This window comes from Erythrolamprus reginae, chromosome 2 (assembly GCF_031021105.1).
Source record: "Erythrolamprus reginae isolate rEryReg1 chromosome 2, rEryReg1.hap1, whole genome shotgun sequence".
NCBI lineage: Eukaryota > Metazoa > Chordata > Lepidosauria > Squamata > Dipsadidae > Erythrolamprus > Erythrolamprus reginae.
In genome coordinates this window covers 275,234,481-275,378,659 of record NC_091951.1, presented here as the reverse complement: position 1 = coordinate 275,378,659, position 144,179 = coordinate 275,234,481, and the positions used below count along the sequence as shown (strand labels likewise).

Below are 144,179 nucleotides of genomic sequence, written 5' to 3'. Positions count from 1 at the left end.
AAGATTTTGGTGGATGATAACAGATAACAACAAAAGTCAGGTCCCTAAGCAGATGGTGATTTGTGGAAAAGCTGTAGAAACAGGGAAGAGTTCTGGCAGAAAAAAGGTCTTATAAATTTCTTGTAAATAAATGTTTCTCTATAAAATATGAGCAAAACAGCTGACACATTTTTTTATTCACACATGTGCACAAAACAACATATTTGCATTTAGGAAACAAAATGTTTAAGTAGGTAGATAATAGTCCTTTAGAATATTAAAGTTTTATCTTGCTCTTCCCTTTCATTTCAAAAGTAGGACAAAGTCCATAGGTGATAAAACGACTTTAAAAAAAAACAACCCCAAGAGAAACAGGGGTGAACAGAAATGATTTACATGCCCTGTTTGGCTTCTGTATTGCAAAAACAGATGTGGAAGTTTTACTAGATAAAATCCACAGTTGCCAAAAAGGTCATGTCTGCTTTCCTTACAATCTGTTGCAATAATAAGAGAAAATGGATTTTCCAGAAATTACATGTTTTATTTTACATGCTGAAATTGGAAAGAATGGAAAATATTTTAACTATGAGCTCTGCATAACGCCATCAAAACGTTTGTCAAAGGGTTATTAGGAGTGAAACACAGAAATAATAGATGTTGTGTGTTTTCAGCTGTCTTTCCCGTCTGTTTTTGTTCATCTGTTTATTTATTTTTTTCCTATCTCGCCTCTTTCTCAATCTAGCCAAGTTGCAGACCACAAGCAATCCAAACCTCATATGGATTTTGTCATATGTATCTTTGGGTAGCAGTAAACATTAAAGTCTGCATAATATATCTTGCCAAAAACCTCATGGCCTATATCAGGTTTTCTGAAAGTTTAGAACAAAAGTCAAATCTTGTGCTCTCAAGCATTCCAAATGTTTGTTTCCATTCTTATTCTGCAGACAAAAGACATTTGGCATTCAAGGCAATGCTAAGTAAGGATCTTCGCTGATGGATTTTAATGTATTCAGCATCAGCATCATACTAAATCCTGACATATCATTTGGCATGGATTGCAAAAGTTATTTACTTCTGGCTCAAGTGCAAGAAAGACATTTTGTGATCCAGATAGATTTTCCCTCAGGCCAATATCTCAAGTTTCTTGCAGGATCAGTCATTTTTTTGTGATATTAGTAATTTGGGGATATGAATGATATGGTGATACCCAGTTGTACATCTCCACCCCATGTCCAGTCAACGAAGCAGTGGAAGTGATGTGCCGGTGCCTGGAGGCTGTTGGGGTCTGGATGGGTGTCAACAGACTCAAACTCAACCCGGATAAGACGGAGTGGCTGTGGGTCTTGCCTCCCAAGGACAACTCCATCTGTCCTTCCATAACCCTGGGGGGGGGAATTATTGACCCCCTCAGAGAGGGTACGCAACTTGGGTGTCCTCCTCAATCCACAGCTCACATTAGAGAACCATCTTTCAGCTGTGGCGAGGGGGGCGTTTGCCCAGGTTCACCTGGTGCGCCAGTTGCGGCCCTATCTGGATCGAGACTCACTACTCACAGTCACTCATGCCCTCATCACCTCGAGATTCGACTACTGTAATGCTCTCTACATGTGGCTACCTTTGAAAAGTGTTCGGAAACTTCAGATCATGCAGAATGCAGCTGTGAGAGCAATCATGAGCTTTCCAAAGTATGCCCATGTTACACCAACACTCCGCAGTCTGCATTGGTTGCCGATCAATTTCCGGTCACAATTCAAAGTGTTGGTTTTGACCTATAAAGCCCTTCATGGCATCGGACCAGAATATCTCCGGGACCGCCTTCTGCCGCACGAATCCCAGCGACCGATTAGGTCCCACAGAGTTGGCCTTCTCCGGGTCCTGTCGACTAAACAATGTCGTCTGGCAGGTCCCAGGGGAAGAGCCTTCTCTGTGGTGGCCCCGACCCTCTGGGTTTTTAGTTTAAATTATTAGATTTGTATTACATTGTTTTGCCACTATTGTTGTGAGCCACCCCGAGTCTACGGAGAGGGGCAGCATACAAATTTAATAAATAATAATAATAATAATAATAATAATAATAATAATAATAATAAAATAATAATGAAATAGACTTGATGATGACTTTTCAATTCTCCCGTTTGTCGTAGTTTATTGGTGTATTTCTTTGCCTTCTCTTAGAATTCTATGTTGGGTAAGAATTAAGTATCAAAACACGAACGTATCAAAACACACCATTTGAACGAACTTAATTTAATCAATGAACCACCGCTAATAACTGGCTTAGCGGTGGAGACACACACAAATAAAAAATCGATCATTTCTTGCAAAAGGTCAGCTGCTAATTAATCTTCATTAGCAGCTGGTGCAAGTTCAGCAAAGACTTAACTCAAAGCAATGCAATTAGTTGTTGCTATCTTACAGTAGTGTCCAAAGGCTTGGCAAAATGCCCAGGAGTCTTCCTTGATCAGCAATCCAAGACAGAAAAAACAGAGTAGAGATTTTCACGAGACAATCATGACACGACAGGAGTTTAAACTATTATTTCCTGTAGCTTTTCAGCTGTCTCTACTGTTCTTTAGGGCAGTGTTTCCCAATCTTGGCAACTTGAAAATATCTGGACTTCAACTCCCAGATTTCCCCAGCCAGCATTCGCTGGCTGGGGAAATCTGGGAGTTGAAGTCCAGATATCTTCAAGTTGCCAAGGTTGGGAAACACTGCTTTAGGGGAGTGGCCAATTAGCCCCTAGTCTTACTCCCGAGGAGACCTCCTCTGGAGTAACAAATCCTTTCTCTTGGCAGCTCTGCAGGCTCTTGCATCAAGAAGAGGAGAAGCCTCTTCTTCCTCATCACTTCTATGAGGTAATGGAGTTTCTGAAGCCCCTGGCTGAACCTCTGCCTCTGGCACCAAGTCCCCACCAGCCTCCCCACTGTCCGACTTGGGGGCCAGCTGCACAAGCTGCTGGCATGTCACCAATTCAACCTCCTCTCAAACGGGACCCACTATCAGCTGCCCAGGCTACTGGTGGGCCATAATATTAAGGCAAATAGATAAGCAACTTTGAAATACTTTGGAGGATTATAGCATGGAAAAATTGCTGTGTGAAATTGTCCTGGCTAGCTAGAAGCGAGGCTTAATGTCTGTGTAAGATGACCTCATTGAAAGTTTCCTCTCATGTGAAAATTACTGCCTGAACAAGAACACACATAAAAGGTAGCATTGTATATCAGGCTGCTGTAGGTACACAAGAGGCTAACATGGGGAGAAAAATATAATAAAAGTCAAACTGATCCTTCGGACAATTGGATCCTGTGAAATATCAATCTCTCTATTTTAAAAAGTAGAAAAACCTCCTGTGCTGATTGACAGTGGCACTGAAAAATGTGACTTATGACAGTTTTTCACCCTTACGACCGTTGCAGCAACCCCATGGTCAGATGATCAAAATTCATACAATTGTCAAATGTCTCGTATTTATGACTTGTTGCTGTGTCCCACTAACTTATCAATTGCAGAGATTCACTTAATAACTGTGATAAAAGAAGGTTGCAAAATAAGGCAAAATTCACTTAATAAATGTTTCATTTAGAAACAGAAATGTTGGGTCATCAAATATGGTCATAAGTCAAGGACTACTTGTAGTTCAAAAGAAGAATGCTCATGGGATTAGACCATCTATATCTGTCTCAGTGTCCACAGGTAACTACGATGATGAAAAAAGAACACCAGGCATGTAGACATGATCTTATGATGCAAATTCTGCTTTTTTTCTTTTTTGTTGTTGAATGTAAATGTGAAAATTGTGGTGACTTTTGTGGTGATGTAATGATGTATTTTCCCCTAACTGCCCCTCGACATAGTTGCCGAGACAGGTGCATAAAACACGAAGAAAGAAGCATTTTCCTATATGCTAAATACTTCTTTTTTTAATCTACTTTTTTATTACTTTCAGTTCTGTGTCAGCAAAAACTTCAGAAGAGAAAGATTTAGGGGTAGTGATTTCTCAAAATGGTTGAACAGTGTGGTCAGGCGGTAGAGAAAGCAAGTAGAATGCTTGGCTGCATAGCTAGAGGTATAACAAGCAGGAAGAGGGAGATTGTGATCCCACTATATAGAGCACTAGTGAGACCACATTTGGAATACTGTGTTCAGTTCTGGAGACCTCACCTACAAAAAGATATTGATAAAATTGAACAGGTCCAAAGACGGGCTACAAAAATGGTGGAAGGTCTCAAGCATAAAACTTATCAGGAAAGACTTAATGAACTCAATCTGTATAGTTTGGAGGACAGAAGGGAAAGGGAGGACATGATAGAAACATTTAAATATGTTAAAGGGTTAAATAAGGTTCAGGGGGGAAGTATTTTTAATAGGAAAGTGAACACAGGAACAAGGGGGCATAATCTGAGGTTAGTTGGGGGAAAGATCAGAAACAACGTGAGAAAATATTATTTTACTGAAAGAGTAGTAGATGCTTGGAACAAACTTCCAGCAGACGTGGTTAATAAATCCACAGTAACTGAATTTAAACATGCCTGGGATAAACATATATCCATCCTAAGATAAAATACAGGAAATACTATAAGGGCAGACTAGATGGACCATGAGGTCTTTTTCTGCCATCAATCTTCTATGTTTCTATATTTCTACTTCTGCTAAGCAAGAAAGGAATACATTTATTCCATAGCACTTTATACATTAATGAGCATTTTTAATTATATTGCTATTCTTCCATTGTTCTCAGGCCACCAAAAGATTCCTGGGGCTCAACATTTAAACAAATTTAAAAGTTTAAAGGACCACGGGAGACATGATAGCAGTGTTCCAAATACTTGAGGGGGTACCACAAAGAGGGGGGGGGGGTCAGGCTGTTTTCCAAAGCACCAGAAGGCCAGACAAGGAAAAATGGATGGAAGCTGACCAAGGAGAGATTAATCCTGGAAATAAGGAGGAACTTTCTGATGGTGAAAACGATCAACCAGCGGAACAGCTTGTCTGCGGAGGTTGTGAGAGATCCAACACTTGAGACTCTCAAAGGGAGATTGAACTGCCATTTGTCTGAAATGGTGCAGGGACTCCTGATAGAGTGGGGGGGTTGGACTAGATGACCTACAAAGTCCCTTCCAACTCTAATAATAATCTAATCTAAAAAAGATTCTTTGGATTGAGTTTATTCATTGAAAAGGGGAAATAGAAAAAGAATCCTGCATCTTCAATATTCTAGAAAATATGCCCTAGTTGAAAGGGCCCACACTGAGGCTGTTATCCTTTTTGGTCAAATAACATATTTCAATAATATCAGAATTACTGAAAAACTAAATAAACCCAGGCCTAGTAGGCCCTGGACGCTCATTAAGTATCAGCACACAGAGAAGAAAAAAACATTAAGTCTTTTCTCCTTGGTCATACTCAGTCAAAATATATCTCCAACAGTATTAAGAAGAAGTTGCCAATTCTTCTCATATTAACTGCCATGCAGAAGAAAATGAAATATAGGTAGTCTTTAACTTTCAACCCCTGGTCCTTGGCTATCGTGGGAGGCTCATTCCGCATGTGCACGAGCTAGAGGATGGGGTTGGGCTACAACCATTGTGTTCTGCCAGGCTCTCTGGTAGGAGCCTCCCGAAAATTCAAGGGTACAAATTTCAGACACACACACAAAACAATGTTCTTTATCCCAAAATTCAAAATAAACTAAGCACTCTTTTTCTATTGCAAAGAGCACTAGTCCCAAAACAACTGGGTAGTCTGTACAATTAACCTTAAGCAGTCATTAAGTACTTAGCTAGCAGCTGTGAAGAAACTTCACACCCCTTCCTTCTTCTTTGCTTTGCTTTGTTTTCAAAGGTGTGAAAAATCAACAAGCAAAGTCCAGAAACCAGCAACCCAGGATTCCTGACGAAATGCAATCAGATACTCTTCCACAACGGCCAAACCCACATGCTGCTATTTATAGCAGCAGCCCTAATTACTGGAGCCCCACCCAACCACAAGTGGCCTCATTTTTTCTCGTAATAATCCTTTAGTTGTTGCCTCCTATGCATCACTCTACGCAGGCGTGGATGTGTCATTAATTCTTGTTCAGAATCCAAAGATGATACAGATGATTGATCTTCTCCTGGGCTGTCTGCCAAACTCCCCTCTTCCCTGTCACTCATGCTGCCTTGGTCAGAGGAGGCTTCATTGGCAGATTCCATTGGAAGCAAAACAGGCCTGCGGCATGTGGATGTCTCCCCCCCCCCCCCATCCACCTGCACATTCCTTGGGGCAGGAGCTGGGCCAGAGCTAACCACAACACATTGTAACCCTCAAACATTCCCTAAATGAAAAGTTGTAAATTGAGGATTATCTATATACTGAGATCATGACTGGAGAGGAAGGGCTTAAACTACACTGATTATCATCTCAAGTTTCCATGGTTTGCACTGGTAAGACATGCTTATGCCATCCTTAGAATCAGGATAGAAAAGGCATTTTCTGTTTCGGAAACTTTTAGGCATTGTCCAAGAAGAATTTCAAAAAGTTCTGCCGATTGTTAAATTGGTAACATCTCTAACAAAAGTGTGCCAGGCTATTCACTACATCTTATGTTGGAACTGTTTAAAGTAACTGTGGCACCCTTTATTTATAGATGATGTTATATATATTTAATGAGGGATAACATGAAAAACTGGATATCAGGTATCTTTCATTAGACAAAGGTGAAGTCAAGCTATTTCTAGAGGCAGATTAACTGATATCCGAATTATGGCACAGCTTGTTACAGTGAAAGAACATTGTTGGATTCCCTAAGCACATCCTCCCTGACTGAAGGATATAAACTCTAAATACTTTTGCTGCTTGCAATGGACAAGGGTCTGTTCTGGGTCCTATTCTTTTTAATATTTTTGTGAGTGACATAGGGGAAGGTTTGGTAGGGAAGGTTTGCCTATTTGCCGATGACTCTAAAGTGTGCAATAGGGTTGATATTCCTGGAGGCGTCTGTAATATGGTAAATGATTTAGCTTTACTACAAAGCAATGGAAGCTGCAGTTTAATGTTTCCAAATGTAAAATAATGCACTTGGGGAAAAGGAATCCTCAATCTGAATATTGTATTGGCAGTTCTGGGTTAGCAAAAACTTCAGAAGAGAAGGATTTAGGGGTAGTGATTTCTGACAGTCTCAAAATGGGTGAAGAGTGCAGTCAGACGGTAGGGAAAGCAAGTAGGATGCTTGGCTGCATAGCTAGAGGTATAACAAGCAGGAAGAGGGAGATTATGATCCCACTATATAGAGTGCTGGTGAGATCACATTTGGAATACTGTGTTCAGTTCTGGAGACCTCACCTACAAAAAGATACTGACAAAATTGAACGGGTCCAAAGACGGGCTACAAGAATGGTGGAAGGTCTTAAGCATAAAATGTATCAGGAAAGACTTAATGAACTCAATCTGCATAGTCTGGAGGACAGAAGGAAAAGGGGGGACATGATCGAAACATTTAAATATGTTAAAGGGTTAAATAAGGTTCAGGAGGGAAGTGTTTTTAATAGGAAAGTGAACACAAGAACAAGGGGACACAATCTGAAGTTAGTTGGGGGAAAGATCAAAAGCAACGTGAGGAAATATTATTTCACTGAAAGAGTAGTAGATCCTTGGAACAAATTTCCAGCAGATGTGGTTGGTAAATCCACAGTAACTTAATTTAAACATGCCTGGGATAAACATATATCCATCCTAAGATAAAATACAGAAAATAGTATAAGGGCAGACTAGATGGATCATGAGGTCTTTTTCTGCTGTCAGTCTTCTATGTTTCTATGTTTCTATGATAAATCAACAGTCGTTCAACTGCACCCAACTTTCTAAGGCAGTGCTTCCCAACCTTGGCAACTTGGAGATATTTGGACTTCAACTCCCAGAATTACCCAGCCAGCATTTGCTGGCTGGGGGATTCTGGGAGTTGAAGTCCAAATATCTCCAAGTTGCCAAGGTTGGGAAACACTGTTCTAAGGAGCCCAGAAAGAACCACATCTTTCTAATTTGCAAAGTGTTAACAACTTTGTTGCTTTGGGGTTTCCGCTCTTATAATTAAAATATAACCCTGGGATGAGAGACGTGGCATTTTTATAACTTTTTTTTGTCTCTCTGGGTGTGCCTGTATGTTTGTGCATGTGTACGTACCTTTTCTAACAGCACCTGCAGCCTCTCAGCCGGAATGACAGCACCTCAGTACCCAGAGGGCTATGATAACAAGGAGTAAAATGATACCATTTACTGGAGAGACAGAATGCAAGGTGACAAGTTCAGATGAGCCAGGAGTCACTCAGGGAAACAACAGCAGCTGGCATTTAGCCGTAGAAAAGGGAAAAAAGAAGGGTGTGTATTTTTTAGTGTCTGAGTTTTGATACCTTATCAGAGCTGCACTGACACTTAATTCTATTTTTGCCACATCCTTGATTGTTATTATTCAGTCACTAAGTCATATTAATACCCTTGAAAATGTCCAAAGATACTTCACCAGAAGAGCCCTTCACTCCTCCACTCGAAACAGAATACCCTACGAGACTAGACTTTCAATCCTGGGCCTAGAAAGCCTAGAACTAAGACGCCTTAAACAAGATCTAAGTATTGCTCACAAGATCATATGCTGCAACGTCCTGCCTGTCGGCGACTACTTCAGCTTCAACCACAACAACACAAGAGCACACAACAGATATAAACTTAATATTAACCGCTCCAAATTTGACTGTAAAAAATATGACTTCAGTAACCGAGTTGTCGAAGCATGGAACTCATTACCGGATTCTGTAGTGTCATCCCCAAACCCCCAACATTTTACCCTTAGATTATCTATGGTTGACCTATCCAGATTCCTAAGAGGTCAGTAAGGGGTGAGTACAAGTGCACTAGGGTGCCTTCCGTCCCCTGTCCTATAGTCTCTCCTATATCTCCTATTCCTTTCTTCTATTCCTATATCTCTTCTTCTATTCTTTCATTGATATGTTCTATTACTATATCTTCTTTTCTATTATTTCTTAAATATATTTTACAATGAGTATCTCCTTTATAACCTTCATCATGTATTTTACTATGTGTATATAGATATATACCCACTAAAACCCTCATTGTGTATTGTACAAAATAAATAAATAAATAAAAATAAATAAAAAATATTAGATTCTTTGCAACCCCATGGACTATAGCATGCCAGGCCCCACTCCCCATCCTCCACTGTCTCTTGGAGTTTGCCTAAATTCATGTTCATTGTGTCAATGACACTATCTAACAATCTTATCCTCTGCAGTCCCCTTCTCTTTTTGCCTTCTACTTTTCCCAACACCAGAGTCTTTTATAATGAGTTCCCTCTTCTCCTTAGGTGGCCAGAAGTATTTGAGCTTCAGTTCCAGTATTTGTCCCTTTGGAAAACACTCAGATGTGTCCTGTAGGATTGACTGATCTGATCTCCTTGCAGTCCAAGGGAGTCTCAAGAAACTTCTGCAACCACCTCAATCTCTGTAATGAGAATCAAATGAGGAATAACCAGTAACCAATATGCTCAATAGCATTAACCACCTTAAGGCGCTCTGCTTAGGACCTTCTTTATCTCGTCCCACAGCTAAAAAGAATTTATATAAAAGAGTTTCACTGATTGTGCAAATCAACCAGAGCTAAATGCTTCTACAGAGAGCAAGTTGTAACCATAGTTCCTTTAATCAAGAATTTCCATGACTATGAAATCTATTAGTGAGAAGTTTTTTAGCTCAACCATGAATGCAGTCAATCAGCAGTACTTGAGGGACAACTTCAAACTATCATTCACATGTGTCCACATGGAACAAAAGCGATTCCGGATTTTTCTCACTATTTGCTTCGCCTTTTATTTTGTAGAACCTCAGGAAAACATGTTCTACCTCCTCTTTTGTAAAATTCTACCACCTCTTTTGCAAAGCAAAACAGATCATCTTCACATTACAAAAATCACTTTCTTGATATCATCAGCCCAGGTAACAATAACAAAGGCTTTAGTCAGTTTTACTGGTCTTTTTCCAAATATTGAGAGAAATTTACAGTGGTAGAATTATTAATAATATATTCCCTTGAGATCTGCAGCAGCTATTTTACAACTAGGCTTAAGACTTTCTTTACTGATTTTATTACACTCTTTTTCTCCCTGCCCCTATATTTCTCTCTGTTTATGAGGATGTGAAACATGGACTTCTCATGCCACTAAAAAGTCTTCCCTTCCCTTTCAACAAAAGTACATGGAGGAGGTGGCCTTTTATCGAAGGAGAAAATAAAACTTAGTGAAATTCTAAGCTAGGCAAAGTGAAGTATCCCTCCCATTTGGTCTACCTAAAACCTTTGCTGTACCATCTTCCACAAAGCACCATTTCAGCCTAAATCAATTTCAACTATAGATCAATCAATAAATGTTTGCTTCCTTATGCTATTAAGCTTCTTAATATTCTCTTGATAGACATGCAGTCCATAATTGGGGTCCAAGCAGTAATATAAGTAGAGGGTGAGCAATTTGGACAGCATGGAATCACTGCCCAAGATAGTCCATAAAGTTTTTTAAAGTTCTCTCAACTTTTTTGCTTGCAGATTTTTCCTTAGATGCATTTCCTCAAATACTCACGATAGCTGGATACAAAGTTTGTTTGCATATTTGAGATATTGATTCCGAGCCTCAGGCTAGATGATCCACATATCAGAAGCTGAAATGTTGGGAGAGTAATTGGATTTCATATTGATGGGAATCAAAATAATTTAAGCTGTGCCAGGCCTAAGAAACAGGTACGATAAACACATTCTCCTCTTTATATTAATTAGCACTCATCACAAAGAGATTCTTCTGATTCCATTGTTTTAATCCTGAAATGTCCTAGGAATGGGGTTGGGTAGGGACTAAGCAAACACAGAATCCAGAGATAAAAGAGCCAGTCAACCTTTCACTTTAACTTTCCTTTGGAAAATGGAATAAAAATAAGAAGTTTGGGACATATGATCTATTGGAACAAGACTATTATAATATCAGACCTGGGCCAAGATGACTACTGATAATGTGGTGTGATGGACCAGAGTTTATACATTGAAGTCCACCTAGAACAGTAATAGTGAACTTTTTTTTGCTCAGGTGCCAAAAAGGCGCACACAGGCGCAATGGTGTGATGGGGAAATGCCATGTGCCCAAACCCATAATGCAATGACCTCCTCTTGTGCACCCAACCCGTCTGCATTGCCCCTGGATTTCCAAGCTTCCAGTTGTCCTGTTGGGCCTTTTTTTGTCATCCACAGGCTCTGGATGTCCCCCCCCCACGCCCTTTAGAAGGGTAAATATCAGTGGCCAGAATACATGTGCACCCCTTTGAAATAGGGCAAAGCCTCACATTCCCTCAGAGCATCTGTGCCATAGGTTCGCCATCACTGATCTAGAAGATAAGTTCCCTTGTTCCAAATTCAAGGAAAGAATACTTTATTATTTAGAGCATTTGAAACCTCATTAATGTAGAATCCATCAGGATACTAAGCCAAGGTTGTTAGTACATTCAATTTTCTTCTTTAATTTCTAGGAAAAACAGGAACGCAAAAAATATTTTGGATTTGAAGTGGCTGAACAAACAACTTTACAGAAATCATTTCAAGATGGGAACGTCAGGGCAGGTGTCCAACCAAACACTGGACAATGCTATTATAATCTATGCTACTTGTTATTGTCTAGATATTTCTATCCCTTGTTTTCTGTTTTGTCTCACTTGTAGCCAGTTGGAATCGAGCGCTATGGAAATGCCAGAAATAACTAAATCAAAGCCAAAAGAATGACATGTGCACAGTGATGACATCGTGTAAATGCCACAATTTCCCTCTGCGTATTGATGCAAATAACATGAATTTTAAAGTGATAATGTCATCCTGTATATTTTCCCCCATTTAATGCATGCAGCTCTTTATTCTCTGCAATCAACTTTATCTGACTGAGTAGGAAAACTGTTGATACAAAAACCATGAAAATATTGGGTAACATTTCCCAAGTTATAATTTCCCAAGTTACATTCCATCGGGAGAAGGAAACTGCAAAGTGATACTTGAACAGGGCTACCTACAGGTGTGGGATTTTAAAATGTTAATATGGTAGCCATCATGATATGGTGCAAAAAAAAATGAGGGAGGAGAGAAGATTTGATTGTATTATTGCAACTGGTCCCTTAACTTTCTTTTCCACCTTTTGTAGATATTCCTGGATTTGGGAATCACAGGTAGGAAGACTCAGAATATGTCCTCTGTCAGAAGAACAGAGTTAGGAATAGGATAGGTTACTATTCTACTGTTGTTGAAACAAGTGCACCTGTTTGAAACCTATTTTTAGTTACTTAATAAAAGTGACTAGAAAAAAAATGTTTTCTTCCTATTTAACCAGCTGCCTGTGCTATACATTTCTCCCGCATCCCACCCCAAAATATATTATCTTAGAGTCTTAAAGCATTTGGAAATCCTCAAATAGGTTTAATGGTGGCATCAGGACAAGGAGGGTATTGCACCAGAATAATGCAACCAGAATGGCAAGTGTGTGTGTGTGTGTGTGTGTGTGTGTGTGTGTGTGTGTGTGTGTGTGTGTGCCTCATACTGACACTCAGAATCCTTGGTAGAGGCAGGTGTAAGGGTCTCTTGCTTGGGCAGGGGGCATAGTTCCCTCTAAGCTGAGCAGTGAGCAATCGCTCACTTAAAAATCATCATCAACTCAGAGTTTTCCAAACCTGCCCAGAAGCCGAGAGGGAAAGAGTGAGAGGGAAGGAGAGAGAGAGGAAGAGAGGAAGAGAGAGAAACAGATAGAAAAAGGAGAGGAAGGAAAAGAGAAAGAAAAAGAATGGGAGTAAGGAAGAGAGAAAGAAAATCAAAATCTAGTTTGAAACTAGCTCAACTATTTAAGTGGCATTTTGATATTGATAGAGTTGCCCTATTATGAGCTCACTGTTATAGACACACAGTACAGTATTTTATTTTGAAATTCTCTGAGGCAAAACAGGGTGGGTTTTTTACTTGTTTGTTTGTTTGTTTGTTTGTTTGTTTATTTATTATTTCTGTGCTGCCCAGTCCCGAAGGGACTGGCGCTCAGACACTATACTTTTCTGCCCACCCCAAAAAAAAATTAGAGGGAACACTGGCAGGGGGTTGGACTAAGTGACCTGCAAGGTCCCTTCCAACTTTGTTAATCTGTATGCTTATGTGTAGGGGATCTCAACTGCAACAATGAACTGGGTGGTGCTCTGTGCTATTTAGTTAGCTGTCCCCTCCTTCAAGGATCATATCTTGAAGCAACACGTGCTTGTCAAGGCAGACACAGTACCTTAAGGAAAGCTTATACTGCTTGACAAGAGGGAATGGAATTTTCTCCAATGATGTGGAACATATGGTAAGGTAGTAAATTTAGAGCTGCAGACTGACTGGGAAGGAAAGCAATGTTCAAGTTGGAAGAGAAGCTGAATCCCATCATTTTCTAAATTGTGGCAGGAGATTTTGGAGTGATGCAGCTGGGAGTACTGTCAGACAACAGCCAGATGTTTGCGTTTCTATCAGGATTTTCATGACAGGTTTTTACGGCAGGAGAAGTCTCATCTATTGCTTGGTATTTAGACAAGCTAGATTTTTGAAATGTGATATTGTTCTTCCTCTTTTCATATTGATATAGGTAATCCACCAATGGTGATAATTCTAGTTATTTCTTTCCGGCCCAGAAGAAAGGCCATAGTTTGCTGATCTCAGAGATGTCAGAAATAAGTTTATTTCTGAAGGTAATATTACAATGCAAGTAAATGGTTTGTAACCATGGGAAAGGCTGATGTAAGCCATAATCAGCATGTAATCATGGGTTTGCTAAATGTGCTGCAACCTGATTGGCTGTAACCCAAGGGTGGGCAGCAGGCAGGATGGGGTGGAATGCAGTTCCACTGGCGGAAATGAAGATGCGTGCACAGCTCCAGCTGATCGGCGGTTGTCACTTCCTGGATTACTGGTCCTGGCTCGGCTCTTCTTTTTTTCCCTGCTGCTGCTGCATCTGCACTCCTTGCTTTTTTCCTCTTTCCTCCTTCCTGGCCTCAGATGAGCTTTCCTATCTCCTGCTTGTCTCCCCTTCAGCCTCACGCAGTCACCTCCTGCCTGAGGTGCAAGCAGAAGGTGTGGGTGGAAGTTGCGCTGGCAACATTTATGCTTCTGACAGCACCCATTTGTCTAACTACCCAACCTGAGATGGGGGGGTGACCCAGGAAGGAGAGCGTGGGGAACACGAAGCAATTTGTCATCCCAGCGAGCGACACTGGTAAGGTTGTAATTCGAGGGCTTATCAGTTCACTTGAAAGATGATGATAGTTCAAGCCACTCCCACCTGGTCACATCGCCGGCAAGCCACACCTACCAAGTCAAATGACCATTAAGCCACACCCACAAAATAAGCCACACCCACAGTGTGGCAGTAAACATTTTGGTGGCCCATTACTGCTGTAACCAATATAATAGGATAACACCCTTGCATGGGTGTGGTTTGTTATAGTGTGTGGTTTGTTGCAGTTTTGTGCTGGGTGGTTTGTAGTTAGTGGTGGATGTGATGGTAGTTGTATACTAGTATTGTGGATAGTTTATTATAGTGATTAAATGTAAAAGTGATAGTTTATTTAGAGAACCAGTTTGATAAGAAGAAAGTAAAATATATTGTTACAAGAAAGCCTGTTGCAGTATTTTTCCTTGAAGACCTCAATTAGGTATACAGTAGTCCCTCGCTATACCACGCTTCACCTACTGCGGCTTCACTTCATCGCGGGTTTCTGAGGAAGTCGATCGGCAGATTTAAACAGCCCGCCGAACTCGATCGGCAGGTTTAAAAAAAAAAAATCTTAAAATTGTAAATACTGTATTTAAATACTGTATCTAAAATAAATACTGTGTGGGAAGGGTTTATAAACACTTAAAACAATGAAAACGTACCAAACAATTACAATATAAATACTTAAATAAGTACTATCAGTCGATAAATTCCCCATCGCGGATTTCATCTATTGCGGCCAGGTCTGGAACGTAACACGAGCGATAGGTGAGGGACTACTGTAGTGGTTAACTGTGGCTAGTTGGTGGGTTACCTTCCACACGTGCAGAACTCTCCCAACAAGAGACACATAGCAACTTCGGCAATTTCCACCAGAAAGAACCAAAAGGCGATACTTCATTAGCTCCTAAAGAAAAGTCATAAATAAATGATATGGGAGAACAGGGGAAAATGTGATTTCATGTGTTGCTGGTAAGACTGGCTGCATTTGGGGGCTGTTTTACAACAAAATAAGAGGAATCTATTTAATTAGTCTTCCCATACTCCTTCACCGGCTGAGGAACTCTGAGAGTTGAAGTCCACAAGTCTTGAAGTTGCTAAGGTTAGAGACTCCTGACCTAAGAGACCTGTACGTTGCTCATTATCTTCACCTCTGTCATTCCATGATGGCATTTGAACTGGGCATTGACTATTATATGATTCATGCATCATTTGAGCCTATGACTCTCTGTTCTCAGCCTACACCCATCTTGTTTTGATGTTCAAACCCAGTGGTGAATCACAGAGCAAATGAGAAAATCATTGTATTTCCCTGGCATTAAAAACCAGACCTGTTGGTCTAAATTACAGAGAAAAACAACTTCACAAGCAGACTGTTCTGCCCCGGAAAAAGCAGGGAGAAACCTCTGTGGGGCCTCTCTAGGAATCTCCTGGGAGGAAACAAGGCCAGAAAAGGTGGGGAGAAGCCTCCATGGGGCCTCTCTAGGAATCTCCTTGGAGGAAACAAGGCCTCCAGCGCCCCTGTGGTTTCCCCAATCGCACACATTATTTGCTTTTACATTGATTCCTATGGGAAAAATTGCTTCTTCTTACAAACGTTTCTACTTAAGCACCTGGTCATGGAACGAATTAAGTTCATAAATAGAAAATAGAAAAATATGCATTTTTCACTCTGGAAGTTAGTCAGAAAATCTCTCCCCTAAAAGTCTGCTGAATGGACCTCTGAAAGTGGGGCTGTACTTTAAAAGGAACTCCCTTTAGTCCTGGATAGGTTCATATAATTCTCAAAAGGGCAGGCTTTAAGTTTTTTATGGCATTAAACAATAAAGAGGTTAAAAACTCAGGTGAAACCTTTTTTGATTACATAGGTAAGACCCATATATTTCCCTTTTGAAATAAATTGTTTGCCATGGCTTTTCTCCAATAATTTCTTTAAACTTCCAGATCTAATTTACAGCCTTGGGAATTCCAGTTGGTCTTCCACCTAACTTCAATCCTCTTTTGCTTTTTTTTATTATTATTATTTTATATCAGTCAAGGAATATAAATGGCCATCACTTAAATATGAAAAGTCAACCTGCAAATTGTACTTGGAGCACAATTATTGTAGCAAGAGTCATTGTTCAGTATGGGTAGGAGGCGATCCTAATCCTGTGCCAGTTAGCAGCCTCATTGAGAGTCTGCACCCAATTCCTAGAAGTTTGCAGGAATCAATTTCAGTTGTCAGAAACATATAGAAAAATAGTGTAATAGGAATGCATAAATCTTTTTATAATCCAGGCCCCAAAAAAGTGACCGTCTGAAAGTAATATTTCTATGGTCTAGGCTTTATATGCAGCCTTTGTATTATTTTTAAATTTTTGAGCTCAATGAGTATTTTATCACCGCTCATAAATGTAATTATTGTGTTTTTTAATATTTCCTAAGAAATCACGCATGGTAAAACTTGCAGCTCCCTCTCTTTTTTTAATCTGCCAGAAGGAATGATTGCTTCTGGAAATGTTAACACTGTAATCTTAAAGTATCTCTTAAAACAGTCACTTTCGTAGAGCTGGGATGATTATGTATATTCCTAATAAACATTACCACTACAAAGAGAGAGAGGGAGAGAAAAAGAGAGAGAGAGAGAGAGGGAACAATTTTCATGCAAATCTACAAATTCCTTTTGTAAAAAGAAGCCTCTCTGAAACTAACAAGCACACTTGATTCAGCTAAAAGATATAATGCAGTAATCCCTAAGAAAGCTTTTCCTAAGACAAAGTTGCTTCAAATGATGGCAGTTCAGAAGGAGAAAAACACAACGGGAGATTGAATGTTTAATACAATCCCTCATCTAAATTGGTTCTCCCAACAAGCTGGCTTTTCTCCTAAAAGGACTCCTTGCTTAGTTACCTACCCCTCTGAAGCTTTTAACAAAATCCTGGAGATTTGTTTTGCCATCTTATATGGTCACTGTTGTTATTTTATGTGAGGGGCTCTATTTTGAGTCGCTTCGACTATCAAAAATATAAATAATTACACAGTGCTTTAAACAAGCCCTGAAAATGAAATAGTTTGAACCAGTCAATTCTCTTTCTTTTATTAAAATTTCAGTTAGGAGGAAACTTCTTTGTATGTATGTATGTATGTATGTATGTATGTATGTATGTATGTATGTATGTATGTATCAAATGTTTTTATACCAGGGTGATCCAACATATATATTGTTCTGAGTTCGGGTTTTGCCCCGTGTAATATTTTGAGTGTCTAAACCCGAACTCAGAACAATCTACATACATATACCCGTGAAAATCTACGAAAACAAATATATATGTTCTCGGTGCTCGCCTGAGAACAAGGACAGAAACACCAGCCTGAAGATGATGAGTGAGACCTCATCGAAACGTCACCAGAAATTTCCAAATCCTACACGGGAAGAAACCCGAATATACCAAGACTGTCATACCTGTACCCGTGAAAATCTACGAATATATATATGTGTGTGTGTGTGTGTGTGTGTGTGTGTTTTCGTAGATTTTCACGGGTACAGGTATGACGGTCTTGGTATATTCGGGTTTCTTCCCATGTAGGATTTGGAAATTTCTGGCGACGTTTCGACGAGGTCCCACTCGTCATCTTCAGGCTGGTGTTTCTGTCCTTGTTCTCAGGCGAACATTGCGAGAGCTGAGCTGCCTTTATTTATAGATTTATAGTATTTATAGAAGGAAGGCAGCTCAGGTCTCGCAGTGTTCGCCTGAGAACAAGGACAGAAACACCAGCCTGAAGATGACGAGTGGGACCTCGTCGAAACGTCGCCAGAAATTTCCAAATCCTACACGGGAAGAAACCCGAATATACCAAGACCATCATATATATATATATATATATATATATATATATATATATATATATATATATATATATATATATATATATGTTTGTCTTTAAGACAAACAGTACAAACAACATTTAACATTTAATGGAGCTGCCATTGCTCCACTAATCATAGAAGTCTAACTAATAAAAAAAAGTCTAACTATAATCAGATGAAAAACTATTCATAATATACTACTATATTATAGCATCTACATCTATGTTTCCTTTTTGATATTATAGTTTGCATAATTAAAGTCAATTCTAATACTGTATCCATAAATTTTATCAATATACTACTAAAATATAACATTCAGTTCTATATTTTCTCTTTAATAATATAATTAAACTAATTAAACTCAATTAATTAAACAGAAAAAAACTTATACTTAAAATTTCTTAATATACTGCTATACTATATAATTATACAATTTAAAATCTACTTCTTTATTTTATTTTATTTTATATAATTATTTTAACAATGTAATAAAATAATTAAAATCAGTTAATCGATCTAAAAAACTTATTCTTTAAATTTCTTAATATACTACTATCCTTGAAATTTCAATATATCATATATTTAATTTAGTAAATTCAAATGTTATTAAGACTCTTTTTTAACATTCCACCAATTATACACTTTCTCCCAGGTTTTATAGAATTCTGTTTCCATTTGATTATTCAACCGTCTTGTCATCATATCTAATTCTGCACATTCCATAAGTTTTTTAAATACTTCTTCATCTTTTGGTATTTCCTTTTCTTTTCATTTTTGCGCAAATGTGATTCTTGCCGCTACTAAAATATGAATTATTAACTAATATATTTCTTTTTTATATTTGGTATCGCAAATGCCTAGTAGGAAGAACTCTGGAGTCTTTTTAATCTTCTTCTTCGTTATTTCCTTTAACCATTTTTCTACTTTATTCCAATAAATCTTAACTTCGGGGCAGGTCCACCATGTATGAAAATATGTACCGAGGAAACTTCTAATCTTGATAACTCAATCCCGACCCTCCTTTCCCAGAAAGAAATTAGCCCAATGCTGTTATTTGGGTGTAAAGATGTGATCAATATTTATAAAATTATGGCTGTGCCACAGGATTTTGGAGGTCACAGCATTCTTATTTGAAGGCTATGGGCTGTGAGAATAACCTTGAGAGTTGTGAGAAAGACTGTGGGGTCCTTGGTGCTCTCTGAGTTTGGTGGTTTTCTTGCAGATATTTCACCACTCAATTAGGTACCGATGGATAATTAAATGTCTTCAAAACATTACTAGAAGAACACTATTACAGGAAACATTTGCAAGAAAACCACCAGGTTCAGAATTACCAAGGGCCCAGTGAAGGGCTGCAAAAAGTTTTACTACCACACTGTGGGCTTGGCTTATTTTGTGGGTGTGGCTTGCCAGCCATGTGACCAAGTGGGAGTGGCTTGATGATCATGTGACTGAGGGTGGCTTAAAGGTTATGTAACTGGTTTAAAGATGGCCAACTTGACATCACTCACATCAAAGGTTTGGGTTAGGGTTAGGGTGCCTGGCCTCTCCTTGCCTCAAAGAGATAAAATTTCCCTATCTATTTACCATGACTGAACATCCAAAATATACTATTTAATTCTATGTAAACATAGAAACATAGAAGACTGACGGCAGAAAAAGACCTCATGGTCCATCTAGTCTGCCCTTATACTATTGCCTGTATTTTATCTTACAATGGATATATGTTTATCCCAGGCATGTTTAAATTCAGTTACTGTGGATTTACCAACCACGTCTGCTGGAAGTTTGTTCCAAGGATCTACTACTCTTTCAGTAAAATAATATTTTCTCATGTTGCCTTTGATCATTCCCCCAACTAACTTCAGATTGTGTCCCCTTGTTCTTGTGTTCACTTTCCTATTAAAAACACTTCCCTCCTGAACCTTATTTAACCCTTTAACATATTTAAATGTTTCGATCATGTTCCCCCTTTTCCTTCTGTCCTCCAGACTATACAGATTGAGTTCATTAAGTCTTTCCTGATACGTTTTATGCTTAAGACCTTCCACCATTCTTGTAGCCCGTCTTTGGACCCGTTCAATTTTGTCAATATCTTTTTGTAGGTGAGGTCTCCAGAACTGAACACAGTACTCCAAATGTGGTCTCATCAGCGCTCTATATAAGGGGAGCACAATCTCCCTTTTCCTGCTTGTTATACCTCTAGCTATGCAGCCAAGCATCCTACTTGCTTTTCCTACCGCCCGACCACACTATATAGAAGGACTCTGTAATACATATTACACATGTAATATATATTACACACAGGCACACAAAAATATATATTATCTACTATATAAACTTATGTGTATGTACAGAGAGAGAGAGAGAGAGAGCTCTTCTAAAATTATACACATTCAACCTCATTTACACCTAAGAAAAACATACCCAGAGCCCAGGAGGAGACAAAAGAAAAAAATTCAAAATGTTTGTACTGGTTCTGCATACCTGACCAAATTTTTTCTACCAGTTATGCTTACCTGACCATACCAGTGGGAGCCCATTACTTCAAGGGCCCCATAGTTCAATCCTGAACTGTAAATATCCTCTTCTATTGGTGGAAAGAGAAAAAGTGGCATCCTAGTCTAATAAGAACAATCTGAATCCAAAGGAGAGATGTGGGTGGAAAACAAGTCTCAGAAAGGACAATCTTCATTTCCCAAGAAATTAAATGGCAGGGAAACATGCTTTCAGATTTAAAAGATTCAGTTACTCTCATCTCGCAATAAAGGTGATACTGATAAAGAGATTGTTTGTAGATCAGGGTTGAAAGGAAAGGCCCTTGGTGTTTTGTAAGAAATATCCTTCTGGGTTTAGTTCCAAATGGGAAAAAGACACTGGAAATGTTGCATCTGGATTAATTCACCAGTTTGGGAATGAAGACCACAAGGAGATAGAGCAACACAGGTTTATTTATGCATGCAGGTTCAGAGCACAGTGGTACCTCTACTTAAGAAAGCCTCTACTTAAGAACTTTTCTAGATAAGAACTGGGTGTTCAAGATTTTTTTGCCTTTTCTTAAGAACCATTTTAAACTTAAGAACCTGAGCCCAGAAAAATTTCCCAGGAAATTTGAGAGCAGCATGGAGGCCCGGCCAGTTTCCTGCCATTCCCCCTGAGTTTCTCTCTCTGGCGCAGTGTATGGGAGGCAGCCCCGCGCAGGGTGTATGGGAGGCCCATGCTCCTCCTCGCCTTAAAGTTTTGGATATTTTTGATTCCCCTCACCTCACCTTCTTCCTTCAGCAGCGACTGTTCTCTTCCTCTTCTTCCTCCTCCTCCCACCCAAATTCCAAGTTTTTCTTTCTTTCCTAATGGGTTTGCACGCATTATTTACTTTTACATTGATTCCTATGGGAAAAATTATTTTTAATAACAAACTTTTCTACTTAATTAAGTTCCTAAGTAGAAGTACCACTGTATTCACATGACAAAATCTGAATCCCAAGTTGTGCTCAAGGTGTGATTCTTATACCTTACATAACGCTTGGATGACCAAGGCGTGCCATTCATATGACAATAACAACTCATAGATGATATTATGTCCTTACATAGAAAAAGAGAAATTAACAAATACAGATCATGTAAACAGGAAAATATAGGTTCACTCATGCAGCTTGTAACCTTATCTCACACCATTTGGTACTTTCTGTCTTATGACACTGTTCCTTGCATTGTTTCTAGAAGCAAATGGGTTTTCTAGAGGTTAGTGGTGTATAAAAAGGGAAAGTTACTTGGAAGGTCTTAATAGTACAGAATAAATGATAAATATAGCAATAATGATAAATATGAAATAATGATTAATGTGCGTCTTCCTCAGATTCATGGAAGTTGCTTGGAAAGAAGGTTTAATGGTGGAGAAGAGCAAATGGCATGAGTTCCTGAACAGAAAAGGTGGATCACATGCTTCCAGATGTTAGGTGAAGAAAAAAAAGCAGTTGCTGAGAGTCCCTGATTTTTATAACATCTGTTGGGCCCCACCCAGTGGTGGGCTCCTGCCGGAACACCTAATTACACGCAGCTCTGTAGCTCTGGCATGCAAGGGCATGTTTGTGGACTTTTTTTTGCCTCTTCCACCTCTGGAGGAAGCAAAATCTCCTGAGGTTGTGGGTGAGATTTCAGTGAGTTTTTGCTTCCGTGCACAATTAGGCATTCCGGCAGGAGCCCGCGACTGGCCCCACCTCAGAATTTCCTGTTCCTGCATAAGAAATGCACTCTTATTGGTGGTTAGATGCCCAGGGGCCATGCAGGGGCAACTCTGTAGGCTGTGTTTTTGAGTTCAAGTTTGGATGAGCCCTGCTGGGTGATGGCGTAATGAAGTCAGTTTGGACAATTAATAATATGGCTGTTCTGAAGGAGGTAGATCTTTGTTATGTAGAATAGACTGGTTCAGGCAATTAACAAAGGGACCGCCTTCTGCTGCACGAATCCCAGTGATCAGTTAGGTCCCACAGAGTGGGTCTTCTCTGGGTCCCGTCAACTAAACAATGCCGCTTGGCGGGACCCAGGGGAAGAGCCTTCTCTGTGGCAGCCCCGGCCCTCTGGAACCAACTCCCCCCAGAGATTAGAATTGCCCCCACCCTCCTTGCCTTTGTAAGCTACTTAAAACCCACATCTGCCGCCAGGCATGGGGGAATTGAGATGCTCTTTCCCCCTAGGCCTTTACAATTTTATGCATGGTATGTCTGTATGTATGTTTGGTTTTTTATATTAATGGGTTTTTAATCATTTTTAGTATTGGATTATTACAGTACACTGTCCTATTATTGCTGTTAGCCGCCCTGAGTCTCCGGAGAGGGGCGGCATACAAATCAAATCGAATCGAATCGAATCGAACCGAACCGAACCGAATCAAATCAAATCAAATCAAATCAAATCAAATCAAATCAAATCAAATCAATAAATAATTGATGGCACATTGAGTGAGCCTTTTTTCTGCCTAAAAGCATGTTGCTGGGGATATTGTATATAATATTATGCCTTTTAAAATATTTCCTAGGTTATTTCATTTTTCTAGGAGAGGGGTGGGGGTGCTAATTTCCTACAGGTGCTCTCTGAGCTTGGCTGTTTTTCTGGCAGATGTTTCATTACCTAAGATGAGTAATGTCATTGGTACAGAGAGCACCTCAATAAAAATAATGGTAATAATCATGGTTTGAGCTTCCTGTCTGGACTACTTTGAAGAGCTGGCAAGTGAAGAGGTGGAAATTGTTGATATTTATTAGTCCTCTGCAGTTCCAAATTGCGGTTTGTGGAAGAAACATAGAAACGTAGAATGAAAGAAAAAAGGACCATTAAAAAATAAAAAGGGTGTCTGTGTTTGCAACTGTATGTGGTTCTGTATATGTGATTTTAAGCAGAAATATAAACGCTCTTAACACTCACATTTGATATTTCTGTCCCAAGCATTTATACAGCAATGCGTCATAAACAGCAATATAAACATAGGCAAGAAAAGGGGGCCAGGTTTGAATATATCTCTCTGTCTATGCAAGAGTATTTTTTTTGTCATGCTAATTTTTCAGTAAGAGCACTTTCCCACACTATGGGGGTAATAAGAAATGGAAATGTTGTTTTGCTTCAAATCTGGAAAAGACTTCACATTTTAAAAGTCTGCCAAATCGTTCTGAATAGGCTACCCTTTGGCCAGAAAATATCCTGCCAGGATCCTGGCATGATTTTAGAGCAATGCTTCTCAACCCTGGCAACTTTAAGATGGGTGGACTTCAGCTTCCAGAATTCTGGGAGTTGAAGTCCACCCATCTTAAGACTGAAAAGCACTGTAAGAGTAAATAGGCAACACAGTGTCGGTTGCCCCTCCCTCCCCTTGTCTTCTCAGAAGCTCCCATTGGATGTTCCTGGTGCATTTCTTCTTGTCCCAGCCTATGGCAATCACACTGACTACTGATACTCCAGCCTATCAGATGTGCTACTAGACATGTTCCCAGCCCATTTTCTTTCTCTACTTTCAGAGGAGCTGTCAAAGTGAAAAGTTTCTATTCATTGTGTTGTGGTTAGCTCTGGCCCAGCTCCTGCCCCAATGAATGTGCAGGTGGATGTGGGGGAAACATCCACATGCCGCAGGCCTGTTTTTCTCCCAATGGAATCTGACGACGAAGCCTCCTCTGACCAAGGAAGCGTGAGTGACAGGGAAGAGGGGAGTTTGGCAGACAGCCCAGGAGGAGATCAATCATCTGTATCATTCTTGGATTCTGAACAAGAATTAATGACACATCCACGCATGCGTAGTGTGATGCATAGGAGACAACAACTGAAGCATTATTACAAGAGAAAATGAGGCCACCTGTGGTTGGGTGGGGCTGCTGTAATTAGTGCTACAGATAAAAAGAACAGCGTCTGGTTTAGCCTTGTGGCAGTTTATCTGATTCATTGTTTCATCAAGATCATGGTTTGTGTGCTGTTCAAGATTGTGTGTGGACTTTCTGGACTTTAGAATTGGACTCAGTTTCCCAGTTATTGGGTGAACAATTGGATTGCATTTAACCTGTGCCTTATGTGTACCAGAAAATCCCTTTGACATTTAAAAAGGGAGCTGTTTCTGTTTTTCTGTTTATAAAAACTTTTGGGTTTTCCTTTTATCGTGTGGTGTGTGTCTTCCTGGATTAATTATCCTGTAATTACGGGCGGTTGAAACACACCAGCAGAACACCTTGTGGTCCTTTCTATAACACTGCTTACCTCAAAAGGAAAGCACAATGGAGACCTATGTATGTTTTGCACAATATATTCAATGACACGTTTCCATCAATGGTTATACAGTGATCCCCCGGGTATTGCGATCCCGATCATTGCGAAACGGCTATATGGCGATTTTTCAACCCGGAAGTAAAAACACCATCTGCGCATGCGTGCCCTTTTTTCTATGGCCACGCATGCGTAGATGGCGCCGGGCAGATCAGCTGCTGGGTGGCTTCCCCCCCAGCACCCGCTCGCCCGCCGTTCGCCGCTCGCCCGCCCTTCACCCGGCCACCCGCCCTTCGCTCGCTGCTCGCCCGGCCACCCGGGTTCCGGCGGCGACATTTTAAAACAGCCGCGCGGCTTCCCAACTGAGTCCCGAAGCCAAGGCGAACTTCCGCGTTTGGCTTCGGGACTCAGTTGGGAAGCCGCGCGGCTGTTTTAAAACGTCGCCGCCGGCATGGGGGGCTTCCTAGCAGCCCCCGGACCCCCAACCCGGGTTTGGGGGGCTGCTAGGAAGCCCCCCATGCCAGCGGCGATGTTTTAAAACAGCCGCGTGGCTTCCCAACTGAGTCCCGAAGCCAAACGTCAAAGGCGAACTTCCGGAAGTTCGCTTCAGGACTCAGCTGGGAAGCGGTGTGAGCGAACGGCGTGGGCGGGCGAAGGGCGGGCACGCGGGCAGGCAGGCGGTGGACAAGCGGCGGGCGGACAAGCGGCGGGCGCGGCAGCAGCGAGGAGTTTGCGTGGGCGGTGGGGAAACCCCAATCTTCGGCTCCTCGCTGCTGCGGCGGAAGTAAAAACACCATCTGCGCATGCGCAGATGGTGTTTTTATTTCCGCAGCGCTACTTCGTGAAAAACCGATCATTGCGAGGGGTCCTGGAACGGAACCCTCGCAATGATCGGGGGACCACTGTATCTCTAATTCTATCACTTGCAATGATGTAGCAGCACTTAACACTTACACACTGCTTTGGAGTGCTTTATAACCATCTCTAAGCTGTTTACAGATTCAGCTTATTGCCCTCAACAATATGAGTCCTCTTTTTACCCACCTTGGAAGAATGAAAGGCTGAGTCAAACCCTGAGCTGGTGAGATTTGAACTGCCGAACTGCTGGCAGCCGGTGATCAGCAGAATTAGCTTGCAGTACTGCACTCTATCCACTGTGTAATTGTATGCATCAAGTTAGATTAAAAAAAAAACAAAACCTGAATTTCATAGGGTTTATTTCCACATTTTGGATTGTATATTAAACAAAATGAATGGAAATATTCTGCTATCAATTGTACTAAAGAAGTTGATCAGTATATAGTGAAGTCTTATAACAAAGGCTAAATTTGTTCACTCCAAAGTGCTCTTTTTTCATATGGGTACTTATTACGGCGAAAAGGTGATGATAAAGTGCTCCAGATCAGTAGGAAATTTTTTACTGACTTCAGTGAGCAAATGATTAGAATAGAATAGAATGGAATTCTTCATTGACAAAGTATCTTTGGTGCATATGCTCTCAATGTACATAAAAGAAAAGATACATTTGTCAAGAATCATGAGGTACATCAATTAATGATTGTCATAATGTACAAAAAAGCAATGAGGAAACAATCAATAGTAATATAAATAATATGGATGCATGCAACAGATTAAGTTTAATGGCACCGGACCATCAACACTCCGCAGTCTGCATTAACTGCCGATCAATTTCCGGTCACAATTCAAAGTGTTGGTTTTGACCTATAAAGCCCTTCGTGGCATCGGACCAGAATATCTCCAGGACCGCCTTCTGCCGCACGAATCCCAGCGGCCGGTTAGGTCCCACAGAGTTGGCCTTCTCCAGGTCCCATCGACTAAACAATGTCAGCTGGCAGGACCCAGGGAAAAAGCCTTCTCTGTGGTGGCCCCGACCCTCTGGGACCAGTTCCCCTCGGAGATTAGGATTGCCCCCACCCTCCTTGCCTGTCGTAAACTCCTTAAAACCCACCTCTGCTGTCAGGCATGGGGGAACTGAGACATCTCCCCTTGCCTATGTAGTTTTATGTATGGTATGTTTGTGTGTATGCTTTGCAAATAATGGGGGTTTTAGACTTTTAATATTAGATATGTTATTTTAGAATTTTAATATTAGATTTGTTACTGTATATTGTTTCATTACTGCTGTGAGCCGCCCCGAGTCTGCGGAGAGGGGCGGCATACAAATCTAATAAATAATGATAATGATAATGATAATGATAATGATAATGATAATGATAATGATAATGATAATGATAATGATAATGATTATTTATTTATTTATTTATTTATTTATTTATTATTTGTCCAATATACAATACATATGGAAGAGAATAGACATTAAGTAATATATATGAAGATAGAAAGTAAAAAGAAGAGAAGTGGATGGGAGGGAGAGAATATATATGATATAAGAGATAAGGAGAGAATATATATGATATAGATAGATAGATAGATAGATAGACAGACAGACAGACAGACAGACAGACAGACAGACAGACAGACAGACAGACAGACAGACAGATAGATAAATAAAGAGAGAATATGTATGATATTTAATATAAGGGAAGACAATTGGACAGGGGACGATAGGCACATCAGTGCACTTATGTACGCCCATTACTGGCCTCTTAGGAACCTGGAGAGGTCAATCGTGGAGAGTCTAAGGGAGAAATGTTGGGGGTTGGGAGTTGACACTATTGAGTCCGGTAATGAGTTCCACGCTTCGACAACTCGATTGTTAAAGTCATATTTTTTACAGTCAAGTTTGGAGCGGTTAATATTAAGTTTGAATCTGTTGAGTGCTCTTGTGTTGTTGCGGTTGAAGCTGAAGTAGTCGCCGACAGGCAGGACGTTGCAGCATATGATCTTGTGGGCAATACTTAAATCGTGTTTTAGGCGCCGCAGTTCTAAGCTTTCTAGACCCAGGATAGTTAGTCTATTTTCGTAGGATATTCTGTTTCGAGTGGAGGAGTGAAGGGCTCTTCTGGTGAAATATCTTTGGACATTTTCGAGAGTGTTGATGTCTGAGATGTGGTGTGGGTTCCAGACAGATGAGCTGTATTCGAGGATGGGTCTGGCATAAGTTTTGTAGGCTCTAGTCAGTAGTGAGAGATTGCCAGAGCAGAAGCTACGTAGGATCAGGTTAACAACTCTGGAAGCCTTTTTGGCGATATTGTTGCAGTGGGCTTTAGCACTTATAATAATAATAATAATAATAATCATCATCATCATCATCATCATCATACAATCTAAAGTAGGAGAAGATAGGAACAATGAGAAGACTAATAGTGATAGTAATGCAGCCTTAGTGAATAGTTTGACAATGGTGAGGGAATAATTTGTTTAGCAGAGTGATGGCATTCGGGGGAAAACTGTTCTTGTGTCTAGTTGTTCTGGTGTGCACTGCTTCTATAGCATTGTTTTGAGGATAGGAGTTGAAACAATTTATGTCCAGAATGCGAGCAGTCACGGCCCTCTTTTTGACTCACACAGTATACAGGTTCTCAATCGAAGGCAGATTGGCAATAATTGTTTTTTCTGCAGTTTGGATTATCCTCTGAAGTCTGTGTTAGTCCTGTTGGGTTGCAGCACCAAACCAGACAGTTATAGATTGCGCTCAAATCAGTAATGGGTTGCTACAAGTGCGGTAAGTGACTGCGCACCATTAGCAGCCACCAGATTGAACAATTTGCGTGTGACGGCTCCGGTGCCAGTCCTTCAGCACCATCATATTTTTTCTTTAATTTTTGGTATTTATTCTCACCTACGTGAGATTTTGGCAATTTTTTGCTTCCGCGCATGCGGAATCTTGCATGCATGCATGTCCTCTTCTGTGATTTCAGTGCATTTTTGCTTCCTGCACATGTGCGGAAGCAAAATCACATTGGGGACATGCACACACACATGTGTAGTGCACACACGCACACAAGAATCTTCATGCTGCGCATGCAGTGCATCAGTATCAGCAGTAAGAGAATCCGCCCCGGCCCAAATGATGTACAGTGGTACCTCTACTTAAGAACTTAATTCGTTCTGTGACCAGGTTCTTAAGTAGAAAAGTTTGTAAGTAGAAGCATTTTTTCCTCATAGGAATCAATGTAAAAGCAAATAATGCGTGCAAACCCATTAGGAAAGAAATAAAAACTCAGAATTTGGGTGGGAGGAGGAGGAGGAAGAGGAGAAGAAGGACAGTCGCTGCTGAAGGAAGAAGGTGAGGTGAGGGGAATTTTTAAAAATCCAACACTTTAAGGCTTAAAAAAAAAGAGGCACTCTGAGGTGGTGAGGATGAGCACATGCCTCCAATACACCCAGCACAAGGCTGCCTCCCATACACTGCCTCCCATACACTGGCTGCTGCTGCTGCTACCTGCTGCCTCTTCCTTCCCATGCTGAAGGGCTCCCCTCTCCTCTCATTCATTTGCTTTATAGTCGCCACCTTTCCTTCGCTGTGGTGACTCCTCGGCTGCCCAGAGCGGAGGGAGCATTACTTTTCTCTGGGTGCTGGCAGAGGTATATTCCCTGTCCAAGCACCCAGAGAAAGGAAAATGCTTTGTTTGCTCTGGACTGCCAAAGCCTCCTTAAGTGCCACCAAAAGGCTCCTCTGGCAGCCCATATGGCTGGGATTAAAGGAGGAATGGCAGGAAACTGGCCAGGCCTTTGTGCCGCTCTCAAATTTCCTGGGAAATTTTTCCAGTCTTGGGTTCTTAAGTAGAAAATGTTTTTTAAATAGAGGCAAAAAATATTGAACACCTGGTTCTTATCTAGAAAAGTTCTTAAGTACAGACATTCTTAAGTAGAGGTACCACTGTAATTTCCTTTTAGCTGTGGGACGAGATAAAGAAGTTCCTCAGCAGAGCGCCTTAAATTGGTTAATGCTATTGAGCATATTGGTGATTGGTTATTCCTCATTTGATTCTCATTACAGAGATTGAAGTGGTTGGAGAAGTTTCTTGAGACTCCCTTGGACTGCAAGGAGATCAGATAAGTCAATTCGACAGGACATTGACCCTGAGTGTTTTCCAGAAGGACAGATACTGAAACCAAAGCTCAAATACTTCTGGCCACCTAATGAGAAGAGAGGACTCATTATAGTAGAGGAGGAGGACAGTCGCTGCCGAAGGAAGAAGGTAAGGTGAGGGGAATCAAAAAAATTCAAAACTTTAAGGCTTAAAAAAAAGAGGGACTCTGAGGCAGCTCGGAGGAGCCCGCACCTCCCATAGACCTGGCGTGAGGCAGCCTCTCATACACTGCGCCACAGAGAGAAGCCCAGGGGAATGGCAGGAAACTGGCCGGGCCTTCGTGCCGCTCTCAAATTTCCTGGGAAATTTTTCTGGGCTCAGGTTCTTAAGTTTAAAATGGTTCTTAAGAAAAGGCAAAAAAGGCTTCCGGTTTGGCGGTGATCGCGGCGGGACATCCTTGGCAGGGCTCTGCCAAGCGATCCCTTCTACCCCCTTCGAAGGTCGCATTTGCGATCGGATCGGGCTCGGATGGCCCGATCCCAGAACAGGGGGCTCCCCTCTGCCCGAGGAGCCATCGCTGAGACTCCAGAGGCAGCGGTTCGCCCCGCAGCTTCGAAGACGGGAGAACCGATCCTCTTCGCCTGAGAGGACCGGCCAGCGCTTTCTCCCCTCACCCAGCGGGAAGCTGAGAAAAAGCTCTAAATTGAAAGTTCTACATTTAACTAACTGAAAAAGAATACATCCGATAAAGGACTCAAGGTAAAAAATTTCCTCTTTGTTTCAAGACCAAAATCTGAAGATTTGATCGTTCGCAAGCCTCAAGGGAAAGCTTTCTTTAACGAGGCGAAAGTGAAAGTTTTTTTTTTCTGAGTCTCATCCGCAAATAACAGCCGAGACTAAATTCTCTCATTTTCATTGTTTCCATTTTGTATTTGAATTTTAGAATCTATAAAACATTTTTTTTACCCTATGCTTTAATAAAAGATCTTGAACTGGAAATGACTATTTAGAAGATTTCAATGCTTAAAAGAAATTAGCAAAGATGACTAAAATTTCTTTTTTATAGTCTGTCAAAACACTGTGTTCCGGGCTGACATCTTAACAGCGGAGGAATATAACTTTGTTGCCTTATTTTTTTTTCTCACCCTGTTGTCTTTGCAACATAATAACATTATATAACAACTTGAAAATAAATGGGAAATAGAAGGAACTGATACCTTTTCTTTGGAATATTTACCTTTGGATTAACCTACTTGGATTACTTGCTGATTGCCTTTGAACTACTTTGGATTACTTGCTGATTGCTTTTTTTTCCTTGGGATTATTTTTTCTTCTGAGAACCTTTTCACATCTGCCTGATCATATGAACTTCTGACTTCTAACCTGACTCCATCTTGGGATCTATTTTTTTTGCCTTTGTCTTGAATTTGGAAAAGAACATAGACTCCATTTTAACTACAAGAAAATTATTAATTTGACTTTTTTTTTCTTTTCGTGAGACCTGCAATTGGGATTAAGTACAATTGTATTTTCTGACATTGGGATTCACACTCTTTATTCATCTAATATAATTTCCTGATTTATAACAAGAACATAACTATACATATTGTGTTTTCTTTTTGATTAATTAACTCTTTTTTTGTTCTCCTTCTGATTTTCCTTCTTTTTATTCCTATTTTTAAAAGAAGTTTGAATTGAAGACTATGCATTGTTAGCAAACCTTGGTTTCCTGCTCTATTCTAATTATTTGAATTGAAATACTCCCCATTTCTTTTTTCTCTCTCCCTTTTTCTCCCTCTTCTTGCTGCCTTATTAAGTCTTTTTTCTCTTCCTTTTTTTTCTCTGTACTTTTTCAAAGTCTCCCTTTTTAAAATAGTTATTACTCTTTTTTTGCTGTCATTTATTTTGTCTTTTTATTAGACCATTTATTTTTAACTTTTACTGGTTTTCTATTCTTAAAAGTTTTATATTTGTTTCCTGAGTTATTATATCTTTAAACTTTTAAATTTTCAAAATAATTAATAACAATATATATTGGATTTTGAATTTTCTTGATAATTGAATAGTTATAATTCAAGCGTAACCGCTAATAAAACAGATTGAATAGATTTGGAATTTATAGAAATTTTCTCCTTTTCACTATATATAAATTTAGATTGATTTAAATTAATTCAAACTTTAAACAGCGGATTCAAAATTGATAATGTCAACTTCTTCAACCGTTGTTAAAACAGTCAAAAAACAACCTACTGCAACAATCTCTTCTCCACAAGTGTCCCCACGTCCTTCCCCGACGCACCAGGCCTCAGCTATGTCTTCCAAGGATAAAGAAAAAGACAAAACAACGCAGCCCAACTTTGCAACATTACAAGAAACTTTAAACAATATGCAGGACTTTATCTTTAAATCTCTAGAGAATGCCACCCAACAAAGAGAGGTTATAAAAGAGGATGCAACACAACAAAGGGAAGCTATAAAAGCAGACTTGGCAGAATTTAAAAAGGAGATGGCCCAACTGAAAGCTGATATGGGCGAGGTCAAAGACCAGATAAAGGTGATCCAACAAACACTACAAGAAAGTGATGATCGAGTGAAAAAGGTTGAAGAGAAATCCGACAAAAACGCAAAAAGAATTGATTATCTCGAAGGGAGAGCTGATGTAAGACACAGAAGACATGATGAATCAATTATTCAGCTGGAGATGCAACGTGCTTCGTATGGACTACGATTTCAGAACATGAAAGAGGAAAAAGATGAAGATTTAAAAATGACTATGGCGGAAACGATTGGAGGAATACTCCAGGAGGATCCTGCTGCGCTAGTGAAAGAAATCGATGAAGTTTACAGGACTTCGAATAGTTACATCCGTCGCCACAATCTTCCAAGAGAGATTCATATCAAATTCACCAGGAAAACTTTGCGAGATGACATACTCCATTGGGCAAGAAACTCCAAACTCCAACATCAAGGAGTGGAAATAAAAATATTAAAACAAGTTCCAAGAAGTGTCAGAGAGAGCAGAAGAGATTACCAGTTTCTTACCAGAATTTTGATCAAAGAAAATATAACCTATCGTTGGTTAATCCCACAAGGTCTTTCTCTGACATGGCGTTCTACAAGATACAAGCTGGAAAATGTAGAACAAGCTAGGTATTTCTTTGAAAATAGTGGCATTAGCCACATGGACTTTTCAGATAAACAACAAGAGGCTCAACAACAACCAGCACAACAGCAACCAGGGGAGATGTTAGCAATCCAACAAGAAGAACTATTGGGGGCCACAGCTCAAGTAATAGAGCAGGACCAAGGTGCTATAAGAAGAGTTCAGCCTCAGCGAGAAACCAAAAAACCCACTAAATGACAACAACTAAAGATCTAAAGATCTTTTCGGTAAACGTTAACGGACTTAATGAACCAAGGAAAAGGAAACAAATCTTCTCTAAAATCAGAAATCAAAATGCTCAAATTGCAATACTACAAGAAGTACATATCAAAAAAGATAACCAAAAATTATTGTTGAATCCCAAAATTGGAAAAATGTATGCTGCATTAGCAGATCAAAAAAAAAGAGGTGTGGTGATGTATGTAGAGAATTCTATAAATTCCAAACAGATATATAAGGATAATGATGGTAGAATATTGATTGTACAAGTTGATATTGAACCTAGACCTATAGTGGTTGTTTCTATCTATGCTCCCAATGAAGACCAAATGACATTTTATAAAAATTTACATCAAATAATAATAGATTTAGCTATTGAGAATGTATTAATAATAGGTGATTTTAATGCTATTGTGAATAGGCAATTAGACCATTCAGGGGGAGGGAGTCATAATAAAAGGAAAAAAACAAAAAGAAATCTACTACCAAGTACTTTCCAAAAAATGAAAACAGAATTATTGCTAAATGATATATGGAGGGAAAGACACCCCCATAAAAGACAATTTACGTTTTATTCTAATCCCCACAAAATCTGGACAAGAATAGACATGGTATGGACATCAAAAATGGTTGCAGAAGAAATAAGGGAAGTAGAGATAGATGTTAATACATGGGCTGACCACAACCCAATAGTGGTTTATATAAGAAGGAACAACAAACAGAATATTTGGCGGATGAATAGAAATATATTAAATGATAAGAAATATAAAGATTGGATCGAAAAGGAATTAAAAATATTTCTTGAAATTAATAAAACCCCAGACACCACTCCACAGAATATATGGGATACACTCAAAGCTTATATAAGAGGGTTAACAATATCTTATACAGCAAAATACAATAAGGAAAATAAATTAAAGTACCTACAACTAATAAATGAATTAAAACAATTGGAATTTGCATCGCAGCAACACACCAAGAACAGAGACTTTAAAACAGAAATAAATGTAATTAAACATAAAATTAGAATTATAGAACAAAATCAAATAACTGAAAAAATTAAAAGAGCAAAACAACATTATTTTGAACATGCAAATAAACCAGGCAGATGGTTAGCATATAAACTTAGAAAGCAGAGTCAATCCAAATTGATAAAAAAATTAGAAGACAAAGACGGCACAATAAAATATGATACAGAAGGAAAGGCGGACATTGTTTATAATTTTTATAAAGATCTTTATGCCAAAGACAATGTTAGTGAAGATGAGGTTTTTAATTACTTACAGGCTTCAAAATTACCACAAATAACAGAAGATCAACAGACTATGTTGGATGGTCCAATAACAATGGAAGAACTCCTAACTATAATTAAAAAACAGAAAAACAATAAGGCCACTGGTCCGGATGCTATACCGGCAGAATGGTATAAGATAGACAATGAAATAGTAAGAAACTATATGTTAGAAATTTTTAATTTATGTAGACTTGAGGGTAAAATTCCGAAATCTTGGTCAGAATCGCTGACAACTTTAATACACAAATCCGGCACTGACCCACTAAAAATCAAAAATTATAGACCCATATCTTTATTAAATGTAGATTATAAAATATTTATTGCCATTTATGCAGATAGACTTAAAAGAATTATAAATGGAATAATACATCAAGACCAAAATGGATTTCTACCAGGGCGACAAATTAAAAATAACCTTAGAACAGTAATAAACACATTAGAATACTATGAACAACATCCAGATAAGACAGCATCCTTAATGTTCTTAGATGCTCAAAAGGCCTTTGACAACGTTAACTGGACATTTATAAAAATGCAATTAAACAAAATGAGATTTGGCTCAAAATTTGTTAATTTAATAGATACTATATACTCAAAACAAACGACTAAAATAATACTAAATAATAACCAATTACAAGCACTTGATATAAACAAGGGAGTTCGTCAAGGATGTCCTATATCACCATTGTTATTTATTATGACACTTGAAACTTTATTAATTAAAATAAGAGCGGATTCCGAAATAAAAGGTTTAACTATAGGAGACGAAACTTACAAACTCCAAGCTTTTGCAGATGACTTAACGTTTATAATTGAAGAACCGATAACAACTGTTCCTTCTTTATTGCAAACTATTGAACAATACGGAAAGGTAGCAGGTTTAAAGATAAATAAAAGCAAAACTTCTTTCTTAACCAAAAATATGAATAAAATACAAGAAACTAAATTAGAAAATATTTCTGGAATAAAAACCGTAAAGAAAGTAAAATATTTAGGAATAAATTTAACAGCGAAAACAATAACTTTAAAAAATGATAATTACATAAAATTATTATCAGAAATTAAAAAAGATTTAGAAACATGGAATAACCTGAAAATATCTTTTTTTAGGAAGAATTGCCACAATCAAGATGAATATTCTGCCTAAGGTTTTATTTCTTTTTCAGGTAATTCCAATAAACCCAGGGGGAACTTTCTTTAAAACTTTGACAAACTTAGTTAAAAAATTTATATGGCAAGGGAAAAAAGCAAGGATAAAAATAAACTGTTTGGAAGACATTAAAGAAAGAGGAGGATTTGGTCTTCCAAACTGGAAATTATATTATCAGGCCGCTGCCTTAACATGGATTAAAGATTGGATAACCTTAGAGAATAAAAGAATATTAAATTTAGAAGGACATGATCTTATGCTGGGCTGGCATGCATTTATATGGTATGACAAGGAAAAAAATCACTCATATTTTAAAAGACACACATTAAGGAAGTATTTACTAGAGGTTTGGAAGGACATAAAGAAAAATCACTTCTTAAATGTTCCAGAATGGATAGCCCCCCTAGAAGCAATAACACATCCAAAATCTATAAAAGACACGAAAATATTTTATAGATATAAAGAATTATTAAATGATCAGATGAAGCTAAAGCCTAGGAATAAACTACAAGAAGAAGGGATAATAATAGATTGGTGGCATTACGCCCAGATTCGATCCAGATACCAGAAGGATATAACTCTTTACACTTTTAATAAAAGTAAGAATTTGCTAAGTCATTTAATTATTAATAATTCAGTAAAAATGATAGGGAAAATATATAAATTTCTTATCGCTCACAAAAATATAGAGTTGACTCTAAAAGATACCATGATAAGATGGTGCAGAAACATAGGTAAGGAAATAGATATAGATACTTGGGAAAAAGTCTGGATTAATAATTGGAAAATGACCAAGTCAGTTTCATTAAAAGAAAACCAAATTAAAATGTTTTATAGATGGCACCTTCCACCAAACAGGATAGCTAAAATGTTTCCTAAAACATCCCCACTGTGTTGGAAATGCAAGAAAGATATAGGAACTTATTACCATCAATGGTGGACATGTAGCAAAGCTAAAACTTATTGGAAGATGATTGAGAAGATATTAAAAGAAATATTAAAATATGACATAGATAACACCCCGGAATTTTACTTATTAGGAATTACTAATCAGACTTATAAGAAGGAAACTTTTTACTTAATCATACACATATTAACTGCGGCTAGAATAATATATGCGCAAAACTGGAAGGGGGAGGAAATCCCCAAGAAAGAAGAAGTTATAGCTAAAATATTAGATTGCGCCGAAATGGATATGATGACAAGACGATTAAACGATCAAGAAGATACAAAATTTTATGAAACATGGAACAATATATATAAATGGTTAGATAAGAAAAAATAAGAGATAGATCTGTTTTTATTTAGGTAATAACAATATTAGATGTATTTGTTGATGATTTTGATATAGTAGTTTACTCACAAGCGATATATTAAAAATTTTGTTTTATGTATGTTTAGTAATTGAGATTTGTTTGAATGTTTGATTAGATGAATATATTACACATAAATAACATATTAAGCATTTTTACTTATACCGTACTAATATTGCATTTAAGATTTGAAAATTTTTTACTAGACTTTTTAACATTTAACAAATGTTTGATTATGTATTCTTTTTTCTATTTGAATGTATACTTTCAAAAGAAGCGGGGAAATACATCCCCATTTTATGTTTAATGTTTGTACGTCTGTATGTCTGTTTTATGAAAAATAATAAAAAAATTGAAAAAAAAAAAAAAAAAAAGGCAAAAAAATCTTGAACACCCAGTTCTTATCTAGAAAACATAGAAACATAGAAGTCTGACGGCAGAAAAAGACCTCATGGTCCATCTAGTCTGCCCTTATACTATTTCCTGTGTTTTATCTTAGGATGGATATATGTTTATCCCAGGCATGTTTAAATTCAGTTACTGTGGATTTACCAACCACGTCTGCTGGAAGTTTGCTTCAAGGATCTACTACTCTTTCAGTGAAATAATATTTTCTCATGTTGCCTTTAATCTTTCTCCCAACTAACTTCAGATTGTGTCCCCTTGTTCTTGTGTTCACTTTCCTATTAAAAACACTTCCCTCCTGAACCTTATTTAACCCTTTAACATATTTAAATGTTTCGATCATGTTCCCCCTTTTCCTTCTGTCCTCCAGACTATACAGATTGAGTTCATTAAGTCTTTCCTGATACGTTTTATGCTTAAGACCTTCCACCATTCTTGTAGCCCGTCTTTGGACCCGTTCAATTTTGTCAATATCTTTTTGTAGGTGAGGTCTCCAGAACTGAACACAGTACTCCAAATGTGGTCTCATCAGCGCTCTATATAAGGGGAGCACAATCTCCCTTTTCCTGTTTGTTATACCTCTAGCTATGCAGCCAAGCATCCTACTTGCTTTTCCTACCGCCCGACCACACTATATAGAAGGACTCTGTAATACATATTACACATGTAATATATATTACACACAGGCACACAAAAATATATATTATCTGCTATATAAACTTATGTGTATGTACAGAGAGAGAGAGAGAGAGAGCTCTTCCCAACTAACTTCAGATTTTGTCCCCTTGTTCTTGTGTTCACTTTCCTATTAAAAACACTTGCCTCCTGGACCTTATTTAACCCTTTGACATATTTAAATGTTTCGATTCTTTTCCTTCTGTCCTCCAGACCAGAGGTCCCCAACCGCCGGTCCGCGGACCGGGACCGGGCCGTTGGGGTTTTCCAGCCGGTCCACGGCGGCGCTGCCCTCCCGGCAGAGGACATTATGCAGGACAGGGTGGGGCGTCGGGCAGGGCGGGGAGAATCAGGAGGCTCCTTTGGCGGTTGGGGGCTGCCTGGCTTTGTGATTTTGGCTGGGGGGGAGTTAGGAAGGTCCTACTTCTCCCCCCCAGCCAAAAACTCAAAGCCTATCTGCTGGATACGGGCGATGAGCGGGACGAGCGGCGCCGAAGCCGGTGGCTGTGGCAGCTGCTGCAAGAGGCTTCCGTGCCGCTCTGTCCCACTCATCGCCCGTATCCAGCAGATAGGCTTTGAATTTTTGGCTGGGGGGGGACTTAGGAAGGTCCTACTTCTCCCCCTCCAGCCCAAAACTCAAAGCCTATCTGCTGGATACGGGCGATGAGCGGGACGAGCGGCGCCGAAGCCGGTGGCTGTGGCAGCTGCTGCAAGAGGCTTCCGCGCCGCTCTGTCCCACTCATCGCCCGTATCCAGCAGATAGGCTTTGAGTTTTTGGCTGGGGGGGGAGAAGTAGGACCTTCCTAACTCCCCCCCCAGCCAAAATCACGAAGCCAGGCAGCCCCCAGCCGCGAGGTGCCCCCTCCCCTCCCATGGAGCCCTGCCCTGTTTGGTGCCCGCTGGCCGGGCAACGGCCTCCCTCCCTCCCTGCCTCGTGTTTGCAGAGCTCTGCCGGGCAAAGTTCGGACGCCTTCCGGGCGCATGCACACATCCACACCTCCACCCCCCTGGGAGGAATTAGCCCCCTGCCCAGAATTGGCCAGCCCAGCAACGCTGCCCTGCTCCCTTCGGAGGTGCGGAGACGGCGGGGAGAGGAATTTAACCCCGAAAGTGGCCGGGGTTGCGAAGAAATTTCCCCAACCTTCGCTGGTTTCGGGCCAGGGAAGAGGGGGCCGTGTTTACCTGGCTGATTCGGGGATGAGAGACCACCAGGAGCTCCGCAAGGCTGCGTGACTTGGATTGGGAAGTCCGAAAAAGACCCCCGGGATGGGTGAGTGGAGGGAGAGGGAGAAAGAGAGAGGGAGAGAGGGGGGAGAGGGGGGAGAAAGAGAGAGAAAGAGATAGCAAGAGAGGGAGAGAGAGAAAGAGATAGGGAGAGAGGGGGGAGAGAAGGAGATAGCAAGAGAGGGAGAGAGAGAAAGAGAGAGGGAGAGAGGGGGAGAGAGAGAGAAAGAGAGGGAGAGGGAGAAAGAGAGAGGGAGAGAGGGGGGAGAAAGAGAGAGAAAGAGATAGCAAGAGAGGGAGAGAGGGAGAGAGAGAAAGAGAGAGGGAGAGAGGGGGAGAGAAAGAGAGGGGGAGAGAGGGGGAGAGAGAAAGAGAGAGGGAGAGAGGGGGGGAGAGAGAGAAAGAGAGGGAGAGGGAGAAAGAGAGATGGAGAGAGGGGGGAGAGAGAGAAAGAGAGGGAGAGGGAGAAAGAGAGAGGGAGAGAGGGGGGAGAAAGAGAGAGAGGGAGAGAGAGAAAGAGAGAGGGAGAGGGGGGAGAGATAGCAAGAGAGGGAGAGAGGGGGGAGAGAAAGATAGAGGGAGAGAGAGGAGATAAAGGAAGAGGAGAGATAGAAAGGAAGAGAAAGAAAGAAAGAGGGATAGAAAGAGAGTGAGAGATGCTCAGTGAGCCTTTCTTTGAAGTTGCCTTTCTTTCTTTCTTTCTTTCTTTCTTTCTCTCTTTCTTTTGCTCTCTTGCTCTCTTGCTCTTTCATTCTTTTTTCTCTCTCTTACTTTCTTTCTTTCTCTTTCTTTCTCTCCTTCCTTCCCTCCTTCCATTTCTTTCATTCCCCCTCTCTATTTTTATTTCTCTTTCATTCTTTCTTTCTTTCTCTTTTTCTTTCTCTTTTTTACCTTCCCTTCCTCTATTTCTTCTTTTCTTTCTCCTTCCTACCTTCTTCCCTCACTCCCTTCCTTCAGTCTTTCCTCTCTTACTCTCCCCTTTCATAAGTTTCCTTGCTTCCTTCCTCTGTTCCTGTCCCTTCCCCCTTTCTTTCTTTCTGTCTTTCTTTCTTTCCTTCCTTTCCTCCCTCCATTTCTTGCTTTCCTTTTCCTTCCTCCCTTCCTTCCTCCCTCATTCCCTTCTTTCACTCCTTCCTCTCTTACTCTCCCCTTTCACCCCTCCCCAAAGAAGGTAAATTTCATACATAATTGGTATGTCGCAAAATAAAGTAGTTTTAAAATGGCGGGGAGGGGGGCCCCCAGACACTTAGGCTGTATGGGGCCCCAAAATTCCTGATGGCGGCCCTGGCTCCACCCCTCCATAACCCCACCCCCATATGACCAAAGCCCCCCCCCCCACCGGGCCATGGAAAACTGGTCTAGTTTAAAGCCGGTCCCTGGTGCAAAAAAGGTTGGGGACCTCTGCTCCAGACTATACAGATTGAGTTCATTAAGTCTTTCCTGATACTTTTTATGCTTAAGACCTTCCACCATTCTTGTAGCCCATCTTTGGACCTGTTCAATTTTGTCAATATCTTTTTGTAGGTGAGGTCTCTAGAACTGAGCACAGTATTCCAAATGTGGTCTCACCAGCACTCTATATAGCGGGATCATAATCTCCCTCTTCCTGCTTGTTATGGCTATGCAGCCAAACATCCTACTTGGCTATGCAGCCAAGCATCCTACTTGCTTCCCTACTGCCTGACTGCATTGTTCACCCATTTTGAGACTGTCAGAAATCACTACCCCTAAATCCTTTTCTTCTGAAGTTTTTGCTAACACAGAACTGCCATTACAATACTCAGATTGAGGATTCCTTTTCCTCAAGTAGAGGCGTTCTTAGGTAGAGGTACCACTGTATTTGAATGAACCTTATCCTTCCCTGCAGCTGCAGCATTAGGATAGCTGGGAAGATTTTGTAATTGTAAAAGTGTAGAGGGATCAAAGATCAACCTATTGATCTTCAGCTTAGTTCAGGGCATTGTTGACAACTGTTTATCTGACCTCTAACACTGCCTAACACTGCCATGTCCATGTGGGGAACAGCTGTTTCTGTGTCACATCAACCACAATAACTTTACATCATAAAGTCAACTGTAACAAGATAATTTGGTAGCAGATTAACATAACAAAAGATAACAATAGGATCTAGGTCAAAACTAAAAATGTTGGAGCCAAACCTATAAAATACATTCTGAAATATGAAAACAGACTTTGCATTGAGCAATTGGTATTCAAGAGCAACAGCTATTTATTATGACAGAATAAGAAAATGGTTAAGCAATGGAACAATTATAATTCTTTAAATAAGTCAAAGCAAGAGTAGATTACTAAATTTACCTGTACCTAAGCCACACATAATCTTCTCTATTGATAGTAAGGACAAAATATAAGGGTACGTTTTGGGCAGGATGCCACAAGGGAAACCAAAACTCACTTTTATCCCAAACAAGTCTTGCAAAGCTAGATAATGTTGTCCCCATCTTCATATGTAATATTGTGACGTATGCAGGGTAGTTTTGAGATGTATGAGTGTGATAAAGTTTACCATACTGATATTGATTCAAATAAACTATGATAAAATGATTAGGCTTCAGTTTTTAAACATGTAGTGATTCCATATTGAATATGGAATCAATATTGGATGCTGAATGCAATGAAAGGATTGACTATGAAAGAAAAACTTAAAAAACTCAGAAATCAATAATTGTTTATTTCTTAGATATATTTGTTGAGATTCCTTTCATGTCCCCCATTTTTGGAGTGATTTGTAGGGTAATGGCACAGAGAGCCGAAAGGCTTACCAAATTAATTTTGCAGGTCCACTTACATTTAGCATCATTAAGATAGAGTTACTCTGAACCTCTTTCCCACATTTCTCCCATCTTCTAAGGGGAGGATACTAATGGAAGATACTAATTAGTTTCCACCCATTGCTTCTTGTTCTACCCTCCAAAGCACCTAAGGATAGGACAAGATGCAATGGGTAGAAACTAATCAAAGAAGTAACTTAGAACTAAGGAGAAATTTCCTGACAGTTAGAACAATTAATCTGTGGAACAGCTTGCCTCCAGAAGTTGTAAATGCTCTAACACTAGAAGCTTTTAAGAAGACGTTGGATAACCATTTCTCTGAAGTGGTATAGGGTTTTCTGCCTAAGCAGGGAGGTGGACTAGAACAGTGTTTCCCAACCTTGGCCACTTGAAGATATTTGGACTTCAACTCCCAGAATTCCCCAGCCAGCGAATGCTGGCTGGGAACTTCTGGGAATTGAAGTCCAGATATCTTCAAGTGGCCAAGGTTGGGAAACACTGGACTAGAAGACCTCCAAGTTCCCTTCCAACTCTGTTATTCTATTCAATTCTAAGGAATCTTTTCTCTAATGATGTTTCTTCCCCTCTCCCTTTCCAGGATTTGTTACATATTTCATGACTCATATCCTGTGCTGACAAGAGATGGGTATGAGTTCATCCAGCTAGACACATTTCAGTTGCCTTTTTGACTCCATTGTCCCTAGCTGGGCATTGACCTTAGCCAAAATGAATTGCATCACTGACTTCCCAATAATGGGTCACACTTTTATCCTAATGGAAAATGTAGTGGCACTCTTAATCTTTCTACTTTTCACCTTTGAAAGAGATTTTAGAATATGGATTAGTTGAATAAAAATTGAGTAATGGCAAAACACCAAATAACAAAGTTGGAAGAGTCCATTGAAGTCTTCTAGTCTTAACACCCTAGAAACAGTTTCAGGCAGGAAACTGTACCGTTTCAGACTAATGATTGTACAATCTCTTCTTAATAACTGCCAGTATGTAGTATTCACAACTTTTGGAGGTAAGTTGTTCTACTCATTAATTGTTGTAACTATCAAGAAATTTCTGCTTAGTTCTAGGCTGATTCTCCCCTTCATTTTCTTTTCAATGTCCCATTTCTACAAGATTTATATAATCCAAAGAGAAACTTTTTTTTTTACATTTTGGGGAAAAAATGCTTTATTTCCCCCCTGGAGTTCAATTCCTTGAATTCTGAAATAGACTAGTTCTTTGTTAGTGGTTTGCCTCAATTATCTGTCAACAAAAATGAGTCATTCCTGTGAAACCGATTAAGAATTACAAGACTTAATTTCTCTAACACTTTATCTTTGTGTTTCACAGTACATAGGAATATGCTATGATAATCATCTTTAAACATTATAGAAAAGCTCTTGCTTCCAATTGTAGTTAAGATCTTGAGACCACACATGCTGTGCACAAGGTCAAGTGTTTTTTAAGCTCTAGCCTGACTTTCCTTAATAAATTCACTGTTGTTGTTCTGGCCTTAATACAACATTCAGAGTTCATTGTAACTGGGCATATATTTTAATGTATCTACTCAACTTCCATCTTTCTAATTCTTTGATGCTTTCAGGGTGTCTGTGCCCAGAAATCTCTTCCAAAAATACACTCTGTGTGTTGACCTTGAATGTTGGTTTTGACTTGTTCCTCTTTACAATAAGCTGATATTTATCCACTTCACCCCAAGCTTGTTTCTGAATTATGCATCACCTTTTCTTGAACAGATCTGCGAAACATTCACTGGTTATACACTTAATAGGCAGAAAAAAGTTTTCTCACTGGGTTACGTGCATAATATATTTCTCAGATATCTCTCTGTGCCTCATTGCAATTTCGGTATTCATGCTCAATTTCTTCTGCTTGCACAGTTCCTTCAATGACAAGGAATATTTTTACATTCAGACTTCACTTTGAAAAATGTCTTATCATTTGTCAGTGACTCAAACTCTAGAATCAGGAAATATCCTTGAAAAAATATTGCCTTGCATAGCTTGCACCTTCATTTTTTATTTTGATTTTCTAACACTTGTGAAACGCTTGCTGCATTTATATTCATCAGTTGGCCTGCAAATCCAGCATCATATTTGCTTTGGGTCTAGTTTCTAGAATACGAGTGAGAGCACTGAGCAATTTTCATCTCCAACACCATAGGAGCTGTTCCACAGTCTTTATTATGGCAATAATTTCTGCATAGCTTTGTCTTTCTGTTATTTCATTTACTACAGCTTTCTCCCAAGAATAGCTTGCTGTTCCGATTAGCATGTTCAGGCACTATTTGCATTTGGAATTAATTTCATATTCCTTTTTCTGTGTAGTCATTTGTTAAGGTAGATTATTTGGCCATGCTGCACTAGAAAACTTAGCATAGCTATAACCTGTCTGTTTTTCTTGTAATATAGCCCGGGTGATCTATTGGCCTTTTTGTATTTGCAATTAACCACAAGTATCTTTGGACGATTATAATGCATGCATTTGGAAAGTCCTAGTTTCAATTTCCATTATTTAAGTTAGTCACATAATGTTTCAGATCACAGTTTTTCCTTTAAAAATAAAACCTTTCTTTATATACCATTTGCCCTTTCCAGAAGCCTATGGACTCTGCACAGTGGTCTTTCTGATCCCCCACTCTCTCAAAACAGATTAAAGTTGATAAACAGCCCCCCCCCACCTCAGGCAGTAGACCTTGAAAAATTGGAAAATGAACATAACATGAAATCCAGTTTTAAATTAATCAGCAGATGCAAAGAGTGGTATCAGGGCCCCATCTTGTGTTATCTCTGGATGCAGAATCAAATTCTCTCCTCCCCACAACACAGAAAAGAGACAGAAAGTCCAACTCTTATTTTTCCCAATCCACTTCTTTATCCATGTCCTGCTCATTTGTCTGGTCAAACACAACAAGCCAAAATAAAAAGGAGTTGCTATGGGAAGGAATTTTGCTATGTGGCCAAGTGTCCATTCTTCTTGTCATTGAAACATTCCTGTGAAATAACAGGTTATAACAAATAACAAATAATGTGTGGGAGAAGAAATATGCAGAACCCCTATGACAGAATAGGAAGGGGAAAAGAGGCAAAAAATGAATGTGTGTTAACAAGAAATACAAACCCCATAAAGCTACTTAACTGCCAATTGAAAATTGTTTTAAGTTTCAAATTAGGCTGGTGCAACATTAGAAATTATCCAACTTTTCAAATCAGCCAGGTTTTTTTTTCATTTTGTTTATAATTTCCTCTTTTTACACATAAGTTTATTTTACAATTAAATATCATGAAGTTGAACAGGCCTCCAGCTGAACTGCCACAAAGACCCTATACAGAAATACTTCATTTCTATTTTTTTAACTATCTAAGCTCATGAGTATTGGCAGAGTGATCTTTTTCTATAATTATTTGAGTATTTAACTAAAGTATGTGAGAAAAATATTATAAAGGAACTGGAGAAAGAAGGAAACAAATGTGATGGATGAAAGTGGCAAGCTACTTAGCAAAGATCCTCACACAAGACAATTGTGTCAAGGCAATTCTAGTCTTGGCAGTTCTGTGTATTGTATTCGCACTTCTGTATTAGTAAAAAACTTCAGAAGAGAAGGATTTAGGGGTAGTGAATTCTGATAGTTTTACAATGGGTGAACAGTGTGGTCAGGCGGTAGGGAAAGCAAGTATAACAAGCAGGAAGAGGGAGATTGTGATCCCGCTGTACAGAGTACTGGTGAGACCACATTTGGAATACTGTGCTCAGTTCTGGAGTCCTGACTTACAAAAAGTTATTGATAAAATTGAATGGGTCCAAAGACAGGCTACAAAAATGGTGGAAGGTCTTAAGCATAAAACTTATCAGGAAAGACTTAATGAACTCTATCTGTATCCAGACTGGAAAGGGGGGACATGATTGAAGCATTTAAATATGTTAAAGGGTTAAATAAAGTTCAGGGGGAAGTGATCACAAGAACAAGGGGGCACAATCTGAGGTTAGTTGGGGAAAAGAACAGAAGCAATGTGAGAAAATATTATTTTACTGAAAGAATAGTAGATGCTTGGAACAAACATCCAACAGACGTAGTTGGTCAATCCACAGTAACTGAATTTAAACATGCCTGGGATAAACATATATCCATCCTAAGATCAAATACAGGAAATAGTATAAGGGCAGACTGGATGGGCCATGAGGTCTTTTTCTGCCATCAATCTTCTATGTTTCTAGTCTTAGAAAAGAAGGGTAGTGCAGGAAAGATACTTAGGATTTAAACATTAGGAAGCTTACATACACATGTGCAAGCAATGCCAACTGAAGGATATATAGTGCCTCTGGACTACATTGACTGTTGACACCACCTGTTACTGAGATGAAAATAACATTCTTAATACAATCAACATCTGCTTTGTGTATTGTGACTTTGGCACAACACCTCATTATGCAAGAGCAGAGTTGCTGGTCATCATCAACTGAAAATTGGTGAGCCTCAGAATGAAAATACCAAACATCTGCATTAACATTGATTCTTGAAAGGTTGATAAAATATAAACAATTTAATTTAGAATCAAAGGCTAAGACATCTTAGAAATAATCTAGTCCAACTCTCCGTTCAAGGCAGGAGCCTTATATCATCCCAGTCAAATGGTTGTCCAATACAAGTCAAACAAGCAAGCAAGCAAACAAACAAACAAAACAAAACAAACAAACAAACAAACAAACAAACAAACAAACAAATACTTTTGAAAACCTCCTGTGAGGGAACTCAACAGCTTCCTGAGGCAAATTAATTGATTAATTGTTCTGACTATTAGAAAATTTCTCATTACTTCTAGGTTGGATCTCCCTTTAAAAAGTTTCCACTCATTACTTCTTGTCCTGCTCTCTTGTGTCACAGAGAATAAATCAATAATAAGTCAATAAATCGTATATATTTTCTTGTGGTTTTTGTTTTTTGTTTTGGACTTAATCTAAAAGTGTCCCTGTAAACATGTATGCATATGGATTTCTATCTTTGTTATAGTTGTATTTTCTGTGTAGACAATAGAATAGAGTTAATTTATTCTCTTCATTTTTAATGATAGTGACAATTTGTGTTGTCTACCTTACTTTTTAGGTGAATATAATAGATAAATAAACAGGGGTCATGGCTAATAATAATCTATGGCTATAAACATTTAGAAATCATGAGTTTAGAGGCCATTTTCACCATCCCTGAAGATGTTGATGTGTATGCCGCCCCGAGTCTATGGAGAGGGGCGGCATACAAATCTAATTAATAATAATAATAATAATAATAATAATAATAATAATAATAACAACAACAACAACAACAACAACAACAAAACAACAACAGTAACAGTAACAGTAACAGTAGCAATAACAATAACAATAACAATAACAATAATAATAATAATAACCACAAACTCAGGTGTGTGACATGTGTGATTTTACAATATTCCTAATTATTAGAGCATGTTTGGCCAATCTGCTGAAAACATCTATTTTCCAGAAAAAACTAGGGTCTCATGTGAAGGAATAGTTGAACTAATCATACTTAAATCAACCATGAGGTTATCGTGCAACATAAATATTTCTTTGATGATGAATAACAGTAAATCAAACCTGCTTTAAACAGGTCCTATTGTATTTTAACCTCTGTAATCCCTATAAATACCCAGCCAGTATGGATTCTGGAAGTGCACAGTTAACTGCAATCAACTCTACTATACATTAGTACGACGCCTTAAACATGATCTAAGTATTGCCCACAAGATCATATGTTGCAATGTCCTGCCTGTCAAAGACTACTTCAGCTTCAACCACAACAACACAAGAGCACACAACAGATTCAAGCTTAATATTAACCGCTCCAAACTTGACTGTAAAAAATATGACTTTAGTAATCTGGTTGTTGAAGCGTGAAACTCATTACCAGACTTCGTAGTATCATCCCCTAACCCCCAACATTTTACCCTTAGACTATCCACGGTTGACCTCTCCAGATTCCTAAGAGGTCAGTAAGGGGCATACATAAGCGCACTAGAGTGCCTTCCATCCCCTGTCCTATAGTCTCTCCTATATCTCGTATTTCTTCTCTACTATATCCTCAAAACTTTCATTGCGTATTATTGTGTATTGGACAAAATAAATAAAATAAATAAATAAATAAATAAAATTATAGAACTTAAAACACATCTGCTTGGCCTTTTCCTTTATGCAGTCTTCTTTGCTGCTGTTTGAAGAAACTTTCTCATTTCATGTGTATTTCAGGCAAAGGGTACCCATCTACCTGTATTCTTGTAGCTGTTTTTCTCTTCTGGCACTTCTGTTCATCAGTGGAGGAGAATATCATGCATATTCACCCTGGATATTCATCTTGCAGAGAAAGGATGCGGTATTGAAGCTATAAATTTTGTCAGTGTAGTTTTCAGCTGGTAAGACAGATTGATTTTCCATTTGCCTGAGTTGGAAAGCTTATTTCCTTGAAAAGAAACATGTTTGGAGTCAGCCCTGGAAAGTAACAAATAGAGAAAAATTCATTCTTGTTATAAAGGTGGATCATTTTCTTTGACAAGGCTTTCTCTGAGGGAAAGGGGTATGTGTGAGTGAGTTACACAAAGTACTTTACCGGGCCTAAATCTACTGAGCAATGGGAACACTGCCAGCAATGTTAAAATGATGCTTTGCTGTGTGTTGACTAAGATGAGGAACAGGGGATCTTGTTCACATAGAAAACTGGAGTGGCTTTGGAGGAACCAATCAAGAACTGCAGGTGAAAAATAGATGTGCTGGAACTCACGGGAAGCAAGAGTAGACTCTTTCTGCAAATCTTTGACAGACAACATCCGTACGTTCTGTTGTGGTTAGCTCTGGCCCAGCTCCTGCCCCAAGGTCTGTGGATGTGAGGGAGACATCCACATGCCGCAGGCCTGTTTTGCTCCCAATGGAATCTGATGATGAAGGCTCCTCTGACCAAGAAGACATGAGTGACAGGGAGGAGGAGAATGTGGCAGACAGCTCAGAAGGAGATCAATTATCTAGCTCCTCCTTGGATTCGGAACAAGAGTTAATGATACAGCCACGCATGCGGAGAGCGATGCATAGGCAGCAACAACTGAGAGATTATTATCAAAGAAAATAAGGCCACCTGTGGTTGGGTGGGGCTGTGGTAATTAGTGAGACTGCTATAAATAGCAGCCTGTGGGTTTGGCCATTGTGGAGGATTATCTGATCATTGTGTTTCGTGCCTGCCTTGCTGACTTCGACCTTTGTGTGCTGATTTTTCCCCACTTTGAAACTAAACCAGAGCAAAGTGTGTTTCACTTTGTGAAAGAAGAAGGACTGTGAATTACCTCACAGCTGCAATCTAAGTATCTCAGAACTGATAAGAGACTTGTACAAATTACCAGTTTGTTTGGAGACCAGTGCTTTTTGCTATACAAAAAGAGGGCTTAGTTTATTTGAATTTTCGGTATAAAGAACATTGTTTTGAATTTTCAAACATGTGTGTGTCTGAAATTTGTGAATTTTCAGGAGGATTCTACCAGTGATCTCGACAGAACACGTTCCTTCCTTGTTTTTCATGGACATGAGACTAAAATAATGGCTGAAGAATTGTGTTTCTTAGGACAATCAGAACAATCCTAGTTCTCCTAGTTCTCCACCCTCCTTGCCTTCCAAAAGGGTTTAAAAACTCATCTTTGCCGCCAGGCCTGGGATTCCTTAGATCTTCTCCCCTGACCAATGAATGCTTTAGTTTGAATGTTGAATGAATGATATTGATAGTTTTTTAATTAGAATTTTAAAGATTGTTTTTAATGTATTAATTGGATAGTTATTATTGTTCTTGTTTTTTCTGTACATGCTGTGAGCCGCCCCGAGTCCCCAGAGAGGGGCGACCTACAAATCCCATTAAATCTTAAATCTAAATCTCCTAAATATAAGAGGAGGGATAAGTGCATTCAGACATACAAGGTTCTGTTCCCATAGCTTTAAAATAGAAGCAGTACATGACATTATATGACATTGGGCTTCTAGTTTGATCTACCTGTCTGGGAAACATTCATTGGTTAAAATCATTCTTGACCTACGTTTTTATTCCAGAAAGTGTGCAAACACATTAGGAATTGTAATTTTACCATCCATATACAGTAATGATTATCATAGTGCACTTCCTAGAGTCACTTGCTTCTCAATTGAAGTATTTTTTCCTATGCCCCAGAGCCACTGTTCATATCATGGAAAGTTTTTCTCAACTTTGACAACTTTAGGACATGTGGACTTCGATTCCCAGAATTCCTCAGCCAGAAATACTGCTGAAGAGAACCATATAGAAACTAAAATGGATTCTGATTAAACAAACACCAATCTGGGCTAATTAGCCTCAGTCTCAGAAAAAGGAATAGTATATCTCCTCCCACAGCTATAGTACAAATTATTTCTATTGTTTTATTCTCTCTCTCTCCCCTACCCACCACTCCGTATGGCTGCCCATCTTATGAACCATAATTGAATGACTTACAGCAACAAAAATCAATCAATGAAAGAATAAATAAATATCAACAATTCCTAGCATGAAACTAACACTTCTCAATACAAACCACAAATATTGTTGTGGCCTTGCCCTACCCCAAACCCTGAGGAACATCAACTTTCACTATATTTCAGTCCTTAGGATATATGGAAAAATCATTCTAAAAAGATAATCAGCAATCTCTGACAATGAAAAAGGGAAAAAATATTTTCTTTGTGACTGGCATTTGCAGTTTATTTATACTTTAATTCATGACAGATTTCCATAATTCCATTCTGCAATTAAATCTTGCTGAAAAAGTAGAGATATGCAGGATTTTTTTTCTTCTGGCAGTTCACAAATACCTAATGTGTCAGTTATATGTGATATAATGCTACAATAATGCTAGACTTAAAGAATTCCTAGTTTTCCATCAGAAATAAATATTTATATTGTACACCATATTGACAGCACTGGTGTTAAATTTCTAGGCTATGCCTAGGGCAAAACATGGAGGTGCTTACATATAATATTCATCCTAGATTAATTAAGTGTGATATTTGCATATAGATTTGGCATTATTTAACAATAAGAAGGAATAGTACTTCATAGGACTATCTTTTCCACCTTCCAAATGTGAATTATTTTCAAAATGGCTCAGCACCAGACTTTTTATTTCTCTTCTAGAAAATACCAAGAATTCCCAGTGAACTGATCAGCTGATTAACAGAAGGGTGAAAATCTCCTACATCATAATTTTTAAGTCATGCTGCATTTGGGGGGATTAAAACAAACAAAAAAAGCAAAAACAACAATAACAACATCAAAAAAAACGCTGACCAATTGCTATGGGAGTATGCTACAAAATTCAAATTTTAACTTTTTCCCTTTGGTTTATTTCAGTTAAATATCATTTGCATGCAAGTGCACAAGAATGTGTGTAGTTGTAGATAAATTTTTGCTTGGAAGGAAATGTGCCCCCTGGATATTATTCCAGTTAAAAGCTTATGGACTGCTAATTACATACATGATGAAGTAATTGCACCTGAATTATAAAGGGAATATACTGAAAATACTTTCAAACTCAGAATGGCTTGGGACTTCCTACCTATGTTGATCAGTACTATTGCAGCAAAGATAAAGATGGATCTGCTTTTATCTGGTTCCAAAGTCCTTCTCCAAGAGATCACATCAGTGTTCTGAGAAGAACTGCCCAGTATCCAGGCTGTTCTTTTGGAGGAAGAATAGAACGCCATTTAAGTATTGCCCACAAGATCATATGCTGCAACGTCCTACCGGTCAACGACTACTTCAGCTTCAACCGCAACAACACAAGAGCACGCAACAGATTCAAACTTAATATTAACCGCTCCAAACTTGACAGTAAAAAATATGACTTTAACAATTGAGTTGTCGAAGCGTGGAACTCATTACCGGACTCAATAGTGTCAACCCCTAACCCCCAACATTTCTCCCTTAGACTCTCCACGATTGACCTCTCCAGATTCCTAAGAGGCCAGTAAGGGGCGTACATAAGTGCACTAGTGTGCCTTTCATCCCCTGTCCAATTGTCTTTCCTTTATCTCATATATCATATATATTTTCTTCCTTTCATATATCTTCTCCTCTATTTTTGCATATTATCTTTATATGTATTACTTCATGTCTATTCTCTTCCATATGTATTGTGTATTGGACAAATGAATAAATAAATCTACTTTTTGTTCCAGTACTACCAGATGTTCCTTCACCATATAGGGCCATTACATTATCAGTAATAAGAAAAAAAGATTTCCCTTCCTTGTTTCGGCTGAATCCTGGTTAAATACAGGCATGGCTGAATTATAAGGCTGAGGTAATTCACCAACTATTCACAGCAAAGCTGCTTTATCACTTCAGGACAGATTGGTATTCATAGAGCCATAGAATCTATGAATGTCAGTCTGTATATATTCACAAATATATATATGTTGGAAGAAGAAAGCTTCTGTGACATTTAATCCTGCTCATTATAGGAATTCATTAAACGATTCCCAATAAGAATGTGTGAGACCACATTTGGAATACTGTGTTCAGTTCTGGAGACCTCACCTACAAAAAGATATTGACAAAATTGAACGGGTCCAAAGACGGGCTACAAGAATGGTGGAAGGTCTTAAGCATAAAACGTATCAGGAAAGACTTAATGAACTCAATCTGTATAGTCTGGAGGACAGAAGGAAAAGGGGGGACATGATCGAAACATTTAAATATGTTAAAGGGTTAAATAAGGGTCAGGAGGGAAGTGTTTTTAATAGGAAAGTGAACACAAGAACAAGGGGACACAATCTGAAGTTAGTTGGGGAAAGATCAAAAGCAACATGAGAAAATATTATTTTACTGAAAGAGTAGTAGATCCTTGGAACAAACTTCCAGCAAACGTGGTCGGTAAATCCACAGTAACTTAATTTAAACATGTCTGGGATAAACATAGACCCATCCTAAGATAAAATACAAAAAACAATATAAGGGCAGACTAGATGGATCATTATTGGGTCAGATATAAAATATATAATATAAATAATGTATATAAATAACGAACATTAATTTTTGAGGTCTTACGGGGCCACATTCCTACCATTCAGTGATGGGCTCCTACAGGAATGGTCAGGAACGCAGTTCCAGTAGCAAAATTTGGAGTTCCACCCCAGAGCACCCTATTTGCACTGAAAGATGTTGAAACAAAATGCATAAGCCATGCCCACAGTGTGGTAGTAACAATTTTGGTAGCCCATCACTGCTACCATCGTTGTCCAGGGTCTCAGGCAGCCTGTGGTTAATGGGTTGAAGATGCCTAGTGTAGAAGATAATTTTTCATGCATTAGTAACTTCCTGAGTTACAATGAGATGTACCAGTCTAGACATCTACCTCTTAAAAGTGAGCAAGAAACCACTGTTCATTTAGTGGTTGCTAGTCTATCAGCTCGAGATATCATCAGATTTTAGAAGTCTTTACTGGAAATGGCTCACTGCCAAGCACAATTTGAAAAAATAAAAAACCTTAATGCATCTCTTTAATATGTTGTATGGCTTGGGGCATGGAGGAATTCAGTATTCTAGGATTGGGAGGCTTTTTGACGAAGAAATTAGATGGTGATGAAGCTAGACAACTTCTAACTTTAGTGCAATTTTATTTAATTTAATTTAAAAGCCTACATGACTTAAGGCTGTTAAGGGGCTGTGTTATGAAACTGGTTGGGGAATTAAAATCCGCAGAATAAGCCTTTTTAATGATTTTGCTGCAGTCAAGGTCCGTTCCTCTGGAACATGAAGGAAGGCCTAATCCTGCATTGCTCCTAGGCTTACAAAGCATTCCCTTGGAAGTTGGGTTTGACCTCTCCTTAAATTGGATGCATCTTTTTTGCTTTTAATCATTAAATTATTTTATGCCTAGCGTTAATTAAGTGCTATAAACTTAACATTAAATCCTTTGGGTTTTTTTTAAAAAAAGGTTTGTTACTACTTGCAGCTAGAAAGTAGAGAGGCTATAAAACCAACAAAATGTAACTTCAGTTAAATTAATTAAATACAGTATTGTTTCATATATAGACTGGTTTCATTCAGACCTACTAAAATTAAAGTTTGGTGGCGACTTTTGGAAAACCTCTGAAGTCACACATAAAGCCTTGAAGGAGAGATTGTAGCTCTGGAAGATTGTAAAATATTAATATGTGAGGAGTTCTGTCTAGTTTCTACAAAATACCTTAGACTATAGGACAATAAATGAGTCACAGTTGCTCTTAGCAGTATTTTTATTGCTTTAGCAGTATTGTATTTTATGATAATATTTCTCCGGAGGAATTTTCATAGTACAACTTTATAAGATTTTTAAAAATGCTCCTCAAGAGTGACATTTCATATATTTGATTTTGCTTCCACATCTGACTTAGTCCAAACTGATATTCTCAGAACCATTTCATATTCTATCATTACCAAATGAAAAGACAAAACAAAAGCTAGGGTATATATATAGTTTCCCAAATGTACTTCTATACACTGTTTTTCCTGTGTATTTTTGTTGATTTCTTAAATCCGTACTGAGATTTCTATTACTTGGCATACTGCTCTAATTTTTTTACTAAAAGGTGATTAAGAAAGCTGACTTTGTCAGAAATGAATTAGGTCTCCTGTGATTCCTAATTATTGATCATACTAGCTGTTATGGATGAGATTCTGGATTCACCAAAATTTGGACAGCTGTAGGTTTTTTAGTTCTAAACCATGCCTTACAGCTTTTATGGATTACTTGAATATATTATAATTAGAAATTATGCAGAAATTTGTAACTCAAATCTCCACTTCCCTTAGAAACAGTTTTTTCCGAAGATGGTCAGAATAAAATGTTAACTTTTAACCAGATAAAAAGACTCCTTCATTTATGTAGAATCTTTTATTGAAAGTCACATTTGTTTATGGTGAATGCATGCTTTGCAAATAAACACATAATAAATATTTGTTAGGAAAGATCTATTAGTTTATAGAATAGTAAACCAGATTGAGTGCAATGAAATGGAATTACTTGTATGAGCTGTTTACAACTCTTGCCCCTAACTTTATCTTCTATATGCAGATAGGACAAGAACATAAAGTGAAAACCTCATAAAAACCCAAGTAAATTACTAATCCACAGAAGTATTTGTGCTGTAAACATGTCTGGAGTTGTAAGAGCCCTATAAAATAAGACGAACATCTGAAGAACTTAATTATATGTGCAAAAGGGAGGAAAGGGTTCATTCCAAGACACTGTGTTGGATGTAAATTAATGTGAAACAATAATTAGCTTTGCAGTAAAGCCTGCACCCAATCTACAATATGTGCACATTTTAAAAATGGATTTATGGTTGCAGCTTCTTCACTCTCATTTGTGTAACTTGGTTAAAATGTAGTAGTAATCTACTAAACATTTTTGAAGCACAGTCTCTGTAACAGGCCATGACACTCTGGTCCAGGGGTGTCAGACTTGATTTCATTGAGGGCTCCATCAGGATTGCGTTTGACCTTGGAGGACGGGTGGACGTGGGGTGGACGTGGCCAGCTTGACACCTCTCATGTTGGGAGCGCCTATGGTGGCCCAAGCACTCTGCCAGCAAAAACGGACTCTCGGGCTGCATTTTTGACTGCAACTTCCTCCTGCAACCCTCTGCCAGTGAAAATGGAGCTTGGAAGGATTGCACGCTCCATTTTCATTGGCAGAAGCACCACAGACCATAACTTTGCTGTTTCTGGGGCAACCTGTGGGCCAGATCTAAGCACCCTGTAGGCTAGATCTGCCCCCTGGGCCTTGAGTTTTACATCCCTGCTCTGGTCCTTTAGACAAGGCAACAATCTTTCTCCAGTAGTTATAATAAAGACCACATAAGACTAGGGAAGCCACCTTCTCTGGCGACATATATAAAACTGAAGGGAAAATAATGTAAGACTTTCCGTATTTCTATGGCATCCCCAAATCCAGTCTCCGTCCAATATCGGGGTGATCTACATGATCACTACTTATTTTGACCTTGGCAAAGTCATTTTGGTCTAAGGAAGAACTACAATGAAGTTTCAAAGTGTTTAAAAATATTTATTCATACTGAATCTTTTTCTGAAGATACTTTTGGTTTGAAGGCTTTTTTACATAGCACATGAGTTCAGAAACATGCGTTCTGAAATGAAATACTTTAAGGATGAAAAGAAACAGGAAAGTTAAGAGCATATTGTGAAAAGAGTCATTATCATCCTGTTACAGACACAACCACAAATATCTTCCAAATTACAGCAGAATAATTAGTATCTCCATGTAAATTTCCCCTAAATTAAGTGGAAACCCTGTACAAACATAAGGTTATATACCATGGTCCTCAGTGAATGAATTCTAGTATAGAGTGCAGCTGGTCCCAATATTATATACTCCAGATGTGTTTCAATGCAACTCCCATTATTGCAGTCAGGCATGTCTTGGGAGAAATGATTTACTGCCACCTCTATGTTATAATCTACAGATTTATTTATTATTTTATTTATTAATTAGACTTTTATGCCGCCCTTCTTGAAGCGACTCAGGGCAGATATAATAAAGGGCAGAAATGGATTGGCCTATTGCATCTTTCTTAATCCAGATGCTGGATTTGTTTGTAGCCACAATTTTGACCTGATGTTCATGTGAAAAAGGTGACAGCTGGTGGAAATGGTGCAGATAAAAAACATATTATTATGGGGGATGGGTTTGAGACATTCCTTGTCTCTAGGATCAAATTCTCCCTACAATTCTTTCAGTGTAGAAGACAGAATTAAGCCTCCTTTTATCCTCCAGATCCAATTGTATTGACAAGACTACACTGAAGGGGTGTCCAATTTTGGCAAAATTAAGACCTGTAGACTTAATGGCTAGCTGAGGAATCCTGGAAGTTGAGGTCCAACAGCTCTTAAAGTTGCCAAGGTTGGACCTGACCTAGAGAGTATTAGATTGCAAGAGATTGCGGTAAGCCTTGGTGGTGCAGTACTGCAAGATGCTTTGCTGGCTGCTGGTAGTAGTTCACCAGTTCAAATCTCACCAGGCTCAAGGTTGTAGTCAGCCTTCCATCCAGATTTCTGGGGACGATATCTTGACTCTGTAAACTGCTTAGAGAGGACTGTAAAGCACTATAAAGTGGTATATAAGTCTAAGTGCTAATCACTATCAAGGCAAAATGGCTGCATTTTAGCTGACCAAACAATCTTTCTTTACCTTTCTGCCCCTTCCCTCAAGATTATCCCCTCCCTGTCTCATCTGGTGCTAAACTTTTTGTGTGTGCCATACGAATGAACTTACAGTAATTGCAATCACAGCCAGTTCTCAAGGGAGACATTAGAGGAGGCATTTAATTTTAGCTCCCTGGCCTGAGTTTTCTTTACATAACCTGCCATTAGGAGTTCTAGCACAAAGTAGATCAACTTAATGAGAGACAACCTATAAATATACGTGGAGGGGGAAGACAGAGGATAAAGGAATGATGGTGAAAATGTTTTATGGAGAATCCAGGTTCCTGAGATATTTTTCTCTATAAAATAGTTCCAAATATGTCATTTTAAAGAGGAATATAGATTTTCCATCCACCCTAAATGGCTGACATCTCCAAATTCTATATCTGTTACTTAAAGGGTGAAGCCTATTTCAACATAGCCCTCTTCTAGACAAATAATTTAAAAAGCAATTAGGGAATTTATAGCCTTAATGGGGGAGAACTTTTTTTATATATATATAAGGAAGGAATGTCTCCCCACACTTAAATTATAGTCGCACACATTGTAATAAAAAATATTTTGTCACAGCAGAGAAAAAGAATCTGAGAGAGGTGAAAAGAAGAAGCTATTGATTTTCAAGGCAAAATTCCATCAATTCAATCAGAGTCTTCATCATCAAGATAGTCTTCTGCATTGCTTAATGTTCGCATTATGTCTATAAAAAGAACAAAAAACAAATATAAAATGATCGGTTTTGAACTAGGTTGATGTATCTCCCTTTATTCCAACTTCTGGTTAAGCTATGTTTCTCACATTTCAAATCTCTTTCTATATTCTTAGAATAATTACGGTATATTTCAAGCATTCTCCCTCATCAATGCTTGCTTTTAATTGCAAACCATTCAGAATTAACGTATTTTCGGAGTATAAGACACACCAGAGTATAAGATGCACCTTAGTTTTGGGGGAAGAAAATAGGGAAAAGAATCTGCTTATCAGATATTCATCTGGCTAGCTTCCTTAGCCAGCACATTATTTTACCTCCTGATTAGGGCTTTTAAAAAAACTTTATTCAGAGAGAGTAACAATGAAAGAGCTTGCAAGCCAGTAAGAGCTGGGAACATCATTAGCACCTGGAAAGAAACATTCGGAGCAAGTAGAGCAATGGAAAAAGAACCCTGCAAAGACTTAGGGCTTGGAAAACATTCTTCACAGAGAGTAACAATGAAAGAGCTTGCAAGCCGGTTAAGCTGGGAACATTGTTAGCATTTGGTTAGGCTGGAAAGAAACATTTGGAGCAAGTAAAGCAATGGAAACCCCACCCCTACAAAGACAGTGTTTGGAAAACATTCTTTGCAGAGAGTAACAATGAAAGAGCTTGCAACCTGGTAAGAGCTGGGAAGATCGTTAGCAGCAAGTTAGAGCTGGAGGGGAAAAAACCTACATTCAGAGTATAAGATGCATCCAAATTATCAGCCTCTTTTAAGGAGGAAAAAGATCCGTCTTATACTCCAAAAAATACAGTATGTACTTGAGATGAGCATGTGTAAATGCCCATCTATATATGGGCATATAAAATGCCCAGCTATATAAAACGAATGAATGAATGAATGAATGAATGAATGAATGAACGAAGTCGATCAAAGCTTGTACATTCTTTTGTACCTGTACAGGTTGTACATTCTTTCCTCCCCAGAGCCTTGTATTTTTGTGGGGTAGGGGGAGAAAGATGAACTACTATTGTATTGAAGGACAGCCACTAACCAATCATATCCCCTTGGCAGTAGTTGTAGCATACAATCACCCACCCCAGTCAAAAGTCTACATTTTGGGCAATGGAGTATTATCACTTGCTTTCTCCAATCCTGCTTGGTGTCCTATGAACCTGTGTGCCGTGATATTATTAACACTCTGTTATGTTGTTGGCCTTTTCCCCACTGTCCAGGAAAATGGGGTTTACATAGCCATCTGTGTTTGGAAATTGGACTCTGGGCTGCAGACTAGAATAGTGAGCGATTTAATGAAGAGGCTTCTCATTGTCTTCAGGTCTTCTTGGGTAGACAATGGATTGGACAAAATTTGGAAATTACCTAACAGTTCACTGGTTTGGAAGTTCACACAATGAGTTTGACTGAGAGAAAGTAATTTAACTCCCACTTCAAATCTCAGTGTCTTTTGGGATTAGTCATTCCTACATTACTGACTGGAATTGGGTATTGCCAAGACATGCTAACTCTAGTTAAGAATAGAACTTGTTTAGCTTCTCTTGAGCTGTCTACTGAAGCCTTCAGTTGCTTGGAGCAGTCCAATTGTCCCTGGAGAATAAATGTAAAAAAAGTTAAGTCTTACCTGGCCCTTGTTTCTTTTTAAGCAGGGAAGCACAGGCAGCGTTGGTAGCCATGTCCAAAGCCAGTTTTTTCTCATTGTTTCTTAAGTCTGTTCTGGCACCTTGATGAAAACAGAATATAGGACAACACTGTCTTAAGTTTGGACAGAGAAACAAAATTCCTCTCATCTTACATCTTACCTAAAAACTGAACTTGCTTTCCATCAAATCTGAGGTCAGTAAGGCTTTCATCGTAGAAATGAAAACGTATATATAGACCGAGGTCAATAAGGAAACTAGACTGATAATATTTGTGCTGTTTAACTTAAATTCAGACTTGGGCTGGTGTTATTATGAGGACAGAGTTGTATTTTATTTTATTTTATTTTAGAAATAAAGTTTATTAAATAACAAGGGGTAAATTGGGGGGGGGGAGGAAGGGGGTATATAAAATCAAAAGGGTAGGGGTATTTGTTACATGGTATTACATTTCAAAGTGTATATCTTACATTGTGACAAAAATTCACTGTTTTGATTGTTCGTATTTGTATCTTGTTACTATCAATAATCCATTTATCTATCTTATCATGTTAATTAGAATCTATAAGAATAATAAATGATAGTAAGGATAGTAAAAGGAGTATTTTGTAGAAAAGTAAATAGAAAAGTAAGATTAAGGTTGTATAAAATATTTAGGAAAAGAGAAGTATAAGTAGTAGAGAGGTTGAATAAATAAGGGAGGGTAGAGGGGGAAACCTGCCTGGGTAGCAGAAGTTATCAGGAGATACGACAAGGTATATTGATATATTATTGGGTGTATAAGTAATATATCAATAATGAAAAAAAAAGGAAAAAGAAAAAGGAAATATATTTATATCTAGGTAGTAAATATTGAAAAGGAAAAAGGTATAGCTTAATTAATATAAAGTAAGATGAATAATTAGATTGTGAAATTATAGTGGAAATCATTGTTTAATTAATGTTGTCGGAATCAGTTTCTGGTCAGATTTTTATTTTTTTTAACTATTGGTATTGGAATTGTTTTATTAATCAATGATATTTTGAATTCAAAATGTTGAAAGGTGAGATAAATTTATTAGTTTATAAAATAGAAACATAGAAGTCTGACGGCAGAAAAAGACCTCATGGTCCATCTAATCTGCCCTTATACTGTTTTCTGTATTTTATCTTAGGATGGATATATGTTTATCCCAGGCATGTTTAAATTCAGTTACTGTGGATTTATCTACCATGTCTGCTGGAAGTTTGTTCCAAGGATCGACTACTCTTTCAGTAAAATAATATTTTCTCATGTTGCTTTTGATCTTTCCCCCAACTAACTTCAGATTGTGTCCCCTTGTTCTTGTGTTCACTTTTCCTATTAAAAACACTTCCCTACAGAACCTTATTTAGCCCTTTAACATATTTAAATGTTTCGATCATGTTCCCCCTTTTCCTTCTGTCCTCCAGACTATACAGATTGAGTTCATTAAGTCTTTCCTGATAAGTTTTATGCTTAAGACCTTCCACCATTCTTGTAGCCCATCTTTGGACCCGTTCAAAAGTTAGATATTTTAAAACACAAATTTCTTGGTAAACAGAGACACTTATCCCAAAAATGAGAGTATGTTGAAAAACACAGTACCTTTTCCTAGCAAAATTTCTACGATATCTTCATAACCTTTCCATGCAGCAGCATGCAGGGCTGTGTCTCCCAGTTTATTCTGTGAAAGGAGAACAAAAGTAACCTTAAAGGTGGGAATGGAACAGTTCCGATCATTTCCATTGCAACCTGCTACATTACTGCAAAACAAGTCTTGAAAACCACTCCGTGTATCATTCCCTACCTGTTGGTTTAGTTCTACTTTTGGCTGTGTCAATAACACTTCCACGATGTCTACACCAAATGAAGAAGAAAAAAATGGAAAACTTCATGAGAAATTAGGAAAGCCAAGACTTTGAATTAATCAGCAAAAAGACCCACTTTTTAATTTTTTAGATTTTGGGAAAATTAACGGGAAAAGATTCCAATAATAACTGGACTCACTAACTCAATAAATGAAACATCTAGGAAAAGTAACCTTTGATTTAATTAAAGTATAATATATGTTTTAAAAGAAAAAGGCAAGAAATTCACATTGTGCTTCCCAATCCAATATGTGAACATTTTTCATTTTTCTAAATTTTGCAATCCAGTCAAAAGACACCCAAAATGTCTGCATGTATTTCACATTAAATCTCTCTCTCTCTCTTTCCCTCCTCCCCTCTCCCTCCCCTCTCTCATTCTCTCCCACCTATGACAAACATTTTCATCTTTGAATGATTTCTGATCAGTTCCTCCTTTGTTAGCAAGCTCACTCTGTTCTGAAACATCTTGTCTCTGATAAAAGATGTACATGTCCTCTTTTTCTATTTAAGGTCAGTTCTCTTTCCACCCTCCCGAATTAAATCTACCCTAGTTTTAGGCATATCTCAGGCACAAAACCACCTGGGTGACCTTGGGCCTATCCCCCCTCCTCTCTCTCTCTCTCTCTCACACACTTTTCTCTCAATCATTTTCTCTCTACATTCCTCCTCCTTTTCTCTCTATGGTATTTAGTAAGGAAAATTCTAAGCATAAAAATGAAAATGGCATGTTATAGTGAATAGAGTAATAAATTTGAAAAACCGTGTAAGAGATAAGGAAATACATATGCAAGTAGAATATGGATGCAAACTGGTTTTGCCAAGTGAAGGATAAGATTGGCTTTAATGTTGCAAATAATTGGGCTCAGAAATTGAAAACAATTTCTCTACCTTTGTGTCCACCATGAGATGCCCAATACAAGGCTGTGCTTCCAGCTTTATCTAAGCCATTGACACCAACTTTGTTATCCAAACATTCTCTCAACCAGCTCAAGTTTCCTGAAAAAGAAGAAAATACATATTAAATATTAAATATAACTTATCCAGAAACTTGCAAAAAACCAGTTGGAGACCGCATCTTTACATACATACACACATACATACATACATACATACATACATACATACATACATACATACATACATAGCAATCTAATTTCTCCCCTCCCTCATAAAAGGAGACCATGCTGTATATCACATAAATAAAATATTATGTGTTTTATGCTAGAAAACAAAAGGATTTATCTAACGTAATTATATGAATTGTTCATATAATCATAGAAACATAGAAGACTGACGGCAGAAAAAGACCTCATGGTCCATTTAGTCTGCCCTTATACTATTTCCTGTATTTTATCTTACAATAGATATATGTTTATCCCAGGCATGTTTAAATTCAGCTACTGTGGATTTACCAACCATGTCTGCTGGAAGTTTGTTCCAAGGATCTACTACTCTTTCAGTGAAATAATATTTTCTCACGTTGCTTTTGATCTTTCCCCCAACTAACTTCAGATTGTGTCCCCTTGTTCTTGTGTTCACATTCCTATTAAAAACACTTCCCTCCTGAACCTTATTTAACCCTTTAATATATTTAAATGTTTCGATCATGTCCCCCCATTTCCTTCTGTCCTCCAGACTATACAGACTGAGTTCATTAAGTCTTTCCTGATACGTTTTATGCTTAAGACCTTCCACCATTCTTGTAGCCCGTCTTTGGACCCATTCAATTTTGTCAATATCTTTTTGTAGGTGAGGTCTCCAGAACTGAACACAGTATTGCAAATGTGGTCTCACCAGCGCTCTATATAAGGGGATCACAATCTCCCTCCTCCTGCTTGTTATACCTCTAGCTATGCAGCCAAGCATCCTACTTGCTTTTCCTACCGCCCAACCACACTGCTCACCCATTTTGAGACTGTCAGAAATCACTACCCCTAAATCCTTCTCTTCTCAAGTTTTTGCTAATACAGAACTGCCAATGCAATACTCAGATTGAGGATTCCTTTTCCCCAATCAAGAGTACAGTGATCCCTCGAGTTTCGCGATCTCGATCTTCGCGAAACGCTATATCGCGATTTTTAAAAATATATTAATTTTTTAAAAAACCACTTCTGGGTTTGGCTTCGGGAGTCAGCTGGGAAGCGGCACGGCTGTTTTAAAAGGTCGCAGCCGGCCTGGGGGGCTTCACAGCACCCCCCAAACCCCCAACCTGGGTCTTCCTGGCCGCCCACGCAAAGGGGAAACCCCGGCTCCTCGCTGATGCCCGCCGCTCGCCCGCCCGCCAGCAAGAGGGGGAAGACCCAGGGAAGGTTCCTTCGGCCGCCCAGCAGCTGATCTGCTCGGTAGCGCAGCAGCAACGAGGAGCCGAATCGGGGTTTCCCCTTTGCGTGGGCGGCGGGGAACGCAAACTCCACCATCTACGCATGTGCGGCCATAGAAAAAAGGGCGCGCATGCGCAGATGGTGTTTTTACTTCCGCAACCCTACATCGCGAAAAATCGATTATCGCAAGGGGTCTTGGAACGGAACCCTCGCGATAATAGAGGGATCACTGTATATGCTTGAAATAATGGTAATAGAAAAGTCCAAAGGAGAGATAATAACCTTCTACAACATTTCAGCAGGGCAAAAAACGAGGGTAGCTGTTTTTCTCCCTCATTGATGCCAGTGACTAAAACATACATGGTTAGATACATCACAGTGTACGTCAGGGAAAAATGTAGCATTTCTGATATGTCTTCCATTTCAGATTCCTCTCAATATGGAATCACTTGGCAAAATAAAGTTGCCATTGAGGGCAAGAGAACTTCTGTATCTTTCAACAGATGAAATTGACTGAGGCAAGAAACTAATATATTCCAAAGCATTACATTATTAATCAACCTCTCTACAAATATATCTGTAAATTAGTGTCTTAGAGTTTGTTCTAAATAAAACTGATGCATTGGCACTTTCAAATTAATTCAATTCATAAGACTTTAATTGCATCTTAAATGCAATACCTAATATAGCCCTTGTTATCTTTCAGTAGTTTATTTTTATTAGATATGTGTGTGCTCGTGCTAAAAAAAAACCCTATTAAGGCAAATTTGATTATATCATATCAGCTACCGCATCAATTTGTTAAAATAATGAATTATTCAATACTATACAGTGGAGAGTTACCATCAGTGCGGTCCGGTGCGCTGCTGCAAAATTCTGGCACGACAGCTCCAGTCTGTCTATGCCGGTCCATGCATGCCTCCATCTTTTAAAAATAAATTTCCATGATTTTCAGCGCTCTGAGCATGTGCAGAAGGAAAATCATCCTTCTGCGCATGCGCAGAAGCAAAATTGCACTGGGATGCTCATGCGTGAGTGTAGCAAGATCGCATGCCCGCAAAATGTTGCAATGCACATGCAGCACACCGGTAGGAAAAAGTAAGCAACACACCCCTAATACTATACAGTGGCAACTCTACTTACAAACTTAATTCGTTCCATGATCAGGTTCTTAAGTAGTAAAGTTTGTAAGAAGAAGCAATTTTTTCCATAGGAATCAATGTAAAAGCAAATAATGTGTGTGACAGGGGAAACCACAGGGAGGGTGGAGGCCGTTTCCTCCCAGGAGATTCCTAGAGAGGCCCCAAGGAGGCTTCTCCCCGCCTTTTCTGGCCTTGTTTCCTCCCAGGAGATTCCTAGAGATTCCCCACAGAGGCTTCTCCCTGCCTTTTCCAGTTACAGTTTCGGAGGCTTGGGTTTGTAAGTAGAAAATGGTTCTTGAGAAGAGGCAAAAAAATCTTGAACACCCGGTTCTTATGTTGAAAAGTTTGTAAGCAGAGGCGTTCTTAGGTAGAGGTATCGCTGTACATTAATATCAAAATAGTACTTGTTTCAATCAGTATGTTTATAAAAACAGAAAAATAAAATTAATTGGGTAAAATAAAGCTACAGAATATATTCCCCTAACTTTTGACTATAGTAGGCCAAAGACATCCCTGGCATGGATACATACACCCCGTTTTCCCCAAAACAAGACATCCTATGATAATAAGCCATCGGGCTTTTGGATGCATGGCAAGAAAGCTAAGCACTTATTTCAGGATTTAAAAAATATAAGACAGGGTCTTATTTGGGGGGAAACACAGTACCAACCAACACAAAGCTCAATTGTGCTACTGCAACACAAGTACCACCTCTTTTGTAAGTACATCATGATGTCATGCGTATGTAAAAGAGGGGTGGAATATGAATTGTGATCCATGACACTGCTTTTTTGATCATTTAGACACATGTCTCCAATCCTGGACACATTTCCAGATGCTGATGAAAGAAGTTATAGTCCCACACAGCTGCACAGCATCAGATTGTACAAAGGTGCATCATAAGCAGTGGGGCCAAATTATCTGCCCCCAAATACAGAAATAAGTAAAGGGGTGAGAAAAAAGATTGCACATTTTTCTTTTGAACACAGAAAAGGATTAAAGTAGGCCAGCTAATCCAATCTCCCTCCCACTTCCCACATCAAACACTTCTTTTTCTCATACTATCCACTATTGCTTATCTGCCATAAAGGCAAAGGTTTCTCCTGCCCAGTTGTGTCCAACTCTAGGGGTGTCGCTCATCTCTATTTCCTAGTTGAGGGAGCTAGAGTTGTCTGAAGATGCTTCCATGGTCATGTGGCTGGCACAGACGCCGTTACCTTCTCGCTAGAGTGCTACCTATTTAATCTACTTGCATTTGAATGCTTTTGAACTGATAGGCTTTGCAGTTCCTGGGGCAGGAATGAGAGCTCACCCCATCAAGTAGTACTTGGGTCTTGAGCTGCCAATCTTCTGGTTGACAAGCCCACCATCATTACAGCTTAAATCAGTGATGGCAAACCTATGGCATGGATGCCATAGATGGCACACAGAGCCATATCTGCTGACATGCGAGCTATTGCCATAGCTTAGCTACAAGGTGCATGTGTGTGCCGGCCAGCTGATTTTTGGCTCCCACAGAGGCTCTGGGAGGGCGTTTTTGGCTTCCAAAAAGCCTCTGGGGGAATGGGGGAGTGTTTTTACCCTCACTTGGCTCTAGGAAAGAATTTGGAGCCTGGGGAGGGTGAAACACAAGCCTACTGGGCCCACCAGAAGTTGGGAAACAGGCCATTTGTGGCCTTCAGAGGGGTCGAGGAAGCTGTTTTCACCCTCCACAGGAATTGAATTATGGTTGTGGGCATACACAATAGCACGCATTCACGCTCTTTCAGCACCTGAGGAAAAAAATGTTCGCCCTCACTGGCTTAAGTTGTTATAGGGGAAATAATGCACACATTTGTTTCATCTCATTCGCCCTCTAAAGCAGATAGAGAGGAAAGAAACAAAAACTGATGTTGTTGAAAGGAAGCTCATCAGCAGAATTTAACAAACCCCAACAAATTGATCTGTTTCGGCCCAGAAATCAGGTGGAGTCCTTCATCAATATTGACCCTACACTTACCTCTCTTGGCAGCTTCGTGTAATGGATTGTCAATGGATTCTGCTTGTTCAGCCACTAAAACAAAAGGGAAAAAAAATTATGCCAATGTAGCCAGTTGTATTAATTTGTCTCTTAATGGGCTGAAGACAATAGCACTAATATATTAAAAGTCCATCAATAAACTTGAAACTTCTAAAATTATGCCCCAAAGCTCCACTGACTTTGTATATCTTTAATGGAGTTTCTTGTAAGCAAAAAACTATTCATTTCAAGGAGAGGAAAAATGAACTATACCAGCAGTGGAGCTGCACATCCAAAGCTTCTCTAATATTGAAAAACCTGGGAAGGTGCAACCCAGAACCTTGGGTACATAGTAACATGTTTAGAGCATTCAGAAAATGCTGGTCTGTAGTTTACAGATTTATCTAAGAACGCACAATTTACTATGAAAAATTAAAAAGGTGAACCCACATACATACACATGTCCTCTCTAAATATTTAGGGATATAGTTCAAATTGTTAGCCAGCCTTACAGTTTTTGGGTGTTGTGCCAGGAATGGCATTCCCTCATTCTAAAAAAAGAAAATGAATAAAGCTGGGGCAAATATTAAATTTGATTTGATTTAATTCACATTTAGTTTAAATTCACGGTATAATATAAACTCTTTATCTTTTATCATTTGAGAATTTTCCCTTTTTGTCACCTTCACACTGCATCTGGGAAACAATATAGGGAATTTGTGGAGCCTCATTTAGGGCTTATCTTATTTTTATTTTTATTTATTTATTAGATTTGTATGATCTCACCCAGCGGTTTCATGTAGATATTGAATAGCAGGGGGGAGAGGACCAAACCCTGAGGCACCCCACAAGGGAGTCACCTTGAGGTCGACCTCTGACCCCCCACTAACACCGACTGCGACCGACTGGAGAGGTAGGAGGAGAACCACTGAAGAACACTGCCTCCCACTCCCAACCCCTCCAGCCGGCGCAGAAGGATACCATGGTCGATAGTATCGAAAGCCGCTGAGAGGTCAAGAAGCACCAGGACAGAGGATAAACCCCTGTCCCGGGCCCGCTAGAGATCATCAGGGATGGATTGATATGATGTTTTACACACTCTGCCCTTTTGTAGCAATATAGAAAAATACATATTTTTCTGATACCAGACAAGAACATTACAAAATGCAGAAGGCTTTCTCGTCGTCCCATTTCTTGCCAAATTTGAATATGACACAAAACTGAGTAGAACATCTGATATTACAGAAGACATCCAAAATTTTCAAGATGGATTAGAGAAATGGGCTGGAAAATGATTTTGAATTTAAACAAGGCACCAATGCTAAATTCTTCATATAAGTGCATAAGCATAAGCTACGGGACACTGATTTTATAATGATTGGTCATTTAAAAAAATTGAAACAGGAGCTCAGTTCAAACTGAATATGAGTCAGCAGGGCAATGTAACTGCTTAGATGGCAAATGCATGTTCAGATTACATCAATCAGAATTTCCAAATCAAAGGAAATAACTTCTTTCACATAGTTTGCCCTGGTCAGAACACAAATGAGCACTGCATACATATTTCAATAAATATATATATAGAAACCAGAAGGGCCAAGATAGACCATACAAACGATTCCAGGGTTAAAAACCTGAGTTTTGTGAGGTGAGACTGATACTAGTGTGTATGTTTAGCTTTTGAAATAAGACAACTGAAGTGGAGATGTTACAGCAGTTTTCAGTTAACCTAAAGCAGGCATAGGCAAAGTCGGCTCTTCTATGAGGTGGGGACTTCAACTCCCAGAATTCCTGACTTAGCATGAACAGCTCAGGAATTCTGGGAGTTGAAGTCCACAAGTCATAGAAGAGCCAACTTTGCCTATCCCTGACCTAAAGGATTGCCACACAGAAAACTTTCAAGATCTAGAGTGCTTGTAATAATAGGCTTTACTTTCTAGGTTCCTAAAATTAAGAGCAGTTTGATTTTTGAAGGTTAAAGCATTTCAAGTAACAATTCTCTGACCATTTCTAGCAAGAAACAATATCATATTATAATTTGATGCTTGTATGAGTTAAGGAGCATATCAGCAGCTATATCCTTTACTCAAATTTATTTAGCTTTGACAGTTTCAAGAGTCAAATCAACAAAGAGAGCTTGGATATGGTGAATGACGCAATAGAGTCATTCTTGAAGCAGCTCTTTATAATTTGTCCATAATAATTTGTTTCTGAACATCTTCTGAATCTAGGAGATGGCTTGTAGCGGCTGAGGATAAGAGAAATATGAGTAGCTTTGTGGCATAAGCAGAATTCACCATCTAACATTTGGATCCTGGGCAAAGGATTCAATGTGAACAGTCCAGGCACTTCATTTCTCAGACATTCTCATTCAGAGCTATAGTCTACCAGGCTTCTTTTGACAATCACTGTTAACTTGTTCAGAATTTAAATATATATACAAAGTCATCCCGGACTGGTAATCTCAAAACAAAATGTCTCGATGTTTAACTTTTCAACAGCTCCCCTTTCTGGTCTTTTAATATTGCACAAGACATCCTTAATAAGACTTCGAAATTATACCAGGGATTTCAATAATGTCAAAGGTGTTATGATAAAATGGTTAATACAATTAGAAAACAAATTTTCTAAAGATAAAAGTTCAGTAATCTAAATTCAAGGGGAAACTAAGCAAGGCAAGGACCAAGAAACCTGGCCAACAGAATATAACGTTCCTAATGTATCTTGTTTTTCAGTATCCCAGTTTTAATTCTACTCACAGATGCACCTGAAAAGCACATTATTATTCTTACGGTTGGTCGGATAGTTAGCCAGATGTTTAGACTGAATTTGGCACTTGTATTCACCTACTGGGTCCTTTCTAAGGACCTGGGATAAGCAGGTGTTGTTGTTTGATGGTGTTAAAAAGATAAAGGTTCCCCTCGCACATATGTGCTAGTTGTTCCTGACTCTAGGGGTCAGTGCTAATCTCCATTACAAGGCCAAAGAGCCAGCACTTTCCAAAGACGTCTCTATGGTCATATGGCTGGCATGACTAAATGCCAAAGACACACAGAATGCTATTACCTTCCCACCAAAGGTGGTCCCTATTTTTCTACTTGCATTTTTTAGGTGCTTTCGAACTATCATTATTTTTATTTTGCTTCACAATTATCTCTCGGAACACAATTTGCAAAATTACCATAGTTGCTGGGGATCAGTCCAGTTCTTCCTTTGCAGGTCCCTTTCCACCAATTTGTGTCACTCTGGAAGAAAAAGAGAAATCAGTGCCTAAAAAGGCAACTAGGAGTTCAATGCTCATTTTATTCTCTTAAGGAAAGAGTGGTTTAGGGTCTTTGTTTATCAACTCACCATATCAGAAATGTAGATAATGTCTCCTTCTTCAAAATACAGTTCATCTGGCTGGAGCAATAAACACATTGCATTAGTTAAAGAATCGACTTAAACTACATCACTTTTTCCCCAGAACAACTCCAATCCTTGCATCCCAAATCAAAAATTGCAATTGTGCATCATAGTAAGCACAGTTAAGAGATTCGGTGGCTTGTATGGTTTAGCCCTGTTCTTTCAGAGGACAATATCCCTTCAATCCATCTCCTGGCCAGAACGTCCTCTTTGGGATTTTTCCTGGAAAGAAATTGTGCAAACGGGCTTCAGATTCCTCTCAGTTCGTTATCAGCAGGATTTTCACTGAAAAACTAAATAGAACTAAATTATATTGGAGGGAGTGGGGGGAGGATGGGGACAAGCCAGCAAATAAAATACTGAAAAGTTATTATGAGGGGGAAGAGGAAAAAACCCCACCCAATTGTTGGGCACAAGTCCTGTCTAAAAGGATTGATTGATTGATTGATTTAGATTTGTATGCCGCCCCTCTCCGTAGACTCGGGGCGGCTAACAACAATAATAAGACAATATAAACAAATCTAATATTTAAGTTTAAGTTAAATTAAAAACCCCTAATTTAAGAACAAACTTCAAGCAGACGTGGTTGGTAAATCCACAGTAACTGAATTTAAACATGCCTGGGATAAACAGATATCCATCCTAAGATAAAAATACAGGAAATAGTATAAGGGCAGACTAGATGGACCATGAGGTCTTTTTCTGCCATCAGTCTTCTATGTTTCTATGTTTCTAAGAAACCAATCATACATACAGACATACCAAGCATAAATTTTATAAGCCTAAGGGGAAGGGAATATCTCAATTCCCCCATGCCTGACGACAGAGGTGGGTTTTAAGGAGCTTGCAAAAGGCAAGGAGGGTGGGGGCAACTCTGATCTCTGGGGGAGTTGGTTCCAGAGGGTCGGGGACACCACAGAGAAGGCTCTTCCCCTGCGTCCCGCCAGACGGCATTGTTTAGTCAACGGGACCCGGAAAAGGCCAACTGTGTGGGACCTAACTGGTCGCTGGGATTCATGCGACAAAATTCACTTGTCCTTCTAGTTAGAAGACAGATTTGATCAAATTACATAATAAGAGTTGGAAGCCTTCTAGTCCAACCTTCTCTGAACCCTCCGGAGTGCAAAAAATAGTACAATGGCAAACTGGAAGTACTTTTTCCCAAACTTCCGCTTTTTCCACTAGGGATTATTTTGCCTCCGGGGTTTCGGGGAAGATTCCCTGAAGCGTCCAGAGGACGAACTGTCTTTCCCAAGGCCAAAAGTCAGCTACCCGGTGCGTGCATGCACTGTGGAGCTGAAACATAACAAAGTCTTATGTGTCCTCCAATATGGCTGCGAATGCCACCTGTGGCACATGTGCCATAGGTTCACCACTTCAGTCCTATACCATTTCAGACAAGTGGTTGTCCAATCTCTTCTTAAAAACTTCCAGTGATGGAGCATCAGTGATGGGTTGTAAATAATTTTGCCATTGGTTTGTGCACATGCTTTTGTGCAATGCTTTTGTGCATGTGCATACGTTTCTGCGCATAAGTGCCCTGGGTGGGTGGGCAGAGCATCCTGGAGAGAGGTGGACAGAACGTCCCACCACCGGTGCTACTGGTTCTAAAAACAGGTCACCACTGAGGAGAACCTACAACTTTTGGAAAAAAAAAAACATTCCACTGATTAATTGATTTTATTGTTTGAATTTTTTTCCCTTATTTTTAGGTTGATTCTCTCCTTGATCAGTTTCCATCCATCTTCTCTTGCCTTCAGATGCTTTGAAGAACAGGTTGATCCCCCTCTTTTTTGAGGCAGTCCCTTGGAAATTGGAATACAGTGTTCCCTCGATTTTCACGGGTTCGAACTTCGCGAATAGTCTATACCATGGTTTTTCAAAAAATATTAATTAAAAAATACTTCGTGGTTTTCCCACCCGATGATGTCATATGTCATCGCCAAACTAATAATTTTTGCAAATGAATAACAAAAAAAATAATTATTGTTAATAAATAATTATGTTTATAAATATCAGGACCACTAAGTGTCTTATTCAATGGTAAGTACCAGTAATAATGGTGAGTAAATGGTTTTTAAGGGAATGGGAAATGGTAATTTAGGGGTTTAAAGTGTTAAGAGATGGCTTGTGATACTGTTCATAGCCAAAAATGGTGTATTTACTTCCGTATCTCTACTTCGCGGAAATTCAACTTTTGCAGGCGGTCTCGGAACGCATCCCCCGCGAAAATCGAGGGAACGGTGTACTGCTAGAACACCACTCCTAGTCAGTAATGGGCAGCCAAAATTTTTACTGCCACACTGTGGGTGTGGCTTATTTTGTGGGTGTAGCTTGATGGTCATGTGACTGGGTAGGAGTGCCTTGCCGGCCATGTGACCAGGTGGGAGTGGCTTGAACGATCATCATAGTTGAAGTGAACTGTTAAGTCCTCAATTTACAACGTCACCAGTGTCGCTCTCTGGGGTGACAATTGGCTATGCGTTTCGTGTGCTCTCCTTCCTGAGTCGCCCCCTGCCTCAGGCTGGGTAGCTAAGTGAATGGGTGCTGATCAGCTGTTGAGAAAAGAGGTGGGAGGAAAAGGTCCCCCTGCAACTCCTGCCGGTGCTGGTCTCCTTGCCGCTTTCCGAGGAAGAGGAGGAGGATGGGAGGGGGGGATAGTCATCTGGAGCTGGGCACACAGCTTCATTTCCACCGGTGGAACTTTGTTCCACCCCGTCCTGCCTGCTGCCCACCCCTGCTCCTAGTTCTTTGTTTCATTAAATCCAGGGTGATATTTTATATTATTTTTTAAAGTTCATTTTACATGAACTCATAGCAATGTACAATAAAAATACAAAATAATTGTAAAAACCTCTTCGCCTTTGATTCCAAATATGCACACCCACACAAAGCCTATGTACCCGATCCAATCCCATATTTTCACATGCTCACATATCCCACATATTGAGGCAAAATATATACTGCATTCATATTGTAATTACAGTCCTTCCATTTGGGATATAGCAACAAAATGAGAATTCTGTTGTCTCCTGCTGCCATCTACTGATAATTGATGGGAAAATACAGCACAACAGAAAAGTAAAACTGCACTTGAATCAAACTGAAATATCAAATGCTCCTTGTTTTTATTGATTTATTCTAGTGATGCTGAAAAATGGCTATGTCATTGGGCTGAAACTGGAACCAAGTACGAGAATGAATATTGATGATGCAGATTTTGCTAAGAGCAAGAAGGTAATGTAAAATGCTAGTACCACTTTATGCCACACTGGTAGGACCATACTTGGAATATTCCATCCAGTTTTGGTCATTGCAAGACAAAAAAGATGTTGAAACTTTAGAAAGAGTGCAGAGAAGAACAACAAGGATTATTAAGGGACTGGAGTAAAAGCATACAAGGAACATTTGGGCAACTGGCTGGGCCTAATCTAACAAAGGAGTAGGGATGACATGCTAGCAGTCTTCCAATATTTGAGGAGTTGTCAGAGAAAAGAGGGGTCAACCAATTCTCCAAAGCTTCTGAAGGCAGGACAAGAATTAATGGATGGAAGTTGATCAAGGAGAGATCCAATTTAGAATCAAGGAGAAATTTCCTGACAGTGGAATCAATTTATCAAGGGAATGGTATGGATGAGTATGGCACACTGGTAGCGAACATTGAGCTGTATATGCAGCCTCTATTCTCCTGCGTGCACAAAAATTGTCCCCCAAAATCATCCAAAATCGTCCAATCACGCCAAGATTTTGCTTTCTGCGCATGCACAGAAGCAAAAACACGCTGGGACATGTGCACACGGAGGGGAACAGAAGCTGCACGAACAATAATAAGCCCAATGCAAGCACTTATTTCAGGATTTTAAAAAGTATAAGACAGGGTCTTATTTTGGGGGAAACACGGTAAGAGAATATTACTTCTACAATTTACTCAAGGCACCACAGAGGCTCAGAAAATGTGCACAAGACAGTCCAATAAAAGGTCATATCATCTTGCAAGCAAGAATTGAATCTTTCATCCCAATAGTTTTATATAATCGATCGGAGCAAACAAGATTTCTGGTGTCTCTAAGATGCATCAAAAATGAGCGATGAAGCTTAGATTTTTTTTGTAATCCTCTAAATTCCAGATTTCAAAATGTCACGGGTTAAGCTCAATGACAGAGGAAAGACAACATTGGGAAAAACAAGATGCCAGGCATGATGCAACTCAACACGACAGCAGCTTGGTGATTTATGCAAGGTTACAGAAATTGTTCGATTTAAAATGTTAGCATACTATTCACCATTGCCAAATTTCAGCGAGGTTACAATTTAAAATAACAGAGGAAAGCACGTTGTATAAAGTCAGAAAATAAATGCAGAGGGAGGAGGTGGACAGAGACATTGTTTAAAAAGAATTTCTTCTTAATTCTTAGTGGTGACAAAAGCCACTTGCAATCATGAGCCACTTCCTGTTATACTTCTCTCAGCCGTTTTGAACTGTTTGCTCAGGAATGACTGGATCAGTTGGTGGGATTTGCACAATCAAGGTCTGAACCTCATACCAGAATATGATTTAGCAATGAAAAGGCTGAGCTGTCCACTTTAAACTACACAATTTTATTTGGAAGCCAAAGTACAATCTGCAAGGCATGTGACAAAGTTCTTGGTAAATATGAATGATGAACAAGCAATTTTAATGTAAAAAATAAAAATGGAATGATATTTCATCTCCACGGGGGAAATATGTATACTCCTTTCTGAGTTTCATGTTCACAAAAAATAGACTGTACATATATAGAAAGAGAATTTTTAATTAGCTATATGATATAAGATTAAAATTTAGGGAAAAGAGATTTTATTATTCTTTACATTGTTGTAACCTTTTGTAGTAAGACAGTGAGTGAAAAATTTTAATTTAGATTTTTAAGAATTGCTAATATTGTATAAAATTAACAGAAAATTTTACATGGGGTAAAAGCTAAGAGCCTCCATTGAGGGAGTAATGAGAAAATAAAAGTTTGTATATGATTGATTTTAAGCATTGTTGTTGTGTTTATAACTATACATTGTTTTACTTTATGGTGGAGAAAAAATAAAAAATCTTATACCGAAAACAAATAGACTGTACCAAGTCTATTCAATATTAATTAATATTAATATTTATTATTATTAGTTATTAAACCTTAATATTCAAATGTTCCTTTTTTGGATCTTTAAAAAGTAGAAATATACTTACTGTTCTCGGTTCAAATGTATATAGGGCTCGAAAAACTTTCACCTGCCCTAAAATACAGAAAGAAATAAGTATTAATGAGAAATATTTCTCTTTGACAGAGTTGAAGTTAAAGAGTGTGGATTTCTTTTTTAAAAAAAGTTTATTTTCTTCCTTTTTCCTTGTACTAGTATTAAGCTGCATGAAAGCTTACATGACTTTCATTTTTTCTAGTCCCTAGAGGGGAAAACACAGAAAATTGTGCTAATGCTCATCAATTTGCTAATAAAGTGTGGCAGTGTGAATCTCTGTGGACTAGAAACATAGCATTTGGAGTATATAGCAAATAACAACACCAGTTTAACTGCAGGAATTCTATTATTATTCAGTATGGTATATTATTAAGGGCATTTATAGTTGACAACTGATTTTGGATAGCCCTTAAAAACAGAGAGAAAATCTACAAGTCAACACTGACCACAGGGATGTACTGGCCATCTTATCCACCAACTTAAGAATCTCCAGGAAGCAACAGTTATAATGTATTAAGGACCTATTTAAGACATAGAAACATAGAAGATTGACAGCAGAAAAAGACCTCATGGTCCATCTAGTCTGCCCTTATACTATTTCTTGTAGTTTATCTTAGGATGGATATATGTTTATCCCAGGCATATTTAAATTCAGTTACTATGGGTTTACCGACCACGTATGCTGGAAGTTTGTTCCAAGCATCTACTACTCTTTCAATCAAATAATATTTTCTCATATTGGTTCTGATCTTTCCCCCAACTAACTTCAGATTGTGCCCCCTTGTTCCTGTGTTCACTTTCCTATTGAAAACACTTCTCTCCTGAACCTTATTTAACCCTTTAACATTTTGGGAAAAACCCCAAATATGTCAAGAGCTTCATACCTGTACCTTGAAAATCTACGAAAACATACATACATACACACACACACACACACTGTAATACTCTTTTAAAAATCCATATATCCCAATTGATGGATGTTTATAAGCCCATCTGCAGTTAAGCTGACCCTCAATACCATGAAAAATATATAAGTTTAGATTACCATGGATAAATCCATTGTGAAAATTACAACATAAAACATTTTGCTGTTTAGTTTCATTTTTAATGGTATTTTGATTAAAAATTCAATAATTGGCTTATTGTGGATTAGTTTATTTGAGATTATACAGAGTAAATATTATCAAGGCTATGATTTTCTCATTTGTTATACATATGGTTGTGAAATCTCATTTGTCATATATGGTTGTGAAATTAGAAAAAAAATTGCTTTTTTCGAATTGTGCTATTTCAAAAAAAAATAATTGAGATTATTTTGGACAGCAATAACATTTGATTTTAAAAATATATATAGCAATATGACAAATACATGCATTTTCTTTCCTTGGGACATTTTATTTCCTCTATCTGAATTCCTGGATAAATCTATGACAAATATAACTGCCCCAATTGCTTTAGCTTCTAATTATAACTAATTTGTACTGGATGGGGTACTAATCTACTCAAATCACAAAAAGATGGCAGCAATCTGTTTGGGCTATTCTACCCAGTTGAGATGGTACAACATCTAACTATTAGGTTTTACTCTTAGTTATTCCCATAGTAAAATATTTTGCTCTTTTATTTAAAAGAGCAAAAAAAAAAGGTTTTATTGATTTTGGTGGGACTTAGAGACAAACTAGATGGGACTATTATAAATCTCAACATTTGTTTTGCTCCATTCATACAAACAGCGGAGATTTACAAATGGTATAGATAATAAGCCATCAAGACGCACCATGCAACATCAGACCAAGGAAGCCCCTATTATAGTGATGGTGAACCTTTTTTAGTTCATGTGCCAAAAGAGTGTGTGCGTGCATAGTGCATGCCACCCATTTCCTTCCCCCATGCATGTGGCACCCCCACACTGCACATGCACATGTGCACAACCCCACACATGTGCACATATGCCTCTCTGAAGCCTGGATGGTGAAAAAAACAGCCCAATGGGCAAACAGGAAGTTTAGAAAAATGGACTTCCGGTTTGCCCGTTGTGCTGTTTTTTGCACTCCGAAGGCTTTCCAGGAAGCTTCCTGAACCCCTGCAATGTGAAAAACAGCACAAGAGGCAAACTAGAAATCTGTTTTCTGAACTTCTGTTTTGCCCATTGGATGGGGTTTTTTGCACTCCGGGGCTTCAGAGAAGCTTCCCTGAAGCCTCTAGAGCAGTGATTTTCAACCTTTTTTGAGCTGCGGCACATTTTTACGTATACAAAATCATGGGGCACATTGAGCGGGGGGAATGAGGGGGCTAAAAAAGTTTGGACAAAAAAAATTATCTCTCTCTCTCTTCCTCCCTTTCAGTCTATTTCTCTCCCTCTTTCTCTGTCTTCCTTCCTTCCCCTCTCTGTCCATCCCTCTTTCTTTCTCTCTTCCTTTCTTCCTCTCTTTTTTGCTATCTTTCTATCTCTCCCTCCTTTCCTGCCTCTCTTTCTCTTACTTACTTTTTTCTCTCTCTTTCTCTCTTGCTTTCTCTCTCTCTCTTGCTTTCTTTCTCTCTCTCTTTCTCTGTCTCTGTCTCTCTTTCTCTCTCTTTCTTTCTTTCTCTCTCTCTCTTTCTTTCTCTCTCTCTCTCTTTCTCTCTCTTTCTGAGCTTCGCGGCACACCTGACCATGTCTCGCGGCACACTAGTGTGCCACGGCACACTGGTTGAAAAACACTGCTCTAGAGGGCGAAATGGCCTTTCCCAAGCCTGAAAATCAGCAGATCTGACATAGGGCAACGCCTTGCGTACCCTCCAATATGGCTCCGCGTGTCACCTGTGGCATGCGTGCCATAGGATCACCACCATTGCCCTATTATCCGGAGTAAATATTTTGAAATACTAGTATAAGTGTGATCAAGTGTTAATCTGTAAAGTGTGCTATTATTTTCACTCCTTTCATCAACACAGAAAACTGATGAGAGAGAAAATTACACTCCAATTATTTCTGTGTTTTCTTCTGCTTATGTCAAAAGGAACCACAAATGATGTACACTGTTTTCTTTGGGATTTTGCTGCAGTTCAGATTTCTTAAAAGAGCATGTCCAGGCAAAAAGTGGTTAAACGAATTTTCAATCCATTTCTATATAGCTTGCTTTAAAAACATTAAATCCTGCACAAAGTTCATAAACAAAAATTTTAAAAAACCCCAGCATTTGGAAATCACCAGGCAAGATGGGATAATTGCAATTAGCCTCTACTCCTCAAAAATCAGTTTTTAAGTTCTCTCAAACAATTTCAGGCAAAACTAAATCAATTATTTTTGAATCAAAATTAAAATATTTTAATTAAAGTATAAGGAGAAATAGCCCTTTAAAATGATCTGAGAATATTTTGGTGGAAGAATTTTATGCTGACTGCTTCCAACTAAACAGTAAAGCTTTCTGAATAATAGGCGATTGTTCTTGAACACAAGAGCTTTTCTTCAACTTACTCATTTTCTTCAACCCTGCCCTTTATGATAACTTATTCATTATATAAAACCTCTTTTTTTGAGCAATCATCAAATTTACTGGACTGCTACTCCTTTATGCAAGGAAGGACTAGAGGTGATAGCAGTGTTACATTATCTGAGGGGTTGCCACCAAGAAGAAGAAGCCAAGCTATTCTCCAAAGCACTTGAGGGAAAGACAAGAAGCAATGGATGGAAACTAATTAAGGAGAGAAGCAACTTAGAACTTGTTGTGGTTGGCTTCAGGCCAGCTCCTGTGGCTGCTGATTTTGACGAAGAGCAGTGGGGGCCGTCTGTTTACAGAAGACCAGTCTGGCTGCAGGATGAATCAGACAGCACATCAGAAGCAGAGACAGGGAGCAGGAAGGAATTGGAGAGACAGAGAGGGACTGGATTCACTCAGCTCTCCAGCCAGAGCTTCAGAAGGGGAAGAATTAATGAGCAATCCTATTCTGAATGCTAGGGTCCGGAGAAAGCTGGGAAGGCAAGAGCAGCTGCACAAGCGCAGAAACCAATTATAGAACACAGCTGATAAAACTTAATGACGCTACTGCAACCTTGGCAAAAAGGGAGGGTTGAAGTGATCTATGTGGGGATTATCATTTAGCTTTGGAGACAGACACTGCTGCATCATGGTTTCATTTCGGCTTTTGGATTTCTGTGAACTTTCTGACACTCAAGCATGGAGTAACTGGCTGAATTAAGCCTGAAAGTACTGTGCTACCTCGAGTGAGTAAATCTGACCTTCTGGACTAATAACTCAGCCTTGCCTTTGCATTCACAGAGGCATACAGCCCTCTGTATATAAAGGAAATCTTTTTGCTTTATTATTACAAGCTTGTGTGTTTGATTTAATACTTTGTTCTTCGGTGGCTAGAGGCCAGGCAGAACAGAATGAAGAAGAAATTTCCTGACAGTTATAACAATTAATCAGGGAACAAGCTGCTTCCAGAAGATGTGAATTGTCCAACACTGGAAGTTTTTAAGAGATTGGACAACAATTTATAGGGCAGTGATGGCAAACCTTTTTTTTTCCCCTTAGGTACCAAAATAGTGCATGTGTGTGCTATTGCATGTGTTCATGGGCCCACACCCATATTCTATTACCCCCCCACACACACACACATGCCTTTCCTGACTTCCAGTGGGCCCAGTAGGCCCATTTTTTGCCCTCCCCAGGTTTGATTGATTTGATTTGATTTGATTTATTAGATTTGTATGCTGCCCCTCTCCGCAGACTTGGGGCGGCTCACAACAACAACAAAAACAATATATATTAACAAATCTAATAATTAAAAAATCTAAGATAACAATTACACACTTAAAATCTAAAAGCAAGAAACCCCAATATAACAAACATACATACAGTCATATCATGTACTAGAACTGCATAGGCAGGGGGAGATGTCTTAGTTCCCCCACGCTTGACGACAGAGGTGGGTTTTAAGGAGTTTACGAAAGGCAAGGAGGGTGGGGGCAATTCTAATCTCTGGGGGGAGTTGGTTCCAGAGGGCCGTGGCCACCACAGAGAAGGCTCTTCCCCTGGGCCCCGCCAAACGACATTGCTTTGTTGACGGGACCTGGAGAAGGCCCACTCTGTGGGACCTAACCGGTCGTTGGGATTCGTGCGGCAGAAGGCGGTCTTGTAGATACCCTGGTCCGGTGCCATGAAGGGCTTTATAGGTCATAACCAACACTTTGAATTGTGACCGGAAACTGATTGGCAACCAATGCAGACTGCGGAGTATTGATATTACATGGGCATTTTTGGGAAAGCCCATGATTGCTCTCGCAGCTGCATTTTGCACAATCTGAAGTTTCCGAACATTCTTCAAAGGTAGCCCCATGTAGAGAGCATTACAGTAGTCGAGCCTTGAGGTGATAAGGGCATGAGTGACTGTGAGCAGTGACTCCCGGTCCAAATAGGGCCGCAACTGGTGCACCAGGCGAACCTGGGCAAACGCCCAGAGGCTTTCCTCAACGAATGTCACTATCTATGCAAAGTGTAGTTAGTTTTATAAATTATATTTACCGAATATTTCAGAGTATGACATGCATCTCCCCCACCCCCCAAAAAGAGAGTGAAAATTTGGGTCCATTTTATACTCTGAATATAACTTTTTTGAAGCTTTTTTTTCAGCCCTAACGAGGTGCTAACGATCTTCCTGGCTCTTACCAGCTTGCAGGCTTTTTCATTGCTACTGGCTCCGAATGAAGTTTCTTAAAGCCCTAATCAGGAGATAAAATAATGTTCTGAAACTGACCAGACTAAAGATGCTAGGCAGATGAATACCTGGTAGGCAGATTTTTTCCCCCCCCACACTTATTTTCCTCCCCAAAAGCTAAGGTGCATCTTGTACTATGGTGCGTCTTATACTCCAAAATATTGTAGTTTAGTAAACTAAATATAATTTATATATATTATTTTCTATTTTCATGCAAATTTGGCATTTTTATATTGCAGCCAATATAGTTTATTAAATTTATTTATTATTTATGCAATTTATTAAAATGCTACTGCCACTTATTCACTTTCTGGCTTTGCACACCAAAACAACACATGCTTACACATTTTAAACTTCTAAGGAGGACATGTTTCCAATACTAAATAAGAGGAATTGAAATTGTCTTTCGGTCATAAGTTTAAAAGAAACCACCTCATTGTGAAGAATGTATTTTCATTTCAGAAATACTGTACATGAGAACTATAGTACCACAATTGGTAAATTGGTATAATTCAACTGTATACAATGAGGAGATGTGGCAGTCCCATACGTGGCAAACCTCTGTTATAGCAAAGTAGCTGATGAATCATTTTTTATAAAGATTCTTCTTTTCTAAAGCTGTGAAATAAATAACCTTTATAAGCTCCTATAAAATAAGCATCGAGATTTATTTTATGTACAGCTGTTGGGGTAGAATTCTCTTTCTTTCAATATGACAAAGTCTGATTTTATTATTCATTGAACTCGCTAGGATTTGATTGCAGTGGTAATAGAACTGAACCTATTTCATTTTTGTTTGTATATAGTACAGTGGTTCTTCTACCTATAAATGCCTCTACTTACGAACTTTTCTAGATAAGAACCAGGTGTTCAAGATTTTCTTTGCCTCTTCTCAAGAACCATTTTCCACTTACAAACCTGAGCCTCCGAAACTGTAACCGGAAAAGGCAGGGAGAAGCCTCCGTGGGGCCACTCTAAGAATCTCCTGGGAGGAAAAAGGGCCGGAAAAGGCAGGGAGAAGCCTCTGTGGGCCTCTCTAGGAATCTCCTGGGAGGAAACAGGGCTGGAAAAGGTGTGGAGAAGCCTCCGTGGGGCCTCTCTAGGAATCTCCTGGGAGGAAACAGGGCCAGAAAAGGCTGGGAGAAGCCTCTATGGGGCCTCTCTAGGAATCTCCTGGGAGGAAACAGGGCCTCTACCCTCCCTGTGGTTTCCCCAATCGCATGCATTATTTGCTTTCACATTGAAAAATTGCTTCTTCTTACAAATTTTCTTCTAAAGAACCTAGTCACGGAATGAATTAAGTTCGTAAGTAGAGGTACCACTGTATTTAGTATGCATTTTACTTGTGGAATTCTGATCACTACGAAGTTGTACTGCTTTGTTGTTGATTTTGTTGTTGATGCCCCTGATTTGATTTTTGACTTTCCTGCTACAGCTAATCCCCTCCATCCACCTAGAGGGAGGGGCCGTAGGGAGTTGTGGTGTTGTGAGTGATCTTTGTCAGCCTCAGGAAATGTCAGATTCTGAAAATGAAGAAATAGAGACCTTAGTTTATCCTGGGTTACAGAGGTTAACAGATGACACAGGAGACAAGAGCGAAAGAGATAGTGATCCAGAACAGTCCTAGGGGGCTGAAGTTACTATGGAAAGTAGCTCCTTGTCAGACAGTGATTTATCAAACAGTGAATGGGTGAATCCAAAATACAGAAGACTGGCAAAACGGATGGAAGAAGTCCAGGATAAAAAGTTTTGAATTCTGTAGTTATTAGATCTATGTATGGGACACGTCCTTTCCGGCAGAAAACCAGAAAAGGAAAGCTTTGTATGCGAACATTTTGCCAATAAATCATGGCATGTTTTATTTAGTCTTCTGAAGAGAAAGCTTAGAATACATCATGAAAGACTCTGCAAATGAGACAGAACTAAATCTGCTGTTAGTTTCAAGTTGCTGGTAAGCTGTCTGCTTAGAAGCAGAATTTATATGTCCTGCCTTGCTGTTAATTTGGATGGGAAATTTATGGGGGTTGTAAAGCTCTCAACTTTGCCACGAAAAAACTTTCCCCCATGCTCTGACTGCCAGTTTGTTTGGCTTTTGAAGAAGAACCTCTCTCTCTCTCTCTCTCTCTCTCTCTCTCTCTCTCTCTGTATTTTGACCTGCTGAAAGCAAAAATAAAGCATTTAATGTTTTGAATATCGAAGCCTCGGGAAGATCTGTGTATTCCAGTAGCCGGGATCAGAATACTTAGTAACATGGTTGCTAAGTGCATCTGGCTTCCCAATTGTCTTTGCTTGTCAGAAGGTCGCCAAAGGATCCCAGGGTACACAAAAGGATCCCAGGATATGATTCACTTAACAACTGTGAGACACAAAGACATAAAATGAGACAAAACTCACTTAACAACTATTTCACTTAGCAAAATAACTTTTGGGTTCAAAAGTTGCTGATTGAGGTATTCTGGGAGTTGAAGTCGCACATCTTAAAATGGCTAAACACTGATGGACAGGGAAGAATGTGCCTAGATGTTTTTTAAGGGTTTCATTTTGGTAAAAGTTCATACTGTAGTTTTCTGCCATAAATGTTAAAAACATTGATTGGAGAAACAAAAATAACAACTTCAGTAGAAATAATAAAGCAGCCCTTAAAATGGCAGACTGAACGAAGGGTTCAATATAGTCCAAAAGAATTTAGTTACAACAATGATATTCATTTAAAAAAGGGAGCAAGCATTTATGGCCAGATATTTGCATCAGGGGAAAGAACAGAAAGGGAACAAGTTTAAATGCTTACAGGATGTTTCAGTTATCTATTTCAAATGCTACTCCTTCCGACTACGGGACAGTAAAAGAAAACCCACATTCATTTCCTTTTTCTCAAAGGAGAAACTGTCTCTTGACCTAGTACTACTTTTGCATAGATTTTCCCTCTACAGATGAGTGTGCTTGCTGCACAGATATCAGAAGGAGAAATAGAAGGGCCTATTCTTGCTCCATTGTAGCCAGGCACCATGCACACAGCATTGGTTCCTGAAAAAAGACTGCAGTCAGAGTTCAAAGGATGCAATTCAAAATGTCCTCAGGACACCCAACAGAACGGCCTAATTGGAATAAGCAGAGATGATGCAACAAACTTCCAGCAGAAGTGGTTGGTAAATCCACAGAAACAGAATTTAAACATGCCTGGGATAAACATATATCCATCCTAAGGAAATAGTATAAGGGCAGACTAGATGGACCATGAGGTCTTTTTCTGTTGTCAATCTTCTATGTTTCTATGTTTTAATTAAAAAGAAAGAAAGAAAAGACATCTGGAAAGGCTGTGTAATGAGGCTTTTTCAGGTACAGTGATACCTTGTCTTACGAACTTAATTGGTTCCAGGACGACTTTCGTAAGGTGAAACGTTCGTAAGACAAAACAATGTTTCCCAAAGGAATCAATGGAAAAGCGATTAATGTGTGCAAGCCCAAAATTCACCCCTTTTGCCAGCCGAAGCGCCCATTTTCACGCTGGTGGGATTCCCCTGCAGCATCGCAAAATCCGGAGGTGGGGTTTCCCATGGAGGGGAGCCTCAGGGGAATACCACCAGTGCGAAAATGGGCGCTTCAGCTGGCAATGGAAGTCTGGAGGCGGGGCATCCCAGTGGCGGTGGGGGGTTCATAAGGTGAAAATAATTCAGAAGAAGAGGCAAAAAAATCTTAAACCCCGGGTTCGTATCTCGAAAGGTTTGTATGATGAGGGGTTTGTAAGACCGAGGTATCACTGTACTTAAAATATTCTTCTTCTCAACTTCTATTTGAAATACAGATAAGTCCTCGATTTACAGCCATTTGAAAGTTACAATGAACTTGAAAAAAGGTCACCTACGTGACAGTTTTTCACACTTGTGACAGTTGCAGCATCTTCATGGTCACCCGATCAAAATTTGCGCACTTGGCAACTGGAATGTAATTTACCGATGATTGCTGTGTCCTCTGAGGTCACGTGATCATCTTTCTCAACCTTCCGACCAGCAAAGTCAACGACGGAGCCAGATTCATTTTAACAATTGTGTTATTAACTTAACAGCTGTGGCAATTCACTTAACAACGGCGGCAGGAAAGGTCGCAAAACAGGGCAAAATTCACTGAACACCTGTCTCGCTTAACAGAAGAAATTTGGGACCCAGTTTATTTATTTATTATTGCACTTATAAGCCGCCCAACTCCTTCCAGACTCTGGGTGGCATGCAACATATAAAAAGCAGTACAAAAACAATCTAAAACCCATTGGAAGCCATTCATCTTGTTTAGTGGCAGGATGCCAAGCCTAAGAAATGCTTTTCCAGATTCCAATCCCTTCCTCCTCTTTCAAAACCGGACGCACACACAGATAACTGATTCAGCTGGATTCATGAACTTCTTTATAACAGATGAATTCACAAGACCATTAGCAGAGTTCTTCTTCAATGTAGTTACGAGTAAACACAAGCAAGAGAATTAGTTTCATTTCAGCAGAGCAGACAAGCACAGCGTACAGAGTGGACAAGAGAGCAGAGCGGACTGAGCCACGCCCACCCGTAAGCTTAGTTTGTTCAGTTCTGATTCTCTGCATAGACTCAGAAGTGTTTAACTCCCACTGGCTGACTTAGTTGCTATGCCTATTCATTGGCTGACCTTGTTACCATTGTCGCTCCCAGTTTATGAATATCTTAACATCTTCCATTTCCATAATTCTGTTCTCTTTCTTTCTGATCAGAGCAGTGGGCAGCACCTTTTCTCTCTGCTGTCATTTTTATTTTCCAAGAAAAATATTTGGGGCAATTTGGGAAGATAGGTCCCGAGTCTGTGGAGAGGGGCGGCATACAAACCTAATAAATAAATTAAATAAATAAATAAATAAATAAATATAGCTTATAACCCAAGGCTGTCTTTGTTTTCTTTTATGTAGGTCAGCTTTTCTTCTATTCCTTTTCATTAAAAGCATCTAAATAAGTAAACAAACAAGTAAGCAGGTGAGGCACAGAGTTCTGAGGGATATTTACGGTTGGCATGTTGGTGACTCAAAATCTAAAGCCATAATTGGTGAATGATCTGGGCACTGAAATCTCAATAGCAGTAGGAGGCTATTGCTGAGCAGCAGATAGGAGCTGTAGAGCCAGGAAGAAGAAGAAGGAAAAAACACCCCTTCTAATGCCATTCCAACAAGAGAACAAATCAGGGGTGAAATACTCCCGGTTCATGCCCAGTGAAGGGCTACAAAAATTTTTACTACCAGACTGTGGCCTTGGCTTATTTTGTAGGTGTGGCTTGCTGGACATGTGACCAGGTGGGAGTGGCTTAATGATCATGTGACAAAGGGTGGCTTAAAGGTCATGTGACTGGCTTAAAAGTGGCCAACTTGACGTCACTCACGTCAAGAGTTTGGGTTTGGGTTAGGGTGCCTGGCCTCTCCTCACCTCAAAGAGATACAATTACCCTATTTATTTACTATGACTGAACATCCAAAATATACTATTTAATTCTATGTCTATATGCCATATGTGTACATACATATTACATACAGGCACACAAAAATGTACATTATCTACTATATAAACTGTATGTGTATAGAATAGAAGAGAGTAGAGTAGAATAGAATAGAATTTTATTGGCCATGTGTGATTGGACACACAAGGAATTTGTCTTGGTGCATATACTCTCAACATACATAAAAGAAAAAGATACATTTGTCAAGAATCATGTGGTACAACACTTAATGATTGTCATAGGGGGTCAAATAAGCAATGAAGAAACAATCAATATTAATAAGAATCTTAGGATACAAGCAACAAGTTACAGCCATGGTACAACATCTGACTATTAGGTTTTACTCTTAGTTATTCCCATAGTAAAATAACATTTTATTTAAAAGAGCAAAAAAAAAAGTTTTATTGATTTTGGTGGGACTTAGGGACAAACTAGATGGGACTATTATAAATCTCAACATTCATACAAACAGCGGAGGTAAACAAATGGTATAGATAATAAGCCATCAAGACGCACCATGCAACATCAGACCAAGTGGGAGGAAAAGGATGATAGGAATGTGAGAAAAACTAGTAGAATAGAAGTGCAGATTTAGTAAAAAGTCTGACAATGTTGAGGGAATTATTTGTTTAGTAGAGTGATGGCGTTCAGGAAAAAACTGTTCTTGTGTCTGGTTGTCTTGGTGTGCAGTGCTCTGTAGCAACGTTTTGAGGGTAGGAGTTTAAACAGTTTGTGTCCAGGATGCGAAGGGTCAGTAAATATTTTCCCCGCCCTCTTTTTGACTCGTGCAGTATACAGGTCCTCAATGGAAGGCAGGTTGGCAGCAATTGTTTTTTCTGCAGTGTATGTACACACACAAACGCACATGCACAGCTCTTCTAAAATTATACACCTTCAACCTCATTTACTGTGATAGGAAAAACATACCCAGAGCCCAGTAGGGAAAAAAGAAAAAAAATCAATTATTTTTCTACCAGTTCTGTGTTCCTGACCAAAATGTTTCTACCGGTACTGTGTACCTGACTGTACCCATAGGAACCCATCACCGTGCATGCCTGTGGGTTGTTGGAGAGCCGGTCATGAAGGGAACGTGAGGCTCCACGCACCTGCCCAGATGCCGCCATTTGGGTTCTTTTACCCTCTGTTCATGTGCAAAGTGTTCTGGGCATGTGCAGAGGGTAAAAGAACCCAAATAGTGGCAGCTGGGCAAGTGGGTGGAGCCTCACGCTGCCTTTGCGACTGGCTCTCCAACGACCCACAGGCATGAGGGAACCGGGAACTATTCACCTCTGGGAGAAACCTATTTACTACTCTATTTATCACTCTTATTTTAATGAGTCCAGATCATGAATCATCTAAGCCACCACTGTCTGCTTGATTGCAGAAATGATCCCCAATAATTTCCCATCTCTGCCACCTTAGCATATTTAGACCCAGAAGAGGTTGTGACAGGTGTCAGCCTTGATAGCTTCAAGGCAGGATTAGACAGATTCATGGAGCCAAGCATATAGATGGTTATTGAAACGGATGTCCATGTGCTGCCTCTATGTTGCTTGAGGCAGGCAGGATTCCCTTGAGTACCATTTGTTGGGGGTCAGGGGAAAGGGAGGGTCTTGCCTTCTCTTTCTGCTCAAGATCCCCATGTACAATTGGTGGGCCACTGTGTGACACAGAATGCTGGACTCAATGGGCTTTGGCCTGATTCAGTGTGGCTCTTTTTATGTTCTTATATTCAGTACCAGTCATTGAATGAGAAATTCTTAGTATTTAGAGAACATCTCTTCTACTGTAAGGGAAAGGAAGAGCAGGTTTGCCAGATTTAATTCTGACTTCTGAAGAATCAGGAAGTAGGCACACAAAGAAGACAATGTCTGTGACATAGAATCCAACATGAAGTGCCTTGAAAAAATGCCAGATTTAAGAACCCAAGATGGACTCTAACTCCAGAAGAAAAATATTTTATACAAAATCTAAAAATATCTGTAAATGTTTGAGGCTGCAGTTTTATCTGTTGGCTAGGTTCAAATTAACTGTTTTTAATTGGCAGTATCAGCATGTTAACCTAATTTCCTAACTCTGTGAAGGATGTTTATTTTTTTTCTCTGCCAGGAAATAGTATAAAAGAATACAATTTGTGTCCATTAGAATCTGAAAACTTACAAAAACAAAACAAGAGTTATATTGGAGGGGAGTAAAATCTCTTATTAAGATTTCTTTTCTCCAATCAGTTTTCCCTCCAGCAAGTTAAAATGTTGGTCTTTTCTATGCGATGGGACTTTTTTTATTTTGATGAATTTAATTTGATTCCATGAATGAATATAAGGAATATGTAAAAACTATATTGTACATCACAAGTCAGTTTGGAAACATTTTCCTTGCAGGAATGGAAACTTAGATTTCATTTTGTTCTTTGAGTCCTATCTAAGGAAGGAATCCAATTGAATTAACTTTTTATGAAGAATCGGTTGTTACATAGTGCTCAGTTGGCAGAACCAGTATCTATAGTAATACAGGCAGTTTTGAACTTACAACTACAATTGTAAGCAATTCTGTAGCTGAGTGAGAAGTTTGTTAAGTGAGTTTTACTCCATTTTAAGACCTATCTGGCCACAGTGTTTAAGTAAATCACTGTAGTAGTTGTTAGTAACAGGGTTGTTAAGTGAGTCTGGCTTTCCTATTGATTTTGCTGGCCAGAAGGTTTTGCTAAAGTTGACCATATGACCGCATAACAGGGCAGCTGTCATAAATGTGAATCAATTGCTGGAATTTTAATTACATGACCATGGAGACGCTGCAGTGGCCATAAGTGTGAAAAATGGTCATAAGTCACTTTTTCCAATGCCATTATAACTTTCAATGGTCACTAAACAAACTGATGTAAATCGAAGACTACCTGAATACATTCACTGTATAGCAAATTACCACATCACCAATATACTGCATAGCTACATTGTTGGCTGTGTGTCTATACCCTGCACAAATCAGTCTGTGCTGTGTTAATAAAGGTCTTATGAACTGGGCAGAATGCCATGGTTGAAAATAGATCTTTATGTTTTACAGAAATGAACTTAAGTCAGCACAGATGAAGGAGAAATAATTGTTATTTTAGTCACATTCACAGCCTGAATCTTGCAACTGATCTGAATCTAACTAACTAAGTGGGTCTGCGGATTCCACTCAGAGAAAGGAAACTGATAGTGGTACTGGGTTTCAGGAAGACTAAAAAAGCGATTAGGCACCAGAGATAGGCTTCATCAGGGGACCCACAATTTGGAAAGACAGATGAAAGAAAGCATATTGGTGCCTTGGCTGTTTAGTTTCAGGCACAAGTGGAATGTTATTACTGGAAAGCTAGTTGTTTTGCTGACTAAGTCATCGTATTAGAAACCAGGAAACCATGAATTTTCTTCCCTCCTCAGGCACAGAGCCACCTGGATGTCCTTGGGCCAGTCACTCTCTCTCTCTCAGAGGTGGAGCAGCAGGTAGAGTGCTGTACTGCAGGCCACTGAAGCTCTGTAGGTCAGCAGTTCAAATCTCATCACTGGCTCAAGGTTGACTCAGCCTTCCATCCTTCCGAGGTGAGTAAATGAGGACCCAGATTGTGGGGGCAATATGCTGGCTCTGTTAAAAAGTGCTATTGCTAACATGTTGTAAGCCGCCCTGAGTCTAAGGAGAAGGGTGGCATAAAAATTGAATGAATAAATGGAGGGAGGGGGAGAGAGAGAGAGAGAGAAAGAAAGAAAGAAAGAAAGAAAGAAAGAAAGAAAGAAAGAGAAAGGGCAAGCTACTTCTGAAATATTGCCCAAAAAAATCTGCAGAGACCAATCCAGACAATCATTAGGACACACACTGATTCTAAGATAAAACAACAACAACAAAATATTATTATGTCCCACTTTTCTGACAAAATATTGCTAAAGGTGACTAACAATAAATATTGTTTTAGAGACAAGGTTCAGTATCAGTCTTTCTCAACTGCATGCTCCTAGTACCAGGTGGGGGTTTATTTATTTATTTATTAGATTTGTATGCCGCCCCTTTCCGTGGTTGCGGCTTACCGCGGCCACTGGTGCGCTTCCCACAGAGGTATGCGATCCCAGAACACATGCGTGTGTCCAAGCGAAGTTTTGCTTCTGCGCATGAAGCAAAATCTTGCGAGGGAATGCATGTGAGAGATATTTGTGTGCATTTGTGCGCATCTCCTGTTTGTGCGCATTACATCACAAGATTTTGCTTCCTGCGCACATTCAGAAATCTCGCTCAGATGCGCATGCACACTGGGAACATGGAGCTGTGTATGCAGCTCCATTTTTCCCACCGGAGCTATGGTGTGCCCTGTAGCGATAGCCAACCTGCTACTGCCTACTACGAATTTTACTCATTTGCCAAGTCTCATTTGGATGGGAGAATATGGGGCATCGGTTTTCAAAGCTGCCATATATGTCGCTATAACAATAGCTTTTAAATTAATTGCTGGTTTTGATTCTCCCTACCTGCACAATTTACTTTTATTATAACTTACATTATGAGAACAATGTAAAATACTTGTTAATATTATAAGGTTACTAAGCTACAGCTCGGAGACTAGGCTATTCCCAAGGCCCGGAGTATTCTAAATTAGCCTTGATATTTCCCTAGATAGACTTTGAATTCCTGAATTTAAAAATAAGAGTTACATACTTTTTGTGAAAAATAAGTCTTCTGCAAAACAACTGAAATGCGGCAATGGATTTGTTAAGTAATGAAATATAAAACAAATTTTAAATTAAAGTTTTAAACTGTACTTGGATTCTTGGGCCAAGCTAGGTATTGCATATAGGTTGTATGGAAGGGTCCCCAGATTTATTTAAGTTTTAAAAAATTAACAGTATGTTTTGACTGATATCAGGTTCTGCTGCATAAAAACTCTTCCTCAGTATTGTTCTTTGAACATATATTGAAATGCCATCAAAACTTCCCTCAGGAAGAAACAAATTATACATTTTCTTCACAAAAGAGGCTACATTGAGACATAATTCTTCCAAAGAGACAGGAGATCTTGATGCCACTACCTAGCCTGTTTCTGTATACACAGTATATTTCAAAGGAAAATACAGAAAATGAAATGAATTCAGTAAATTAAAATAAAATCTCTGCCTTTTATTATTCAGAGACATAAATGTCCAGGCTGAAGAAGAAATGTAGTTCAAGAAATTGGAAGGGTTGTAGATTGAGAAAGGCTGTGGATTGAGAAAGGCTTGTGTAAAGCACATAAAATGTTCTTGATTTTGTGAAGATGTTTTGCCACTATCTGAAGCTTTCTTGTATGCCTTGTTAGGCCCTGCTGTCTAAAAACTATAATTGGCTAAGATATGGAACAGGCCTTTCATCCCAGACCAGTTTTCTTTCATTCTCCCACTTCCGTACATTTCTTACGGCTTTCAGGAAAAGATTAAGATTTGGAGGAAGCCACAGCTGATATGGCATGAATCTTTCATTATTGCCTTAACTATTCTTAATGGTTCTCCACTTTCATTATTTCAATTGGCACACTGGTGTTTAATTGATATTAGCACTGGTACCAATATAAGATGACTCAGAATTTATTTAGGATGCATTATTTTTTATGAAGATACGTGTTGCTTCTTTTAGTCTTCTAATTTAAGAAATAATGTGCACTGGCTGGGTTAAATTTTTTAAGAGTTACCGTTTTTGTAATTTACCACATTTTGTAATGTGGTCAAACATTACGTGACTTCCTGCTGTCGGAATTAATCTATGTTTTTCAATATTGCAATATTGTCTTTTATCTTTCTTTTAGATACTTTCAATCCCTGGAAGCAAGCCAATTTCACTTTAGGAATTCCTGTTTATGGTTTAAAGTTTGGGTTCCTGTGCTGCCTCTACTACAGTGACACCCCCTCCCCCCATAATCAATTCAATTTAGCAGAAAGAAACCCACAAGTTCCAAAGTATTTCAACATTCTATAACTTCCCTCTCTCGCACATTTTCTTATATCAGGAAAAGGCAATGCCCCAGCAGTTTAGCATCTCAGCAATTTAGTATCCTTTCATTAAATCACAATCTCTCCTCTGAATGATTTGGGAAAGGCCTAATTTGTAGAACTGAATAAGTTATAAAAAGGCATTTAAAAATTGAAAAAATAAAAAATAAATAAAAATAAATAAGTGCAAAAGAATTGATTTTATGCATGATGTTATGCTACCCAACGCTCCCCCCCCCCAATAACAACTTATTTCGCCTTGCAAGAGGTTGAGAACAATCCTGTGCTTATCTGCTGGGTATTTTACTGGACATCAAGCACTTTTTGCTAAGCTGTCTGCGTGTCAGGACCATTTTGTGAGCCGCTCAGAGTCTCCAGATAGAAACAGCATACAAATCTAAATACTGTAATAATAATAATAATAATAATAATAATAATAATAATAATAATAATAATAATAATAATTGCTGTTGTCATTATTATTATTATTATTATTATTATTATTATTATTATTATTATTATTATTATTATTATTATTATTACTACTACTACTATTATCTCTTCCCGAGGAACCCTGCTACTTTCTGACACTCCTGCAGTCCAGGGTGCGGAAGTCTTTTTTTTGTTGTCAGTGTTGCTGCCGCTTTCGCAACCGGTATTCACGCCCCAGAACTCGGTCCGATCCGGCCCGGCTCGCTTTGTTATTGCAGCCACCCCCCCCCCGCACCCCCGATTGCAATAAGATCTCGATCGATCGATCCGTTTTTGCTCGGCTCGGAGCAGCCTCCGCTCGCCCCCAGGTGGCTCCGGCGAGAAGCCTGGCCGGGGCTCAGCAAAAACTGCCACTTCCCGGCCTGACTTTTTGACACTGACAGCCTCCCGCCCGGCCCCACCCGAAGCTCTTCCTCTTCCCCAAACGAGGCTTTTCCTCGTCGTCTCCAGCGCATCGCAAGTTTGCAACCAGGAGTGGCAGGAGAAAGCCAGCTCAGCCAGCCAGCTTCAGAGCTACTGTAATGGGGCGGGGGGCGAAATCTCAGTTTGGGACGCCAAATGCACCCACGTCCCGCGGGGCAGAGCCGCCGATCCACGTGTCAGGAAGGTTCCCCTTCTCTTGCTCCTTTCCCAGCCGCTTCCAATAGAAGGGGAGGAGGCGGCGGCAGAAGCGAGATCCCGACGACGGAAGATCCAGGAAGAGAAAGGAGGCGGGTTGGGAGAGACCAGCCGCCTCCCTTACCTGGCTTAGCTGGCTTAGGCGGCGGCTTGGACATCGCGGCGTCCAAGTTGCAAAGCCGAAGCCTCCCCGCGACCGCCGATCCGGCTCGCTCGCCACCTCCAAGATCGCCCCGTTAAGATCGCCCTTTCCCCGCGGGAGGATCCTGGCTCGGCGAAGCCGGAGGGATCGATGGGGGGACGTCCCAGCTGAGCGCTGAAAAGGTGCCTTTTGCAACGACGAGGAAGTGCGGCTCGTTTCTCAGACCGGCGCCCCCGAGAGGCCAAAGAAGCGCACGGCAGGAAGAGCCGAAGGGAACCGAGCGAAGGAGAAGAATTGTCCCCAGGAAGGGGGGCGGGGGGTTCGGTGTGAGAAGGCGGGGCCGACAAGCAGGCCGACGAATCACAGCGCGCGCAGCTTCAGATCGGAGGAGGGGCGGTTCCTATAAGCCTCCCCCGGACGGAGGCGAGAGTTAACCAATGGGAACGCAGCGGTGGGACCTCCCCGGTGTGTACAAGCACGCTTAAAGCCTCTGTGGTTACGGAGGTAGCGGCTTCTCATGGGGTGCTAGGAGGAGGAGGCGGGGCTTCGGAGGCGACCCACCTCTTCTTTTTATTTTTTTGCGTGCGGAATTGCTTTGACTTTCTTGCGGAAGCCGTTCACACGCGCTTTGCTTCGAAGAGAAGTGTGAGTTTGCGTTGTTTTGCGTGGCTTCAAGGGGCCTGCTTGTGCTTCTTAAGAGACCAAGGGCGTTTCAACAGACGCCCTTGTAGAATTCACTTTTCTAAAAATAAATAAATAAATAAATAAAAATCTGACCTTGTTCTCTGCAGTGCGTGACTTGCAAACACGTAAGTTGTGTCGTTGTAGACTGAGCGTTATTGGGGCAACGTGTAGTCGGCCCCTATAATGATGCCTGGGTTTTGAACGTGATCGTGGGCGTCGTGGCCCTTTTCTCGAGTGAGTCACTTCGGTGCGGTGCAGTGGTCTTAAGGGTTTTCTTTCTGTGGCTGCTTTCGAACCACACTGGTAAAAAAATAAATAAAGGGAACCCTTAAAAAACAGAATATAACTGTTATATAACAGAATATAAATCAAACTTCTGTGAAATCAAACTGTCCACTTAGGAAGCAATACTGATTGACAGTCAATTCCACTTGCTGTTGTGCAAATGGAATAGTTATGTAAATGAAATATGCAGTGGGAATACAGATTTAGGGTGTGTTCTTTGAGTGTTCCATTTATTTATTTTAGCAGCATAGCATGGAATAAGTGGGTAACAAGCATATCTGAAGTTATGCTTAGAAAGCCCAGCGACTGCTGTATGGATCCTATGGATAACCATTTATGTTTCTGTGATGATGTGAAAAAGTTACTTTTAAAATAGGAAATAATTAAATAGTATGTTTTTACCTATAAATGCTTTAATTGTTTTAATAATTATCTAGAACTGAACTTTTATAGCAGTTTAAAAAAATTGAGCTACTTGCCTAATCTGTTATCATACTGAACCTTGTGGGTTCAGGACAAAACCTTAAAATGTTACTGTGCTCCTCAACAAATAATGCTGTTTATCATTCGTCCTTTTTGTGGCTATTCAAATAATGTGTCTTAATCAACTGAAAAAGAGTTCAACCACTTATTTGAAAACTTATCTTGATTGGTAAGCCACTCTCGCCCAGTCACATGACCTTTAAGACACCCATCACACGAGGATCAAGCCACTCCCCCACATGGCCACATGGCTGGAAAGCCACTCCTACCCGATCACTTGACCATCAGGCCACACCCACAAAATAAGCCACTCTCAGAGTGTGGTAGTAAAACATTTTGCAGCCCTTCACTGTTGGGGACTTATAATGGAAATCTGTAAGATTCTGGGAATGAAATAAAGAGAAATGATACACTGTAAGTGAGAAGATAAATGGGATAAATTCATACTGCACTTGTTCTATGTAAATCATTCATTGATCGTGTGCCGTTAAGTCTCTGTTGACTTTTGGTGACCACTTAAATAATAGAAACATAGAAACAGAAGACTGACGGCAGAAAAAGACCTCATGGTCCATCTAGTCTGCCCTTATACTATTTCCTGTGTTTTATCTTAGGATGGATATATGTTTATCCCAGGCATGTTTAAATTCAGTTACAGTAATAATAATAATAATAATAATAATAATAATAATAATAATAATAATAATAATAACAACAACAACAACAACAACAACAACAACAACAACAATAATGTATTTGATTTGTATGGCATCCCTCTCTGAGGACTCGGAGCGGCTTTAATCTTTTTCCAGGGTCATCAAACCTCAGCCTGGCATTTCATATTGCTCAATAGGATACCCATTGTTGCTGCAATTTCCAGTCACTTTCCTGCTCTTGATCTTCTCTTCCTCCACCCCCACCTTGCCTAGCATTGTAGACTTTCTTCACAGGACTAAGTCTTCATGTAATGTGTCCCAAACGCAGGTAGTTGCTCGGCTTACAATCCCCACTGAACTGGAATCTTCGTAGTTGGAACAAACCAGTAATTAAACAGGATGTCACATGACCGTTTCGCTCCATGAGTGGCAATTGTGGATTAATCTCGTGGGTTTCCAACGGGAAGGAATAGAAGGTAAGATAGGTAGAAGGTAAGGAACACTGGGAGCTTAGAGATGGGAAGGCCAGCAATGACCACATACAAAAGTATTTCTCCTCTTAGAAGCTTAAATCCTTCCTGCTAAAATGCAAGCAAGATTTTTAGCCTGAGCAGAGATACACTTGTGCTTAACAGCTTCATCGGACTTCCCCATCCCCAAAGCACTTTGCACTCCTTATCTTACTACTCTGAGTCTCCATTTGGCTGCTGAGTATCCTGTTTAAATTTCGGCTTCCTCCCTGCTGAAAGATTTCAGCTCCTAAGCTTTTATGGTATAGACCTGTCACAGTAATTGATTTCTTCCCAAGCTTTTGCTGCTGCTCTACCAAGTCCTAGCCCAGTGATGGCAAACCTATGGCATTTGTGCCACAGGTGGCACGTGGAGGCATATCTGCCGGCACACAAGCCTTTGCCTTAGCTTAGCTCCAGTGATCATGTGCGCGCCAACCAGTTGATTTTTGGCTCGTGCGGTGTTCATGCTCTCAGTGTACATAAGGAGAATAAAATACATTCATCAAGAATAAAAAGATACAACACTTAGTCATAGTCAGGGTTACTAATAAGCCAGCAAATTGTTATAGGACAGAAATGAAAACAATATAATGGAAATATACAAGCAACATGGTTGTAGTAATAATGTCTATGTAACATTGCTCTTTAATGTTTATTTTGGAACCGTGTCCTACTGTTTTGAAATTCTGTTTGTATCCCAAAGGGTTCAAAGCCCTTCATCCTCATGTAACTGATAAATGATTTGAAAGCAATCGTAACATAATAGTTAATTAATAGCGTATAATCCAGATACATTCATGGTTATCAGTTTTTGTAGTCATATGTTTTGCCTATTTTACAAAAACAATAAAACCTGAGGTGGGGGGAACACACTGTGAATTGTTTTGAGTTTAACAAAATAATCTATTTTATGTTCATGCGCATTGGGGTTAGGCAGTACTTCAGACTGCATTCCAAAAAGGTGTTTGAAATAAAAAGGAGGACACCTAGTTTTATAGAATAGAATTGAATTGAATTGAATTCTTTATTGGCCAAGTATGATTGGACACACAGGGAATTTGTCTTGGTGCATATGTTCTCAGTGTACATAAAAGAAAAGATACATTTGTCAAGAATCATGAGGTACAACACTTAATGATTGTCATAGGGGTCAAATAAGCAATGAAGAAACAATCAATATTAATAAAAATCTTAGGATACAAGCAACAAGTTACAGTCATACAGTCCTAAGTGGGAGGAAAAGGATGATACGAATGATGAGAAAAACTAGTAGAAATAGAAGTGCAGATTTAGTAAAAAGTCAGACAGTGTTGAGGGAATTATTTGTTTAGTAGAGTGATGGCGTTCGGGAAAAAACTGTTCTTGTGTCTAGTTGTCTTGGTGTGCAGTGCTCTGTAGCGACGTTTTGAGGGTAGGAGTTGAAACAGTTTGTGTCCAGGATGCAAGGGGTAGGTAAATATTTTCACAGCCCTCTTTTTGACTTGTGTAGTATACAGGTCCTCAATGGAAGGCAGGTTGGCAGCAATTGTTTTTTCTGTAGTTCTGATTATTGGGATGTACCCCCTTGGGATGGTGTAGAGCAGAGGTCCCCAACCGCCGGTCCGCGGACCAGGACCGGGCCGTTGGGGGTTTTCAGCCGGTCCGCGGCGGCGCTGCCCTCCCGGCAGAGAACATTATGCAGGACGGGGTGGGGCGTCGGGCGGTGACGCAGCCCTCCACACTTCTCCACAGGGCGGGGAGAATCAGGAGGCTCCTTTGGCGGCTGGGGGCTGCCTGGCTTTGTGATTTTGGCTGGGGGGGGAGTTAGGAAGGTCCTACTTCTCCCCCCCCAGCCAAAAATTCAAAGCCTATCTGCTGGATACGGGCGATGAGTGGGACAGAGCGGCGCGGAAGCCTCTTGCAGCAGCTGCCACAGCCACCGGCTTCGGCGCCGTTTGTCCCGCCCATCGCCCGTATCCAGCAGAAGCTGCTGCCCGAGTGCTCTTGGCCGGCGGGATTCAAAGTGCTGGGGTGGGGGTGTCCTGACAGCCCCCCCACCCCAGTGCTTCGCCTCCCGCTGGGACACCCCCCACCCCAGCACTTTAAATCCCGCCGGCCAAGAGCACTCGGGCAGCAGCTTCTGCTGGATACGGGCGATGGGCGGGACGAACGGCACCGAAGCCGGTGGCTGTGGCAGCTGCTGCAAGAGGCTTCCGCGCCGCTCTGTCCCACTCATCGCCCGTATCCAGCAGATAGGCTTTGAATTTTTGGCTGGGGGGGGAGAAGTAGGACCTTCCTAACTCCCCCCCCCAGCCAAAATCACAAAGCCAGGCAGCCCCCAGCCGCCAAAGGAGCCTCCTGATTCTCCCCGCCCTGTGGAGAAGTGTGGAGGGCTGTGTCACTAAGCTCCACCCCTCCATAACCCCACCCCCATATGACCAAAGCCCCCCCCCCCCCCACCGGGCCGTGGAAAACTCGTCTAACTTAAAGCCGGTCCCTGGTGCTAAAAAGGTTGGGGACCTCTGGTGTAGAGCGATGCCGGGGAGGCCCATGGTCCCTCTCGATCGATTGCCCTAGACAGGGAGTGTTTACCCAGTTGCACGCTGCTTCAAGCCCAGAAGAGAAGGTGGCCAGGTGGGGCGGGGAGGTTGCGGTGGCTTCTTGTTCTCGGCAGGCGCGCGGTAGCCATGAACGGGTCTGGCGAACCTGCTGCTGGACAAGGAGAAGCATCCTCTAACCAAAAACAGGCTCCACTGAGTTCAGTGTGACTTACTCCCAGGTACGTGGGTAGAGCAGCCTTCCCCAGCCAATAGTTTGCTTGCAGCTTATAATAAGTAAAATTAATAAGTAATATTAACACTAAAATTCCATTGGGGCCCAGATCGGAGAGTTGGGGGAGGGCATGTGAAATGTTCACTTCTTCCTGGGGGAGGGGCGTAACAGAAAATAATTGAGAATAATTGGATTAATTGCTCACTTACTGGAACAAACTGGCTGGGCAGATACCACAAGCCATCCCGTAACACTCATAGCCAAAAATGGTGTATTTACTTCCGCATCTCTACTTCGCGGAAATTCCATTTTTGCGGGCGGTCTCGGAACGCATCCCCCGCGAAAATCGAGGGAACACTGTACATCTGCATGTACCATATCACATTTCATGAAGGATTCAGAGAATCTGGAAGAGTGAGTAAGAGCCATAGAATAATCAAGGGATTAGAACCCGAGCATTAGAACCCGAGCATCTTTGTTTAGTTCAAAAAAGTATGAACTCTTCCGGGATCTTTGGATAGACAAATGATTCTCACTAAATGACGCACAGCACACAAATGTTTCTTTTGCTGTTATTTAGCTTTATTATTTATTAGATTTTTTAAAAATGATGTTTTTATTGATTTATAAGGAATTCAAGGTGGCGAACATGCAGAATATTCTTTCTCCTATTTCACCCAAAGAGCTTTCGTGTCTAAGGTGGGATTGGAACTCAACAGTCTCCTACATACACTATATATGTTCTCTTATGGTCACCAAATCATAAGGGCATAGCAAAGATGGTGATCACGTGTACGTAGAATGTCTCCCCGCCAGATCCCTGTCTAATCCTCCTTTTTATAGTTCTTTTACTTTGTGTCTCAGCTGTGGTTTCATTGATTTTCTCACTGTTGAGCTTTCCTCTTTATTATGTGGTTTCTTATGTGGTTTTTCAAACAGTGGCCAGTCTAGCCCAGTTTTAGAGTCCTTTGCTGACATAGCTCAATTTAAAAATATATAAAGGTTCGATAAGCTCAAAAAAAATAGTTAATGGACACGCTCTTGATTTTATCCTTTCAATTTAATGTTTAGGTTGTAGAGGAATAATGAAAACATTGGTCATTGGACTTGGAGGGTAAGTATGAACAGGAATTTGAAATCCTCTTTTTGTTGTTTTATGTATACAAATATCTAAATACAGATGATCCTCATTTGATGACCTCTTGCTCAGTATGGATTCTTTTCATTTTATATTTATAGCATTTATATTTTTTATTTATGATTTACATTTATAAAGGCTGCCCTATTCAACTTTGGCTATTGTCATTATACAATACTAATAAAATACCTTTAAAAGTTATGGCACTCTGTAAATAATAAGTTTGCCGAATGGGAAAGGTTGTGTTCTATACTGTACTGTGAAAATATTCCGTGTGTATTAAATTATGGTTTCCACTTCTGTTGCAATCCTAATATTTTTGCTGTTTTGACCCCACAAGTACGTTTAAGAACTCTGCTCTTAGGGAGGAAAAAGACAAAAATGATCATTGTGCATTTATGCTGTAGAAGATAATTCACAGAGAAAGCCCTTATGCAGCAATAATAAATAACCTTCTGACTACTTAGGTTTAAAAAAAGCATTACATTTGACTGGATACAAAGCAAGTGCAGTGTAAGCAAAACTATTAAAGGTTCCATCTTCTGTACAGTTTGTTCTTCTCAACACTTTTTTTCCCCCTATTTCCAATTCAGTGTAACGAATGGAGGCAAAACAACTCTGGCAGGAAAGCTGAAGAAACTGTTTCCCAATTGTACTATAATTTCCCAAGACAACTTTTTTAAGGTAAATTTAAAATTTTACACGCTGAGTTAATATTTTGCTGTGTTGCAGAAGTGGATTTAAGTTTGTTGATTCCAATGCCCACAAAGCTTCCCTCTGCCCTACAGTAAGTCTAGGCCAGTGATGACTAATCTTTTTTCCCTCAGATGCCAAAAGTGCTTGCACACACACTATCGCGCCTGCATGAGTGCCCATACCCATAATTCAGTACCTGGAGAGGGCGAAAATTGCCTCCCCTGCCCCCCTGGAGGTCCTCTGCGGGCCAGAAACAGCCCATTTCCCAACTTCTGGTGACCCCGGTAGACCTATTTTTCACACTCCCCAAGCTCCAGAGACTTCTCAAAGGCTGTCCAGTGTGCATATGTGTGTTGGAGCTGAGTGAGAGCAACGGCTTGCGTGCCAGCAGATATGGCTCCGCTTGCCATAGGTTCATCATCACTGGTCTAGGCCAGGGGTAGGCAAACTTGGCTCTTCTGTGACTTGTGGATTTCAACTCCCAGAATTCCTAAGCCAATCATGCTAACTCAGGAATTCTGGGAGTTGAAGTCCACATGTCATAGAAGAGCCAACTTTGCCTACCCCTGGTCTAGGCCATGATGTTAATATGACTTACCTAGTGTGATCAGAATTCTCAATCAAATGGGGCAGTGCTTCTTAGTCTCAGCAACTTTATGTGTAATCCTTGCTTACTGACCCCAATTGGGACAGATAACTCCCATCCAGTGAAAGGCTACTAAAATGCAGGGCGTCCTGCATAAGCCACACCCACAGTGTGGTAGACTGTGGGTGTGGCTTATGCAGGACGCCCTGCATTTTCTTTCAACATCTTTCAGTGCAAATTGGGTGCTGCGGGGTGGAGCTCCATTTTCGTTACCCCACTGCATGTGTCCCCCCCCCCCAATCTGTGCAGTAGCCCACCCTGCTCCCATCACTAATCCATAGAGTCGTTAAGCAAGACATCACATGGCTGCAACATGTGATTTTACTGCTGACTTCTTCACGGATTCTGCTTGTCATTACCTGGCTGTGAAGTATGCAAATACTAACAATACGAATCACAGAATACTTGGTTGCGAAGTGCCCAAATGGTGATTGTGTGATGGCTGCTAAGTTTCTAGAAAATCAGCCAAATTACCAAATAATTATCTGTTCTAAAATTATGGAACAGACTGTAGCTTTCTCTAGTTTTGCTGTATTGTTTGCCTAACATTTCAATCTTTGGTTTTTCTTGTTCTGTACATTTACTTGGCAAATACCAGTTTTTAAATAAAAGAATGTAGTTCGTGGGAGGTGGTTTTTTAAAATTAATACATACAAATTGAATCTGCTTAGTACAGAATGATAGGGATAATATTGTTAACGTTAACTGTAAAATGCCTCCCTGTGTTAAGATTTGCAACCACTTATCCTGTGGATTTGTACCATACTCTCCATAACATTGATAAGTTTGGGTTTTCTTTAGCCTGAATCTGAAGTGGCCAAAGATGATCGTGGATTTCTGCAATATGATGGTAAATATTCTGGGGTTTGTTTGTTGATATTTTGAAAACTCAAAAGACAGATCTGAATGGCTCTCATCCTGATGGCATTCAAAAAGCTATTAAAAGGCCTTACTATTTTCCCAAGGGTTTGGGCAGGATGATGGTTGTGCACCTTTTGAATGGGCTTCTTGCCCCAGTCATAATTTCTCTTCTGTTTTTTGTATTGCTCTTAGTTTTATTCACATTTATTTATGTATTGCACCTGTAAGTCACATAAGAGTAATCAGGAATTGAGTGGCTTCTAAATTGTACCTGCAAATATATAAATAAATTAAAAATTCTATTCCTGGAAAATACAATTTTAAACAGATTTCAATTATCTCAGTCTGTGTACCTTAACACAAAGGCATTATATTTATAAATAAGAAGAAAGGCCCTTTTTGTTTCTAGCCAGTCAAGGTCTTTGCTCAATCTGGTTCTCCCTTTCTTAGATGTCCTGTATCAGCAGCCAAGTGTTCAGAGGAAATCTGCACTTTATTTTATTTAACTACTTATAAAGCTTGTTCTGTTATGGAAATAGCCTGTTCTTGTAATGTAAAATGTGCTATGCTTGCCCACAAAAACAACTAGCTGGTTTAAAAGCTGTTAATATAAATAAGAGCTTTGGCAATAAATGTGTTAAGTGATCAACTTGTTCAGGTTCAGACAGCGCTGATAGTTGTGCAGTGCAGGCAATTATTAAATTTTGGAATTGCAACATAATAAGAATTCACCATAAATTGAATTGGCTTAGGAAAGTATAATCAGCTTTTGGAGATTGTACAACGTCATCGCATAAGAATGAAATGAATCACATTTTCACCTCGTTTATAGATTTGAACTTGCAGAAAGAAATAGATAGGGGGAAAGAAAAGGCAAAGGAATTAATCTCTTTCTAGGATAAAGATAATATTTTATGTAAAAACTTTAGGGTTCTCTTAAAGCTGTCTGGATTTTTAAAAGACTTGGGTGTCTACAAAATCCAGTTTATTGTTGGAATGTAAATATTTTCACTCTGGTTAAATGGAAAACATTTGACCCCACACTTTTGCCAAACAGAGAAACCTGTCTAGGTTTTTCAGATTCATTTTTTTTTACCATTTTAAAGTTAGGGAACCCCCAGTAATATATTGTGATTATATAAATAAATGTTTTAGTTTACTTGTTTCATATAGCTTTGACTAATGAAATGTAATCTGAGTATGACAATCCACTGTACTGCCTTAAAAGAATTAATATACTTATTTTAATTCATTTTGCTTAAAGGGGACATAATGTTTCACTTTACATACTAAATGATAAAGATTTAAATTTGGTATAATGCAAACTATATATGAAAAGCTGAAACAATTGGGGTTTTTTCTTGTTATTGTTTGGAAATTCATAATCTGCTGTTTCTTTTTAATTTATCCTTAATTCATCACAACCCATTTGTCTGCTATTTGCATACAATTTCACAGATTTGAGAACTACAGTGAGATCATTGGCTTTGTTGTTCCTATACCTTGCTATCACTTTATAAAGTGATTTCACTTTATTGCTATCACTTTCCTGCTTCCAGTCCTGATTAATCAACAGTAAACATACTTCAAATTTTCTTAGTTAATGCTGATTTCTCAAAATAATAAATATCTAACATTTTTAAAGTAATTCCTAACCCATTCTGTTCAGTATATACTTCAAGCTTTAGCTCTTGGGTGTCTTATGAACAGAATGAGTGCAGACTGGGAATATTGCCTTGCATTTTAAGATTTAAGTGTCTCTTTTAGTACTTGATGCCTTGTACATGGAGACAATGGTGGCAAGCATACGTTCTTGGATGACAAAACCAGAAGACTCTGCATTGCCAAGACCACCCAGTAATACACATGATCATCAGACAGGAGCAAAAGATATTCGGGTCTTAATTATTGAAGGTTTCCTTCTGTTTAACTACAAGTAAGCAGTTGTTTAACATTTACTAGAACTGCAACATGGCAAACCAGCAGGCCTTACTTGTCCTTTTACTCTTGCAGGCCCCTTAGCGATATATGGGATAAAAAATATTTCTTAACAATTCCCTACGAAGAGTGTAAAAGGCGAAGGAGGTATGGTATACTAAAAGCAATGCTTATTATAAAAAAATTTTCCCCCTTTGTCCACGGTTGTAGAACGGGGAAGGGTTCAAAGATAAGCAGAGACCATTGTAGGAATGAAATAAGCCAACTTTATTCCAAGAGTGAATGCATCAAAATCTCCAGTCCATCGATCAATCCAAACTTATCCCCAACCAGCCTTCTTATAGGAATGTTACCTATATGCAACTTTTGCTCTGTACACACGCAGTTTACAAGATGCGGTCATTCATACATAATGAACAGTAAGCATTCATACTGTTGCAAAATGCAAGGACAAAATCTAGGGAAGTTTTGGCAGTGGGCTTTGAGGCATCAGCAAGTACACTCCTGTTACATTTTGCCACAAGCTGGAATTTCCCCAGGCTAGAATTTTCCCAGGCCTTCAGGCCTATCCAGAGCTCCGTGTTTGCAAAGCCTAGGATTCAAAACCCATGCTAACTTATACTAGCAGTCTCAAAATGGGTGAATAGTGCAGTCAGGCGGTAGGGAAAGCAAGTAGGATGCTTGGCTGCATAGCTAGAGGTATAACAAGCAGGAAGAGGGAGATTGTGATCCCGCTATATAGAGCGCTGGTGAGACCACATTTGGAATACTGTGTTCAGTTCTGGAGACCTCACCTACAAAAAGATATTGACAAAATTGAACGGGTCCAAAGACGGGCTACAAGAATGGTGGACGGTCTTAAGCATAAAACATATCAGGAAAGACTTAATGAACTCAATCTGTATAGTCTGGAGGGCAGAAGGAAAAGGGGGGACATGATCGAAACATTTAAATATGTTAAAGGGTTAATTAAGGTCCAGGAGGGAAGTGTTTTTAATAGGAAAGTGAACACAAGAACAAGGGGACACAATCTGAAGTTAGTTGGGGGAAAGATCAAAAGCAACATGAGAAAATATTATTTTACTGAAAGAGTAGTAGATCCTTGGAACAAACTTCCAGCAGACGTGGTAGATAAATCCACAGTAACTGAATTTAAACATCCTTGGGATAAACATATATCCATTCTAAAATAAAATACAGAAAATAGTATAAGGGCAGACTAGATGGATCATGAGGTCATTTTCTGCCGTCAGTCTTCTATGTTTCTATGTTTCTAACAGCATAATGTGAACTAAGCATCCATCTATGGCCTAGGACAGTGATGGCGAACCTATGGCACAGGTAGCACGTGGAGCCATATCTGCTGGCACACGAGCCGTTGCCCTAGTTCAGCTCCAACATGCACGTGTGTGCGGGCCAACTGATTTTTGGCTCAAACAGAGGCTCTGGGAGGGCTGTTTTTGATTCCAGAGAGCCTCCGGAGGGATGGGAGAAGGCGTTTTTACCCTCCCCGACTCCAAGGAAGCCTTGGAAGCCTGGAAAGGGCGAAACTGCTTCCTCCCTCCCCAGACATTGAATTATGGGTGTGGCCACTCGTGCATGCGCGATAGCATGCATGCATGCTCTTTCGGCACCTGAGGAAAAAAAGGTTTGCCATCACTGGCCTACGATCATACCTGGGCGTGCCCAACCATGTGACCCTAGACATACACAAGGAATACTACACATGTTGTTTTTTCTCTACAAAGCTGGATCCCTTCTTAATACATACAGTACTTCAAAATAAGCTACATTTTTAGGCTGTCTCTGTGTTGTACAGTGTTCCCTCGCTTTTCGCACAGGATGTGTTCCGAGATCGCCCGCAAAAGTCGAATTTCCGCGAAGTAGAGATGCGGAAGTAAATACACTATTTTTGGCTATGAACAGTATCACAAACCTTCCCTTAACACTTTAAACCCCTAAATTGCAATTTTCCATTCCCTTAGCAACCATTTAGATTATTACTCACCATGTTTATTTATTAAAGTTTATTTTAAAAAATATTTATTAAAAGCAGACGAAAGTTTGGCGATGACATATGACGTGGTATAGACTTTTCGCCAAGTTCAAACCCGTGAAAATCGAGGGAACACTGTATATGCTATCTGTCCTTTATTCAGAAAGATAAAGGGGAATGATTGTCTCTTTACTTTTTTTCTGAAAGAGAAAGCTTTTCTTCACAGCAGAAGAATGTGTCAGAACTGCCACCTCATTCCTGAGCTCCTTCTGGCCCTGGGTGCCAGTCTGTCATGAATCCTGGGGTGGGGTGGTGAGGGTGAAAGGAAGGGGGAATACTTAGTGTAGTGCCCCAACCTTTTGGCACCAGGGACCGATTCTGTGGACAGGTATTTCCCCAGGATCAGAGGGAGCATGTTTTCATGTGCTGCCTTCATCTCATGGATGGATCATTTTTACTTAGAGTACAAGCTGAAGCAGAACCGACAGGGATGTTTTTTTCAGTGGAGAAAGATAAGTGATCATTTCCAGCATTTTTTTCATTGAAGGAAATCTAGTCTGAACTTCAGGAAACGAGGTCTTTTGCACGGATCTTATAATAGAATCCAAAATCTACTGTGGAATCTACTTGGATCAGCATGACTGATCTTTTCTTATGATATTTCTATTACAGTGGTACCTCATCATACGAACTTAATTGGTTCCAGGAGGAGGTTCGTAAGGTGAAAAGTTCGTAAGATGAAACAATGTTTCCCATAGGAATCAATGTAAAAGCAAATAATGCGTGCAAATCCTTCAGGAAAATCCCAAACTTTAGAAGGGAGGCGAACAGAGGGCAGGGAGGAGCAGCTAAAGGGGGCGGGTGGAAGAAGCAAGGCTAGGCTAAAGGGTGAGTGGGAAGGAAGAAAGGCAAGGGGGGCGCCCCTCCCTTTTCTTTCTTCAAAAGACACAGTTTCAGTGCCTTTGCAAGCACGTTGTTCTCTGCAAAATGTTTCCTACTCCAAGCTGCCCCTCCCTTTTCTTTCCTAAAAAGACACCCTTTCAGTGCCTTTGCAAGCACGTTGTTCTCTGCAAAATGTTTCCTACTCAAAGCAGCCCCTCCCCTTTCTTTCTTCAAAAAAGGGGGGGGAAAGAAACCCCTTCATCCCAGCAGCACCGGCTTGGGTTCGTAAGGTGAAAATAGTTCGGAAGAAGAGGCAAAAAAATCTTAAACACTGGGTTCGTATCTTGAAAAGTTCATTAGAAGAGGCATTCGTAAGATGAGGTACCACTGTATTTGTTATTTGCTAGTGAAGCTTGAGGCACATCATTATGAAGATTATCTCTGAACACAGGTTGTGGATGCTGCTGGCTTTATAATAAAGTCTACAGAGAGGGGCACCATACAAATCTAATAATAAATAAATAAAGGTTTTATTTGAGGATGGTTATTTTGTGATTCTTCCTACTTTCTTGATGGTAAGATTCAATTCATGATAGTTGGGGGTTTTAGGCAGTTGTAGTTCAGCTATATTCAAAAAGTTATAAGTGCTCAACTGTTCCCCTAAAGCTACAAAGGTTTGAAGAATCAAAACGTGGAAACATATTAAATTTCTTTAAGTCACTTACTACACTTGGGGGACTGTGACAAAAATTGTAAAAATGGCTTAGAAGTAGTGGTGGGATTATAAAATCTAGCAGTGAAATACAGAAAGAAAGCATTTAAAAATTATCAAACCAATAAGAACTACTTTGGGTTTTATTTTTGTTTAATGTAGCAACAGAATATACAATCCACCAGACCCACCTGGTTACTTTGATGGACATGTGTGGCCCATGTATCAGAAACACAGGAGAGAAATGGAAGAAAATGAAGCAAGCATTGGTACAACTAACATTCTTATAGTTCTGTCAGGTGTCTGTCATATTTGTATAAATATTGCATAGCTACCTATGCACTTCCTGTATTTTTTTTTCTTTGAAAATCCTCAATACTTCTTTGAATTTATGTGAAAGATGAATAGTTATGAGTGTAATCAGGGTGTCTCTAGTTCCCAAATGTTTTCTTAACGTATGATTAGACATTTATAAGGTCACAATATTAGTGGCAAAACTGTTGTTTGTATTGCATGGGATCTTAAATTATATCTCTATATGAATTGTGCTAGTTCAGGGATAGGCAAAGTTGGCTCTTCTGTGACTTGTGGACTTCAACTTCCTGAATTCCTGAGCCAATCATAGTAGCTCAGGAATACTGGAAGTTGAAGTCCACATGTCATAGAAGAGCCAACTTTGCTTACCTCTGTGCTAGTGGATAGCTTATATTTATATTTATTTATTTATTAAATATATATGCCACACTTCTCAGCAATAAAGCAATTCTGATTTTTTTTCCTCTGCTGAAAGTAATTTGCATTTATATTCCACCTTTTTCAGTTTACTTAGATGGAACAAAACCACAGGAAGACCTCTGCTCAAGGATATATAATAATATAATGCAGGAATTGGAAAAGAAGTAAGTAGTTAGTCTCAGTTAAGATCATTTGCATCAAGAAAATTGCAGATAATGCCATATGCATCATTAGATTTGTACATGTCTGTTTCCCAGTACATGTTTTTTTAATATATTTTATTGGTTTTTATAATATAAAAGAATACACACAACACAAAACAGTGCATAGTGAAATGTGCTCCCACCACCCAACAACATTCATTCAGTGCCTCCACCAAATGAGAGTGTACTCATTTATAATTTTTTAAACCAGGAACATCAATGTATTTACAAAGTGTAGAGTGATTCCTGTTAAATATGTGCATATAAATGAGAAAGGGTTTCCAAGGTTCAGTATTTGCATGTTAGCCTCTGATTGGCTGTTTGTTCTGGCGGGAGACTTGTTGCCATGTCAAAAGAGGTTTGTTACTTTGTGAAACATATAAATAGTTAGAGACGCGCCACTTTCCCTCAGAGAGAGATTTTGCCTGTACCTTTAACCGATCTGTTTTCCCTGCCTGTTCTGACTAAAGAAAAATAAAGTTTGGCTTTCTTCAAGTATTTTTCAATTCCAATTTGTTCTTTATGGCTCGGTCTCGAATTCTACTAGCCATAAAACCTCTGACCCTGTCCCATCTTCCCATCAGTTTTTCCACTTTATTTTCATCGATCATATTAATTTTAATTTCCATAATTTCAAATTGAATGTGTTCCACCATGTACCAATACTAGTTTTGTATTGTCCATTTTGTTGCAGCCTTCCAACCTAAAACTGTTTCCCAGTACGTGTGAAATCAAATGAAAGCTCCTGAAAAATATAAGCTGGTCCCACAGAAGTACAGCTCAACTCTTGGTTTCCTTGGACAGGTGCTAGGGCTTCAGTCCAAGATCATTGCTTTGTCCAAGATCATTCCTCTCCACTAAATCCTACTGCAGGTATAGGCAGATTGGGGGCAACAGTTGACAGCTATTAAATGTTCAGATTTTTTTTTAAAAAAATCCACTGCCCAGAATATTAGGTCATTCAGGTAATAAATATATTCAGTAATCCTCATGCGTTGCATACAGATCAATATTAATACCTTCGCTGGAAAAAGCCCCTCAGTATTCAGAAACATATCATTACAGAGGCCTTACAAAATGACCGCCAAGAGTACAGTCTTATCCTTATCTTTCCCCAGCTGAGGTAATGATGTTCTATATCTAGTACTCCTAATAGTCATTGTATTGTGGTTTGGAAAAGAAAATGCCTCTTACATTTTACCTCTTAAACACAGGTTTATTGTGGTCCTTCGAGAGCACTTAATTTTCCACATTACACCTAAAGTTTAAATGAGCATTCAAATTTAATTCATAAGTTTTTTATGTTACAAGAAAAATGACTGCATCATTTCTGCAAAATTATAGTTTCCAAGATTTTATATGCATATATTTGATTAACAAGTTACATACTGAAACAGGGTTTATTAAATTTGCAACTGCTACATAAAATAAATCCCTTTGAATGAATTTCTACTCTAGGTATGTAAAAATGAAGCCTGGTATTGGAAGTGTTTGGGAAAGCAAAGGAGTATTATGATAAATATATTTTTATAGTTCATTGTAGGATTAAAAAAACATTGCTAACATATTAACTAGGAAAAACTACAGCATATCTTTGAACTGATGTAGGCTTTGTTCTTTTTTCTATAGGTGAGCAAGGCATTATTATGCATGCATAAATATGGTTCCCAGGCTTGAAGTCATTACAACCACTTCTTTAATCATTGAAGAAAAACCCAAGCTCCCTTGCTAATTGACAGAAAAACACTAAAAATTAAATGAAGAAAACCTGGCTCTTCTATACTATGGGATATATTGGTTGTGGTCCAATACCAAATCTGTTCCTGCAATTCCTTTAACTTCATCCCTTTCTTCTTAGTAAATGTTGTCAAAAACGTAGAGGTTATTATATTTTATAATTGTGTCTATAAATGTTGGAGGTTACTTTTTGTGTCTTATTTGTTTCTGCTTTTTTGGGAGCACTTGTTAATTTTTCCCTTTTATCCCTTTCCTCCTTTTCCGATATATTGGTTTGTATTTTTTGAAATTTAATAAAGTTCTCTATTTTATGTATTCTCTATTTTATGTATTAAACATGTGACATATATATATATATATATATATATATATATATAAAGACTGCAAGAATCATATTTGAAAAATGGATTACTATTTAGGCAAGAGCTAAAGTGCCTATCTTCTTAATGACAATAGTTGAGCATTAGAAGATTTATATATAAAAATACTTAAAATCATTTGAAACAGAAGCATATATAAAAAGGGGTTCTGAAGAGAAATCTATTACATACCGTTGTAGCTTCAATATTATTACTCCATCAATATTGTCTTTATCATATTATCATTACCATTATGCACACTTTAAGAAATCTAATTTTCTCACTAGGTTACAGACTATATTGCGATTTCAAGGAAGAAATGTTTTGGCTAAGATTTTTTTAATATGTCCTTGCTATTATTGCTTATATTTTTGGGTTTTGTTTTTCTAAGAGGAAAAAAAATGGAAACTTGCCTTTTCAATTCTTGTTTTGGGAAGAAAAAAAGGAGCATCTTTGTATCCTTAAGTACTAACTTTGGTCCTTATTTTAAGACTATTTTTCCTGTGACTTTATTGATTTATTTTTTTGCCAAGTGTGATTGGACACACAAGAAATTTGTCTTTGGTGCATATGTTCTTAGTACATAAAAAACCATGTTAAATTTGTCAAGAATCATAATGTACAACATTTGATTGTCTTGGATACAAATAAGCAATCAGGAAACAATTATAATATATAATATGAATCATAAGGATACAAGCAACGTTATAGCCATGCAGTCATCATTTATCTCAGCATCTACTGTTGCCCTACTATCGCAGCACCATTGAGAGTGTCTTGACATATGGCATACTAGCTTGGTATGGGAGCAGCTCTGTAGCGAACAAAAAAGCTCTACAGAGAATTATTAAAACTGCCCAGAACATCATTGGGCTCCAGCTACCCGCCCTGGATGACATCTTCACATCTCGCTGTTCTAGGAAGATGCATACCATTCTCAAAGACTCTTCTCATCCTGCTTACAATCTTTTTGAACTGTTGCCTTCTGGCAGAGGATACAGAAGAACTAGAAATCGGACCACATGTTTCCTGAATAGTTTTTATCCCAGAGCTATATTCGCACTTAACAACGAACTAAAGGGTCACCATCAGTGAACTGTTGGACAATATTACTCAGTTTGTCATGTAGATGGTTGCATGGTTTAGGGTGGGGAATTTGTAGTGGGTGGGACATTTTATTCTATTTTTTTATTCCATTTTTATTCTATTTTTAAATTTACCTATTCTAATTTTATGTATGGTGGGACTGGTCTCTGGGTGTCACACGACTTTCGTTGCCAATGACAATTCGTTGTTTTGACAATGACAATAAATTTATTATTATTATAAGTGGGAGGAGATGGGTGATAGGAAGGATGAGAAGACTAATAGTAACAGTAATGCAGCCTTGGTGAACAGTTTGACAGTGGTGAGGGAATTATTTGTATAGCAGTGATGGTATTTGGGGAAAAAATTGTTCTTGTGTCTAGTTGTCTAGGTGTGCAGTGCTCTCTATAGTGTCGTTTGAGGGCAGAAGTTGAAATAATCTATGTCCAGGATGCAAGGGGTCAGTAAATATTTTCATTACTTTTTTGACTTGTGTACTATACAGCTTTAGGGGGCCCCTTTGTTAGTTGTACAGGTATTTGATGTGATTTTACCTAGCTTCACTTGCTGCTTCCTGTCCATTAGGCACTTCAATCCTCAATTTAAGAATATTTTTCCTGTGACTTGAACCGTGTAGATTTCTGAGCAAACCCCTATCATGAAATTTAATCAATTCAATCAAAATCTGGAAGGAACCTTGGAGGTCTTCTAGTCCAGCCCCCTGCTCAGGCAGGAGCCCCTATACATTTCAAATGACCCCCCCCCCCAATAAGTATTCCATGCAAATTTGCACCAGCCTATTGTTTTCTTCCAGGGGAATGGTAATCCTTTGTTACCAAAGCGCTCCCAATGGGAATTTGAGATACATGGTAGGCTATGAATCACACTTTAGAGCAGGGGTCTCCAACCTTGGCAACTTTAAGACTTGTGAATTTCAACTCGAAGTCCAAAAAGTAAGAGTGATAACTCACATCACACCAATCCTCCACAAGCTGCACTGGCTCCCTATTGGTCTCAGGGCTCAACTCAAGGTGTTGGTTATTACCTTTAAAGCCCTACATGGCTCATGGCCAGGTTATCTCCGAGACCGCCTTCTGTCCAATAGTTCCCAGCAACCGGTAAGATCCCACAGAGCTTGACTCCTCCAGGTCCCATCAGCTAAACAGAGCCGGCTGGCAGACCCGCGGGGAAGGGCCTTCTCTGTGGCTACCTCGGCGCTCTGGGACCAACTGCCCCCGCTCTATTGGCCTTCTGAAAAACATTGAAGACCTGGCTTTTCCAGAAGGCTTGGGGCCATTGATCTCCCAATTTTATAAGATTCCGCCTTGAATGATATGTATGTATGCGATTTTTAAAAAACTGTTTTTTCTTAATCTTTTATTATGTTTTTATTTTATTTTTAATAAAATAATTTTTATTAGAAAAAAGAAATTTATTTATAAATATATATTACATTCAAAATATGTAGACACACAAAACACATTAAAAACGAGAGATGACCTCATTCTCTGTTTACTAAGTTGTTTCTGCTTATGTTTCTAAATTTTTTGTAGATTTTCATATTGTTAGCATATATACTTTTTCATTATAATTACCATTCCGTATAATAATATATTATTATTAATATTAAATTATATTGGTGTCAAAAAATAAAATAATAGCAAATACATTCATTTTTAATCAAATTAAATATACTTCACCTTTCATTAATAAGTATTCATTTAATTTGTTCCTTATCTATATTCTATCATGTCTAAAACATCTTTTTTTTCTTGTTTCCTTAAAATCTCTGGTGTATTAGAATTATTTATTTATAATCTTGATTATTTATTTATTTATTTATTTCGCTATTTATTTCTTAATTTTTTGCAGCTGATTGTACCATTTGTCCCATATTTTATAAAATAAATAAATGTGAATGAGTTCAGAAGGAAAATATTTATTTTAAAAATGAAATGAAATCAGCACCAACTAGAAACAGTGGAGATTTTTCAAAAAAAAAGCTGACCTCAGTGAATAAGACCGAAATACATGTTATTGATAAATCTTGAGGTTATCTGTTTCTGTCCTCGATTGTATGAAAAATTAAGAGTTTGAAAAACTGTGGCCTACCAGTGTCAAAACTTGCTGAAAACCTAAGTGCCGCAATTCGTTATTCAAAAAAGGAATGTGACATGTAAAGTGTTATGAAGCTTATCAAGATGTAGCATAAATGGTAAATTGCCACATTATGTGTTCCATGTACATAATGCCATTATGACATTTATATGTTTATAAAACAGCCGGGGTGGAACAGCAGGTAGAGTGCTTTACTGCAGGCTACTGAAGCTGTAGATCTGTAAGTCAGCGGTTCAAGTCTCATCACCGGCTGAAGGTTGACTCAGCCTTCCATCCTTCTAAGGTGGATAAAATGAGGACCTGAATTGTGGGGGCAATATGCTAGCTCTGTAAAAAAAGTGCTATTGCCAACATGTTGTAAGCCACCCTGAGTTTCAGGAGAAGGGCAGCATAAAAATCAAATGAATGAATAAATATGGTTCTGTTCCAATCTATTCAATAAGACAGATGAGAAATATAGATAAAAGGAGCAATCTGCTGATTCGTAGATCCCCAATCAATACTCTGAAATGCATGGAACCCAGAAAGCTTCATAGGGAAGACATGTTTCTTTCCTTAACTTTAAAAATATTTATTTATTTATTTTGTCAAGTACATATTGGTAGTATACAAAGATATAACAATGTTTATATACATGATACTAGTAAGAGAAACTTTAGGACAGGGGATGGAAGGCACTATGGTGCACTTATGCACACCCCTTACTGGCCTCTTAGGAATCGGGAGAGGTCAACAGTGGATAGAGTAAGGGTAAAGTTTTGGGGCTTAGGTGATGAAACTACAGAGTCAGGTAGTGAGTTCCATGCATCAACTACTCAGTTACTGGTCGTATTTCCTGCAGTGGAGTTTGGAGCGGTTTACTTTAAGTTCGTATCTTGTGTGCTCGTGTGTTGTGGTTGAAGCTGAAGTAGTCATTGATAGGAAGGACATTGTAGAATATGATTTTATGGGCTATGCTTAGGTCGTGTTTAAGGCAACCTAGTTCTAAGCTTTCTAAACCTAGGATTGTAAGTCTAGTTGCGTAGGGTATTCTGTTGTGAGTGGAAGAGTGGAGGGCTCTTCTAGTAAAGTAGCTGGATGTTTTCTAGAGTGCTTATGTCCGAAATGTGGTGTGGGTTCGACAGATGAGCTGTATTCAAGGATTGGTCTGGCGAAAGTTTTGTATGTTCTGATTAGTAGTGTGAGATTACCAGAGCATAATAATAATAATGATAATGATGATGATAATAATAATAACAAATAATAATAATAAACAGATGAAACAATCGATCACATACTCAGCTACTGGAAAAAGGTCGCACAGACTGACTACAAGCATAGACATGATGCTGTGGCACAGATGATCCACTGGAACTTGTGCCGGAACTACCATTTACCAGTGGCAAAGAACTGGTGGGATCACAAGCCTGAAAAAGTGGTCAAAAATGAGCAAGCAAAACTACTGTGGGACTTCCGACTGACCAAATTCTGAAGCATAACACCAGACATTGTGATCGTGGAGAAAAAGAAAGTATGGATCATCGACATCGCAATCCCAGGGGACAGCAGAATTGAGGAGAAGCAGCTAGAGAAATTAGTGAAATACGAAGATCTAAAAATTGAGCTACAACGACTCTGGCATAAGCCTGTGAAAGTGGTCCCAGTGGTACTTGGCACGCTGGGCGCAATGCCAAAGGATCTCAGCGGACATTTGAAAACCATCGGAATTGACAAAATATCCATCTGTCAATTGCAAAAGGCCGCTTTACTGGGATCAGCAAACATAATTCGCCGCTGCATCATGCAGTCCTAGGTGCTTGGGAAGCGCCCGACTGGTGATGAAATACGAAATCCAGCATAGTGATCTCATTTGTTGTGTTGTACTGACATAATAATAATAATAATAATAATAATAATAATAATAATAATAATAATAATAATAATTTTATTTGATTTGTATGCCGCCCCTCTCCAATGATTTGGGGCGGCAGAAACTACGTAGGATTAGATTAATAACTCTTGAAGCCTTTTTGGCGATGTTGTTAATGGGCTTTGGCACTTAGGCCATTTGATATGAGTATTCCAAGGTTTTTACGGAGGGAGGGCTGTCTGCAAGATCTTGTTTGTTCAGCTTGCATTTGTATTTAGGCTGAGAAAAAGCTTTCTGGTTAACAGCAATAGCACTGATACTTATTTATTTATTTTGTACAATACACAATGCATATTGAAGAGAATAGACATGAAGTATTATATATAAAGAAAAAGATAGAAGAAAAGATATAAAAATAGAGAAGATATATGAAAGGAAGAACAGATATACAGTGGTACCTCAAGATACGAACCCCTCGTCTTACGAACAACTTGTGATACAAACCCGGGGTTCAGAAAAATTTTGCCTCTTACGAACTTTTTTTGAGTTACGAACCGGCGTTCGGAGACTGCTGGGAAGCCGCACGGTTGTTTTAAAAGGTGACAGCCGGGCGGCGGGGCTTCCCAGAAGCCTCCCGAACGCCGGTTCGTAACTCGAACAAAGTTCGTAAGAAGAGGCAAAATATTTCTGAACCCCGGGTTCGGTTCGGGGGTTGCTGGCAAGCCCCCCAGGCTGGCTGCGACCTTTTAAAACAGCCGTGCCGCTTCCCAGCTGTCTCCTGAAGCCGAACGCGGAAGTTCGGCTTTAGCGTTCGGCTTCAGGAGACAGCTGGGAAGCGGCGCGGCTGTTTTAAAATGTCGCAGCCGGCCTGGGGGGCTTGCCAGCATCCCCCGAACCTGGGTTCGGGGGGGTGCTAGGAAGCCCCCCAGGCCGGCTGTCACCTTTTAAAACAGCTGCGCGGCTTCCCAGCAGTCGCCGAAAGCTGTTTTTTTGCGGGGGTTTTTTTGGTTTCACGGATTAATTGACTTTACATTGTTTCCTATGGGAAACAATGTTTTGTCTTACGAACCTTTTGTCTTACGAACCACCTCCTTGCACCAATTAAGTTTGTATCATGAGGTATTACTGTATAAGAGAGAGAATTGGACAGGGGACGAAAGGCACACTAATACACTTATGTACGCCCCTTACTGATCTCTTAGGAACCTGGAGAGGTCAATCGTGGATAGTCTAACGGAGAAATGTTGGGGGTTTGGGGATGACACTATGGAGTCCAGTAATGAGTTCCACGCTTCGACAACTCGATTGCTAAAGTCATATTTTTTACAGTCAAGTTTGGAACGATTAATATTAAGTTATGGTAAGAATTTTAGTTTTATATTTGTATTAGAGTAAATGTGAAAAACTTCAATTTAAAATTTAGCAACATTTTTAATATTTAACATATATCTAATTATGTATTCTTTTTCTGTATTTGAATCTATACTTTCGAGATAAGCGGGGAAAATGTATCCCTACTTTGTGTTTAATGTTTGTATGTCTGTTCGTCTATTTTATAAAAATCAATAAAAATATTTTTTTTAAAAAATATTAAGTTTGAATCTATTGCGTGCTCGTGTTGTTGCAGTTGAAGCTGAAGTAGTCATTCACAGGCAGGACGTTGCAGCATATGATCTTGTGGACAGTACTTAAATCATGTTTTAGGCATCATAGTTCTAAGCTTTCTGGATCCAGGATTGTTAGTCTATTTTCGTAGGGTATTGTTTCAAGAGGAAGAGTGAAGGGCTCTTTTGGTGAAGTACGGTATCTTTGGACGTTTTAAAGGGTTTTGATGTCCGAGATATGGTATGAGTTCCAGACATATGAACTGTATTCAAGGATGGGTCTGGCAAAAGTTTTGTAGGCTCCGGTTGAGTAGTGTTATTGCCGGAGCAGAAGCTAGATAGGATCAGGTTAACAACTCTAGAAGCCTTTTATTTATATTCAATCAATCGTCTTAGAGTTGCCAAGGTTGGAGAGCCCTGCTTTAGAGGAACCTGTGCAGATATTCAAGACAAGGGATGGGTTCATGGCGAATAGTTCAATTACACCCACACTTTACGCGAGACTAGGATTTGGAAATGCAGAACCCCATCCTCCATCCCGTTTTTGAATTAAGAACAATAGATGCGAAACGCTGAGCCAGGACGAAAACAAATCGCCCGGGACCATCAACGGGAAGCGTTGCAGAGCTTCAGCCTTCATTCTCCTCGTTTGTTCTGAACAAAACGGAAGACTCCGACTCCAGCTCACCATCACAAACCAGGCAAGGGAGCTGAAAGGCGCATGCGCGGCGGGTCGACCGCCGTTTCTTTTTCTTTTCTGGCGTCACGCGCATGCGTATCGGGTAGCCGTGCCCGGGCGAGAGCGACGGAGTCGTTTTCGGCGAGAGGCGGTTGGCTGACCCGCCGCCTTAACAGTTGTTCTCTATGAATCCGGAAGCGCGTCATCACGCGCGGAAAAGAGCGCGTGGAGTCCGAGCGCCCGTTCGCTTTCGGCGTCGGGGTAAAGCGGCCGGGATGTCGGCGCCCGCCGCGTGCGCTCTGTCGCGGCGAGGGCTGCAGCAGGCGCCGGCGCCGGCGCCCTCGCGGGGCGAGGCGACGCACGGGGACAGCCGGGACAGCGAGGAAGACGGAGAACAGGCGGAGCCGCCCAGACGGGATGGAGAAGCGGCGGCAGGGAACACCGGGTACGAGCGGGACTCCTTGCCGCAGCTGGCGACCACGAAGTTGGACGGGAAAGAAGACGAGAAGCAGGAGCGGGAGCACTTCCGGAGAATTATCAATGCCTTCCGTTACTATGGGTAACCGATTTACTCCCCGCTTGCTGATACAGGAGGTCTCCAACCGTGGCCACTTTAAGGCTTGTGGACTTCAACTCCCAGAATTCCTCCTGGGAGTTGAAGTCCACAAGTCTTAAAGTGGCCAAGGTTTGAGACCCCTGCATACCCTTCATCCCCATTACCTGTGTAGATCCTGACTCAGATACACCAGTTCATAGTGGTATCTACCCAAAGAGGCTGGAGTGGTAATGATGGGGGGATTGGGTGATCAAAGGCTGGAAATAACAGGTAGTCCTCCACTTACAACAGTTCCTTTAGTGACCCTTTGGCCTTGCAACAGCACTAAAGAATAGAATAGAATAGAATTTTATTGGCCAAGTGTGATTGGACACACAAGGAATTTGTCTTGTGAAAGCGACTTAAGGACTATTTTTAACTCTTGCAGTATCCCCATAGTCCTGCAATTTGACAACTGGTTCATATTTATAATGCAGCATCCTGGGGCTCATCTTTTTGCAACCTTCTGACCAGCGAAGTCAACAGGGAAGCTGGATTCACTGAACAACCATGTTACTGATTTAACGACTTGCAGTGATTTGCTTAACAAACATGGCAAGAGAAGTGGTACAATGGCGTCAAAACATGCTTAACAAATTTCTCGCTTAGCCACATAAATTTTGGCCTCAATTGTGGTCATTAAGAACTACCTGTACCCAATTCAAGCCCAGCCTCAATCATGGAAACTCATTGAAGGATTTGGGACCAGCTCACTTTCTTTCAGCTCAATGCACCTTAAACTCTAGAGAAAAAGATGGGATACCCATTTAATAAATTATTTACTCAGAAATCCACCCTGCTACTTACTCTGTACTCTGAGTACAGAGAGTACTCAGCCTGCTGGTCCTTACTCTGAATTAAGATGCCAATTTGGAACCATCCAGATGTTTTGAAACCTAACTCTTCCTATTGATCTTAACCCTTGTGGGTTGGAGATTAGGAGAGGTCCAGCATGGAAGCATTTGGGAGTACTTTAGATTGGAATACTGTTTTAAAGCATGTCTTTTCTGTTAATGTAAGCCATGAAATGAAGCAATGTTTCCTATTTAAAGGAACTATGGCAGGTTTTGATAACTTGTTAAACTGCAGAGACATCACACCTAAGTAGGTACATGTATTTTGAAGGCCATGGTCTTGCCAGTTGTAACATATGATTTTGAAAACTGGGTCCCCAAGAAGTCTGAATGAAGAAAAATTGATCTCTTTTGAGTTGTTCCCACCAGAAAAGTAGTTGAGAATACCTTGGATATTCTTGGAACAAACAAAAATACTTGTTGTTTATGTAACAGTACATAAACAAACATTTTATGTAATGTTTATTGAAGCTGGTGACCCTTTGAGAGTTGTATGCAACAAAATTTCATTTTAATGTATGCCAATTAGTAACAAAGTTATTCTAAGTAGGTTCTATTTAATATTAAAGGAAAAAAATGAGGCCACATGGAAGCACTCACAAAAAACTGCAGTTTAAATATTTTGGACACATAATATGAAGGCAAGAGTCATGAAAGAAGGTCATTGAAAATGTAAAAGTGAGTTTTAAAAAGACCAACAAGACAAAGTGGGTAAATAATAACACTGATCACCTGTGCATAACCTTTCAAGAATTTAAAAAGCTGTTAGTAGCAGATAAACTTAGGGAAATGAGGTCCATTAGATCATGAAGAGTCATAAATGACTGAACAAAAGCAAACATACTAAGGATTCCTGGCAGTAAGATCTATTGAATATAGCACAATTCTGAGTAGTTGTGGACAGGATTGTTTAAATGCTTATAATTTCATTTCTGTTTCCAAAATCATGGAGTAGATGAAGATACCAGTGTCAATTATATATTAAGCTGTCTAAGTTACCACTTCCAAATGTATTGCCATGTCCATATTCATTGATTTAGTTTTTCAGTTTGTGGTTAGTGTTAGGAATCCATCAAGATAAATTTCAACAAGGCCCTCTTTTTAACACTATTTAGCCTGTATTTAAATTGTATCTGTGAAGCTAATGGAACTGCTGAATCTGCAGCTCATCTTAATATTATTAATATTAATATTATTGGTGATTTTCAATTGTGTTTTTAATAAAAATGTTATGCTTACTAATTTCATTTCTACAATTGCAGTGTCTATAATTTAAATTATAAAATGCATCGTCGCTCCATAAGTTAGAACCATTTGAAACAGCCCCCGAATAAACCTAAAACAATGTAAATGAAGTCAATAATTCAGAACAAGTTTTCAAATACATTTATCTTCTGCTTTAAAAGTTTTCTGAAACAATATATGTGTGCTGTTTTACAAAATTTATAAATCTAAATGGCTACTGGTGACAGGCCATATGCATTTGTCATTTCTTTTAAAAAGAATATGATCCAAGTAACAAACGTGTTTGTTAGTAATATAAAATAGAATTTGGAACATTGTTCTGTCTAGCAGTGAAATTCATGGGATCCTAAATTGTTAATTTTAACAGAATTCTAACTGTATGTTCTCCTGGAATTATATTTGATAAATTTATATATGTGATCCACTGAAAATGTACAAGACTGATACCAAGGGAACTTTGTTTTACTCATTATTTTTGATACTTGGTTTTTTTTTTTCTAGAATTAATATGCATGAAAGAGTGACTCGTGCAGAAAAACAATTTAGAACACTTCCAGCCATGCAACAGAAATTGTTACCTCAGTTTCTCCCTCATCTTGACAAGATTAGAAAATGTGTTGACCACAATCAATGGATCCTGCAGTCTATTGTGAATGACTGTACCCAAATGTTTGAAAATAGAGAATATGATGGTGATGTATGTTGAGCACTTTATTTCTAAAAGAGCATTTGTGTTGTATTTGACTTATTTTAATTTAATTTTTTTAGTGATTTATAGATGGGCTTTTTTTCCACATGGAATAGTTTTCAAATTGCTTAGATTAAATCAAGAAAGTTCTAGAAAAATTGATGAACTTTTTCTTGGATTTTACAAATGAAATACCTTTCTAGTCCATTCCAGTAAACCATGATTCTCTTTCATTAGTGATAAGGAGGAATGTTTTCACAAATAGAAGATATATTTCTACAAAAGCTGTGCCTACTCATTCAAATTTGGTCTTGTCTTTTAAAATAAAGGTAATTAGATCTTTTCCAATTCTACCCTGATTTTTTGCTTGAAGCTGATTCTTAGTTTTCACAGGTGTTCACGCTATTTATTATCTTCAGTTTATCCCTATGTCCTGGGAATTACTGAAGGTTTTGATATTCAGTTATAGTACAAAACAATATTCCAGTTTTTATTTTCCCCTTTATATTTAAACTACCTTTCGAGACATAAACAATAGTTCCTTTCTTTAGCCTTAAACTTTTCAGGTGTGATTGACAGGCTCCAAATGGTCTTCCTATCAATATGAATACAGTAGTTCCATTTCCCTTTGCAGATAAGATCATGTTTCAGGCATACAGGGAAGTTTTTTAACACCCATTTTCAGCTCTAGTCAGAACTAAGCATGGATGTGTGTGCTGATACTTGTCCAGTTTTACTTATGTATGAATTAAGAAAGACCTTACAGATATTAGTGAGATTTCCCCCCCCCCCCAAATTTTATCATAAGCACACCTGCTATTAATTGGTATTGGTTTAACTGGACTTATTTTGATTAGTTAAATCTTTTTTATCTTTTTCTTTTTAATCATTTTGGATACTATTTAAAGAGTAAAGAAGATCTCTGCCAAGCCTCTTCCTCTTCACCAATCTGAATTATCTCCGGATCACTTAATGGACATTAGATGATTCATGATCTAATAGACTTTTAGCAGCACAAATGCTGCCTGATTCATTTTAGGATCACTAGCCTTTTTTTGCTGGTTTTAAACTAATAGCTATTTTTAGCAGCTACTAGACATATATAAGTACATGTTCACCACGTAATTTCCAGTTTTGACTGCCATTTCTGAACTTCTCAGTCTCCTTACTTCCCTCTTTGTAGTCCATATTTATAATTTCCCTTTCTAAATACAAACTAAATGTAATATGTATTCTCAGCACCTTATCAACAAAACAAGTATTGACTTATATTGGAATATCTGTAGAGACACATGAAATAGCAATGAGAAGCTATGGCTGTGAAAAGGCTCACCAAACAACTTTTATTCTGAATAATGAATGTCAACGTTTTAATGTGTTATATATATTGTGTGACAGTATCATATAACATATGTGAAAAGTTGATTTAGGATATTAGTTTTAATTTAGATTCCAGTTATTAGCCCTACATTTTTATATTAACCAAGATGTTATGATAATGTATCAAATTAATCTGTATTGTAACCAAGATGTTATGATAATGTATGAAATTAATCTGTAGCTAACTTTTTTTTAAATTAGGGAAATGGAAAGATTACACCAGCTTCAACTTTTGACATGGATAAATTAAAATCCACTCTGAAACAATTTGTAAGAGATTGGAGTGAAACTGGGAAACCTGAGCGAGATTCTTGCTATCAGCCTATCATTAATGAAATTGTAAAGAACTTTCCAAAAGACAGATGGTAAATACCTTTAAAAATGTTTATTTAAAGAGAAGATATGCACAATAATGCATTTCTGGTAAAGGTTACTGGAACTGGTCTTTGAAAATTTGTTTAGATCATAAGAAAAAAAAACATCATGAAAGTTTGCCGTCTTTTTAAATAGCGTCACTTAAAATGTAATTGTTATTATTAAACAAATCGGCAAAGAGAGTAAAGTTTATAGTTACAAGAATAACATATCACTTAACTTTGATAAGATAGCTCTTTTATTAGCTATTAACAGCATTTCATAATTTGGAAAGATATGTTGAGAAGACCACAAGATGACTTGGTTATATCTTCCTTTTAATTTTTTTAAGAGCCAGAGATGAAAGGAACTAAAAGCTCTCAGTACCACAGTTCTTTTGTGAAACCTAACAATCCTATTTTATCTCAAGCAGAGAGCAAATAAACCATTGGAAGGGAATAGCACTAGTATTAGTGGTCTCTTTATAGGTGAGATTTGGTTATTTGAGATTCTTTATTAAATGGACATAGCATGGCAATCTTGACCCACAGTCCAATGTTTCCCTTGTCTGTGTTGAGAGAATTCATTTGATAACTGTGGTGGGAAAAACGAAACCTGTTTTAATCTCACTTTAACATAGCTTGTAATTGCTACTGCATTACTGAAGAAAAAAAAGCTAAAAAGCTCATTCATAATATAACATGAATACCCTTCCCTTGTTAGATTCAAGGCATTCAAGAATGTCTTCAAATATAGAAAAAATTACGGTAAGTTTTTATATATTTAAATAAAAGGGTTTGACTTTCTCAAGAACCCTCACTTTACCATCCAGCTTTGTGGAAAAAGGATGTGTGTGTGAATTTTTTAACTGTATAAGGATATTATTAAATGTTAAGGATTAGCATTTTCTTTTTTCCTTCTTTTGAAGTATAAAAGTCCCCCCCCCCTTTCTGTACAGTAAGATTTTTTTAAAAAAATATTTTTTAAACTAGGTAGTGGGGTTGATCATCTGTGATCTATTTTGAAGTATTTTGTCCTATAGACAAAAGTTATAGTAACTCAGCAAAGTTATAGTGTGGCCAGCCCACATCATTAACCACACTGGGGTGTCTTCTGCACAATAAAAGTCAAAGACAATAATATTAAATCTCAAGAACCAACAAAATAAAGACATTTGATATGGATGTCTTTATTTAAAGAAGCAGAAGTATGTTTTTTTACTAATGTGGCTTATTCATCTGGAAAGATAATGAATACGTTGCCATTCCTGAGCACTCATATTGAAGAAATACATAAATAAATTGTCCCAGAACGTTTTGAATGTTTACTACTTTTTCTAACTAATATCAAAACACCACAGTCAGATGAAATTTTTAAAATTTTTAAAAAATTTAATTAAAGATAAATACTGTGGTGAGGATTTGGCAATAAGATACCACTTCCTTTTTAATTAAGGTTAACCTCTATTGCAGTGATGGCGAAGCTATGGCACGGGTGCCACAGGTGGCATGCGGAGCCATATCCGCTGGCACGTGAGTTGTTGCTCTATATCAGCTCCAACGTGCATGTGTGTGCTGGCCAGCTGATTTTTGACTTGCACAGAGAAGGGCGTTTTTGGCTTCCAGAGAGACTCTGGGTGGATGTGGGAGGGTGTTTTTATCCTCCTCTGGCCTTTGAAGCCTGGGGAAGGCGAAACACGAGCCTACTGGGCCCACCAGAAGTTGGGAATCAGGCTGTTTCCGGGCTCCAGAGGACCTCTGGGGGGCGAGGGAAGCTATTTTCATCCTCCCCAGGCATTGAATTATGCGTATGGGAACTCTGCATGCATGATAACGCACGCCCATGCTCTTTTGGCACCTGAGGAAAAAAAGGTTCGCCATCACTGCTCTATAGCATGCCTGTCAAATTGTCATGCACAAGCCATGCCCACCCCAGTTCCGCAAAAGCAAAAAATGCCGCGATATGTCACAATCTGGCTTTTATTTTTGAGAAAGCTAATTTCACTTCTTGTCTCACATTTATTTTGAATTAAGAGTTTCAAAAACAACTAGAAAATCTGACAGTTGTCCAGGGAGAATGAGCATCCCCTCCATTTATAATCCCCTTAGATTTCTTATGCTCTACATTTTGAAAATCCCTTTCTTAAAGAATTTGGCCAGTCTAAATGTGTAATTGTTTATTCAGTAGGAAAAAGACTGATTTTCCAGGTGCAAATTTATTCAATATATACTGCTTTTCTGCTCAGTCAGAAACCTGGGAAAGATGAATATTAGATTACATTCGATGTTCCAAGAGCAGATTTCTGTTTATACAGGACTCCCTGCCACAAATCTGTTATAGAAGGTCTTAGTCCTGGAACACGCTTAAACTTCTTACACAGAAATATAGGCAGAGATTAACAATCCTATCTACTGTCTGAAACAGAATCTTTCAGTGGAATGACATTGTATCCAGTACAATATTGGTGAATGCACATAGTCATAATAAACTGGTGAAATTCAAACTAGCAAAAGAAATACAGTAGTACCTCGTGATAAGAACCCCTTGTCATACAAACTTTCCGAGATACGAACCGGGTTTCAGAACATTTTTGCCTCTTCTTACGAACTTTTTTCGCCTTACGAACCCGCCCGAATGCTGAACCCAGAAGTTCGGCAAACGTTCGGGTTCGGGAGGCTGCCAAGAAGCCCCGCCGCCCGGCTGTCACCTTTTGAAACAGCCGGGGGGCTTCTCGGCATCCTCCCGAACCCAAACGTCGAACCTGAACTTTTGCCGAACTTCTGGGTTCGGCGTTCGGGAGGCCGCCGAGAAGCCCCGCTGCCCGGCTATCGCCTTTTGAAACAGCCGGGGGGCTTCTCGGCGTTCTCCTGAACGCCGAACCCAGAAGTTCGGCAAAAGTTCGGGTTCGGCATTTGGGTTCGGGAGGACGCCAAGAAGCCCCGCCGCCCGGCTGTCAGCTTTGCAAAAGAGCTGTCGGCCGGTTGAGAGGCTCAAACAGAGGTGGGGAATCCCAATAGGGAATTCCATGGGCGGAGCTTTGACGTCACGAAGATGTCCTTCCTGGAGTCCACGTTTCGGCTGGCCAGGAAGGACGTCTTGCAAACTTTTCACCTTACAAACCTCCTCACGTAACCAATTAAGTTCGTAAGACGAGGTATTACTACATACAGTGTCCCCTCGCTTTTCGCGGGGGATGCGTTCCGAGACCGCCCGCGAAAGTCGAATTTCCGCGAAGTAGAGATGCGGAAGTAAATACACTATTTTTGGCTATGAACAGTATCACAAGCCTTCCCTTAACACTTTAAACCCCTAAACTACAATTTTCCATTCCCTTAGCAACCATTCAGATTATTACTCACCATGTTTATTAATTAAAGTTTATTTAAAAAAATATTTATTAAAGGCAGACGAAAGTTTGGCGATGACATATGACGTCATCGGGTGGAGAAAACCGTGGTATAGGGAAAAAACCCGCAAAGTATTTTTTTATTAATATTTTTGAAAAACCGTGGTATAGACTTTCCGCGAAGTTCGAACCCGCGAAAATCGAGGGAACACTGTATATTATTTTTGTGTATTAATGTCAGGATTTAAGTCAAGCAAAAGTGGAGCCAACAACCAAGGCCATATAAAGAGCTAGCAAGTACAGTGGTTCTTTGTAATTACTCTCTGAACAAGAACAGGATTTGAGATTACTCACAAATGCTCTATACAGATTACTCCTCGTAAGAACCTGTGTGACAGATTTCTGGCCAGTTTAGAGCTCTGAGTGAGTGGAATAAACATTTTCTTGAAATTGTGTTTTGTGTCTTTAAAAAGGACACTGGGTTCCCATACTTTTCAAACCACTTTTGGTTATTATTTGTTAACTGCTTTTCTGCTATTAAGAATATTTGCGCTGACTAGGTTTATAGCATTGGGTGAGTTTCCTTCAACCCTTAGCAAAATAAATTTTAAATGCAAGTTTAAGGACTTATTCTTTAAAAAATACCTTATTTTTTGAATACACAGCAAAAGAGTGATTATAACTTTGATTTTTGAAAGTTACAAGTGAAGGGTCTGGCTGGATTTGAATTAAGAATCCTTTCTGTGGTAAAATGCTTTGGTTTGAATTCTTAAGAAAGGATGAGATTTGGAAGATTGAGAGAGAACCAGAAGGAACTAAATATTACAGTTAGAGGAGAATAATATTAAATGTCAGGCCAAAGCCATTTTAGTGGGAGTCTTTGGACTGCCACACTTTATAGTACTTTAATGTGCATTCTTTAATGTGGGAATTTGAGATGGGGAATTGCATGAGCGTCTGTCTTTGTGTAGCTCTAATAGATTCTTAATAGATAGTCAGGGTCCTCCTTTGTCTTTGCACTCCTGTACCTGTGATGGGTGGATTCTTCCCAGGTTGGCAGTTGATGGATTTGGGAGTATGGGGACAAGGTCTTGAACTTTCAACAGGGTGAAAAACCCCCGGGGACTTCAGATTTTATCCAGATGTGCCAATATGCCTCTGTTAATAGGAACTTTTAGAAATATTGTATTGTATTGTATATTGGACAAAGAATAAATTAAATTAAATTAATTAAAATTAAATTAAATATACATGATAGTAGTAAAAGAGAAACATTAGGACGGGGGACATAAGGCACTGGTGCACTTATGCACGCCCCTTACTGACCTCTTAGGAATCAGGAGAGGTCAACTTTTGATTTAGTTTGGATGCTGTTTGAAACTCTGATATTTACTAATAAAAAATGAAGCAAATATTTTGGACATTGGATATATTGAAGACTGTTTTGTGACAATGAAGTAAAATTAATTTTTAGATTTTTTTTCATTTTTACAATTAAAATTAAAATATTTGTTAGGAAAGGGAAAGTCATATACAGTGGTACCTCTACTTAAGAATGCCTCTACTTAAGAACTTTTCTAGATAAGAACCAGGTGTTCAAGATTTTTTTGACTCTACTTAAGAACCATTTTCTACTTAAAAACCCGAGCCCGAAAAAATTTCCCAGGAAATTTGAGAGCGGCACGAAGGCCCGGCCAGTTTCCTGCCATTCCCCCTTTAATCCCGGCCATCTGGCTTGCCAGAGGAGCCTTTTGGTGGTGCTTAAGGAGGCTTTGGCAGTCCAGAGCGAACAAAGCAATTTCCTTTCTCTGGGCGCTTGGATATGGAATAAACTTCTGCCAGCGCCCAGAAAAAATAAATGCTCCCTTCTCTCTGGGCAGCCTAGGAGTCACCACAGCGAAGGAAAGGTGCCGGCTACAAAGCGAGCAAGCAAGAAGAGAGGGGAGCCCTTCAGCATGGGAAGGAAGAGGCAGCAGGTAGTAGCAGCAGCAGCCAGTGTATGGGAGGTAGCCTCGTGCCGGGTATATTGGAGGTGCGTGCGCCTCCTCGCCGCCTCAAACTCCCTCTCTTTTTTTTTTAAAGCCTTAAAGTTTTGGACTTTTTGAATTCCCCTCACCTCACCTCCTTCCTTCAGCAGCAACTGTCCTCCTCCTCTTCTTCCTCCTCCTCCCACCCAAATTCCAAGTTGTTTTTTTTTCCTAAAAAAAAAGTCCTTATTTGCTTTTACATTGATTCCTATGGCAAAAATTGCTTCTACTTAAGAACGTTTCTACTTAAGAACCTGGTCAGGGAACGAATTAAGTTCTTAAGTAGAGGTATCACTGTACGTTACAATTATTTAAAAATAGATTTTAAAATGTCAGGCTACAAGAATGATATGAAAAGCTGCTCTATTTGATATATAAAATGCTATTATACCTTTAAATTATAATTAAAAAGATATACAAATAAAGCAAAAGAGTGGCCTGGTTTCTTACATTGGATTTACAAAAGAGCCTTGTTAAAGCTTTTAAGCATTTTGTGGCAAAGATCACAGAAATGAAAAGTAATAAAACTGGAGTCTAGTACATTATTTGAAGGGATTAAAATCAAGATTGTTAACAAAAAAGGAAGGATTCTAAAATTGATTTTTTTTTTGTTCCAAGGTTAAAATAGATATGATGTTATTTCATAGACATTTGCTGATTAGGACTAAAATGAGGCAGTTAAAAGTTTTGTTTATTGATAAGATATGAGACATGGAAAAAAGATATTTGCTTTATTTTAACAGAAGATGGCAAGTTCCTATAATTGCTTAGACCTGTTGGGATGAAGGGCGATGACTGACTGACTGACTGACTGATATATATATTCTCTTTACCTCAATTTCTATACCATTTTTTTTTCTTTTATGATTTTTTTAATTTTTCCTTTTTCTTTTATTTCATTTTTTTAGTTTGTATTAGTTTTTATCTTTCCAATTGTAATTTTTAATAAAATTACTATTTAAAAAGATACCAATGTTTGGTATAGTGGTTAAGATGCTGGCCCAGAAGTCAGGAGACCCTGAGTTCTAGTCCCATTTTAGCCACAAAAGGCAGTTGGGTAACTTTGGGCCAGTCAATCTCAGCCCACCTCACAGGATTGTTGTGGAGTAAATAGAAGGAGGAAAAAGTATGATGTGTTTTCCACCTTGAGTGACTTATAAAGTAATAAAGGCAGTATTAAAACATTAATATATAAAAGAGTTCTTTAAAATACTGATGAGCTTATATAGCTTAGTGCAGTTAGCATCTCCTGATAGTTTATATTGTACATTTCACTAGATTAAAGATTGAGTCACTATTCATAATCATTTGATTTTACTAAGTCTTTCCTAGTATGCTTGCCTTATCCAAATGTGTATTTTTTAGAATGTTCATTTCAGATTCCAAGAGATTTTCCCCTATGTATTAATAGTTGTATCATCTTATGTTTTAAAACTTATTATCATTTCTACATGGTCATTTTAGGACTGTTAGAAACTGTCTAAAGTTTATTTAAGCTTATTTAGATTTTTTTCCATATTCCGGGAAAGGAAGTTACAATGGTACCTCTACTTACGAACTTAATTCGTTCCGTGACCAGGTTCTTAAGTAGAAAAGTTGTAAGAAGAAGCAATTATTCCCATAGGAATCAACAGGGAGGGTGGAGGCCCTGTTTCTTCCCAGGAGATTCCTAGAGAGGCCCCACAGAGGCTTCTCCCTGGCTTTTCCGGCCCTGTTTCCTCCCAGGAGATTCCTAGAGAGGCCCCAAGGAGGCTTCTCCCTGCCTTTTTCCGGTTAAGGAGGCTCGGGTTTGTAAGTGGAAAATGGTTCTTGAGAAGAGGCAAAAAAAATCTTGAACACCCGGTTCTTATCTAGAAAAGTTTGTAAGTAGAGGCGTTCTTAGGTAGAGGTACCACTGTATTTTGCTAGATAATTAGAATTATCAAGAATGAAAAGAATTCTTAATTATTGAAATAAGACCTTCAGATCTTAGACAACATGACTATTGTTGAGAATTTTGAAAATTAACTCCACACATCTGGAGAGGCCTGAAGCTGGGAAAGGCTGGTTCAAAACATACCTCATAAGGCATGGTAATGCTGAAAGCTCTCTGGGTTTTAATGTGTACCATTTTGTATTGATGGGCTGGCTACAGTATTGTCAAGACTTGTATTTAAAGATTTTTCTAAAACATTACAGGTGGAGGATCGTAAAACATCTGTTAACTGGCTTCATTCTGTTAATAGCAATAGCAGTTAGTCTTACATACTGCTTCCTAGTGCTTTGCAGCCCTTCTCTAAGGTTTACAGAGTCAGCATATTGCCTCCAACAAGGCTGAGTCAACCTTGAGGCAACCAGAATTGAATTCCTGGTACTGATCAGTGAGTTAGCATGCAATACTGTATTCTAACCACTGCTCTTAACACTCCTGTTCTGTTTAAGAAAAGTAACAAATCTTCTGTTCCCGGGTCACCCGGACCCGGACCGAAAACTCTTCATTTGCAGTGCTTATGTTTGGTCAATTTGAATACTTTTTTCACTTGGAAAGTAGTCTGAACATTTCTGCACACAATGATATGAAAATTGAACTGAAGAAATTAATCCTTATTGGTTTATTTTGCACATAAATATGAATGAATGAATGAATGAATGAATGAATGAATGAATGAATGAATGAATGAATGAATGAATAAATAAATAAATAAATAAATAAATAAATAAATTCACCGAAATCATCAAGTAGTGAGATTGTGTTTCATAGAATGGTATGGATGTCAGAGTAATAGAATAGAACATTTTGGTAAAGGGTGTGGTTGTGACTGGTCTCTGGATGGTACAGACTTTCAAAATTTATTCACTAGCTAATTATTTATTGCTGTTTTTGTAAATTTGAAAATAAATCAGTCTTAAGTACAAAGTATAGCATAACTGACTGGAGAATTCTGAGAGCTGGAAGTCCACAGGTCTTAAAATTGCCAAGGTTAGATACACCAGTCTAGATAGCAATAGCGCTAAGAATTATATACGACTTCACAATGCTTTACAGCCACTCTCTAAGTGGCTTACAGAATCAGCATATTGCCCTCAACAATTGGGGTCCTCATTTTACCGACATCAGAAGGATGGAGGGATGAGTATTTATTTATTTACAAATTTGCCTGGGAGAAAATCCCTTTAAATAAACTGGAATTAAAATGTTACAAAACAAGAATAGCGTTTACATCTTAAGCTTGTGCAAAGTGCAAACAAAATCACAATATTCTTCAGTGCAAACTGAAGAATGAAACCAGTGATTTTAAAAAAATATACTTTTTTTCTGAAATTATATTGCTGTAGAATCAGGCTACTTGCAGGATTGAGACCAGAAAATATATATACGTTGTAATACATACCTGTAGAAAATTTAAATAAAAGTAAATAATTTTCTGTGTGTAGTGTCAGTAAACATGTTGAAGATGCTTTTTTGCTAGAATATACCAAGCTTAGGAAGTAGACACAATCCAAAATGAATTGGCATTATTTTTCTCAAATATATTTAATGAAAGATTAACCCTTTTTCTTGTTTCAGGGATCTCTCCAAAGTAAATGTCCTGGTCCCTGGTGCTGGGCTAGGTAGATTGGCCTGGGAAATAGCTATGCTTGGTTACACTTGTCAAGGAAATGAATGGAGCCTCTTTATGCTTTTTTCTTCTAATTTTGTACTGAACAGGTACCTATGCCGCCTTGTATATTTGGTTCTACTCTTGTGTTTTTGAACGGACCAGCACAGACACTCCTATTTCATGAAACTCGGGTTCTGTAACTGAGTGTTAACTGTTTGGGTGTTTGATATTTCACATACTTCTTTAAATGATTTAAATGCTAAACTAATATGCCTTAGGGATGTTATATTGGGGTGGGGGATTTATTATATTTCATATATGCTCATTTTAATTGGCTACACTTAACCGTTTTCAGATGCCATTTTTAGGGTGACTGTGTTCAAATTGGTTAAATAATTTTTCAATTGTATATAATAGGAAATTATACAGTAATGGTGGGCAGTGCACGGGTTGTATGGTGCTTCTCAGCACATCAAAATTCTGCTACCTAAATTCATCTTCAAAATGGCTAAAAGGTTTCTTCTAACCTTAAACCCCCAACAATCATCACTAAATTGCCCTGTTTTTGCCTAATTCCAGAGTTCTTTTTACAAATAAAAGTGGAAAACTCTAGAAAGGCAAACTGCTCTTACTTTTAAGTACCTGAATACCCCGAAGAGAAAAAAAATGGGCCTGCCCTTTCTAGATCACCTATAAGAGGTTAGACATTTGAGTTGTCTGCAATCTGTTTTAATTTTAAAGATTTAATGAGATTAATTTTAAGCAATGAATAAAATTGTTTAAAAGTTGTTCGAAGTTGCTTAAAAAACTAAACTCGGTATCTTAGTCTTCTTAAATTTTTAAAAAGCAAATGTTTTTTGTAGTTGCTTCTTTGTAGTAGCTTACAAATTATAAGTGAAATCTTGCAGCAATTATTTTTTAGAAAGACATGCTGATGTTAATAATTCAAGTTGTGTTTGAAAGAACACAGAATAAAATATTAAGATTTGTTTTGTTTCATAAATAACAGCTTTGTTTTGTAACAACTTTGTATTGTATAAAAAACACAACTTTTTGATAATTATATGTTACAGATGCTGTGAAACTAACTCATGTAAATTATATCCCTGGATTCATCAGTTTAGCAATAACAAGAGATCTGCTGATCAAATACAGCCAATTTATTTCCCCGATGTTGATCCTCACAGTCTTCCTCTTGGTGCCAACTTTTCTATGACAGCAGGCGATTTTCGAGAAATCTACTCTGAGAGTAGTAAGTGGGGAAGGGTAGGAACTACACTTGGAAAATGAAATTTGTCAAATTGTTAAAAACAAGGCAATATTAGATAATTAAAATTATTTTTTGTAAATAATTTAAAAACCCTTAAGTTAAAAAAAATCAATGCATCTCCGTTTTTCTATTAAAGTGTCATAATTTTATTGGAAGATATTTAGATGTTAGAGAGCTCTCTGATCTCATCTGTTTAGGTTGTTTTATCAGTTAACAAATAAGACTTGGTTGTGCTTTAGCAGTGCAATAAAAGAGCAAGAAAGTCTTTGTACAAAACAATAAGATTTGATCAGCTTTCCCCCCCCCCTTTTCTCCCAGATAGAAAATAAATACAGATAGTTCTCAATTTATGACCATTTATTCAGCCACCATTTAAAGTTATAACAATGCTTAACAAATGATGGCTACAAGCAGACTTCGTAGTTCTGGCCACCTCAGCACTCCTGTGATCATATGATCTCACAATTAATAGTAGTGCCCCACGGTATTCCCGCCTGTTATGACCTTCTCTTCTAGCTTCTCCAGAAAGTCAAGGCCACATGTCTTCTCCATCTCTGCACCTTTCCTCATCCCCTTTCCAGTCATTTGGCATTGGCCACTCCACATCCTCGTGCCTCCCCACCATTCATGCATCTTTGCTCACATTCCCCAAATCTTGCCATGCCCCTCTCGCATCCTTGTGGAAACCTTTGGAGCCTTGCATGCCTTCCTTGTGCACCCTTGTGTACCTCTCTCATACACTACCGTGCGCCTTATGTTCTCCCATTCCTGGCAGCAGCCAATTACCTGCTTGCCAGCTGCTTGCAAACCACCCAGAACTTGCAATTTTCTGTTGGCTTCTCCACTGACTTGGTTGTAGTAAGCTGACAGGAAGGTGCCTTGCATATTGACTGTGGGATTCAGTTCCCAGTGGCAACTAGGACCGCAGGGATTACTTTATTAAGCAGTATGGATTGAGTTTTTAAGAACACATTGCTTAATGGCATAAATTTAAGTTCCAATTGCCATCGTAAGTCAAGGACTATCTGTAAACCGGAATCACTTTAACAGTACCATCTACAGAACAAGAAATGATTTAAAATAGATTCAAGTCTTTCTATGTTAAAAATTTACAAAAAACACAAACACAGTGGTTGAAATTGTCTTGTTTAACATATGACTAGAATTCATTTTACCTTTACATGGCTCTATGTTTTGATAAACCAATCAACTTAACTGGTAGTTCCTCTAAAAGGTTTTCATACTTGGTGACTTTTAGAAGCAGAAGACATTGTTTTCATTAAATGACTACAAGTTTCTTAAGGGAGCATCTTCTGCTTTTAGTTTTGTTTTTTCTATTACTAGTAATGTCTAATTAAGTACTATTACTGTAGATTCTGGTTATTTTAGGCCAATGACAGTTAAAATCAAATACTACAAATTACTACTACAATACTACAAATTACTACTACAATACTACAAATTACGTATTAGATTCTTCTGCATAAGTAGACTGTGGAATTTACTATTTACTACACATAGTTGCAGCCAAGGAAATGGGTGAAAATTAAGATAGTGAACTGAGCACAGTTGCACAATAGCGTAACTATTACACTTAAGTCGTGTTTATGATGGTAACTTGCAAGCTTCATTACACTATTCCTTATTCCTGTTTCTATATAGATATATGGGACTGCATAGCAACCTGTTTCTTCATAGACACGGCACACAATGTCATTGATTACATTGATATAATATGGAAAATACTTAAACCAGGAGGAATATGGATCAATTTAGGTAATTTACTACATCTTTTTTGAGTTTAATAGAAAGGAATGCAGTATTTGTACATTGTAATTTAAGTATGATACAAGGGAATTCCAGTTTTATCTAAACTCTTTGAATTAAGAGCTTTGTCAGTTTGTAGGTTAAAGCTTTTGACAGCCTTTTATTTCAGTTTCAAACAGAATAAAACAGAACTTGGAGGACTTCTAGTCCAACTCCCTGCTCAAGCAGGAGACTGTATACCATTTCGGACATTACAATTTAAAGTAGATTGCCAGAAGGATCTTATACGTTGTAGAACAGCAGAATCTACTTTTAAATTGGAAGAAAATGCAAATGTGCTTTAGGCACTACTGACTGTGTATTTACCCAGGCTCTCAGATCATCTGTGGGGTCCCTCCTCCAACTCCTTTCCTTAGAAGAGATAAGGTCAGAGGGAGAACTTTTGTGGTGGGACCCCATTCATGGAATTCCTTCCCTAAGAGGCTTAATTGATTACCATACTAGCAGCATTTCAGTGCCAAGTGAAGACATTTCTATTTTGCCAGGGTTTTTATATTGTTAATGGCATATGCCTTGTCTTTGAGCAGAGTACAATTGTCTTAATTTACTGATATATGTTGTGTTTATTTTGCATTTTGTTATATTTTTTATTCAGACTGTATTTTGGGAAGCTTTATTATAAACTCCCTGATGGGTTTCAGCTACTAAGGAGGCTTTTTTAAAAAAATTAGTAAATTATTATTGATCTCAGAAGGATTTGATAGTTACTGCTTTTTAAAATATTTTCCAGGTCCTCTTCTTTATCATTTTGAAAATTTAGCAAATGAATTATCTATTGAATTGAGCTATGAGGATATAAAAAATGTAATATTACAATATGGATTCCATATTGAGGTAAGCAAGGTTGATTTTCACATGCCAATAGTAATGTTAATATATAATTCCTCATTCTGTTCATTCTTCATCACATTACAATGCGTGCTGCACTGACTACCGATTAGTCTCTGGTCACAATTCAAGGTGTTTTGTTATCATCTAACTCAGTGATGGTGAACTTTTTTCTCCTCGGGTGGCGAAACAGCATGTGCACGCGCTATCGCGCATGTGCGAGTGCCCACACTCAGTGCCTGGGGAGGGCAAAAACAGCTTCCTCCACTTCCCAGAGGTCCTCTGAAGGCTGGAAATGGCCTATTTCCCACTTTTGATGGGCCCAGTAGGCTTGTGTTTTGCCATCCACAGGCTCAAAAGACTTCCTTGGAGCTGGAGAAGGTAAAAATGGCCTCCCCCATCCCCTTGGAGGCTCTCTGGAAGCCAAAACACCCTGTGCAAGCCCAAAATCAGCTAGCCAGCACATTGGAGTTGAGTTAGGGCAATGGCTTGCGTGCCAGCAGATATGGCTCCACGTGCCACCTATGGCACCCGTGCCATAGGTTCACCATATGGAAGTATCTCCTGCCACATACCTCCCAGAAACCTATTAGATTGCACAGAATCAGTCTTCTCTGGGTCCCATTGACTGAACAATGTAGGTTGGTGGGACCGTAGGGGAGGGCCTTTTTTGTTGCTGTCCTGGCTCTATGGAACCAACTCCCCCCCACCCCCCGGAAGTTCGCACTTCCCCCACTCTACTGGCCTTTCCAAAAGCTGTTAAGACCTGGCTTTGCTGACAGGCCTGGGGGCCGTGAATTTTAACATCTGATGCGCCCAAATTATGTTTGACTGGTATGTATGTTTGTTAGGTTGGATTTAGGGTTTTATAAGGGATCATTTCGGTTAGGGTTTATCACTGGGTTTTATAACTGTTTAATATTTGACTTCTTTTTATTATTGTATTACTGTATTATTGTAAGCTGCCCTGAGTCCTATGGGATTGGGTGGCATCAAAGTCGATTAAATTAAATTAGTGACCATGATAGTAACAAAGTGATTAATTTGTCAATATTCCATAGTTTATTTATTTATTTATTATTAATTGGATTTATATGCTGTCCCTCTCCAATGAAGTTTTGGGAGCAATGTGTCCTTTGGGCAGATTTTGTTTTTAAAAAACCAGGCCCTTATAACATTATTTTTGCATATTTAGAGCTGCCTAAACATGCAGAGGTGGGTGGATGGATGGGAACTATGAATTAAAAAAATAGAATAAAATAACTTGTAAACTCCCAGGATAAATGGAACATGCAAGTGTTAGTGGAGAGAAGGGGAGAGTAAATGTTGGGGGACAGGAGAGGCATAGATTGATTCCTATTTGTTTACGGACATGTTCTAAAGGAAAAGAAGGACAGTTGGGAAGAACACATGAGATTAAAAGAATTTTCCACCATATGGTGGAGAAAAAATAAAAAAATCTTATACCGACAAAAAAAAAAGAATTTTTTGTCTTATACTGACTTGGCAAATTTCAGTTGTGCAGCATTACAGTAGCATCTCATGTTTGAAATGAAATGCAATTAACTAAAGAAAATACTGTTTATTTTTCAGATGGAGAATGAATCTGTTTTGACAACATACACTGTGAATGAATTATCTATGATGAAATACTATTATGAATGTGTGATGTTTGTGGTTAGGAAACCAGAAAGTAGTATCTGAAACAGACTGTCCAAAAAGAATATTGCTGGCATTTTTGTTAACAATGTTAGAAGAACATGAAGTGGCCTGTAAGGGATGACTGGACCCAGCATCCTATTAGTGGTGCCTTTTTATTCCTAACAGAATGTAACCCTCTTTATTTTCTATACTTCTTAATCATATCCAAACATGCATTTCTGCATTATTTATATTTGGGTTATTAATGTGGAATTCAAATATTTATGTATCTGCTCTTTCCATTTTATTTAATTTGTGATTTTGGACAGATTGATATTTTAATACATTATTGACATTCATCATTCTCTGTAATATACAAAAATATGTACTACATTTGTATGAAACACTACTGGATACAAAACTGGACCCTCTCCCTACAGTTAAATTGTTTAGAAAACAAATACATATCTCACTTAAAGTATTTGATCAGTATTTTAGTGATTTTTGTAAAAGGATTCCCCCCAACCCATGCAAATACTGCAAAAAGCATCATGTTAATGTGGCTGTTTATATTTTAAAACTTTAGAAAAGGTAAGAAAACATTTGTTAAAAAAACCCTCACATTTGTCTTCATAAGAATTTTATACACAAAATTGATTGGCGCACAGAGCTGGAATTAATAATGTTGCTTTTGCTCATACTATGTTGAGCATATGGATAGTTTGAAACATTGATATATGAAAGCTATTATTATAAATGTACTACTTGTCTAAAAGACTGTAGGTAAGTTTGTAATATTTTGTCACAAATCTCAAAATGAAGATATGGGAATATTCATAAAAGATGTCTGGCATTGATTCATTGAAGGCATTATTTTTCCATAGAACAAATTCATAAGTGGTAAACCAAATTCTTTTAGGACAGTGCTATTTGTAATTGTGCTGAACTGCCCCACATTATGATATTACTGACACACGTACACAAACAAACTGGACAATTATGTTTTGAGAAATGTACTATCGGTCGTAGATCTCATGATGTAACCTATTGGAATCTGTCATAATGTTGCACTAATTACGATATGATTACTCTTTATTAGGCATAAGTTGAGCACCAGCTCTGTTCAGATTTATGCATCACTCGCTGCCATGGATTCTAGTTATTTAAGTACAGTTTATGCAAGATTTCTTTAAAATTAATCCTAGGTAAATTTATGGAAATTGATATACCACCTCAAAACATAGAAGTTAGGCATTCTTCTATGCACTTAATATATCAACTTAGCTTTCAAATATACGGTGGTCCAAAATGTTTCCAGTGAATTGAGCTAAGAAGATATAATCAAGGGCACAACTGGCTTTTGAGATACCAAATAATGCAAGAGAATCAAGATTTATATATTCTCTTATGCGACTAAAGTCTAATTCCCTATTATGTGTCCTTTTTCAAGTTGAAAGGTTAAAGAATAATTTTGCTTCCTGCTGTACTTGAACTAGAAATAGAATATATTGCTCTATGAGCAACACTGTTACTTATTTAAACTCATAGTACAAAAGGTAAAAATTAAAATTTGCTTGTTAATTAAAAATTAAAATTTTCTTGGCTAAAATTTCCTTGGCTCATATAAACTTCAGAATATGAAAGCTTTTTAAAGAAAACTGAATTCTCATATTAATACAAGCTGTAGCCATTCTGTTACCTCCAGTAACTCATGTAGCTGTATGTTCAAAGTTGCCTTTCAGTGCAACTTACTTTGTAAGTTCCATTGAAGTAAGTGGTTGATTTCTCAGTGGGTATTGGATTGTTCTATTGATAGTTTCCTCCTATCTTTGCTAAATGCAGGACACAATACTGGGTCTACTTTTCATCCTAGAAAATGTTATTTTACAACTTAAACTTTCTGAAACTACTTTGAAACTAATGTAATTCTTGCATCAGTGCTCAAATAATTTTTATTGTACACCAAATGTCTTAAATTCATCAGATTTATTTGCGTTTTACATTTTTTGGTTAAAATTGCAAGTATTAATCCTTTAAGTCCTTAAATTAACATTTTATTTCCAATTTTTTTCCATTCCCCATTTGAACTCCAATTTTCATGTAACGTATTTTGTGTGTATGCTTTGAAATTCAGCAGTAACTAATTTTTGAGGAATACAGTATTAAGATTTTTATTTTTTTCTACATGTGACAATACTTTCAGAATATGAACATGGCAAAGATTACTGAAAAGTGAGAATTAGGATATCAATACTGATATGTAGAATTCATATTCTGTATCTTACAATAGAACTATTATGGGTTAATCTTTGTTAATTTTTGTATGTATGTTTGCATACTCTCTGTATATTTGCACACAATAGAAAATTACCTATTTTGACCAAAGGAGGCTGGCAGTTGTGATCATTTTATGATCATGTGATGTATAAAATTAAAAGGTACAAATGCAGCCCCATTAAATGAAAGTAAATTTAAAAATGAAAAGTATCCTTTATTTCAAATAGTGACTTTGCAACCATCTGCGAATATTACTTCCAAATAATGTAGCAAGTGAAGTTTAATTTTTTTTCCTATTGATCTATAATGGAACTATGACCACTATTCTGTATTTTTGGTATTATTGACCTTGCTTCCATTGTGAAAATTATTTCTGAATACCTTTTGGTCATCTTTTTATTAGCTGAAAATGACATGGTGGTGCCTGAAAGTTTGTGATTCCTGGATCATTTAACCCTGCTGTTCTGTTTAAGAAAAATAACAAATCTTCTGTTCGGGTCACATACGACCCGGACCGAAAACTCTTCATTTGCAGTGCTTATGTTTGGTCTTTTTGAAAGCTTTTTTCACTTGGAAAGTAGTCTGAACATTTCTGCACACAATGATATGAAAATTGAAATGAAAAAAGTAAATCTTATTGGTTTATTTTGCGGATATAATGCACGCCCCCCCTGTTTTTGTGAAATTTTTTTCAATTTATGGATAGTTTTGCTTACAAAATGCATTCTATTTTACTAAAGTTGCTATGGGATTGGTAGCTTGAACATTTCTGAACATAATGATATGAAAATTGAACTGGAAAAATTGATGCATATTGGTTTATTTTGTTGATGAAATGCATGCCCCCCCCCCCCGTTTTTTTAAATAGTCTTCACTTTATGGATAGTTTTGCTAGCAAAATACATTCTATTTTACTAAAGTTGGTGTGGGATTGGTAGCTTGAACATTTCTGAACATAATGATATGAAAATTGAACTGGAAAAATTGATGCATATTGGTTTATTTTGCACATAAAGTATGCCTCAATTATTTCAATTTATATAAAAATTATGCTGTTAATTTCAAACTTACATACTTTTTTTTAGTAAAATGGATTTGTTTCATAAAATTAGTTCTCTGGCTACAATGTGGTTGATTTTCAAAAGGATATTCCAAATATTTCTAGACAAATATGTATAAACAGTGACAATAATGGCATACAGCAAGGCCGAGGGGGGGTGGCCCTTTTGTGGCAAAAATAAACCAATAAGAACCATTTTTTTCAGTTCATTTATATTTTTCTTATATTCAGAAATGTTCAATTTAGTATATCAAACCTCTTGGGGGAAAATTCCTTAGGGATTTGTAGCCTTAAAAAATAGAAATTGACACGAAATTAAAAAAGGATGGGGGGAGGGGCTTTTTGATCAAAATAAAAATATAAGTCTCAATTTTTCCAGTTCAATTTTCATATCATTATGTTCAGAAATGTTCAAACTAGTTTTCCAGTTGAAAAAGTTTTCAAAAAGATCAAATTCAAGTACCTAAAAAAAATATTTTTGGTCCGGTCACATACGAACAGAAACAGATTCAAAGTTATGATTTTTTTTTGCCCAGAAAACAATTAGCCACCACCCCAAAAATATTTTTTGATGATCAGCATTGTTAAATTGAGTAAATGAATGCCTAAGATTTTAAAGAATATTTCGGATTTGGAGCATAAAAAAATAAAAAGTGAAAATGGTTGCAAGCAGCCAAGGGGGGGGGGGGAGGCCTTATTTCTGATGTTAAAAAACCAATAAGAATCATTTTTTTCAGTTCCTTTATATTTTTCTTATATTCAGAAATGTTCAAGCTACCAATCTCACACCAACTTTAGTAAAATAGAATGCATTTTGCAAGCAAAACTATCCATAAATTGAAAAAAATTTCACAAAAACGGGGGGGGCGTGCATTATATCCGCAAAATAAACCAATAAGATTTACTTTTTTCATTTCAATTTTCATATCATTGTGTGCAGAAATGTTCAGACTACTTTCCAAGTGAAAAAAGCTTTCAAAAAGACCAAACATAAGCACTGCAAATGAAGAGTTTTCGGTCCGGGTCGTATGTGACCCGAACAGAAGATTTGTAACTTTTTTTGCCCAGCAAAAACTAAGCCCCCCACCCCCCCAAAAAAATTCTCATAGAGAGAACCCCTGAAATGATAAATAGTCATGAAATTTCAAGTTTCAGATATGCAGGGAAAAATTTTTACAGGGACTCAAACTTGGCTTCGGGTCACATACGACCCGAACAGAACAACAAAATCCTGGATTTTCAGTATCAAAGCTTGATTCTCTTTTTTCCCCAAAAAAGTTTTTTATTTGTTCTCCAACAATCCACACATAAATCCATATACCTTAAAATGTTACAGTATTATAGTAAATACATACTTATACATTTTAAGCAATCATTCATATTCTTTATATATAAGACCATTTATTCCGGTTATATTTTTCTGAAATTATATTGTTTCTAAAAAAAAAGAAATTTTTTTTTTGTCATCTGAGATATCTACCGATTGATTTCAAAAAGTCCCCCCCCCAAATTAACTGTTTTTAGCTTTATTTACCAAGATATTTGTTTTCTTAACGTTTGAATCATATTTGCTTCTTCATCTTTTTTAATCATCATATTTGTCATTCATTTTTCCTTCCATTTTGTCATAACAAAATGCCCGATAGAAAACCATACTCATTTGTATAATTTTTTTAATGCTTCTCATAATAATCCTCATTATTTCATTGATGTTATTCCAAATCTTTAATTGTTCAAGTCTCAACATAATGTGTTCCCAGTAAACCCAAACCAATTTCATATATAACATAGTAAACATAGAGATTCTTTCATTTAAAGGATTTCCATTTTCTGATTTTTAGATATCCACCTTTAAAACTGGTGATTAATTGTGTTCAGTCAAAAGAGTAGCCTATCGCCATTAAAAGCTTGATTTTCATAATGCAGGTGTGTCATGGATTAAACAAGAGATATTGGAAGATCTTTAAAAAAAAAAAAAATCTCCCAGCTGCTGATATTCATTAGTCTGGAAAAAATGATAAAACTACAGGTCGTCCTTGACTTACACAAGTTCATTTAGTAACCGTTCAAAGTTACAGTGGCACTGAAAAAAAGTGACTTTCCTCACTTGTGACTTGCAGCATCTCCATGGTCATGTGATCAAAATTCAGACTCTTGGCAACTGACTCATATTTATGATGGTTGCAGGGTCCTAGGGTGATGTGATCTGACAAGCAAAGACAATGGGGAAGCCACAATTGTAGTGGGACACTTAACAATTGTGGCAAGTAAAGTCGTAAAATGGGGCAAAATTCACTTAACAAATGTCTCACTTAAATTTTGGCCTCAGTTGGGGTTGCAAGCTGAGGACTACTTGTATTTTAAGAGTTTGGACCATTACACACTCAGGCAAATTATGCATAAATGAAGGTAGTTCCTCATCACTGTTATAATAATGCAAGAAATACAACAATGTATTTGATAGTGCCACTGTTTGGTAACCAATATAAAGGCCTTCTTCAAAAATAATCTTTTAGCAATTTGTT

At 38.7% G+C, this 144,179-nt stretch overlaps 3 protein-coding genes across 12 annotated transcripts; 2 read left to right on the top strand and 1 right to left on the bottom strand.

Moving 5' to 3' along the window:
• Nucleotides 1-56,146: 56,146 nt before the first annotated feature.
• OSTF1 (osteoclast stimulating factor 1) lies at nucleotides 56,147-94,373 on the bottom strand. The gene is made up of 10 exons (XM_070742691.1): nucleotides 94,054-94,373; nucleotides 75,626-75,672; nucleotides 70,354-70,404; nucleotides 70,184-70,247; nucleotides 67,003-67,056; nucleotides 62,429-62,536; nucleotides 61,480-61,529; nucleotides 61,278-61,356; nucleotides 59,656-59,754; nucleotides 56,147-58,021 (listed from the first exon to the last, which is right to left on the bottom strand). The coding sequence occupies exons 1-10, from the start codon at nucleotides 94,085-94,087 to the stop codon at nucleotides 57,963-57,965; spliced, it is 645 nt and encodes a 214-aa protein (XP_070598792.1). The 5' UTR covers nucleotides 94,088-94,373; the 3' UTR covers nucleotides 56,147-57,962.
• A 162-nt stretch (nucleotides 94,374-94,535) lies between these two features.
• NMRK1 (nicotinamide riboside kinase 1) lies at nucleotides 94,536-111,299 on the top strand. 10 transcript variants are annotated; one of them, XR_011558320.1, is made up of 11 exons: nucleotides 94,536-94,716; nucleotides 96,508-96,655; nucleotides 100,514-100,556; nucleotides 101,174-101,264; nucleotides 102,724-102,772; nucleotides 104,551-104,719; nucleotides 104,797-104,868; nucleotides 108,474-108,580; nucleotides 109,132-109,210; nucleotides 109,944-110,122; nucleotides 110,879-111,299. XR_011558320.1 is itself a non-coding variant. In XM_070742684.1 (10 exons), the coding sequence occupies exons 2-10, from the start codon at nucleotides 96,586-96,588 to the stop codon at nucleotides 110,880-110,882; spliced, it is 684 nt and encodes a 227-aa protein (XP_070598785.1). In that variant the 5' UTR covers nucleotides 94,536-94,716; nucleotides 96,508-96,585; the 3' UTR covers nucleotides 110,883-111,299. The 10 variants fall into 10 exon arrangements, 9 of the variants coding, with proteins under 9 accessions (XP_070598785.1, XP_070598788.1, XP_070598791.1 ...); XM_070742684.1 differs by lacking the exon at nucleotides 109,944-110,122; XM_070742685.1 differs by lacking the exons at nucleotides 94,536-94,716; nucleotides 109,944-110,122 and adding an exon at nucleotides 94,790-94,880.
• Nucleotides 111,300-118,796: 7,497 nt separating this feature from the next.
• Nucleotides 118,797-140,795, top strand: CARNMT1 (carnosine N-methyltransferase 1). Its single transcript, XM_070742680.1, has 8 exons — nucleotides 118,797-119,240; nucleotides 121,877-122,072; nucleotides 123,645-123,808; nucleotides 132,718-132,858; nucleotides 133,825-134,003; nucleotides 135,684-135,797; nucleotides 136,579-136,682; nucleotides 138,270-140,795. Exons 1-8 carry the CDS (start codon nucleotides 118,867-118,869, stop codon nucleotides 138,378-138,380), a joined length of 1,383 nt encoding a protein of 460 aa, XP_070598781.1. The 5' UTR covers nucleotides 118,797-118,866; the 3' UTR covers nucleotides 138,381-140,795.
• Nucleotides 140,796-144,179: the final 3,384 nt, after the last annotated feature.

Bases quoted from the DNA above. Each gene is read 5' to 3' on its own strand.
- OSTF1 (XM_070742691.1), bottom strand. From the start codon at position 94,087: ATGTCCAAGCCGCCGCCTAAGCCAGCTAAGCCAG. The intron at 75,673-94,053 runs GTAAGGGAGGCG...TCTGTATTTTAG, and splicing joins GCCTAAGCCAGCTAAGCCAG to GGCAGGTGAAAGTTTTTCGA. The intron at 59,755-61,277 runs GTACTGTGTTTT...GTTTTCATCAAG, and splicing joins AGAAATTTTGCTAGGAAAAG to GTGCCAGAACAGACTTAAGA.
- NMRK1 (XM_070742681.1), top strand. From the start codon at position 96,586: ATGACCGTTTCGCTCCATGAGTGGCAATTGTGGATTAATCTCGTGGGT. The intron at 104,869-108,473 runs GTATGGTATACT...TGTTTAATGTAG, and splicing joins GAGTGTAAAAGGCGAAGGAG to CAACAGAATATACAATCCAC. The intron at 108,611-109,131 runs GTGTCTGTCATA...CACCTTTTTCAG, and splicing joins CATTCTTATAGTTCTGTCAG to TTTACTTAGATGGAACAAAA.
- CARNMT1 (XM_070742680.1), top strand. From the start codon at position 118,867: ATGAATCCGGAAGCGCGTCATCACGCGCGGAAAAGAGCGCGTGGAGTC. The intron at 122,073-123,644 runs GTATGTTGAGCA...TTTTTAAATTAG, and splicing joins ATAGAGAATATGATGGTGAT to GGAAATGGAAAGATTACACC. The intron at 134,004-135,683 runs GTAAGTGGGGAA...GTTTCTATATAG, and splicing joins AGAAATCTACTCTGAGAGTA to ATATATGGGACTGCATAGCA.